Source organism: Apodemus sylvaticus, chromosome 4 (genome assembly GCF_947179515.1).
Source record: "Apodemus sylvaticus chromosome 4, mApoSyl1.1, whole genome shotgun sequence".
Lineage (NCBI taxonomy): Eukaryota > Metazoa > Chordata > Mammalia > Rodentia > Muridae > Apodemus > Apodemus sylvaticus.
In genome coordinates this window covers 95,346,671-95,490,849 of record NC_067475.1, presented here as the reverse complement: position 1 = coordinate 95,490,849, position 144,179 = coordinate 95,346,671, and the positions used below count along the sequence as shown (strand labels likewise).

Genomic DNA, 144,179 nt, shown 5'->3' with positions numbered 1-144,179 from the left:
TTCTACTTGAAGCAGATCAAGCAAATTATGAGGACTAAGTCAGCAAACAGCACTCCTCTGTGGCCTCAGCATTAGCTCTTGCCTCTGCCCCTGCTGTATTTGCGTTCCTACCTTGACTTTCCTCTGTGGTCTGTGACTCAGAAATGTAAGTCAAATAAACCCTTTCCTCCATAAGTTGTTTTAGTCAAAAACAAACTTCATAATAGCAATATAAATCTAAGTCAAGCGCCAATCTACCAGAAAATGGAAGCTTTGTTTTGTTTTTATGTTTTCTATGTTTGACTTCTAAGTAACAATGAGAAATATAGTGACTTGTTAGAAATTACAAAAATGTCAAATTAAAAATTACAGGGGAAACTTCATTATTTTTCCTAATCTTTCTAATATTACAGTGTCCAGAGCATCAACAGAACATAATGTGTCTGAAGCTGATGAATTAGAGAAGCCCTTAACATATCTATGGGGAAATTAGCATATATATGCTTATGATTAATTAGTTACTGAATGTATGTCATATAATTTATTTCAACAACTCAAAGTTGTAGTAATCAACAGGTAGGTTAACAATATTAAAAGTTAGAAAACTATTATAATGTAGGAAGTTTCTAAAGTGCCAGTATTCTCAATCAACTGGTTAATCATCAATAATTAGTTATAATAACATCTAAGCTTTTAGTTAATACAAACTGAGAATTATAGATTTACATTACCAGAAAATTTTAAATATTTCCCATGCAGTTTAGTAACAAGGATAATGACTTAAATTCATGCTACCTTACAAGCATGACTATAAACATTAGAATTTTATATCTTCACTCCATTGTATTTTAAAATCATTGTAGCCATTCTCCAGCTGCCTCTCCTTCACCTCCATCAGACTCCTGAACCATGCAGATGGGAGCATTTTTGTCCTCTGAGAGGTTGTAACCAGCAGCTGACTCAGACAGATACAGGCACACACAGCCAAGGAGTGGATGGAGCTTGGGGACTCTTGAGAAAGAATAGGGGAAAGGATTGTGCCACAAATAGGATAGGAACTTCATAAGAAGACCAAGAGAGTCAACTAACCTGGACCCATGGGGCTCTCAGTGACTAAACTGTCCACCAAAAACATATACATGCTGGACCTAGGCCTTTCTGCTCATATGAAGCAAATGTGCAGCTTAACATTCACAGGTCCTGAACAAATGGAACAGGGGTTATCCCAAAGCTATTGGCTGTTCTTGAGATATGTGCTACTAGCTGGACCCGTTCTGCCTTGTCTGGTCTCAGTGGGAGAGGAAATGCAGAGCCAAGCCTCATAGAGATTTGAATTATCAAGGTGAGGCGGAGGATATCTAGGAGCTCCTGACCTGCTTATAGAAGAAGTGGAGGGGAAATGGGGGAAGGACTATGAGAGGGGGTGACCAGAGAAGGGGCAGTGATCAGAATGTAAACTGAAAAACTAAAAGAATAAAATTAAATTTACAAAGAATTGTAACTGCTGCTGACATTTCCATTGCCTGAAATATTTATAAATACTTAATTATAATGACATCAATTGATTTTTTCACTCAATTAATTTTATTTATTTTCAGTTTAATTTCTTTCCTGTATACATCTGATTGATAGTGCTCTATAAGCATCATATAATTTAACATTTCAAAAGTACTACTTAATCATTTTACTTGCTAACTTAGTAGACAAATATATTAAAGAGTTTTGCCCTGTTATGTGTTCTGAAAATATAATTTTAATCTCAATATATAAAGTTGTTAATATTTTAATAAAATATTTTTCTAGATATTATTTACTTATTTTTAGTAAGATTGATACTATATTATTTAATTTTATACTTATGTTCTATAAAGCATAAAGAATATGCCACAAAGATCAGTCAATACATAAAATGACGAGAAAATACACATATTTAATATATAAGTATTATGAGATTTATGTCAATATTACACTTTATCTGGGAATAATTCATAGTAATATACAGTTGTTAAATAACAGTAAAACCTCTAGATTTAAGATATAGATGCATTTTATACCTTGACTGCGATGAATAACCCTGTGAGTATTTATGTCTTATATTGGAGTTATCTGAAATATATGAATTCAGTATCTCTCAATAAGGGAGTATTTCCTTGAATACATCTTAGCCGTACCCATAAACACAGTAGAAAGCCTACATTATGCATTTATTTTATAGAATGGAATAAGTAGTATATAATTGTTCCTGAAATCTCAAATTGTTAAGGATTACATAAAATTCAAATTGAAAAAAAAAAAAAACATTGAGGGATACCTGGGTTCTTTCCAACTTCTGGCTATTATAAATAGGGCTGCTATGAACATAGTGGAGCATGTGTCCTCATTATTACATGCTGTGGAATCCTCTGGTTATATGCCCAGGAGTGGTATAGCAGGGTCCTCCAGTAGTATCATGCCCAGTTTTCTGAGGAAGTGCCAGATTGATTTCCAGAGTGTTTATACGAGAGCTTGCAACCCCACCAGCAGTGGAGGAGTGTTCCTCTTTCTCCACATCCTTGCCAGCACCTGTTTTTCCCTGAGTTTTTGATCTTAGTCATTCTGACTGGTGTGAGGTGGAATCTCAGGGTTGTTTTGATTTGCATTTCCCTGATAACTAAGCATGTTGAACATGTCTATAGGTGCTTCTCAGCCATTCAGTATTCCTCAAATGAAAAGCTGGAAAAAACCCAGATATCCCTCAATGGAGGAATGGATACAGAAAATGTGGTATATTTACAATATGTTTACAATATCTAATACTACTAAGCTATTAAAAACAATGCATTCATGAAATTCTTAGGCAAGTGAGTGGAACTGGGGAATGTGAGGTGACCCAATCACAAAGGAACACACATGGTATACACTCACTGATAAGCAGATATTAGCCCGGAAGCTTGGAATACCCAAGAAACAATTCACATATCAAATGATGCCCAAGAATAAGGAAGGAAAGGTCCCTGGTCCTGGAAAGGCTCAGTGCAGCAGTGTAGGGGAATACCAAGATAGGGAAATGGGAAGGGGGTGATGGGGGAACAGGGGGAGGGAAGAGGACTTATGGGATTTTGGGGGAGGGAGTATCCTGGAAAAGGGATTTCATTTGAAATGTAAATAAATAATATATAGAATAAAAACAAAAACCCACACATTTTATTTACAAAATGTGAATACACTTTAGTTATAGAATTAATAAACTATTTTGGCTTTGATTCATAATTATTAATCCAGAATACAAATGAACTTGTGTTATAATTTTTACTTGAAACAAGTCATGCTCATGACACTTCAAACACAGCATTGACATAGAAATGCATTCTTGTCATACTTTCCATATGAGAACCATATTCAAAATGTCCCGAGAAATTACCCTGGTTAACTTCACCTAAACCAAGGAGCTTAATTTGTTAAAAATGAAAATAACTAACAATGCAGGCAAAGGATTTCACAGGCACAACTAGAGGGTTGTACAAATAAAGAATGTGTTGTTTTAAGAAAGAAATCTGTCTTAGCATCAGCTGTCATTCGGTCTACATTATGGTCATGACTGTGTATAAAGAAGCACCAGGGAAGCAGGGACTCATTCAGTAAGTGCCAGCAGTATCTTCTCTATTAACAGAGCTCCTGTGAAGGACCTACTAGGTTGCATCCTTTTTCTCTTTTCATTATGCCAATCTCAATTTTTCACATGGAGCTTAATTTGGCTCATGGAAGCAAAATCTTCAGTCTCTCTCTCTCTCTCTCTCTCTCTCTCTCTCTCTCTCTCTCTCTCTCTCTCTCACACACACACACACACACACACACACACACACAAGGTTTATTTTCAGCACAATTTAGTTGGAGGAAGAAAATACCTTGGTGGAGAGAAAGCCAAATTTAGAACTGTGAAAATGGAATAAGTAGTATATAATTGTTCCTGAAATCTCAAATTGTTAAGGATTACATAAAATTCAAATTGAAAAAAAAAAAAAAACGTTGAGGGATACCTGGGTTCTTTCCAACTTCTGGCTATTATAAATAGGGCTGCTATAAACATAATAGAGCATGTGTCCTTATTACATGCTGGGGAATCCTCTGGGTATATACCCAGGAGTGGTATAGCAGGATCCTCCAGAAGTGACTTGCCCAGTTTTCTGAGGAACCACCAGACTGATTTCCAAAGTGGTTGTACAATTTGCAACCCCACCAGCAGTGGAGGAGTGTTCCTCTTTCTCCACATCCTCTCCAACACCTGCTGTCTCCTGAGCTTTTAATCTTAGCCATTCTGACTGGTATAAGGTGAAATCTCGGGGTTGTTTTGATTTGCATTTCCCTAATGACAAATGAAGTTGAGCATTTTTTAAGATGCTTCTCGTCTATCCGAATTTCTTCAGGTGAAAATTCTTTGTTTAGCTCTGTACCCCATTTTTAATAGGGTTATTTGGCTTTCTGGGGCCTAAGTTCTTGAGTTCTTTGTATGTATTGGATATTAGCCCTCTATCTGATGTAGAGTTGGTGAAGATCTTTTCCCAAATTGTTGGTTGCCAATTTGTCCTTTTGATGGTGTCCTTTGCCTTACAGAAACTTTGTAATTTTATGAGGTCCCATTTGTTTATTCTAAAGAAGACCTAACACCAATACTCTTCAAACTATTCCACAAAATAGAAATGGAAGGAACACTACCCAACTCCTTCTACGAAGGCACAATTACGCTGATACCAAAACCACACAAAGATCCAACAAAGAAAGAGAACTTCAGACCAATTTCCCTTATGAACATCGATGCAAAAATACTCAATAAAATTCTTGCCAACCGAATCCAAGAACATATCAAAACGATCATCCACCATGATCAAGTAGGCTTTATCCCAGGGATGCAGGGATGGTTCAATATACGGAATTCCATCAATGTAATCCACTACATAAAAAATTTCAAAGAAAAAAACCACATGGTCATTTCATTGGATGCTGAAAAAGCATTTGATAAAATTCAGCATCCTTTCATGCTTAAAGTCTTGGAAAGAACAGGAATTCAAGGCCCATACCTAAACATAGTAAAAGCAATATACAGCAAACCCATAGCCAACATCAAACTAAATAGAGAGAAACTTCAGGCAATACCACTAAAATCAGGCACTAGACAAGGCTGCCCCCTTTCTCCTTATCTTTTCAATATTGTACTTGAGGTACTAGCTTGGGCAATTAGACAACATAAGGATGTCAAAGGGCTACAAATTGGGAACGAAGAAGTCAAACTATCTCTACTTGCAGATGATATGATAGTTTACCTAAGTGACCCAAAAAAACTCCACTAGAGAACTCCTACAGCTGATAAACAACTTCAGCAAAGTGGCAGGTTATAAAATCAACTCAAGCAAATCTGTAGCCTTCCTATACTCAAAGAATAAGCAGGCTGAGAAAGAAATTAGGGAAATGACACCCTTCACAATAGCCACAAACAGTATAAAGTACCTTGGTGTGACTCTGACCAAACAAGTCAAAGATCTATATAACAAGAACTTCAAGACTCTGAAGAAGGAAATGGAAGAAGACCTCAAAAAAAAAAAATGGAAAAACCTCCCATGCTCATGGATCGGCAGGATTAATATAGTTAAAATGGCCATTTTGCCAAAAGCAATATGCAGATTCAACGCAATACTCATCAAAATTCCAACTCAGTTCTTCATAGAGTTAGAAAGAGCAATTCTCAAATTCATCTGGAATAACAAAAAACCAAGGATAGCTAAAACTATTCTCAACAACAAAAGAAATTCTGGGGGAATCAGTATCCCGGACCTCAAGCAATACTACAGAGCAATAGTGTTACAAACTGCATGATATTGGTACAGTGACAGGCAGGCGGATCAATGGAATAGGATTGAAGATCCAGAAATGAACCCACACATCTATGGCCACTTGATCCTTGACAAAGGGGCTAAAAACATCCAATGGAAAAAAGATAGCCTTTTCAACAAATGGTGCTGGTTCAACTGGAGGTCAGCATGCAGAAGAATGCGAATTGATCCATCCTTGTCTCCTTGTACTAAGCTCAACTCCAAATGGATCAAGGACCTCCACATAAAGCCAGACACTCTGAAGCTAATAGAAAAGAAACTGGGGAAGACCCTTGAGGACAGGGGGAAAGTTCCTGAAAAGAACACCGATAGTGTGTTCTTTTTTTAACGTTTATCTTATACTTTTGTAGTTGATTTTCTTCTTTTCTTGGATATATTTTATTTACATTTCAAATGTTATCCTTTTTCTAAGTCTCCCCTCCAGTCCATCTTCCCTTGCCCTGCTTCTATGAGGGTATTGCCCTACCCACACACCCATTCCTGCCTTCCCGCCCTGGCATTTTCCTACACTGGGGTTTTGAACACCTTCATGCCCAAGGGCCACTCCTCTTACTTGTGTCCAACAAAGGCATTCTTTGACACATATGAGGCCAGAGGGACCCTCCATGTGTAGTCTTTGGTTGGTGGTTCAGCCTCTGGGAGCTCAGGGGTCTGGCCAATTGACACTGCTGCCCCATCCATGGGATTGCAAAGCCCCTCAGCTCCTCAGCACTCTGCAATTCCTACAGCAGGGACCCAGCACTCAGTCCAATGATTAACTCAGAGCATCTGCCTCTGTATTTGTCAGACTTTGGCAGAGCTGCTCAGGAGATAGCCATACGAGGCTCCCATCAGCAGGCACTTCCCATCATCCACAATAGAGTCTGGGTTTGGTGACTGTATATGGTATGGATCCCCAGGTGGGGCAGTTTCTGGATGGCCTTTCCTTCAGTATCAACCCAACACTTTGTCTCCTTATTTCCTCCTGTGCGTATTTTGTTCCCCCTTCTAAGAAGCTCTGAAGCATACACACTTTTGTCTTCCTTCTTCTTGAGGTCATATGTTCTGTCAATTGTAACTTGGGTATTCCAAACTTTTGGGCTAATATCCACTTATCCACTGAGTGTATACCAACTGTGTACTTTTGTGTTTGGGTTATCTCACTCACGATGATATTTTCAAGTTCCATCCATTTGCCTAGGATTTTCATGAAGTCATTGTTTTTAATAGCGGAGTAGTACTCCATTGTGTAAATGTACCACATTTTCTGTATCCATTCCTCTGTTGAGGGACATCTGGCTTGTTTCCAGCTCCTAAATGACCATAAGTTGTTGGAAGGAATCTTAGACATCTGAGTTTTCTGGGTTTCATGCCATCACAGTGCAAGAATCTGTCAAAGACAGTATCTTATAACAGGTCTCATTTATAGTTTGTAAATTCAATTCTTGATTTCATTACCTTCCCAGCAAATTGAGTTACAAAACATTAAAGAAATCATTTTGTATACATTCAAAAAATACAACTTGCTTATATTTCAGCTGTATCTTGCATCTTTGTTGCTGTTATTTTGTAACAAAAACAATGTTTCAATTAATATTTTCTTTTATTTGAGTATGTAATAGGAAAAGTATCAAATAATTCTGACATTATTTAAGAAAGAAAATTTTGTATGCTGTTAACAGTTGACATGTTTTATAATACTAACTGATGCTGACTTTCAGTGAAATCATATAAGCATGCACTTGTTTTAGATTCCATAATTAGAACAAGAGTAAAACTGTCCAGTGTTTTTAAAAATGTACTTCATGAGCCATCTGTATGTGACATCTGGGAATTACTTTTTATAAACTTTGAGCTCAAACCAGCTTTAAATACCAAACTACAAACATGTAAGAATAAAACCCAGAAAGTAAAATATAAGCTTGTCTATACTGCTATGAAGCAAATACACTTAAATACCCACCTCAATTTTCTTCTCACTAATTGATCAGAAACCTTTCAGAAATAGACAGGCTATTGTCACCTGACTCATCTTTATTAAAGGTTAGCAACAGAGAAACACAAATTTCATATATATATATTTTTTAAAAATTATTTTTTTTTGTTTTCATTGTATTCAAAATGGACAGATAATCGCTTCTCGGCCTTTTGGCTAAGATCAAGTGCAAAAGGGACAGATATCTATTCTACGGATTTAAGTTAAAAAACTAGCACAAAATTATAAATAAGTAGGACTCTTGCCAATTAAATAAACTAACAGTTGTTTATTGTTATCACTTTAGGACTGCAAACAAATATTCTGAAAATTTAAGTTAGTAAAAATGTGAGATGTTGTCTTTATGGATATATTTTTACTAATATGTTTTATTAACATTTTAACAAGAAAAGTAAAAACAGATTTACTAATGCACACACAATTAAATTGTGAATTTAAAATTCAATTTAGAATCAACTGTAAGACAATGTCATTCTCTGGAAACACAGTAACTAGATTTCAAATAATCAGGTCCATGCATTATAGCTAGTTCAGTGCTTGAAAGTTCTCCACAGTGTTTGCTAATTCAGATAAAACAATCTACTACTTTTTTAAGATTCATTTTTCTATTTAAGGATATGTATATCATCATCTTTCATATATACGTATATATATGAAAGAGGAGAGAGAGCAAGAAAAAGAGAGACAGAGACAGAGAGAGACAGAGAGACAGAGACAGAGAGAAAAGGCATAGAAATACTAATGATGGTCATAATTGAAAATTACTAGTAACACTTTTATGTATTTATACCTGCCCTCATTGCCACAACTGCAAAGTTTCTGCAGGAGTCGAAGGTACCCAGTTCTCAATTAATGAAATTTATAATAACTGTAATAACTTTTCAATGTTGAATCATTACAGAATCAAAGTTATCAGACATACTTCTTATTTCAGCATAGTAAAAATAAATTAGAATTCCTTCAAATTACTGAAACATTTTATCTTTACCAGAGATCTTCACTTTGATGCACAAATTTATTATCCTTTTAGGTTAAATATATTTAATGTGACATAGGCTTGGCCCCACATATTAAAATGCTTACCTACTGAGTATGAAAAACTATCTATGAGAACCAAACAAAATAACAACAGGAACAAAACATAATTCTCATCTCAAAGAAAATAAAGTTCATTATGTAGACAAATTTAGGTGACCATGTTCCTGGAAGCATGAAACTAGGTAGGCTGAGGTTCGTTCTTTTTTTTAATATTTTTATTTTCTATATTCTTTGTTTACATTCCAAATGATTTCCCCTTTCCCAGATACCCCCTCCCCATATGTCCAATAAACCTTCTTCTCTCCAGCCATTCTCCAATCACCTCCCTCCTTTTTCTCTAACCTTATATTCCCCTCCAACACTAGATCAATAGCAGCCTTATTTATAATAGCCAGAAGCTGGAAAGAACCCAGATGTCCCTCAAAGGAGGAATATATACAGAAAATGTGGTATATTTACACAATGGAATACTACTCAGCAATTAGAAACAATGAATTCACAAAATTTTTTGGTAAATGGTTTGTTCTGGAAAATATCCTAAGTGAGGTAACCCAATCACAAAACAATACACATGGAATATAATCTCTGATAAGTGGATATTAATTAGCCCAGAAGCTTTGAATATCCACGCTCTTTAAGGAATCAGTACCCTTGAGCTATTAGTGGAGCAGAAAAAAGAAGGCAATAAATCAGGCAATTTGAAAACGGATTGATGGGTTCATCAGAGAAGCAGGTCACAGCACACAGATAGGTACCAGCTCCTGCCTGACAACTTTCCTTGCTCTTTCATTGGTAAACCCATTGAAAGGGTCAGCTCAGGAACTTTGGAAAGGTCATGGAACACTTGCCCCTCCTGGGAGGGAGAGGCTAAATTACATTTCTCAGAACACAGGGAGGTCCTTACAGCTAACAGAGGCCCAGAGTTATTCCTAGACTGCTGGCCACCTACCTCAACCCCTAACAACCAGTTTAGTTTAAAGGTAACATTGTTCTGCCAATCACATTGTGCCTAATGGTGGATGCCCTGAGAACTGTATAAAGGACTGCACAACTGCTGTGCATGGTCTTCCTCTCACCATGTGCAGGGAGACCCCAGCATGCTGGATTAAGCAAAATTCCTCTTGCTTTTTGCATCAGTTTCTGTCTCCATGTATTTTACTCAGTGGGTCTTCAGTAAGTTAAAACTCCCCAAATCTTACATTTGTTTGTTTCATTGGCTGGGAATCTGACATCTGACCTCCTGTGGGAACATGCCAGAATAGTGAATCAGAGATCTCAAGCAGATAACACTGCAGACTTCTATTTGTTGTTGTTGTTGTTGTTGTTGCTGTTCTTTTTTTTTTTTTTTTTTTTGTCTGTCTCACTGTCAAAGTCTGAGTCTGTAAGCCTGTCTGAACTTTTCGTTTGCTTGCCTATCTTTTGGGGAGCCTATGGTGTCGTGTCTGGTGCAGTCAAATTTGATGGGCATATGTGCCTCAACATTGAGACTGGGGTAAGGGGTGGAAATGACTGGAGGATGTTTCAAGCTCCTTCTGGGAATGGCAAGACAGTAACAGCAGAAGCAGAGTCTTGCTATAATCTGGTTTATCTGGCTCCTGCCATAAGGGCAGGAGCACCTAGTTTGTTTGAGCTTGGCTCTCAACTCTACCTCTGTACCTTTCTCAGATTACCATCATTCATATATACTTGCTACTCTCTCTCTCTCTCTCTCTCTCTCTCTCTCTCTCTCTGTGTGTGTGTGTGTGTGTGTGTGTGTGTGTGAGAGAGAGAGAGAGAGAGAGAGAGAGAGAGAGAGAGAGAGAGAGAGAGTGTGTATGTGTCTGTAAGTGCATGTGCTGTGTGGGTGCTGAGTTTGTATGCATGTACTGTCTGTGTACTGTGTTTAAATGTATTTGTGTATGCCTAAAATGTAGTCAAAACTACTGTGTCCTTCTTCCTTTCATGATGGATGTTTTCAATTTTTTTTATGACCTGGAAAAGGATAACTTTGTTAAAAGTCTCTGTTTTCACTGAGGTAAAAATGTACTAACTGCTGGAAGAGTCACATATATAGGAACAAAGACACTACTCCTGTGCCCCATAAAAAGTATACAATGAGAGGTAGAGAGAAAGGATCCTGCAGCTCTAGGAATAGAAACAGATATCTATGTCATTCCTGTGGATAGAGAGTGTAGGGTTCCAGCAGGTGCCTCTCTACGTCCTATATCCTCTGAGAAGACAGGCTCATTGAGGGAAGTAAATATAGACTATCACAACTGATAATATAAACCAAATAAGATCTCTCTTTTTTTTTTTATAGTAAGACACCAGCAAGTGCTGAGGTGGCATTAATTATTTTCAGTCTGCTTTTATATCATTCTACGTGCATGTAAAAAATAGGGTCAGTTCTAAGGCATAAACAAAATAGTCAAGGAACAAACAAGGCATAAAGTAGTCAAAAAACAAAGAATGCATAAACAAAGGTCCCATGGTACTCAGGAAATTATCAAGATGATCAAGATCTTGAGCTTAATTTTTGGCATAACCCAAAGTCAAATTCTTTTTTTTGTCACTTTTTTTCGATATATTTTTTATTTACATTTCCAATGGTTTCCCCTTTTCTAGTCCCCCACTCCCCGAAAGACCCATAAGCCCCCTTCTCTCCCCCTGTCCTCCCACCCACCCCTTCCCACTTCCCCGTTCTGGTTTTGCCCTATACTGCTTCACTGAGTCTTTCCAGAACAAGGGGCCACTCCTCCGTTCTTCTTGTACCTCATTTGATGTGTGGATTATGTTTTGGGTATTAAAGATTTCTAGGTTAATATCCACTTATTAGTGAGTGCATACCATGATTCACCTTTTGAGTCTGGGTTACCTCACTTAGTATGATGTTCTCCAGTTCCATCCATTTGCCTAAGAATTTCATGAATTCATTGTTTCTAATGGCTGAATAGTACTCCATTGTGTATATATACCACATTTTTTTGCATCCACTCTTCTGTTGAGGGATACCTGGGTTCTTTCCAGCTTCTGGCAATTATAAATAGAGCTGCTATGATCATAGTGGTACATGTATCCTTATTACATGCTGGGGAATCTTTTGGGTATATGCCCAGGAGTGGTATAGCAGGATCATCTGGAAGTGAGGTGCCCAGTTTTTGGAGGAACCCACAGACTGATTTCCAGAGTGGTTGTACCAATTAGCAACCCCACCAGCAGTGGAGGAGTGTTCCTCTTTCTCCACATCCTCGCCAACACCTGCTGTGTCCTGAATTTTTAATCTTAGCCATTCTGACTGGTTTAAGGTGAAATCTCAGGGTTGTTTTGATTTGCATTTCCCTAATGACTAATGAAGTTGAGCATTTTTTAAGATGTTTCTCTGCCATCCGAAGTTCTTCAGGTGAGAATTCTTTGTTTACATCTGTACCCCAATTTTTAATAGGGTTGTTTGGTTTTCTGGAGTCTAACTTCTTGAGTTCTTTATATATATTGGATATTAGCCCTCTATCTGATGTAGGATTGGTGAAGATCTTTTCCCAATTTGTTGGTTGCCGATTTGTCCTTTTGATGGTGTCCTTTGCCTTACAGAAACTTTGTAATTTTATGAGGTCCCATTTGTCAATTCTTGATCTTAGAGCATACGCTATTGGTGTTCTGTTCAGAAACTTTCTCCCTGTAGCGATGTCCTAAAGGGTCTTCCCCAGTTTCTTTTCTATTAGCTTCAGAGTGTCTGGCTTTATGTGGAGGTACTTGATCCATTTGGATTTGAGCTTAGAACAAGGATACAAGGATGGATCAATTCTCATTCTTCTGCATGCTGACCTCCAGTTGAACCAGCACCATTTGTTGAAAAGGCTATCTTTTTTCCACTGGATGTTTTAAGCCCCTTTGTCGAGGATCAAGTGGCCGTAGATGTGTGGGTCCATTTCTGGATCTTCAATCCTGTTCCATTGCTCTGCCTGCCTGTCACTGTACCAATACCATGCAGTTTTTAACACTATTGCTCTGTAGTATTGCTTGAGGTCAGGGATACTGATTCCCCCAGAATTTCTTTTGTTGTTGAGAATAGGTTCAGCTATCCTGGGTTTTTTGTTATTCCAGATGAATTTGAGATTTGCGCTTTCTAACTCTGTGAAGAATTGAGTTGGGATTTTGATGGGTATTGCATTGAATCTGTATAGTGCTTTAGGCAAAATGGCCATTTTAACTATATTGATTCTACCTATCCATGAGCATGGGAGGTTTTCCCATTTTTTGAGGTCTTCTTCCATTACCTTCTTCAGAGTCTTGAAGTTCTTGTCATACAGATCTTTCACATCTTTGGTAAGAGTCACCCCAATGTACTTTATACTGTTTGTGGCTATTGTAAAGGGTGTCATTTCCCTAATTTCTTTCTCAGCCTGCTTATCCTTTGATTATAGGAAGGCCACTGATTTGCTTGAGTTGATTTTATAACCTGCCACTTAGCTGAAGTTGTTTATCAGCTGTAGGAGCTCTCTAGTGGAGTTTTTTGGATGACTTAGGTAGACTATCATGTCGTCTGCAAATAATGATAGTTTGACTTCTTCCTTTCCAATTTGTATCCCTTTGACCTCCTTATGTTGTCGAATTGCCCGAGCTAGTACCTCAAGTACAATATTGAAAAGATAAGGAGAAAGGGGGCAGCCCTGTCTAGTCCCTGATTTTAGTAGGATTGCTTCAAGTTTCTCTCCATTTAGTTTGATGCTGGCTACCAGTTTGCTGTATATTGCTTTTACTATGTTTAGGTATGGGCCTTGAATTCCTGTTCTTTCCAAGACTTTAAGCATAAAAGGATGCTGAATTTTGTCAAATGCCTTTTCAGCATCCAATGAAATGAACATGTGGTTTTTTTCATTGAGTTTGTTTATGTAGTGGATTGCATTGATGGATTTCCGTATATTGAACCAACCCTGCATCCCTGGGATAAAGCCTACTTGATCATGGTGGATGATCATTTTGATGTGTTCTTGGATTCGGTTGGCAAGAATTTTATTGAGTATTTTTGCATCGATGTTCATAAGGGAAATTGGTCTGAAGTTCTCTTTCTTTGCTGGATCTTTGTGTAGTTTTGCTATCAGCGTAATTGTGGCTTCATAGAAGGAATTGGATAGTGTTCCTTCTGTTTCTATTTTGTGGAATAGTTTGAAGAGTATTGGTGTTAGGTCTTCTTTGAAGGTCTGATAGAATTCTGCACTGAAACCATCTGTTTCTGTGCCTTTTTTGGTTGGAAGACTTTCTATGACTCCTTCTATTTCTTTATGGGTTATGGGACTGTTTAGATGATCTATTTCGTCCTGATTTAATTTTGGTATTTGGTATCTGTCAAGGAAATTGTCCATTTCCTCCAGATTCTCCAGTTGTGTTGAGTATAGGCTCTTGTAGTAGGATCTGATGATTTTTTGGATTTCCTCAGTTTCTGTTGTTATATCCCCCTTTTCATTTCTAAGTTTTTTAATTTGGATACTTTCTCTGTGCCCTTTGGTCAGTCTGGCTAAAGGTTTATCTATTTTGTTGATTTTCTCAAAGAACCAGCTCCTGGATTCGTTGATTCTTTGTACAGTTCTCTTTGTTTCCAATTGATTGATTTGAGCCCTGAGTTTGATGATTTCCTGTCTTCTACTCCTCCTGGGTGAATGGGCTTCTTTTTGTTCCAGGACTTTCAGGTGTGTTGTTAAGCTGCTAGTATATGCTCTCTCCATTTTCTTTTTGGAGGCACTCAGGGCTATGAGTTTTCCTCTTAGCACTGCTTTCAGTGTGTCCCAAAGATTTGGGTATGTTGTGCTTTCATTTTCATTAAATTCTAAAAAGTCTCTGATTTCTTTCTTTATTTCTTCTTTGGCCAAGGTGTCATTGAGTAGAGTATTATTCAGCCTCCACGTGTATGTGGGCTTTCTGTTGTTTTTTTTTGCTATTGAAAACCACTCTTACATCATAGTGATCTGATAGGAGGCATGGGATTAGTCCCATCATCTTATATTTGTTGAGGTCTGCCTTGTGTCCAATTATATGGTCAATTTTGGAGAAGGTACCATGAGGTGCTGAGAAAAAGGTATATTCTTTTGCTTTAGGGTGAAATTTTCTATAAATATCAGTCAAATCCAATTGGTCTAAACCTTCAATTAGTTTTACTGTGTCCCTGTTTAGTTTCTGTTTTCATGATCGGTTCATTGAGGAGAGTGGAGTGTTGAAGTCCCCACAATTATTGTGTTAGGTGCAATGTGTGCTTTCAGCTTTAGTAAAGTTTCTTTTATGAATGAGGGTGCCCTTGCATTTGGCGCATAGATGTTCGGAATTGAAAGTTCTTTTTGGTGGATTTTTCCTTTGACCAGCAAGAAGTATCCTTCTGTGTCTCTTTTGATGACTTTAGGTTGAAAGTCAATTTTATCTGATATTAGACTGGCTACTCCTGCTCGTTTCTTGTGAACATTGGCTTGTAAGATTGTCTTCCAGACTTTTACTCTAAGGTAGTTTATATCTTTGACACTGAGGTGTGTCTCCTGCATGCAGCAAATTGTAGGGTCCTGTTTCCTTATCCAGTCTGTTAGTCTATGTCTTTTTATTGGGAAATTGAAACCATTGATGTTAAGAGATATTAAGGAATAGTGACTATTACTTCCTGTCATTTTTGATGTTATTTTTATATTTGAGTGGTTATCTTCTTTTGGGTTTCATGAAGGAAGGTAACTATCTTGCTTTTGCCAGGGTATAGTTTCCCTCCTTGTATTGGAGTTTTCCTCCTATTAATCTTTGCAGAGCTGGAAAGATATTGTGTAAATTTGGTTTTGTCATGGAATATCTTGGTTTCTCCATCTATAGTGAATGAGAGTTTTGCTGGGTATAGTAGTCTTGGCTGACATTTGTGTTCTCTTAGACTCTGCATGAGATCTGCCCAGGATCTTCTAGCTTTCATGGTCTCTGGTGAGAAGTCTGGGTGTGATTCTGATAGGTCTTCCTTCATATGTTACTTGGCCTTTTTCTCTTACTGCCCTAATATTCTTTCTTTGTTTAGTGCATTTGAGGTTTTGATTATTATGTGACGGGAGGTATTTCTGCTCAGGTCCAGTCTGTTTGGAGTTCTGTAGGCTTTTTGTATATTCATAGGCATCTCTCTCTTTAAGTTGGGAAAGTTTTCTTCCATAATTTTGTTGAAGATATTTGCTGGCCCTTTCAGTTGTAAATCTTCACCCTCATCTATACCTATAATCTTTAGCTTTGGTCTTCTCATTGTATCCTGGATTTCCTGGATGTTCTGGGATATAAGCTTTTTGCATTTTGCATTTTCTTTGAGAGTTGAGACAATGGTTTCTATGGTATATTCAGCATCTGAGATTGTTTCTTCCAGCTCTTGTATTCTGTTCTTTATATTTGCATCTATGGCCCCTGATTTCTTCTCAAGGTTTTCTATCTCCAAAGTTGTCTCCCTTTGTGATTTCTTAGCTGTTTCTACTTCTGCTTTTAGATCCAGGATGGTTTTATCTCAGTTCCATCATTTGTTTGTTTGTATTTTCCTGTAATTCTTTAAGAGATTTTTGTGTTTCCTCTTTCATGACTTCTGCCTGTTAACACAAGTTCTCCTGCATTTCTTTAATTTTTTTTTTTTTTTTTTTTTTTTTTTGCCTTTCTTCTTTATTGGCTTCTATCTCTTGGGCCTTATTCTCCTGCATTTCTTTAAGTGATTTTTGTGTTTCCATTATATGGGTTTCTAGCTTATTCATGTTCCCCTGTATTTCTTTAAGAGATTAATTTATGTCCTTTTTGTGTTCTTCTAGCAGCATCATGAACAGTGATTTTAAATCCATATCTTGTTTCTCTGGTGTGTTGGCATAACCAGGACTTGCTGATGTTGGAGGGTTTGGTTCAGATGCTGCCATATTGCCTAGATTTCTGTTAATAGTGTTCCTGCGTTTGCCCTTTGCCATCTTGTTCTCTTTAGCTAGTTGGTCTTGTCTCTGGCTGGTGTTTCAGCCTCCTGAGAGGCTCTAGGGCTATTTCTGCAACACTGGATGGCAGGGTTTCCCCAGTTGCAGATTGCTGATGTGCTGTCCTCCTCTTGGGTGCCCTTGCAGCCCTAGTGTGCTTTGCCCCAGCTTGTGTCTGTGAACCAGATGGTGCCCGTTTGTTCCTTCAGAGAGTGCTGAGGGTGTATGCTGCAGGGACCTTTTCTGAGTTCTGATCACTCTGCTGGCCAGCAGAACTCCCAACCGGGTTGGTGCACACAAGGCTAGCCTTGCTGCTCAGGCCCTGAGTCTAGGCAACAGTCTGGCAAGCCAATGTCCAAGCAAAGTTCCCCTCAGCTGTGAGTGTTAATTGGGTCTGTCAGGTGGCCAGGTTGGTGGAGCGCATGCACACTCCCTGAGAGTGCTGGGAGAGTCTGCTGGGCTAACAACCTCCTGGCCCGGTTGGCACACAGATAGCCCACTGAGCAGCCCAGGGCCTGAGGGCAGTCCAGGGCCTGACTGTCTTAGACCCCAGCTATGTCAGCCTCAGGCTAGCCTGTTAGCTGGTTTTGCTTGCTAGGGCTCTCTGGCTTCCCGTAGGCAAAATAGCGGTGGTGCTCGTACACGCATGTGCTGGCCCGGGCAAACAACCTCCTGGCCGGGTTTGCACACCGGTGGTCCCCCGACCAGCCCAGGGACTGGGTGCAGACCAACGCCCATCGGGCTTAGACCCCCGCGATGCTGGTCTCAGGTTGTATTTGAGTACCTGAGTCTGTCTGATCTCTCTGGAGTCCGAGAACCAAAATGGAGGCCAGTCTCTCGTAACTGACTGGGGGGAGGCAGAGTTCTGAAGTGGCTTCTGAGTGGTGAAAGGTGCAGTAAATCCACCACTGCTTGCAGCCTGGCTGGCCAGCGATGGCCAGTGGTCGTGGGCACAGGATCTGCCTGGACCCTGTCAGCTTGGTTCCAATGCTGATGGCCCTTCCTCTGGACCAGCCGCTGCTGCTGTTGCTGCTGCCACAGCAGCCAACAATCTCCCAAAACCAAATAAGATCTCTTAATAATATATGTGCAATGTTTTATTGACCAGCATTTTTGAATTATTGAGAATTCATAACTTAATAAATGGGTATTGCTGGAAGTTAATATTTGTGATCATTTGATTATAAAACCTAGACAACTGATGCTTTAATTGTGTAAATTTTAAGATATAGAAAAGTCATTTACCTATTTTAACATTTTATCCCTCCTTTGTTAGGCTGATGTTCTAAAAAATCGTTATATTTTATCTGGAATGTTGGATATTTGTTCCATTGTTTTCAGCAGGAATTGCCTAAGTTCTACTATACAATGGCAGCATGCTTTCTAAATTTTATTCTCTCCAGTGACCCATTTATTCTTTCAAATTGATGTATCTTTTATGCTTCTTATTTTACGTTCACATATTATAGTACATTTTACATTATAATAACACACTTTAAATTACTTTGTAAAACAAAGTGTTATAGATCTCTCTTCATTCTTTCTTTCTCCCCTTCACACACTTTCTCTTATAAACATCTTCCTTGCCTATATAGTATGACAAAAAATTGCTAAATAGTAGATTGCATTTACATTCTAATACCTGCTTGAGTCTACCATGATGAACAGCACTAATCCTAATCAATTTCCTTTTATTTTTCAAATACAATGAAGTGGCAACCCGCTTTCAATAGCAAAGCACATACCTGCTGACAGAAGTCCATTAGCCACAGAGGCAGGTGCTTGCCTGGCCTCCGGTGGTGAAGGAGGAGCAAGTGATGCTGCTTTCTCAGTTATATCAGTAATAGAGACTTGTGCTGTGTCTTGTTTTATGTCAGGCAAAATAAATAAAACTTTAGATATACTACAAAATTAATATTTAGTCATATATGCTATATACAAAGAAGGCACACAATGACCACACACATGCTGCACAATGAATTAGTCCATTTTTTAATATAATGTCCGAAATTATTTTGTCAATATAATTAATTAAAAGCAGGAATTAGCTGTTCACTACAGCTACAGTTTTATAGAAGATCTAATATATTCAGCATTCAATTGGATAAACCATAAACAAAATTTTTTTTTCCACTGTGCCTTGGTTATTTTATTCATTTATCAGATTGTCATCAGATAACATTTATAATAAATGATTTGCACATGACTATTTGTTTAAAGTCTGCTTTTAGAGAGCCCAATACAAGGCACTTTTCCCCCACCTTTTATGTCAAGCTTTTTAGAATAGCATTATGAGTGAGTCATATCTGACTTTTTCTTTTTTTTTTTTTTTTTTTCATTTTTTTTTATTTGATATAATTTATTTACATTTCAAATGATTTCCCCTTTTCTAGCCCCCCCCCACTCCCCGAAAGTCCCGTAAGCCCCCTTCTCTTCCCCTGTCCTCCCTCCCACCCCTTCCCAGTTCCCCGTTCTGGTTTTGCCAAATACTGTTTCACTGAGTCTTTCCAGAACCAGGGACCACTCCTGCTTTCTTCTTGTATCTCATTTGATGTGTGGATTATGTTTTGGGTATTCCAGTTTTCTAGGTTAATAACCACTTATTAGTGAGTGCATACCATGATTCACCTTTTGAGTCTGGGTTACCTCACTTAGTATGATGTTCTCTAGCTCCATCCATTTGCCTAAGAATTTCATGAATTCATTGTGTCTAATGGCTGAATAGTACTCCATTGTGTAGATATACCACATTTTTTGTATCCACTCTTCTGTTGAGGGATACCTGGGTTCTTTCCAGCATCTGGCAATTATAAATAGGGCTGCTATGAACATAGTAGAGCATGTATCCTTATTACATGGTGGGGAATCATCTGGGTATATGCCCAGGAGTGGTATAGCAGGATCTTCTGGAAGTGAGGTGCCCAGTTTTCGGAGGAACCGCCAGACTGCTTTCCAGAGTGGTTGTACCAATTTGCAACCCCACCAGCAGTGGAGGAGTGTTCCTCTTTCTCCGCACCCTCTCCAACACCTGCTGTCTCCTGAATTTTTAATCTTAGCCATTCTGACTGGTGTAAGATGAAATCTTAGGGTTGTTTTGATTTGCATTTCCCTAATGACTAATGAAGTGGAGCATTTTTTAAGATGCTTCTCCGCCATCCGAAGTTCTTCAGGTGAGAATTCTTTGTTTAACTCTGTACCCCATTTTTTAATAGGGTTGTTCGGTTTTCTGGAGTCTAACTTCTTGAGTTCTTTATATATATTGGATATTAGCCCTCTATCTGATGTAGGATTGGTGAACATAAACAAAATTTATTTGAAACTTTTGTTTTTATAAAAAAAGATTTTCTGAACAAAATCATCTGAATGAGAATAAAATGTAGTATCTTTACCTTCAAGATAAAGTTATTTCTAAGAATTATTTTCTAAAATGGGAGCTTCTCTTGGTCTTTTATTCCGCACCATTGACATTTGCTAACTTCCTACAAAGCTGAACTTAAAGGATTGCATGAATTAGCATTAGTATTCACTACATAAAGAAATCAATGGACAACATCTTCATTTTCAAACCTTAAATATAATATTTAATAATGAAAATTGAAAATATTAAAATTTAAAAACTGTGATAGTTGAATTTATACAATGACTAGTCTATATTATTTGATTAAACCAAAGTCTAGATATTGCTGTGAAGATATTTTGCAGATATAATTAGTGTGTGTTATTACTTCATATTAATATTTTAGATAGTTAGACAGTGTTTCTATGTGTTCATATGTGTATATGTTCACATATCTACAATGTTACAGTAGAGTTCATTGGAAATTTAGGTTCTTCTGACTATGTGGATCACAGTGTGTCTAAAATTTAAAATTTATGTACCCCTGTGATTTTACCTGCTGAGCAATCTGCAAGCTCCTTTATATTAAATAAACATTAATGCTCCCAATGATACAGTTAATACTCATCAAATAGTATAAAGGTAATAATTCCAAAACTTCAGTCAGCAGGAAAGGCATTCTATCTTAGAAAACACATAGAAATTTTAACTCAATTTCCAAATCAAAAGTCTGCCACAGATTCTCAACTAAATCTCCAAATGAAAGGATTCTTGCTCTGTTTAGAATGTGACCTAGAGGAAAGTCTCAGATTGTTTCCAGTGCTCTATCATAAAATGAAAGAAACAAAATAAATAACACCTCAATTTTAGCCCTCCCTAGAAGAGAATGAACAGACCTCAACAGACAGAGAGGCCAATTAAGGGCTTCTGGTGAGGGGGGCCTTTGGCCATTTCTAGCCAAACTAAAATGATGTGGATGGAAAAACTACTGATATAAGAGACAGATAGTAGATGTCATTATATAGGTTTCTGGCTAAATAATTTTATATTATAGAAGTTGATTCTTACTCAGTTTGAAATATTTTAATCAGCTGATGGTCAAAACTACTATTAAAAGGAGAAATAAAGCTGATTCAATCTTCTATTTATATAGAATTTTCAAGTGGGCTTAAAAAATGCTGCTTTAAATACCCAGTAATGACAAAAAATGCTCCATAAAAATTCAGATGTAGAAACAACTGAAGCTGATAAAGTATAAGAATATGAAAAAATATTTTGGTGGAAATCAGATGCTTCCTATTTGTATCACAACATGAAAATATCCCTTCTCACTACTTAGATTTACTATTATCTACAAAGGCTTGAGTTGTTTTTTAAAATACAACAAAGCTAAGTAACAGGTATAATGGTTCAGAAGAAAGATGCAAAACCATTATCACAGTTCTTGTAGAGACACCATGGTCAAGACAACATGTACTAAAAAGCATTTAGTTGGGTGTACTTACAGTTTTAGAAAGTGAGTCATCATGGCAGGGAGCATGAAAGAAGGGAGTCAATCGAAGCATTGTACAAATATCTAAGAACTTACACAGCCAAGTTGTAAAACAAGGGAGAAGCTAACTAGGAAAAACAAGGTATTTTTAAACCTCAAATTCCACTCTCAGTGACATACAATCTCTAATAACTCCTGATAATTTTCAAACAGGTCTACCAATGGCAAAACAACATTTCGAATATAGGACCCTATGCAATCATTCTCATTCAAACTTCATCAGTTTTTCATAGGTGACATGATTCCTCTGACATTAGTAAGTCAATTAAACATTCAGAACCACTGTATGATGTGTCAAAGTTACAAGATATAATTTTTATTACAGAACAGTGAATTATTTAAACCATGGCAACAATTGTCAATTAGAATTTAGAAGTGCAAGCAATACAAGTTAAATGACCATATACATAAAATGAAACACTTATGGGCCAGAGAAAAGGCTCAGTGGTTAAGAGCACTGACTGTTCTTCCAGAGGTCCTGAGTTCAAATCCCAGCAGCCATATGGTGGCTCAAAATCATCTGTACTGAGATCCAATGCCTTCTTCTGGTGTGTCTGAAGACAGCTACAGTGTACTCATCATATATATAAAGTAAATAAAATCTCAAAAAAATTTAAAACAAAAGAAACACTTAGGCATAAAGTAAGTAAAGATCTGGAATCTACGGAAGTATGAAAGGATCAAAGAAGGTATAAATAGATAGTGACATGGATGACTGGATATCATTAAAATGTTACATGAAATAAGATATTTTCAGACTAGTGATGATTAGAGTGTTAGCTTTTGGTAGACAAAAATTACCACAAGATATGCACTATAAGAATTTTGAAAAGATACAGCTTCAGAATGTTGGACTCAGCAGGAAACTACTTTGACAAAACCAATTTTCCTATTTTTCTTTGCCCCCCCCCCCCGAGAAAGGAATTATTAACCTCAGTTCAATTAGAAGCAAGCAAAAGAAGATCGTCATCCCAGTCCCTTAGGTTGGGGTACAAGCTTCTGGTTATTTTATGAATTATAGATATGTTCTCATTTTAAGGGATAATTTACAACTACTGTAGCTTTGGACATGGAAGAGAATAGAGAGCACAGATTAAGAGATTTCCAACTTTCCTTTCCTCTTCTCTATCCTTTCTTCTTAGGTAAAGGAAGGGGAGTAGAAAAGGAAAGGGAGGATAAAGTAATAACAGAAATTAGAGGACTAGACAAATATAGATAAGGTGTCAAATTTATTCTTAAATAAAAAAACATTGTATAGCCATATCTTACTTTGGCAGAAATCTTTATAGATAATACAAATTAAAGTTATAATTTTATATAGGTACAGAATTTATGAATTAATACAGATTTAAGGTTTTCATTGGTGTGAATTTCTTATATGACTACAAAATTTGAAATTAATATTGTTACCTTTTGATAAGCATTGTAACTATAAAACTCATCTAAGAATACAAGTCTTAGACCCAGTCTTTCTAATAACTGCCATTACAAACTGTTTAAGAAATTAATTAATACAACTTAAGGGCTAAATAGTATACTCATCATTATATTAGATACTGATTTAATTATAATAAAGTGTTTTCAATATACTCAAAGAGAAATGACTAAGAATAGTTAAGATTTAACAGTTCAGATAAACTTTACATAATCTTCAGAAATGTCTGAAGTCCACAGAATACAAACTTTAAGACCATTTCATTAATAATGATCATTTGACAAGAGACATGTCTGGTTCTGACAGCACCCCGTTCTTGATTTAAAAAAAAAAAAAGTTGAGCATCTATGGCGTTGCTTCGGTTGTAGCATAATAGAAACACTGGGCAAGAGTTCCCTCAATTCATCTACAGACAGAAATACTTTCTGGGAAAAGGACACACTATGTGGAATAGATGACTGATAGTTTTGCCAAGACAGGGTTAACAGTCCTTTATAATTCTGATGTACAAAGGTTTGTCAGATGATCCTAGGCCATAGGAGACTGATGTCTCAACATTTTGAGATATAAAGGACTGCCCAGGAAGGCAGCCATCTCTGCAAATTTGTTAAGTTTTAGAAGCTATATATTTTGCTTCAAGTAATATTTAAGTCATTCTCAAATTTCTAATGAGTTGAAGACTAGTTATAGTCTCATAGTCAAACTCAAGTTGTTTAGCGTTGAGAGAAATGATATAAATTTGAGAAGATGTTTTTCAGAAGATAGTGCAAGCTAAAACCAGAACATAGTTCACGTATAGATTTATAAGCTCTTTAAGATAAGAAAGATGGTTCCACCTGTCCTGGGAGCAAAGTCCTGGATCTGGATGCAAACACACAGTCCACACTCCAGTTATAGCTCCACTCCCTAGGTATTCTGATACATCTAAGTAGACAGGTGAGACCCCCAAACCCTCCCCAACATCCAGTTTACTGGGATATCTGTTACCCCTGGCCAGTGATTCCTTACCCAGCCAGAGACCCACACACCTCCTGGTTTGCACCTGTGCTGAGAACAGCTCCAGCTCTGGATTCAAACCAACACAATACACTCCCCAGTTGCAACTCCACTCCCTAGGTATTCTGAAACATGCAGGATCATAGGATCACAAGATTACAGCTCACAGGCTCACAGGCTCACTGGATCACAGAAGGATAGGTTCAAGTCAGATATAGGGAGGCCATACAATACCAGAGATAACCAAATTGTGAGGGACAAGCATAAGAACATAAGCAACAGAAATCATTTGGACTTGGCAACATCAGAACCCAGTTCACTCACTACACCAAGTCCTGGATAACCCAACACACCTATAAAGCAAAATTCAGATATAAACACTCATTTCATGAAAGTGATAGAGGACTTTAAAAAGGACATAAATAACTCTCCTAATGAAATACAAGAGAATACGAGTAAACAAGTAGAAGCCTGTAAAGAAGAAATATATAAATCCCTTGAAGAAATACAAGAGAACACATGTAAAGAAGCCCTTAAAGAGGAAACACATAAATCCCTTGACGAATTACAGGAGATCATGACCAAGCAGGTGAAGAAATTGAACAAAAGCATCCAGGATCTTAAAAGGGAAATAAAAACATTAAAGAAAACTCAAAGGAAGACAGCCCTAGAGATGGAAAACCTAGAAAAACAACAAAAGAACAGGAGTAGGAGATGCAAGTATCACCAACAGAATACAAAAGATAGAAGAGAGAACATCATCAGTGGTAGAAGATAGCATAGAAAACATCAAAACAACTGTCAAGGAAAATAAAAGAAGCAACAAGCTCCTACATCAAAACATTCATAAAATCCAGGGCACAATTAAAAAACAAACCTGAGAATAATAGGTATAAAAGAGAGGAAGATTCACAGCTCAAAGGGCCAGAAAACATCTTCAACAAAATGATTGAAAAAACTTCCTTAATTCAAAGAAAGAAATGCCCATAAACATACAAGATGCCTACAAAGAGCCAAACAGATGGGACCAGAAAAGAAATTCCTCCCTTCACATAATAATCAAAATACCAAATGCACTAAACAAAGAAAAAAACCATTAAAAGCAGTAATGGGAAAAGGTCTAGTAACATATAAAGGCAGACCTATCAGAATTACACCAAACTTCTTACCAAAAATTATAAAAGTCAGAAAATCCTGGGCAGATGTCATACAGACCCCAAGAGAACAGAAATGCTAGCCCAGGCTACTATACCCAGCAAAACTCCCATTTAACATAGATGGAGAAAACAAGGTTTGCCATTAAAAAAAACAAAACAAAAACAAAAACAAAAAAAAAACCCCAAAAAACAAATTTATGCAATATCTATCTACAAATCCTGCCCTACAAAGGATAATAAATGTAAAACTCCAACACAAGGAAGAAAACTATATACTCAAGAAAGCAAGAAAATAATCTTCTTTTAAAAAACCAAAAAGAAGATAGCCAACAAACATAATTCCACTAACCGCAAAAATAACAGGAAGCAACAATCACTTTTCCTTAATAGCTCTTAATATCAACGGACTCAATTCCTCCAATTAAAAAGATATAGATTAATAGACTGGATAAATAAACAGGAACAACTATTTTGTTGCATATAGCAAATGCATGTCAGTGACAGACAGAAAATATCTCAGAGTAAAAGGAGAGAAAACAATTTTCTAAGCAAATGGTCCCATGAAACAAGCAGAAATAGCCACTCTAAATAAAAAAAAATCAACTTTCAGCCAAAATTTATCAAAAAATATAAGGAAGGACACTTCATACTATTCAAAGGAAAGATCTACTGAGATGAACTCTCAATTCTAAACATCCATGCACCAAATTAAAGGCACGCACATTCATAAAAGAAATATTACTATAGCTCAAACACACATTGCACCTCACACAATAATAATGGGAAACTTCAACACCCCATTATCATAAGTTGATAGATCATGGAAACAGAAACTAAACAGAGACACAGTAAACTAACAGAAGTTATGAACCAAATGGAGTTAACAGTTATCTATAGAACATTTCATCCTAAAATAAAGAATATACCTTCTTTCATGGTACCTTCCCCAATAGTGACCATATAATTGACCACAAAATAGACCTCAAGGGGTACAAGAAGACTGAAATAATCCCATGCATCTTATCAGATCACCACTGACTAAGGTTGGTCTTCAATAGCAACAGAAACAATAGAAAGCCCACATACACCTGGAAGACAAACAAGGGTCTACTCAATGATAACTTGGTCAAGGAAGAAATAAAGAAAGTTTTTTTTTAGAATTCAATGAAAACTAAGACAAAGCATACCCAATCTTATGGGACACAATGAAAGCAGTGCTAAGAGGAAAACTCATAGCTCTGAGTACCTCCAAGAAGAAACTGGAGAGAGAGCATCCACTAGCAGCTTGACAGCACATCTAAAATCTCTAGAACAAAAAGAAGCAAATACATCCAAGAAAATTAGATGGCAGGAAATAATCAAACTCAGGTCTGAGACCAGTAAAGTAGAAACAAAAAGAACTGTACAAAGAATAAACAAAACCTAGAGCTGGTTCTTTGAGGAAATGTATAAGATAGATAAACCCGTAGACAGACTACCTAGAGAGTACATAATCAGTATTCAAACTAACAAAATCAGAAATGAAAAGTGAGGCATTATAACAGAAGCTGAGGGTATCCAAAAAAAAAATAATTAGATCCTTCTACAAAAGCCTTTATTTAACAAAACTGGAAACTCTGGATGAAATGGGCAGTTTTCTAGATAGATATTCCTGGTACCAAAATTAAAACAGGATTAAATAAACCATCTAAACTATCCCATAACCACTAAAGAAATAGAAGTCGTCATTAATAATCTCCCAATCATAAAAAAGCCTAGATGGGTTTAGTGCAGAGGTCTATCAGACCTTCAAAGAAGACCTAATACCAATACTCTTCAAATTATTCCACAACATAGAAACAGAAAGAACATTACCCAGTTTGTTTTATGAAGCCACAATTTTGTTTATAACAAAACCCAGTATAGTAGAAGCTCTTGGGACTCTATTAGTGTGATCCTAGTAAGAACATATAGTAATAGAGGATATGGAGACTGAACAGGTCATCTTCTATATCCAAGCAACATTCAATGGTGTGATTTGGATACCAAGTCAATCATAAAACCTTTGGCCTAAAATTTATCCTTCCTGGAACATGTGCTGGGATAATATGGGAGTGGCCATCCAATGAATGGTCTAATTTGAGGCCCACACCATACGAGGGATACTATCCCTGACACTGCATGGATGACTAAGAACCATAGATTAGACGTATCCTGCAAGGGTGCATCTGACCTGCAGGGAGTCCCACAGTTAGAAGGAGCCCTGCAATCTGAGGTCACCACCATCTTGCCTCCTGTGACCGAGCAGCCAGCTCAGCCAGACACTCAGGGAACAACAGAGTGAAAGATTTCTCTGGACACAGTCTGCCTTGGTTCCTTCTGCAAATAGGAGCTGGGTAGCTCTACAGCTGTATGGGCACATATCCTACAATGGAGCATTTGATCTGCAGGGAGTTCTGCGCTTAGAGGGAGTCCTGCTCTCAGAGACCTGTGCCACATCTGACACAGGGAAAATCTCACTTCCTGATACTCTCTGGAGAACTGGCAGGAGGAGGTTATTTGACCCGTGCCCTTCTGACACAGGGAAGAGCCTACTTCCTGATATCCTCTAGAGAATGGCAGGAGCACAGTATTTAAGAGCTGGCAGGAGCAGGTCATTCGAGAACCGGCACCAGTAGGTGCATTCAAACTAGTAGAAGCAGGACATTTGAGAGCCGGCAGCAGCAGAACATTTGAGAAATAGCAGCCTGTGGAACATTCGACCCTTGCCAAGTCTGGCACAGGAGAGACCCTATCACCTGACACTGGAGAACCAGCTGTTTGTGGGGCACTGGAGAGAAAAGGAATCCCAGGAGTACAGAAACAGAGGCCTGCAGGACAGAGAAGATAGAGACAGCAAGACCAGCTAACACCGGAGATAATGAGATGGCCAAAGGCAAATGCAAGATCATTACCCAGTAACCAAGGTAACATGGCACCATCAGAACTCAATTCTCTCACAACAGCAAATCCTGAATACTCCATCACAACTGAAAAGTAAGAGCTAGATTTAAAATCATATCTCACATTGTTGATGGAGGACTTCAAGAAGGATATAAATAATTCCCTTAAAGAAATACATGAGAACATGAGTCAACAGGTAGAAACACAAAAATCCCTTAAAGAAAGACAAGAGAATATGGATCAAAAGGTAGAAGCCCTCAAGAGGAAACACAAAAATCTCTTAAAGACATACGGGAGAACACGGGTCAACAGGTAGAAGCCCTTAAAGAGGCAATACAAAAATCCCACAGGGAATTATGGGAGAACATGGGTCAACATGCAGAAGCCCTTAAAAAGGAATCACAAAAATCCCTGAAAGAAACACGGGAGAACATGGATCAACAGGTAGAAGCCCTTAAAGAGGAATCACAAAAATTCCTTAAAAATTTTCAAGAAAAAACAAACAAACAAGTTAAGGAACTGAACAAAACTATCCAGGATCTGAAACTGGAAATGGAATCAACAAAGAAATCACAAAGTGAGACATCTCTGAAGATAGAAAACCTTGGAAAGAATTCAAGAGTCATAGATGCAAGCATCAACAATAGAATACAAGAGATAGAAGAAATAATCTCAGATGCTGAAGATGCCATAGAAAACATTGACTCAACAGTCAATGAAAACACAAAATGCAAAAAGCTTGTAAGCTAAAACATCCAGTAAATCCAGGAGAAAATGAGAAGACCAAACCTAAGAATTATAGGGATAGAAGAAAGTGAGGATTTACATCTTAAAGGCCTAGTAAACATCTTCAACAAAATTATAAATGAAAACTTCCCTAACCTAAAGAAAGAGATGCCCATGAACATACAAGAAGGCTACAGAACTCCAAACAGATTGGACTAGAGCAGAAATACTTCCTGTCACATAATAAACAAAACACCAAATGCACTAAATAAAGAAAGAATATTAAAAGCAGTGAGAGAAAAAGGTCAAGTAACATACAAACGCAGACCTATCAGAATTACACCAGACTTCTCACCAGAGACTATGAAAGCCAGAAGAGCCAGGGCAGCAAACCACACCATGGAAAAATCAACAGGGGAATCTTTCAACATACCCAATAGAAGATAGATACACAACCAGAATTTCACCTTTAACTAAGAAGATAACAGTAAGCAACAATTACTTTTCCTTAATATCTAAAATCAATGGTCTCAATTCCCCTATATAAAGACATAGACTAACAGACTGGATACATAAACAGGACCCAATGTTTTGCTGCGTAAAAGAAACCCACCTCGGGGGCGGCGGCGGCGGCGGCGGCGGCGGCGGCGGTAGCAGTGGCTGCTCCAGCTGAAGGGCCATCAGCAGTGGAACCAAGGCGACACAGGGTCCAGTTAGGCCCTGCGCCCACGACCACTGACCTTCGCTGACCAGCCGGGCGGCAAGCAACTGCGGTTCTGCGGAGCCTTTCGCTGCACGGAAGCCACTTCAGAACTCGGCTGCCCGCCAGTCAGGAGAGACTCACCGCCATCTTGATCCCGGGCTCCAGAGATCGGTCAGACTGAGGTACACAAACATAATCCTAGGCCCAACACCGCAGGGGTCTGAGCCAGACGGGCGTTGGCCTGCACCCAGGCCCTGGGCTGTTCGAGTGGCCATCGGGGCGCCAACCCAGCCAGGAGTTTTTTTTTTTTTTTGCCCCGGCCGGTGCACGCGCCGCCATTTTGCCTACAGGAGCCAGAGTGCTCGGGAGGGCAGAGACTGCTAACAAGCGTAGCCTGAGGCTAACAAAACGGGGGTCTAGGCCCCAAAAGGCACAGGACTGACCCCAAGAACTGGGCGGCTTGGTGGGCCATCTGTGTGTCAACCAGCCCAGGAGGTTATTAGCACAACAGACTCTCCCGGTGCTTTCGCGGAGCGCGGACGCGCACGCCCGCCATCCGGGTCACCTGGCGGACCCAAATAACAGACATAGCCCTAGGGGAACTTTGCTCGGACCTTGGCCTCCCAGGCGTTTGCCTGGACTCAGGGCCCAGGCGACAAGGCTAACCTAGTGTGCGCCAGCCCGGTTGGGGAAATCGGCTGCCCAGCGGAATGAGCGGAGCACAGGGGAGGTCACAGCAACATTCACCTTCGGAGCTCCCTGGGGGTGCACACGGGTTCCACCTGGTCCACAGACACAATCTGGGGCAAGGCCTCAGGCAGAAGCCCCCAGCTCAAATCTCTCCGCTTCAGATCAGCCTGGGTGGCCGCCACATCTCCAGGTCCCTCAAGAGGCTAGTGGGGGCTTCCGGGCGGCCAGCTGGGAAAAGTCGGTGTGCTCCGATAAATCCTGCGGGCCCCAGCGGGAGCCTTCAGGTGCCTGCTTTGGGATCTGAACAGCCTGGAAAACAGCACCCTGTCTATAGGCAGTGCAGAGTGTAAGCTGTGCACCAGAGGCCAACGGGGAAGGGGCAGCTTGCACTGGTGAGTCCAGCACTGACAAGACCAAGTAACACCAGTGAGAGCTAGATGGCAAAAGGCAAACGCAGAAACGTCACTAACAGAAATCAAGGCAATATGGCAACATCTGAACCAAATTCTCCTCTACCAGCAAGTCCTGGATACCCCATCACACCAGTAAAACAAGATTTGGATTTAAAATCACTGGTCATGATGCTGGTACAGGAACACATGAAGGTCATTGAGGAGAAAATGGATCAAAAGTTAGAAGCCCTTGCAAGGGAAACACAAAAATCATTGAAAGAAATCCAGGAGAATACAAAAGCCAACAAGGAGGAAATGCAAAAAACACTTAAAGAAATACAGGAGAACTTTGCTCAACAGGCTGAGGTCATGAAAGACGAAACACAAAAATCTCTTAAAGAAATACAGGAGAACTTTGGTCAACAGGCTGAGCTCATGAAAGAGGAAACACAAAAATCTCTTAAAGAATTACAGGAAAACACAAACATGCAAGGGAAGGAGCTAAGCAAAACCATCCAGGATCTAAAATCAGAAGTAGAAACAACTAAGAAAACTCAAAGGGAGACAACTTTGGAGATAGAAAGCCTTGGGAAGAAATCAGGGGACAGAGATGCAAATATCAACAACAGAATACAAGAGATAGAAGAAAGAATCTCAGATGCTGAAGATTCCATAGAAACCATGGACTCAACAGTTAAAGAAAATGCAAAGTGCAAAAAGCTTGTAACCCAAAATATCCAGGAAATCCAGGACACAATGAGAAGACCAAACCTAAGGATTATAGGCATAGATGAGAGTGAAGATTTACAACTTAAAGGGCCAGCAAATATCTTCAATAAAATTATGGAAGAAAACTTCCCTAACCTAAAGAGAGAGATGCCCATGAATATACAAGAAGCCTACAGAACTCCAAACAGACTGGACCAGAACAGAAATACTTCCCGTCACATAATAATCAAAACACCAAATGTTCTAAACAAAGAAAGAATACTAAAGGCAGTAAGAGAAAAAGGCCAAGTAACATATAAAGGAAGACCTATCAGAATCACAGCAGACTTTTCACCTGAGACTATGAAGGCTAGAAGGTCCTGGGCAGATCTCATGCAGACTCTAAGAGAACACAAATGCCAACCAAAACTACTATATCCAGCAAAACTCTCAATCACCATAGATGGAGAAACTAAGATATTTCACGATAAAACCAAGTTCACCCAATATCTATCCACAAACCCAGCCCTAAAAAGGATAATAGGAGGACAACACCAATACAAGGAGGGAAACTCCACCCTGAAAAAAGCAAGATAGTAACCTTTCATCAAACCCAAATAAGTTAAGCAATCAAATTTAAAAAATAACGTCAAAAATGATAGGAAGTAACAATCACTATTCCTTAATATCTCTTAACATCAATGGACTCAATGCCCCAATAAAAAGACACAGACTAACTGACTGGATACGTAAACAGGACCCTACATTTTGCTGCTTACAGGAAACACACCTAAGGGTCAAAGACAAACACTACCTTAGAGTAAAAGGCTGGAAGACAATTTTACAAGCAAATGGTCTCAGGAAACAAGCTGGAGTAGCCATTTTAATATCAGATAAAATTGACTTTCAACCCAAAGTCATCAAAAGAGACTCTGAGGGACACTTCTTGCTGGTCAAAGGAAAAATACAACAAGAAGAACTCTCAATCCTGAACATCTATGCTCCAAATGCAAGGGCACCCTCTTTCATAAAAGAAACTTTATTAAAACTCAAAGCACACATTGCACCTAACACAATAATTGTTGGTGACTTCAACACTGCACTTTCCTCAATGGACCGATCAGGAAAACAGAAACTAAACAAGGACACAATGAAACTAATTGAAGCTTTGGACCAATTAGATTTAACTGATATATATAGAACATTCTATCCTAAAACAAAAGAATATACCTTTTTTTCAGCACCTCATGGTACCTTCTCCAAAATCGACCATATAATTGGTCACAAGACAGACCTCAACAAATATAAAAAGATAGAACTAATCCCATGCCTCCTATCTGATCACTATGGAATAAAAGTGGTCTTCAATAGCAACAGAAACAACAGAAAACCCACAAACACGTGGAGATTGAACAATACTCTACTCAATGACACCTTGGTCAAGGAAGAAATAAAGAAAGAAATTAAAGACTTTTTAGAACACAATGAAAATGAAAACACAACATACCCAAATCTATGGGACACAATGAAAGCAGTGCTAAGAGGAAAACTCATAGCCCTGAGTGCCTCCAAAAAGAAAATGGAGAGAGCATACATTACCAACTTAATGACACACCTGAAAGCCCTAGAACAAAAAGAAGCTATTTCACCCAGGAGGAGTAGAAGGCAGGAAATCATCAAACTCAGGGCCGAAATCAATCAAGTATAAACAAAGAGAACCATACAAAAAATCAACAAAACTAGGAGCTGGTTCTTTGAGAAAATCAACAAGATAGATAAACCCTTAGCCAGACTGACCAAAGGGCACAGAGAAAGTATCCAAATTAACAAACTTAGAAATGAAAAGGGAGACATAACAACGGAAACTGAGGAAATCCAAAAAATCATCAGATCCTACTACAAGAGCCTGTACTCAACACAACTGGAGAATCTGGAGGAAATGGACAATTTCCTTGACAGATACCAAATACCAAAATTAAATCAGGATCAACTAGACCATCTAAACAGTCCCATAAAGCCTAAAGAAATAGAAGGAGTCATAGAAAGTCTTCCAACCAAAAAAAGCACAGGACCAGATGGTTTCAGTGCAGAATTCTACCAGACCTTCAAAGAAGAGTTAACACCAATACTCTTCAAACTATTCCACAAAATAGAAACAGAAGGAACACTACCCAATTCCTTCTACGAAGCCACAATTACGCTGATACCAAAGCCACACAAAGATCCAACAAAGAAAGAGAACTTCAGACCAATTTCCCTTATGAACATCGATGCAAAAATACTCAACAAAATTCTTGCCAACCGAATCCAAGAACACATCAAAACGATCATCCACCATGATCAAGTAGGCTTTATCCCGGGAATGCAGGGTTGGTTCAATATACGGAAATCCATCAATACAATCCACTACATAAACAAACTCAAAGAACAAAATCATATGGTCATTTCATTGGATGCTGAAAAAGCATTTGACAAAATTCAGCATCCTTTCATGCTTAAAGTCTTGGAGAGAACAGGAATTCAAGGCCCATACCTAAACATAGTAAAAGCAATATACAGCAAACCGGTAGCCAGCATCAAACTAAACGGAGAGAAACTTGAAGCAATCCCACTGAAATCAGGGACCAGACAAGGCTGCCCCCTTTCTCCTTATCTTTTCAATATTGTACTTGAGGTACTAGCTCGGGCAATTCGACAACATAAGGAGGTCAAAGGGATACAAATTGGAAAGGAGGAAGTCAAACTATCATTATTTGCAGACGACATGATCGTCTACCTAAGTGACCCAAAGAACTCCACTAGAGAGCTCCTACAGCTGATAAACAACTTCAGCAAAGTGGCAGGTTACAAAATCAACTCAAGCAAATCAGTGGCCTTCCTATACTCAAAGGATAAGCAGGCTGAGAAAGAAATTAGGGAAATGACCCCCTTCACAATAGCCACAAACAGTATAAAGTATCTTGGGGTGACTCTTACCAAACATGCGAAAGATCTGTATGGCAAGAACTTCAAGACTCTGAAGAAGGAAATGGAAGAAGACCTCAAAAAATGGGAAAACCTCCCATGCTCATGGATCTGTAGAATCAATATAGTTAAAATGGCCATTTTGCCTAAAGCACTATACAGATTCAATGCAATACCCATCAAAATCCCAACTCAATTCTTCACAGAGTTAGAAAGAGCAATTATCAAATTCATCTGGAACAACAAAAAACCCAGGATAGCTAAAACTATTCTCAGCAACAAAAGAAAATCTGGGGGAATCAGTATCCCTGACCTCAAGCAATACTACAGAGCAATAGTGTTAAAAACTGCATGGTATTGGTACAGTGACAGGCAGGAGGATCAATGGAACAGGATTGAAGATCCAGAAATGAACCCACACACCTATGGCCACTTGATCCTCGACAAAGAGGCTGAAAACATCCAATGGAAAAAAGATAGCCTTTTCAACAAATGGTGCTGGTTCAACTGGAGGTCAGCATGCAGAAGAATGCGAATTGATCCATCCTTGTCTCCTTGTACTAAGCTCAAATCCAAATGGATCAAGGACCTCCACATAAAGCCAGACACTCTGAAGCTAATAGAAAAGAAACTGGGGAAGACCCTTGAGGACATCGGTACAGGGAGAAAGTTTCTGAACAGAACACCAATAGCGTATGCTCTAAGAGCAAGAATTGACAAATGGGACCTCATAAGGTTACAGAGTTTCTGTAAGGCAAAGGACACCATCAAGAGGACAGATCGGCAACCAACAAATTGGGAAAAGATCTTCACCAATCCTACATCAGATAGAGGGCTAATATCCAATATATATAAAGAACTCAAGAAGTTAGACTCCAGAAAACCGAACAACCCTATTAAAAAATGGGGTACAGAGTTAAACAAAGAATTCTCACCTGAAGAACTTCGGATGGCGGAGAAGCATCTTAAAAAATGCTCCACTTCATTAGTCATTAGGGAAATGCAAATCAAAACAACCCTAAGATTTCATCTTACACCAGTCAGAATGACTAAGATTAAAAATTCAGGAGACAGCAGGTGTTGGAGAGGGTGCGGAGAAAGAGGAACACTCCTCCACTGCTGGTGGGGTTGCAAATTGGTACAACCACTCTGGAAAGCAGTCTGGCGGTTCCTCCGAAAACTGGGCACCTCACTTCCAGAAGATCCTGCTATACCACTCCTGGGCATATACCCAGAGGATTCCCCACCATGTAATAAGGATACATGCTCTACTATGTTCATAGCAGCCCTATTTATAATTGCCAGATGCTGGAAAGAACCCAGGTATCCCTCAACAGAAGAGTGGATACAAAAAATGTGGTATATCTACACAATGGAGTACTATTCAGCCATTAGAAACAATGAATTCATGAAATTCTTAGGCAAATGGATGGAGCTAGAGAACATCATACTAAGTGAGGTAACCCAGACTCAAAAGGTGAATCATGGTATGCACTCACTAATAAGTGGTTATTAACCTAGAAAACTGGAATACCCAAAACATAATCCACACATCAAATGAGATACAAGAAGAAAGCAGGAGTGGTCCCTGGTTCTGGAAAGACTCAGTGAAACAGTATTTGGCAAAACCAGAACGGGGAACTGGGAAGGGGTGGGAGGGAGGACAGGGGAAGAGAAGGGGGCTTACGGGACTTTCGGGGAGTGGGGGGGCTAGAAAAGGGGAAATCATTTGAAATGTAAATAAATTATATCAAATAAAAAAAAAAGAAAAAAAAAAAAAAAAAAAAAGAAACCCACCTCAGTGACAAAGAGAGTTACTATTTAAGAGTCAAAGGTTGGAAAACAATTGGTCCAAGCAAATGGTCCCAAGAAACAATCTGGAGTGGCCATTCTTACATCAGATAAAATTGACTTTCAACCAAAAGTGTCAAAAAAGATAAGGAGGGACACTTCATACTGGTCAAAGGAAAAGTCTACCAAGATGAACTCTCAATTCTGAACATCTATGCTCCAAACACAAGGGCACCCACATTCATTGAAGAAACTTTAATAAAGCTCAAAGCACACATTGCACCTCACACAATAATAGTGGGAGACTTCAACACCCCACTCTCAAAAATGGACAAATCGTGGACAAACCTTCTTCTCAGCACCTCATGGTACCTTCTCAAAAATTGACCATATAATTGGTCACAAAACAGGCCTCGACAGATACAGATATATTGAAATATTGAAATTATTTCATGTATTTTATCACATCTCTACAGCCTAAGGCTGGTCTTAAGTTCAAACAAAAGCAATGGAAAAGACACATACACATGGACCTTGAACAATGCTCTCCTCAATGATAGCTTGGTCAAGGAAGAAATAAAGAAAGAAATTAAAGACTTTTTAGAAATTATATATATTATGCATATGTATGTGTATGTATATATAAATATATATGTGTGTATACAAGTAAACAGTATAACATTATACAAAGAGTGAACACTGCACCTATTTAAGAATCATTTGATCTTTTGATATTTAGATGCATGATTTCTCAACTGAATGCTCTGTCACAGAGGTTATCTCCTGTGTCTCTATATGACCTGCACCTTTAGTAAGCTTAATGTCAATTTGGACAATAAAATACATATGAATATTTGGTATTTGAATCCTAGGAATAGATTTTCCGAAGTTCATTTACTATTGAGGAGAAAAGATAAACAGTATTAGAGACACTAACTCTCAGTAATTCCCTTCTCTAAAGCTGATAAATTCATAATGTATCTGGTAATTTGGATCATTGAAACATAAATGATTTTACATCTCTATAGAAAGGAGAGAGAGAGAGAGAGAGAGAGAGAGAGAGAGAGAGAGAGAGAGAGAGAGAGAGAGAGAGAGAGAGAGAGAGAGAGATCAAAGAATTGAATATTTACCAACAAGTAGTTGCTGCCTTCTTTAAATGACATGATAGCAAAACTGGCCCAAAATTTTCAGAATATTTTCTAGCAAGTGAGAAAGGGGATTTGTCTTCCTAAGAATCAGAAAAGACAGCATGATAACCTTTAAATAATTCAAAGCAACTCCTTGAAATACAAACCAGAGGGGAAAATATAAATATCTAAAATGAAATGCCATACAAGCTTTTATCTGCATTCTTGGTTTAGATAATTCAGTAATGACTAGGAGAGTCTTTGCATAGATAGTTTTCCATTTTGTAGTGGCATAAATCCCAATCCCACACATACTTGGGTTTTTATAGGTATAAGAGTCACATTTATTTCAGAAGAAAGGTTAATTTGCAGTGCAGCCTCAACCTCAAGTCTTCTCCTGTCTCTCCATGTGAGTTGCTCTTTTAGTAATCTCAGTGTGGGTTTCAAGAATATGTTTTTATTATAATTTGCATATATGAAAATTTTAATCCTTGGAATAGATCTCCTGAAGTTTATTCACTATTGAAGTTAAAAGATATATAGCTCTTTTCAGCATAAATGTGTAGTGCAGGGATAGAAAAGTTGGTGGTTTTTTTTTTTTTTTATGTTTTTAAAGGAAGATTGAAAGTAGAGGGAGGGTCACTTTGTATTCTTACTGGAGGAGAATAAAAACAACGATGGCCTAATAATATTGTCTAACATAGCTAAAAGAAATAAGCTAAATAAATTATTCCAATGACCATTTTAAATTAAACTGTAATACCTTGGCTGTTAGAATTACAAGTCAATACAGCTCCTTAAAACCTAAAAATAATGTGTTTTGCATTATTTGTAGCTATATTATGGAACTGAACAGACTGAAATTAATGGTATTGGTATTTTCTAATCCCACTCTAGGGCTAAAATTAAATAATATACAAATAATATTTTTATGTCTCCTGGATGTATGCATATTGAATTCTATATAATGGTGAACATTTCTGGGTGTAGTGTTTTTGCAGTGATCTTAAATTATTTTCTTATAAGAATTTTCTTTTAGTGGCAATGCACTGAATTTTTCTTAAGTAATAAACATAATGGCAAATTCTGAATGAGGTTGTGCACAGTAGCACACCTCTAGGATTCTAGCTCATGGGTGAAACAGACAAGAAATTCATCAACACCTTGAGTTTATCCTGGCATACATAGTTTAGAGCCAGCTAGAGATTTATTAAGACCCTTTGTCACAAAAAATAAATATATGTTAATAAAACTTTCTAATATGTTGATAGTATTATACAAGGCATTTTAAAGATTGCACTAATGTGTTCTTATTAACAATAATTTAAAATGTAGGAGTTCACACAGATTGAAGGTGAATAGTGCCTAATGTGCAATAATGATCCTGGAATGAGAGTATGAGGGTATTCTCACACACATAGTTTATCACATGCTCTTCATTTTATCTTGCTAAAAAACTAGACATACGATGCTATCAAAGTTTTGGTTTCCTCTTCCACATTTTATATTTCCATCTTATCTGTTGGCAAGGAAGAGAAGAATGGAAACTATTTTTTAAAAAATAGATGAATATTTCTGTATTTTCTACTAAAATAAAAGATATAAGACCAAGTATTTAGATAAGTGCACAAAGACTGAAAACATATAAACCTAAGTCTTACATTCATTATTAGCACTATAGTTTAAAAATTGTTATTTTTTTTAAAGTAGGACATCTGGTTTACACTCAGCTCACTGTACCTGTCTCCATTTTGGTGTCTGATTGCAATGTAAATACACAGTCAACACCAAGTGCATTTCCTCAGACTCTAGCTTTAGTACTTTCCAATCACCATCACTTTTAGTCCATGCAAATGTAGAAGTGGACTGGGTTATTACCCTTATATTGGAGCTAGTATAATACCTAAATAATCAAAATTTGTAATGCAATTTCCCACTCACTAATGCTTGATGTTATTTTCTATGTAATGAACATTTCAATGTTCTTATGAGACAGGCATTTATATAGAACTGGCAAGTGTCTCCTGATAAAGGACTCATGGTAGAGAACTTCTCTTTCAGTAAGAAAGTGAGGCCATTTTTAAAGTAGTAATTTTGGACAAGTATCTGAATATCTTTATGTAATCTAAGTCTTAGCCTATATAAACTAAGCATCACCCTACTTAACTACTTAAATACACATATGTTACAGATGTTTTCTCATGAAAAGTATTATGACCGCCATTGGCAGGTTGCTCATCCATAATGGATGACTGATTCCATGACCCTTTACATATGGACAGCAGTGTCATTAAAAAAAAAGCATTGCTTTATTACAGTTCTTCTCAACCCCTGACTTATACTACTTTCTGTTGCTACTCCTCAATAATCCCTGAACCTTAGGAACAGTGTGCAATACAGATATTCTATCTGCAGCTGACTCCTCTACTGTCTTTTTGTCTTTGTATTTTGAACAGATGGGAATTTATTTATTAACTTGTGTCTATTGAATAATGAACTTTTCTGATGAGGTCTAAGAACTATACTAATCTATAGAGATAGGAATTTAGAGGCAGTTTAAGACATAGAGACAGTTTTCTATGTCTACATAGAAGATCAATGGTAGGTTCCTTTCTTAGATCCTTTGACTATCTCAACCATATGTTCTTGTTCAGGTTTAAAATATAAGGCATATGTTTTCTCTCATTTAAATATAATGCAAAGGCAGATAATTGCCCCAAAACATTCATGGTGCTATTTTATCTATGGGCATATCATCCCATGATGTTCATTATTACAGTTCATTATTGAGACTTATGACAACATTGTGCATTCAGCAGCCTGCACGGCACCTTCCGGTACTATAAAAGCTAATCTGAAGACTATATTTCCTCTTCAGTACCAACTTAATTTCACCAGGACCTATGTTCACCATGTGGTGTGTGTTAAGCAATTCTGTCTCATTATCAAGTACTGCTGTGAAACTAAGAGCAATGAAAATAGTTTATATTATTTTGAGGAATAGTGGTTCTATGGGATAAATCTGACTAACAACCCAAGAGAAATTATACTAAATCTAGAACTTGGCATTTTTATTTAACAACCTAAGACATTTGGACACATGTACTCAACAGAATCTGGGGTTGCTTACATGGATCAAATCTCAACATTAGGAAGGGATTTACAAGGCTACTCTTCACTAAGGTCTTATGACCAACGAATTTTCTTTGGGAGGAAGATCCCCTTTAAAAAAACAGGATGGTTCCTGATAGATGGACTGTAAAAGTATCTTTTATTAGCAAGATGTAATTATCATCTTGGTGGCTTACCCTTTCTACTATTTCTAAACTATGACTAGCTAGTTCAGTTCAGCTCTTCTGGCCCAAACTCCTCTCCAAACTGACTGATTCACTCTGACTTCCCTCAACTTCTCACCGAACTGTTCTGCTTGGCTTTAAACTAACTCTGGCAATTTGTTCTAATCTTCTGGCTCCTTCTCGTTCTCTGGCTCCTTCTCTCTTCACCAATGTTTACATTGTTCTTTCTGCATCCTGTCTCTATAAAACTGTCCCCGTAAAAATTGCCTCAGAACTCCATGAACTGAACTGCCACAAACTCCATTCTACTGCAGTGCCTTTCAACTCACCAACTCAATTGAATTGACTGACTTAGAGAACTGCAGGCCTCTACTGGTGGGATTAAAGTCTTGTAGCACCATGCCTAAACCTAAACTTTTCTTTACCTGAATCCTGCTTTATACAAGGTTGGCCTTGAACTCAGTAATCTGCTTGCCCCTGATTCCTGGTATTAAAGGTGTGTCTGTATTCTAGTCAGATCACACAGACCTAGAGGGTCTTTGGTTATGATCCTTTGCCCAAGCAGCCATGTTTCTGGATTAAAAATTTGTCTACAATGAACCATAAATTAATAGATTGCCTCATTCCCAGAAGTATATTGATAGCAAAAATTAGAATCACTGAATTATTACAAAAAAAAGACAGCATTAACTGATAGAGGTCTTAAGAGTTCATACTTACTCTAAAATTGAGAGGGACAAATGTAGAGGGTAAATATAATTAATAAATTATTAAAATGAATTTAAATAAAAAATAAAATGGACTTGAAGCTGAAAATTTGAAATGTTAGAGGTGTGAGAGAACAGGACAGTTGGAGTGAGGAGTAGATATATTAAAGTGCACTGGATATATATGTAAACATTTCAAAGAAAAAGCTGAAATACACATTTGGATATGACTGTAAACAGACATAGTTGCCACAGAAATTAGTGTGATTGTTTCTCCAAAAACTAAATATAGAATTCCTTTGTAACTCAACTATATCACTTCTAAGCAAATACACCAAAATGCTCTATATTCTATCACAGAGCACTAGTATATCCTTGTTTACTATTGCTTTATTTGACAGTAGCAAAAGAATCAGCTTTAACGTGTACAAAAAGGTGAATGAATAATGAAAACAGAGTAAAATAAATAATACAATTTCAATCAGCCATAAAGAAAAATAAATCTGAAAATATTAGGAAAATATATGGAAGTGAAAAATATCATACTATGCGAACTAAACTAAAGCTCAGAAAGAATAGTATATGATCCCTCTCATATACAAACAAGCCCTAGCTTCTAATTACGTATGGATATTCACATAGACATCAGTGTGGTTAGAGATTGAAGGGGATCTTTATAGGGGTAGGGCTTTCTGGAGGCATAGGAAGTGGTATAGTAGGTGATGCAGGCCAAGAATGTGAAGAAAAAATGAATGGAAGAAAGGACAAAATGGTTCAAGGAGGGAGCAGGGGGAAGAAATATGAAGAAAAGCAGAGATGGGAAATATCACTCTAAATTAATTATCTGATAATAACACAAGGAAATCTGTGATTCTGTGTGCTAATATACTATATGCAATTATATATTGAAATTTTATATATATGTATATAATAAAAGATGAACATAATACATCATCAAAAGTGGAGTAACTGCCTTATGTCATTTCATGTTAAATCTTTTCAGTACATAATTTGTTTTCAATTGTTACTATAAAAGCATGTAAAAGTAACGTAGCTTTTACGTATAGACACACAAGCTTTTTACAATGACAAGTAAAATGATAAATGCCAATTTACACCAATAAGGAAAAATTCTCCTAGGGTACTTCACAGTAGAGTGATAGTGGGGGTTCTGTAGATAGAAATGAGGCACAGTTAAGTTTCCAAAATACAAAAATACTTTCAAATATTTCCATAGCAAATATATCAAGGATTTATGTGTGTGTAGACATTCTGTGATGCAAACTTATCAAAATATGGTACTCTGTTAGCATGTTTAATTTTGTGTATGTGCAAATTTTGAAAATAAAATTAACATACACAAATTATTAACTATACATATATATAATCAAAACAGTAATGGTATGCGTAAACTGAACATGCTTTAGCTTGAAATGACAGAATCCTGAAATGAGTGTGAATAGTAGAACTCAACATGTCAGAAGAACAGCATATTCTGCCACTGCAGCAGGAAATTTATTTTTTGACCTTTTCTGTTCCACAAAATATTTGCAGTGTTTGAGTTCATGTGTGCATGTGTGGTGTGTGGTTTTGTACATATGTGTGTTTATACATGTATACATATATATGTGTGTATATGTGTGTGTTGATAGTTCACTCCCAAAATTGCTCTAATGCTTACCAACTGTTTAGTGTTCTTTAAAGAGTGTGGAGTGTTTTTCCAGACAGTTCAAATTTGGAGATTGTAGAAAAGACTATATAATATGTAATAAAAATGTATAATTTAGGTTCTGCAGCATGGCTCAGTGGTCAATAATATTTGGTGCTTTCATAGAGGACCTGATCTCTAATATCAGAACACAAGCTCTTCACATTAGCCATAACTGCAGCTCTAGACAATGTTAAACCCTGTTTTAACTTGGCAGACAACTGCACTCACATGAACATAACCATACATACACACAAGGAAAAATTATAGCTATTTTTTGTGGGTAAAATTTTTATTTGAAAATTTTAATTCAATACAATATATAGTATTTAAAATTTTAAATATTTTTTAAAAAGAAAGTAACATGCAATATCTCTAAATTTAATCCACCTATCACTAAACCTAGTTATGGCATGTCTATTTCAAAGATAAACTCACTTTCAAGATTTAGAAGTTATGTATCTATAAATATCAAATATTGGCAATGGTTCTAGTTTGAACAAGATTTTAAGGTAACTATAAATTAACTCATACTCATACATAAGTCTAATTATTTTTCCAAATGGATATCAGATACTGTGTGTTGATAATCTGTCTAAGCTCCACCCCACACCTACCTGGCAATAGCCAGATATGCCCCATCCCATAGATCTGGCCCACTATAAAAGGGGCTACTTGCCCCTCCCCTCTCTCTCCCCACTCTCCCAAATCTCTCTGCCTCTCTGCCCCTTGGGCTCTCCTCCCCTTCCCCTCTCTCTATAGGGTCATGGCCAGCCTCCACTCTACTTCTCTACTTACTCTCTCTCTCTCTCTCTCTCTCTCTCTCTCTCTCTCTCTCTCTCTCTGCCTTTCTACCACTAACTCCCATCCTCTACCCTGAATAAACTCTATTCTATATCATGCCTGTGTGCATGTGGTCCCTCAGGAGGAAGAGGTGTCTGGACAAGGGCTTGCCTGGGCATCCCCTTCCCTCACACTACCGTGCCACACTCCCTTAATCCCCAGTTCTCTCTTTTTAAGCCCCTTCACTGTGAATGCAATTTGACCTCATATGTTATAACACTCAGGTAGCTGAGCAGTGAGTTTCAACTAAGTAGAATGTTGTGTTTCTCAAATTATTGATAAGCAAAATATCAGTTGAAGGTCCATGTCCACAGTGATAATACAATTAATGTACAGCAATATGTATTTATTCTTTAGCTATTTTATTATTCTCTTTTTCAAAATAACATAATTATGATTGCTACATAGTTTTGAGGCTCATGCAAAAGCATGGAAGAAGCTGAGTAGGAAGGTGACCCCATAGGAAGACCAGTAGTTTCAACTAACCCAGACCCTTGAGATCTCTTAGACACCTAGCCACCAACCAGGTGTCATACACTAGCTGGTCAGAGGCCCCCAACACATACACAGCAGGAGACTGTCTTGTCTGAAGAAAAAAACCCTAGTGAGACTTGAGTCTCCAGGGAGTGGGGACACCTAGCTGGGTGTGGGGGTATGGGAATGAGAGCATCCTCTTAGAGTCAGAGGAGAGGAGGAACGGAATGAGGAAATGTGGGAGAACGGATTGGGAGGGACATAATGGCTGGACATTAAAAAAAAAAGAAACAGTTACTGTGTGTATCAATATTGTACAAAAAATTAAAACAATTTTAATATTTATTAAAGAGGCAGGAAAGATCATGAGGAATAAAGTTATCATCTTAATCAGATTATCACAGGATAAAATTATGAAAAATAAAACAATATTCTGGTGACTGGGCAGAAATTATGTCACAGAAAAGCTGGTGTTCTCAAATCCTGGTTGGTATGTTATATCTCAAAAAGATCTCCACAGCAATACCCAAATGTAATGGTTGGAATTAGTATTCAACTTAACAGGTTCTAGAAGAAAACAGAAGCCAATGCACTACTCATGTGTATACAAGAAGTTGGCAAATTGCACTAATTAAATTATGAAGGCTAGAAACTCCATGTAATCTTCTTGCCCTCAGAAGATACTAGCTAGAAGTGGCTGTAGCTAGAAATTCTCCATATTATCTGCATGTGACGTGTGATGCATTATAATGCTTAAATTCATGATTCTCCCTTATCTTTTATGATAACTTTTGAAAGTTGATTTTTTTCTTTTTTTTTTAATTTTCTATATTCTTTGTTTACATTCCAAATGATTTTTCCTTTCACAATGAGAGCAGTGCTAAGAGGAAAACTCCTAGCCCTGAGTGCCTCCAAAAAGAAACTAGAGAGAGCATATACTAGCAGCTTAATGGCACACCTGAGAACCCTCAAACAAAAAGAAGCTAATTCACCCAGGAGGAGAAGACAGGAAATCATCAAACTCAGGTCTCAAATCAATCAAGTGGAAACAAAGAGAACCATACAAAGAATCAACAAAACCAGGAGCTGGTTCTTTGAGAAAATCAACAAGATAGATAAACCCTTAGACTAACAAAAGGGCACAGAGACAGTATTGAAAGTCGATTTTATTTGATATTAGAACGGCTACTCCAGCTTGCTTCTTGGGACCATTTGCTCAGAAAATTGTTTTCCAACCCTAAACTATGAGGTACTATCTGTCTTTGACACTGAGGTGAGTTTCCTGTATGCAGCAAAATTCTGGGTTCTGTTCATATATCCAATCTGTTAGTATATGTCTTTTTATTGGGAAATTGAGTCCATTGATGTTAAGAGATATTAAGAAATAGTGACTGTTATTTTTGTTGTTAGAGGTGGAATTATGTTTGTGTGGTTATCTTCTCTTGGGTTTGTTGAAAGAAGACTACTTTCATGCTTTAACTAGGGTGTAGTTTCCCTCCTGGTGATGAAGTTTTCCATCTATTATCATTTGTAGTATAATACATGTTCTATGATGGATTTGTGGAAAGATAAATTGTAAATCTGTTTTTGTCATGAAATATTTTGGTTTCTCCATCTATTTTAATTGATATTTTTGCTGAGTATATTAGCCTAGTGTTTGCATGACAGCTGCCCAGAATCTTTTAGCTTTCATAGCCTCTCCTGAGAAGTCTGGTGTAATTCTGATAGGTCTGTCTTTATATGTTACTTGACGTTTTTCCCTTACTGCTTTTAATATTCTTTCTTTGTTTAGTGCATTTGGTGTTTTGATTATTATGTATCAGAAGGGATTTCTTTTCTGGTCCAGTCTATTTGGAGTTCTGTAGGCTTCTTGTATGTTTTTGTGCATCTCTTTTTTTAGGTTAGAGAAGTTTTCTTCTATAATTTTTTTTGAAGATATTTACTTGCCCTTTAAGATGTAAATACTCTCTTCTATACCTATTATCCTTAGGTTTGGTCTTCTCATTTTGTCCTGGATTTCCTGGATGTTTTGGCTTAGGAGCTTTTTGCATTTAGCATTTTGCATTTTTTGACTGTTGTGTCAATGTTTTCTATTATATCTTCTGCACATGAGATTCTCTCCTCTATCTCTTGTATTCTGTTGGTGATTCTTACATCTATGACTCCTGATCTCTTTCCTAAGTTTTCTATATCCAGGGTTGTCTCTCTTTGTGATTTCTTTATTGTTTCTATTTCTATTTTTAGATGCTTTATATTTTTTTTCAATTCCACCTATTTGGTTGTGTTTTCCTGTAATTCTTTCAGGGATTTTTGTGTTTCCACTTTAAGTGGTTCTAGCTATTTACCTGTGTTCTCTTTTTCTTCAAGGGAGTTATTAATGTCCTTCTTTAACTCCTCTATCATCATCAGGAATATGTTTTGAAATCAGTCTTCCTTTTCTGGTTTGAAGGGGTATCCAAGGCTTGCTATGGTGGAAGAACTGGGTTCTGATAATACCAAATAGCCTTGGTTTCTTTTGCTTATGTTCTTCCTCTTGCCATCTGGATCTCTCGGGTGTTATATGGTCTTGCTGTCTCTGACTGTGGCTTGTCCCTCTTGAAAGCTTGTGTGTCAGTTCTCCTGGGAGACCAGTTTTCTCCTGGAGGAATTTGGGTATGGGGCCTGTGGCGCAGGTGCATACTGAAACCAGAAGGACCCGATCCCTGACTGTTCCTGTTTCCTGATGACACTGGACTAGTCCTCTCAGGACAGGAATTTGTTCAGAAATGGTGGTCTTACCAGTGCTCACAAATTTATTAGAAGTCCTGGGAGACCAGATTTCTTCTGGCAATATTTGGTTATGGAGCACTGTGTCACAGGATCAGCTCCAGGTGCAAATGGAAACCAGAAGGGCCCTGTCCCAAGCAACTTCTCAGTTCCTGAGGGCTCTGGGTGGGTCTTTCTGAGAAGAAGTGGTAATCTTACTTGTACTCACAAGTGTGCCAACACTCCTTGGGGACCAATTCTTTCCTAGTGGTATTTGGGTATGAATAGCTGTGGCACAGGATCAGCTCCAGCTGTACAATTCTAACTCTCATTAGAGATTAAGATCCTATTGGGACATGCAGTAGAGAAAATTACAGATAGAGCTACACCTAACTAATAGTGCAAGTGTCGAAAAGCCCACACTGTGCAAATGAGACATGTTTTGACAGGTTGGGTGGAAACATTAATTTCCACAGGTGGTTTGCAAAAGACAATATAGAAATCCTATTTTTGACTACATCCAAAGTATTTACTACTTGTATATCTTCTTATCTTGAAATGAGTGTCTGGAATCTTTCACAATTTTACCTGTGAAACGGGCAATGGGATATTAAACCAAGTTATTTGTCTTCACAGTGTGCCAGTAAATAATGCATTTGAATTTCATAGACTTTACTAATTAATATTGTCTAACAAAATTTTTGTTTCAAGTGCTAAACTCATTATTGTCATTAGGAACCCTAATAAGACAGATGCTTAATTTAGAACCCATGCTTTGCTACTGTAGTCCAACATGATGTTGGTGTTGGAAAGATGCACATTGTCAAACCAATGATTTTGAGTTGACTAACTGTGAAGGGGAAGGAAACAAAAGTTGGCACCATACAGTACCTCTCAAACCAGTTTTGGGGGTGCCTCTAAGAAGTGGAATTTTGTTATGAAATTGGAGGTGGTTAAGGAATCAAAGCTTTCTCTTCCTGGCAGGCTTGTTGTTATAATTCAGCATAACCACATTATTGGTTTTTGTAACTAATGCTTTTTCAAGGAACAAAACAGATAATACTGTAATTAGACCAAAGGTCAGAGGTTTTCATCTGTAAAGAAAGCAGTTGGTTGTGTTAGTGCAGCTTATCTTCTGGCCTCACTCATGAATAAGTAGGATATGAACAAATAGATCAGCAATTAGAGTTCTTACTGCCTTTGCATAGGACCTAAAGTAGATGGTCAGTATCTGTTCAAAATTGTCTGTACTGCTAGCTTCAGGATATTCAATTTCCTGGCCTTCATAACAGCTAGACACACATACGATAAATTTATGCACACATAAATAAAAATAATAAATGGAAATGTTGAAAAATCCAAGTTAGTATTCTTGTTTATCTCTATTCACTGTAGTTATAAATGATCTTATCTGACAGTTCATTTCTATTTTCTTCCTAAATACTAGTTGATACTATAAGTATATTTTGAGGCCCATGTTGGAGCATCTCAATGGTGGAACTCCAGATAAAGAAAATAGAAGCATTTTGTGCCACTTACAGTAAATGCTGATTCTCCAAAAATAATGGTTTTGTAGCTCCACATGCAGTATATGTAAATTTTTTGCCACAATTTTATGATTTACTATGTGTTAATTCCTTTTAATCAGAATAAAGTATCTTGAAAATGAACTGAATATTACTATATTTTATATATTCTTATTTCCTTCTGTGGTATTTATATTCTGAGTTACTGTCTTGAACATAATTTTATATTTCTAAATATAGAAAAAAGATCAAATCACTCAGAATTATTTCTGCCTTGACCATAACAATCTCTGAGTATGTGACTTCATGACTGAATATGTATTTTGACAGAAGTATAGCCTATTTGCCTCTGACAGACTCCAAGAACAATTGGCTGATGGGAAATTGGCATAGCTTAAGAGGGATGACAAAGCTTTCTTCTAGAGTCCAAGTATGAGTACCTGTGTATAAATGAATGCTGGTGTAGTAAATACTAACAACTAAGGCCTCCTGCTCCTGCATTTTTATCTATGGAGACTGTTCTCTTACATAGACTTTGGATCCCAATGATGAGTTAATCTTCCCCTACCTTTTCAGTGTGCTATCTACAAAACTACTAAGGTACCAGGTTGTAGTGTTTTGAGTTAGAGAAATCCATCTGATAACAGCTTCAAAAACAAATGCTGACCCAAGTATGGTTGTTTTGTTAGTTTCTGGATTTGGGAGGAAGAAGGAGGGAGGGAGGGAAGGAATTAAGGAGGGAGAGAGGGAAAGAAAGAAGGGAGGAAGGGAGGGAAGGAACCAGGGGGGAAAAGGAAGGAAGGAAGGAAGGAAGGAAGGAAGGAAGGAAGGAAGGAAAGAAGGAAGGAAAGAAGGAAGGAAGGAAGGAAGGAAGGAAGGAAGGAAGGAAGGAAGGAAAGAAGGAAGGAAAGAAGGAAGGAAGGAAGGAAGGAAGGAAGGAAGGAAGGAAGGAAGGAAGGAAGGAAGGAAGGAAGAAAAGAAGGAACAGAAAGGAACATGGGAAGAAAGTATGTGATTGATAGTTTTGAAGATAAAATGGAAACATGGAGGGAGGGGTCAATAATTAAAAATTTATACTTCGGTGGAAGGAGAGAAGCCCCATGGCCATACTTGCTGCCTGCTGGGACACAAAAGGATCACTAGGTACTGTATCACCCTGAGCTTTAGATTTCTGGTGGTGAAAACCGCCAGGGGTCTGCCTGCACTAAGGAACTAAGCACATAGGCAGCTTTTGTCTGCCAGCCCGCCGGGCTCAGGGCCCATGTCCTGCCCAGGGAGCTGTGGAAGGAGAGAAGCCCCACGGCCATACTCGCTGCCTGCTGGGACACAAAAGGATCACTAGGTACTGTATCACCCTGAGCTTTAGATTTCTGGTGGTGGAAACTGCCAAGGGTCTGCCTGCACTCAGGAACTGAACACATAGGTGGTTCATCTGCAAGCCACTCCATCGCAGGACCTGTGTCCTATGTGAGAATCAACAGAGGGAGTGACCCCCACCATAACTTCTTCCCTCTATAATAGAGCAGACAGAGAACACCTGGTTAACCTTGACAAACTAAGTATAACATTGCTTGAGGCAAGATTGAGAAGGGTTCCAAGGCACAAAAGAGGAAGCCAGCATATCAGTAATCTGTGCCAGAAGAAACCCAGTCATCCAGTGTTGCAGAGACAACCTTAAAGATCCACAGTAGGTTGAAGCACCAGCCAGTGACAATAAGACCATCTAACTCCTGGGAGAACCAGATGGCTAAAGGCGAACGTAGGAACATTACTAACAGAAACCAAGGCATTATGGCAGCATCTGAACCCAATTCTCCAACATTAGCAAGTCCTGGATACCCCAACACACCAGAAAAACAAGATTTGGATTTAAAATCACTGGTCATGATGCTAGTACAGGAACACATGAAGGATATACTTAAAGAAATTCAGGATAAAATGGATCAAAAATTAGAAGCCCTTACAAGGAAAACACAAAAATCATTGAAAGAAATTAAGTAGAAAACAAAAGCCAATAAGGAGGAAACGCAAAAATCACTTAAAGAAATACAGGAGAACCTTGATCAACAGGCAGAAGTCATGAAAGAGGAAACACAAAAATCGCTTAAAGAATTAGAGGAAAACACAAACAAGCAAATGACAGAACTGAGCAAAAATTTCCAGGATCTAAAAACAGAAGTAGAAACAACTAAGAAAGCACAAAGGGAGACAACTTTGCAGATAGAAAACCTTGGGAAGAAATCAGGGATCATAGACGCAAATATCAACAACAGAATACAAGAGGTAGAAGAAAGAATCTCAGATGCCAAAGATACCATAGAAACCATGGACTCAACAGTTAAAGAAAATGCAAAAAGCAAAAAGCTTGTAACCCAAAATATCCAGGAAATCCAGGACACAATGAGAAAGCCAAATCTAAGGATTATAGGTATTGATGAGAGTGAAGATTTACAACTTAAAGGGGCAGCAAATATCTTCAACAAAATTATGGAAGAAAACTTCCCTAACCTAAAGAGAGAGATGCCCATGAATATACAAGAAGCCTACAGAACTCCAAACAGACTGGACTAGAACAGAAATACCTCCTGTCACATAATAATCAAAACCCCAAATGTACTAAACGAAGAAAGAATACTTAGGGCAGTAAGAGAAAAAGAGCAAGTAACATATAAAGGAAGACCTATCAGAATTACACCAGACTTCTCACCAGAGACCATGAAAGCTAGAAGATCTTGGGCAGAGCTCATGCAGACTCTAAGAGAACACAAATGCCAGCCGAGACTACTATACCCAGCGAAACTCTCAATTACTATAGATGGAGAAACGAAGATGTTCCATGACAAAACCAAATTTACACAATATCTTTCTACAAACCAAGCCCTACAAAGGATAATAGGGGGAAAGCACCATTACAACAAGGGAAACTATACCCTGGAAAGAGCAGGATATTAAGCTTCTTTCATCAAACCCAAAGAAGATAACCATACACGTATAAAATTATAATCAAAAATGATAGGAAGCAATAAGCACTACTCCTTGATATCTCTTAACATCAATGGACTCAATCCCCCAATAAAAAGACATAGACTAACAGACTGGTTACTTAAACAGGTCCCTACATTTTGCTGCATACAGGAAACACCTCAATGTCAAAGACAAAAACTACCTTAGAGTAAAAGGCTGGATGAAAATTCTACAAGCAAATGGTCCCAGGAAACAAGCAGGAGTTGCCATTCTAATTTCAGATAAAATTGACTTTCAACCTAATGTCATCAAAAGAGACATGGAAGGTCACTACTTGCTGGTCAAAGGAAAAATCCAACAAGAAGAACTCTCAATCCTGAACATCTATGCCCCAAATACAAGGGCGCCCTCATTCATAAAAGAAACTTTACTAAAGCTCAAAGTACACATTGCACCTAATACAATAATTGTAGATGACTTTAACACTCCACTTTCACCAATGGACCGATCAGGAAAATAGAAACTAAACAGAAAGACAATGAAACTAATTTAAGCTTTGAACCAATTGGAGTTAACAGATATATATATATATATAGAACTTTTCATCCCAAAGCAAAAGAATAACATTTTTCTCACCACCTCAGGTACCTTCTCCAAAATAGATCATATAGTTGGTCACAAAACAGACCTCAACAAATATAAGAAGATTGAAATAATCCCATGCCTCCTATCAGATCACTATGGAGTAAAAGTGGTCTTTAGTAACAGTAAAAACAACAGAAAGCCCACGTACACATGGAAACTGAACAATACTCTACTCAATGATACCTTGGTCAAGGAAGAAATAAAGAAAGAAATCAAAGATTTCTTAGAATTTAATGAAAATGAAGGCACAACATACACAAAACTATGGGACACAATGAAAGCAGTGCTAAGAGGAAAACTCATAGCTTTGAGTGCCTCCAAAAATAAATTCGAGAGAGCTTACACTAGAAGATTAACGGAACAACTGAAAACCGTGGAACAAGAAGAAGCTAATTCACCCAGGAGGAGTAGAAGACAGTAAATCAGCAATCTCAGGGCTGAAAACAAACAAGTAGAAACCACGAGAACCATACAAAGAATCAACAAGACCAAAAGCTGGTTCTTTGAAAAAATCAACAAGATAAACCCTTAGTCAGACTAACAAAAGGGCACAGAGAAAGTATCCAAATTAACAAAATTAGAAATGAAAATGGAGATATTACAACATAAACGGAGGAAATTCAAAAAAACATCAGATCTTACTACAAAAACCTGTACTCAACACAACTGAAGAATCTGGAGGAAATGGACATTTTCTTAGACAGATACCAATTACCAAAATTAAACCAGGATCAAATAGACCATCTAAACAGACCCATAACCCCTAAAGAAATAGAAGGGGTCATAGATAGGCTTCCAACCAAAAAAAAAAAAAAAGTGCAGGACCAGGTGGTTTCAGTGCAGAATTCTATCAGACCTTCAAAGAAGACTTAACACCAATACTCTTCAAACATTTCCACCAAATAGAAACAGAAGGAACACTACCCAGCTCCTTCTTTGAAGCCACTATTACAGTGATACAAAAACCACACAAAGATCCAACTAAGAAAGAGAATTTCAGGCCAATTTCCCTTTTGAATATCGATGCAAAAATACTAAATAAAATTCCTGCCCACCGAATACAAGAACACATCAAAATGATCATCCACCATGATCAAGTAGGCTTCATCCCAGGGATGCAGGGATGGTTCAATATAAGGAAATCCATAAATGCTATCCACTACATAAACAAACGCAAAGAAAAAACCACATGATCATTTCATTAGATGCTGAAAAAGCATTTGACAAAATTCAGCATCCTTTCATGCTAAATGTCTTGGAAAGGACAGGAATTCAAGGCCCATATCTAAACATAGTAAAAGCAATATACAGCAAACTGGTAGCCAACATCAAACTAAATGGAGAGAAACTTGAAGCAATCCCATTAAAATCAGAGGCTACACAAGGCTGCCCCCTCTCTCCATATCTTTTCAATATAGTTCTTGAAGTCCTAGCTAGAGCAATTAGACAACATAAGGAAGTCAAAGGGATACAAATTGGAAAGGAAGAAGTCAAACTATCACTATTTGCAGATGATATGATCATATACTTAAGTGACCCTAAAAACTCTACTAGAGAACTCCTACAGCTGATAAACAACTTCAGCAAAGTGGCTGGCTACAAAATCAACACAAGCAAATCAGTAGCCTTTATATATTCAAAGGGTAAGCAGACTGAGAAAGAAATTAGGGTAATGACCCCCTTCAAAATAGCTACAAACAGCATAAAGTATCTTGGGGTGACTCTAACCAAACAAGTGAAAGACCTATATGACAAGAACTTCAGATCTCTGAAGAAGGAAACCGAAGAAGATCTCAGAAAATGGAAAAACCTTCCATGCTCGTGGATTAGTGGGATTAATATAGTCAAAATGGCCATCTTGCCAAAGGCAATCTACAGATTCAATGCTATTCCCATAAAAATCCCAAGCCAGTTCTTCATAGAGCTAGATAGAGCAATTCTCAAATTCATCTGGAATAACAAAAAAGCCAGGATAGCTAAAACTATTCTCAACAGTAAAAGAACTTCAGGGGGATTCAATATCCCAGACTGTAAACTCTACTACAGAGCAATAGTGATAAAAACTGCATGGTATTTGTACAATATCAGGCAAGCGGATCAATGGAATAGGATTGAAGACCCAGAAATGAACCAACACACCTATGGTCATTTGGTCTTCCACAAAGGAGCCGAAAGCATCCAGTGGAAAAAAGATAGTCTTTTCAACAGATGCTACTGGTTCAATTGGAGGTCAGAATGCAGAAGAATGCGCATCGATCCATTCTTATCTCCTTGTACCAAGGTAAACTCCAAATGGGTCAAGGACCTCCACATAAAACCTGACACACTGAAACTAATCGAAAAGAAACTGGGGAAGACCCTGGAGGACATGGGCTCAGGGGAAAAGTTCCTGAATAGAACACCAATAGCTTATGCTCTAAGATCAAGAATTGACAAATGGGACCTCATAAAACTACAAAGTTTCTGTAAGGCAAAAGACACTGTCAAAAGGACAAAATGTCAACCAACAGACTGGGAAAGGATCTTCACCAACCCTAAATCCAACAGAGGGCTAATATCTAATATATACAAAGAACTCAAGAAAGTAGAACCCAGAGAACCAAATAACCCCATTAAAAAGTGGGATACAAAGCTAAACAAAGAATTATCACATGAAGAACTTCAGAGAGCTGAAAACACCTTAAGAAATGTTCAATATCATTAATCATTAGGGAAATGCAAATCAAAACAACCCTGAGATTTCACCTCACACCAGTCAGAATGGCTAAGATCAAAAACACAGGAGATAGCAGGTGTTGGCGAGGATGTGGAGAAAGAGGAACACTCCTCCACTGCTGGTGGGATTGCAATATGGTGCAACCACTTTGGAAATTAGTCTGGCAGTTCCTCAGAAAACTGGGCATGTCACTTCCTGAGACCCCTGTTATACCACTCCTGGGCATATATCCAGAGGATTCTTCCATATGCAATAAGGACACTTGCTCCACTCTGTTCATAGCAGCCCTATTTGTAGTAGCCAGAAGCTGGAAAGAACCTAGGTGTCCTTCAACAGAGGAATAGATACAAAAAATGTGGTATATTTACACAATGGAGTACTATTCAGCCATTAGAAACAATGAATTCATGAAATTCTTAGACAAATGGACGGAACTGGAGAACATCATACTAAGTGAGGTAATCCAGTCTCAAAAGATCAATCATGGTATGCACTCACTGGATATTAGCCTAGAAACTTTGAATATCCAGGACATAACCCACAAATTGAATGATGTCCAAAAAGAATGGAGGAGTGGCCCCTTGTTCTGGAAAGACTCAGTGCAAGAGTATAGGGGAATTCGAGAACAGGGTAGTGGGAAGAATAGGGGGACGGAAGAGGACTTGCGGGGACTTGGGACCCAGAAAAGGGGAAATCATTTGCAATGTAAATAAAAAATATATCAATAAAATATTTATACTTCGTGAATATCATTCTTTACTCTCGTAGATAACACTACTCTGAGTCTTACTCCAAGAAGCTTCTGTGTGCCATGGATGATGCAGAAATTTAGAGCTGCCCATTGTGCTATGTACAGGAGATTGTTGAATATCCTGTCCTAAAAGAGAAATCTATACCACTCTTCCAAGATTCAGGGAACATCAAGAAAGGCAGGTTAAAAAAAAGTAAGAGATGGAGGATGAGCCATGACATGACTGATACATTGATAAACTCACAGAGACAGTGGTTACCTGCACCCAAACAACACAAGACTGGGACCATCAATATCCATCATGAGTGGGAAAGGAGGGTTTGAAGCCTACTCTCTCCTAAAGGAGTTATAGCTAGTTAAATGTTGTGGAGTTGGGGAGGGCACATTTCTTGCTAGTAATGTGCTTGTAGATGATTCTCATTAAATGCTAGAGAGAGAAAGAAAGGGAGGGAAGGCAAAGGAAGGAAGGAAGGAAGGAAGGAAGGAAGGAAGGAAGGAAGGAAGGAAGGAAGGAAGGAAGGAAGGAAGGAATAGAAGGGAACATGAGAAGAAAGTATTTGATGTGGTAGTTTGGAAGATAAAAGGAAGAAATTGAATGAACAGTAATAACAAAATTATATGCTCATACATACATACATACACACATACATACATGTGAAATTGCTTTTCATTAGAGACATATTTGGGTAAAGGGAGAAATGGAGAAATGACTGGAATTTGGGTGTACTGGGGAGATGGTGTGGAAATCAGGTACAGTAGAAACTTCCTGAAATATATGAGGGTGTGAATTTAATGAGGACTCCCATTAATGGAAAATAAGGAGCCTCAACTGGCCATCACTAGTAGTATGGGTAGACTTCCACTGGAGGGATTAGGGTGGATCACCTAAATGGTTGATAAAAGAGGTCCTATGCAAATCCCCAAACAATCTAAGCTTTTGGTATAACAAACTGACATCACCCTGCATTGCTGAGGACAATACACACACAACTAATTGAACATGGAGAAGATGAGCTATCCAGAGACTTTGCCTAAGTTCTAGTCTCGTTCATACAGAGGTTATTTGCAGGCTACTGACAAAGTGTATTTGACACAAATTCAGCTACAAAACCTTTGACCTATAATCTGTCCTGCCTGCAAGATATGCCAGGGCAATGGTGGTACAGAACTTGTGGGAGTAACCAACCAATGTCTAATTTGACACAGGTCCATTCTAAGATGTATAAATTCACACATGGCACTGCTTGGGTAACCAAGAACCAGAGACTAGGTAGCCTGGTAAATCAGGATTAAAACCAACTAATCTTTAAAAAAATCAATATAAAATTATTTTTAATGATATTCTACTATACTCACAAATTAAAGTTTTATCCAGTTATCACCAGAAAGACTTCCACTGGCAGGAGATGACAACAAAATGGAGAGACCCATAGCCAGACATTATGCAAAGAGAAAGTCTCCATTAGAGGTCTCTCTCAAATGCCTTCCTCAGAGTTCAAGGAATCTGTCTGAAGAGGAGGAAGAGAGATGGCCAGAGCAAGAGGGGATCAAGGTCACCAGGACAAGACCCTCTGAACAGACTAAGCAAGGCATTTATTTATTTATTTACTTATTTATTTACTTATTTATTTATTTATTTTTACCCAACCCTTCCCACTTCCCTGTTCTGATTTTGCTCTATACTGCTTCACTGAGTCTTTTCAGAACAAGGGGCCACTCCTCCGTTTTTCTTGTACCTCATTTGATGTGTGGATTGTGTTTTGGGTATTCCAGTTTTCTAGGTTAATATCCACTTATTAGTGAGTGCATACCATGATTCACCTTTTGAGACTGGGTTACCTCACTTAGTATAATGTTCTCTAACTCCATCCATTTGCCTAAGAATTTCATGAATTCATTGTTTCTAATGGCTGAATAGTACTCCATTGTGTAGATATACCACATTTTTTTGCATCCACTCTTCTGTTGAGGGATATCTGGGTTCTTTCCAGCATCTGGCAATTATAAATAGGGCTGCTATGAATATAGTAGAGCATGTATCCTTATTACATGGTGGGGAATCCTCTGGGAATATTCCCAGGAGTGGTATAGCAGGATCTTCTGGAAGTGAGGTGCCCAGTTTTTGGAGGAATCGCCAGACTGATTTCCAGAGTGGTTGTACCAATTTGTAACCCCACCAGCAGTGGAGGAGTGTTCCTCTTTCTCCACATCCTCTCCAACACCTGCTGTCTCCTGAATTTTTAATCTTAGCCATTCTGACTGGTGTAAGGTGATATCTCAGGGTCGTTTTGATTTGCATTTCCCTAATGAATAATGAAGTTGAGCATTTTTTAAGGTCTTTCTCTGACATCTGAAGTTCCTCAGGTGAGAATTATTTGTTTAACTCTGTACCCCATTTTTTAATAGGGTTGTTTGGTTTTCTGGAGTCTAACTTCTTGAGTTCTTTATATACATTGGATATTAGCGCTCTATCTGATGTAGGATTGGTGAAGATCTTTTCCCAATTTGTTGGTTGCCAATTTGTCCTTTTGATGGTGTCCTTTGCCTTACAGAAACTTTGTAATTTTATGAGGTCCCATTTGTCAATTCTTGATCTTAGAACATATGCTATTGGTGTTCTGTTCAGAAACTTTCTCCCTGTACCGATGTCCTCAAGGGTCTTCCCCAGTTTCTTTTCTATTAGCTTCAGAGTGTCTGGCTTTATGTGGAGGTCCTTGATCTATTTGGATTTGAGCTTAGTACAAGGAGACAAGGATGGATCAACTCGCATTCTTCTGCATGTTGACCTCCAGTGGAACCAGCACCATTTGTTGAAAAGGCTATCTTTTTTCCATTGGATGTTTTCAGCCCCTTTGTCGAGGATCAAGTGGCCATAGGTGTGTGGGTTCATTTCTGGATCTTCAATCCTGTTCCATTGATCTGCTTGCCGGTCACTGTACCAATACCATGCAGTTTTTAACACTATTGCTCTGTAGTATTGCTTGAGGTCAGGGATACTGATTCGCCCAGAATTTCTTTTGTTGTTGAGAATAGTTTTAGCTATCCTGGGTTTTTTGTTATTCTAGATGAATTTGAGAATTGTTCTTTCTAACTCTGTGAAGAATTGAGTTGGGATTTTGATGGGTATTGCATTGAATCTGTATATTGCTTTTGACAAAATGGCCATTTTAACTATATTGATCCTGCCGATCCATGAGCATGGGAGGTTTTCCCATTTTTTTGAGGACTTCTTCCATTTCCTTCTTCAGAGTCTTGAAGTTCTTGTCATACAGATCTTGCACATGTTTGGTAAGAGTCACCCCAAGGTACTTTATACTGTTTGTGGCTATTGTGAAGGGGGTCATTTCCCTAATTTCTTTCTCAGCCTGCTTATCCTTTGAGTATAGGAAGGCCACTGATTTGCGTGAGTTGATTTTATAACCTGCTACTTTGCTGAAAATGGAGAGAGCATATACCAGCACCTTAATGACACACCTGAAAGCTCTGGAACAAAAAGAAACTATTTCACCCAGGAGGAGTAGAAGACAGGAAATCATCAAACTCAGGGCTGAAATCAATCAAGTGGAAACAAAGAGAACCATACAAAGAATCGAGGAGTCCAGGAGCTGGTTCTTTGAGAACATCAACAAGATAGATAAACTCTTAGCCAGACTGACCAAAGGGCACAGAGAAAGTATCCAAATTAACAAAATTAGAAATGAAAAGGGAGATATTACAACAGAAACTGAGGAAATCCAAAAAATCATCAGATCCTAATACAAAAGCCTATACTCAACACAACTGGAGAATCTGGAGGAAATGGACAATTTCCTAGACAGATACCAAATACCAAAATTAAATCAGGACCAAATAGATCATCTAAACAGTCCCATAACCCCTAAAGAAATAGAAGGGGTCATAGAAAGTCTTCCAACCAAAAAAAGCACAGGATCAGATGGTTTCAGTGCAGAATTCTATCAGACTTTCAAAGAAGACCTAACACCAATACTCTTCAAACTATTCCACAAAATAGAAACAGAAGGAACCCTACCCAATTCCTTCTACGGAGCCACAATTACACTGATACAAAAACCACACAAAGATCCAACAAAGAAAGAGAACTTCAGACCAATTTCCCTTATGAATATCGATGCAAAAATACTCAATAAAATTCTTGCCAACCGAATCCAAGAACACATCAAAATGATCATCCACCATGATCAAGTAGGCTTTATCCCAGGAATGCAGGGTTGGTTCAATATATGGAAATCCATCAATGCAATCCACTACATTAACAAACTCAAAGAAAAAAACCACATGGTCATTTCATTGGATGCTGAAAAAGCATTTGACAAAATTCAGCATCCTTTCATGCTTAAAGTCTTGGAAAGAACAGGAATTCAAGGCCCATACCTAAACATAGTAAAAGCAATATACAACAAACCTGTAGCCAGCATCAAACTAAATGGAGAGAAACTTGAAGCAATCCCACTAAAATCAGGAACTAGACAGTGCTGCCCCCTTTCTCCTTATCTTTTCAATATTGTACTTGAGGTACTAGCTCGGGCAATTCGACAACATAAGGAGGTCAAAGGGATACAAATTGGAAAGGAAGAAGTCAAACTATCATTATTTGCAGATGACATGATAGTCTACCTAAATGACCCAAAAAACTCCACTAGAGAACTCCTACAGGCATTTATGAGCTTACAGAAACTGAAGGAGCAAGCACAAGGCCTACATGGCTCAATAATAGGGCCTCTGTGTACATTTCAAAGCTATTAGCTTAGGATTTTTTTTTTTACTTTTTTTTTATTCGATATGTTTTTTATTTACATTTCAAATGATTTCCCCTTTCCAACTGCCCCACTCCCAGAAAGTCCCGTAAGCCCCCTTCTCCCCCCCCTGTCCTCCCACCCACCCCTTCCCACTTCCCTGTCCTGGTTTTGCTGAATACTGCTTCATTGAGTCTTTCCAGAACAAGGGGCCACTCTTCCTTTCTTCTTGTACCTCATTTGATGTGTAGATTATGTTTTGGGCAATCCAGGTTTCTAGGTTAATATCCACTTATTAGTGAGTGCATACCATGATTCATCTTTTGGGTCTGGGTTACCTCACTTTGTATGTTGTTCTCTAGGTTCATCCATTTGCCTAAGAATTTCATGAATTCATTGTTTCTAATGGCTGAATAGTACTTTATTGTGTAGATATACCACATTTTTTGCATCCACTCTTTTGTTGAGGGATACCTGGGTTCTTTCCAGCATCTGGCAATTATAAAAAGGGCTGCTATGAACATAGTAGAGCATGTATCCTTATTACATGGTGGGGAATCCTCTGGGTATATTCCCAGGAGTGGTATAGCAGGATCTTCTGGAAGTGAGGTGCCCAGTTTTCGGAGGAACCGCCAGATTGCTTTCCAGAGTGGTTGTACCAATTAGCAACCCCACCAGCAGTGGAGGAATGTTCCTCTTTCTCCACACCCTCTCCAACACCTGCTATCTCCTGAATTTTTAATCTTAGGAATTCTGTCTGGTGTAAGGTGAAATCTCAGGGTTGTTTTGATTTGCATTTCCCTAATGACTAATGAAGTTGAGCATTTTTTAAGATGCTTCTCCGCCATCCGATGTTCTTCAGGTGAGAATTCTTTGTTTAACTCTGTATCCCATTTTTAATAGGGTTGTTTGGTTTTCTGGAGTCTAACTTCTTGAGTTCTTTATATATATTGGATATTAGCCCTCTATCTAATGTAGGATTGGTGAAGATCTTTTCCCAATTTGTTGGTTGCCGATTTGTCCTCTTGATGGTGTCCTTTGCCTTACAGAAACTTTGTAATTTTATGAGGTTCCATTTGTCAATTCTTGCTCTTAGAGCATACGCTGTTGGTGTTCTGTTCAGAAACTTTCTCCCTGTACCGATGTCCTCAAGGGTCTTCCCCAGTTTCTTTTCTAATTACTTCAGAGTGTCTGGCTTTATGTGGAGGTCCTTGATCCATTTGGATTTGAGCTTAGTACAAGGAGACAAGGATGGATCAATTCGCATTCTTCTGCATGCTGACCTCCAGTTGAACCAGCACCATTTGTTGAAAAGACTATCTTTTTTCCATTGGATGTTTTCAGCCTCTTTGTTGAGGATCAAGTGGCCATAGGTGTGTGGTTTCATTTCTGGATCTTCAATCCTGTTCCATTGATCCTCCTGCCTGTCTCTGTACCAATACCATGCAGTTTTTAACACTATTGCTCTGTAGTATTGCTTGAGGTCAGGGATACTGATTCCCCCAGAATTTCTTTTGTTGCTGAGAATAGCTTTAGCTATCCTGGTTTTTTGGTTATTCCAGATGAATTTGATAATTGCTCTTTCTAACTCTGTGAAGAATTGAGTTGGGATTTTGATGGGTATTGCATTGAATCTGTAGATTACTTTTGGCAAAATGGCCATTTTAACTATATTGATTCTACCGATCCATGAGCATGGTAGGTTTTCCCATTTATTGAGGTCTTCTTGCATTTCCTTCTTCAGAGTCTTGAAGTTCTTGTCATACAGATCTTTCACATGTTTGGTAAGAGTCAACCCAAGATACTTTATACTATTTGTGGCTATTGTGAAGGGGGTCATTTCCCTAATTTCTTTCTCAGCCTGCTTATCCTTTGAGTATAGGAAGGCCACTGATTTGCTTGAATTGATTTTATAACCTGCCACTTTGCTGAAGTTGTTTATCAGCTGTAGGAGTTCTCTAGTGGAGTTTTTTGGGTCACTTAGGTAGACTATCATGTCATCTGCAAATAATGATATTTTGACTTCTTTCTTTCCAATTTGTATCCCTTTGACCTCCTTATGTTGTCGAATTGCCCGAGCTAGTACATCAAGTACAATATTGAAAAGATAAGGAGAAAGGGGGCAGCCCTGTCTAGTCCCTGATTTCAGTGGGATTGCTTCAAGTTTCTCTCCATTTAGTTTGATGCTGGCTACCATTTTGCTGTATATTGCTTTTACTATGTTTAGGTATGGGCCTTGAATTCCTGTTCTTTCCAAGACTTTAAGCATGAAAGGATGCTGAATTTTGTCAAATGCTTTTTCAGCATCCAATGAAATGACCATGTGGTTTTTTTCTTTGAGTTTGTTAATGTAGTGGATTGCATGGATGGATTTCCGTATATTGAACCAACCCTGCATTTTCGGGATAAAGCCTACTTGATCATGGTGGATGATCGTTTTGATGTGTTCTTGGATTCGGTTGGCAAGAATTTTATTGAGTATTTTTGCATCGATATTCATAAGGGAAATTGGTCTGAAGTTCTCTTTCTTTGTTGGATCTTTGTGTGGTTTTGGTATCAGCGTAATTGTGGATTCATAGAAGGAAGTGGGTTGTGCTCCTTCTGTTTCTATTTTGTGGAATAATTTGAAGAGTATTGGTGTTAACTCTTCTTTGAAGGTCTGATAGAATTCTGCACTGAAACCATCTGATCCTGTGCTTTTTTTGGTTGGAAGACTTTCTATGACTCCTTCTATTTCTTTAGGCATTATGGGACTGTTTAGATGGTCTAGTTGTTCCTGATTTAATTTTGGTATTTGGTATCTATCAAGGAAATTGTCCATTTCCTCCAGATTCTCCAGCTTTGTTGAGTACAGGCTTTTGTAGTAGGATCTGATGATTTTTTGGATTTCCTCAGTTTCCATTGTTATATCTCCCTTTTCATTTCTAAGTTTGTTAATTTGGATACTTTCTCTGTGCCCTTTGGTCAGTCTGGCTAAGGGTTTATCTATCTTGTTGTTTTTCTCAAAGAAGCAGCTCCTGGTTTTGTTGATTCTTTGTATGGTTCTCTTTGTTTCTACTTGATTGATTTCAGCCCTGAGTTTGATGATTTCCTGCCTTCTACTCCTCCTGGGTGAAATAGCTTCTTTTTGTTCCAGGGCTTTCAGGTGTGTCATTAAGCTGGTAATGTGTGCTCTCTCCATTTTCATTTTGGAGGCATTCAGGGCTATGAGTTTTCCTCTTAGCACTGCTTTCATTGTGTCCCATAGATTTGGGTATGTTGTGTCTTCATTTTCATTGTGTTCTAAAAAGTCTTTAATTTCTTTCTTTATTTCTTCCTTGACCAAGGTATCAGTGAATAGAATATTGTTCAATTTCCACGTGTATGTGGTTTTTCTGTTGTTTTTGTTGCTATTGAAGACCACTTTTACTCCATAGTGATCAGATAGGAGGCATGGGATTAGTTCGATCTTCTTATATTTGTTGAGGTCTGTCTTGTGACCAATTATATGGTCGATTTTGGAGAAGGTACCATGAGGTGCTGAGAAAAAGGTATATTCTTTTGCTTTAGGATAGAATGTTCTATATATATCTGTTAAATCTAATTGGTCCAAAGCTTCAATTAGTTTCATTATGTCCCTGTTTAGTTTCTGTTTTCCTGATTGGTCCATTGAGGAAAGTGCAGTGTTGAAGTCACCCACAATTATTGTGTTAGGTGCAATGTGTGCTTTGTGCTTTAATAAAGTTTCTTTTACGAATGAGGGTGCCCTTGCATTTGGAGCATAGATGTTCAGGATTGAGAGTTCTTCTTGTTGTATTTTTCCTTTGACCAGCAAGAAGTGTCCCTCAGAGTCTCTTTTGATGACTTTGGTTGAAAGTCAATTTTATCTGATATTAAAATGGCTACTCCAGCTTGTTTCCTGAGTCTATTTGCTTGTAAAATTGTCTTCCAGCCTTTTACTCTAAGGTAGTGTTTGTCTTTGACCCTTAGGTGTGTTTCCTGTAAGCAGCAAAATGTAGGGTCCTGTTTACGTATCCATTCAGTTAGTCTATGTCTTTTTATTGGGGCATTGAGTCCATTGATGTTAAGAGATATTAAGGAATAGTGATTGTTACTTCCTGTCATTTTTACATTATTTTTTAAATTTGATTGGTTAACTTCTTTTGGGTTTGATGAAAGGTTACTATCTTGCTTTTTCCAGGGTGAAGTTTCCCTCCTTGTATTGGTGTTTTCCTCCTATTATCCTTTGTAGGGCTGGGTTTGTGGATAGATATTGGGTAAACTTGGTTTTGTCATGGAATATCTTAGTTTCTCCATCTACGGTGATTGAGAGTTTTGCTGGATATAGTAGTTTTGGCTGGCATTTGTGTTCTCTTAGAGTCTGCATGAGATCAGCCCAGGATCTTCTAGCCTTCATAGTCTCAGGTGAAAAGTCTACTGTGATTCGGATAGGTCTTCCTTTATATGTTACTTGGCCTTTTTCTCTTACTGCCTTTAATATTCTTTCTTTGTTTAGTACATTTGGTGTTTTGATTATTATGTGTCGGGAATTATTTCTGTTCTGGTCCAGTCTGTTTGGAGTTCTGTAGGCTTCTTGTATATTCATGGGCATCTCTCTCTTTAGGTTAGGGAAGTTTTCTTCCATAATTTTATTGAAGATATTTGCTGGCCCTTTAAGCTGTAAATCTTCACTCTCATCTATGCCTATAATCCTTAGGTTTGGTCTTCTCATTGTGTCCCGGATTTCCTGGATATTTTGGGTTACAAGCTTTTTGCTTTTTGCATTTTCTTTAACTGTTGAGTCCATGGTTTCTATGGTATCTTTAGCATCTGAGATTCTTTCTTCTATCTCTTGTATTCTGTTGTTGATATTTGCATCTATGTCCACTGATTTCTTCCCAAGGCTTTCTATCTCCAAAGTTGTCTCCCTTTGAGTTTTCTTAGTTGTTTCTACTTCTGATTTTAGATCCTGGATTGTTTTGCTTAGCTCCTTCACTTGCTTGTTTGTGCTTTCCTTTAATTCTTTAAGAGATTTTTGTGTTTCCTCTTTCATGACCCTAGCCTGTTGACCAAAGTTCTCCTGTATTTCTTTAAGTGTTTTTAGTGTTTCCTCATTATTGGCTTTTGTATTCTCCTGGATTTCTTTCAATGATTTTTGTGTTTCCCTTGCAAGGGCTTCTAACTTTTGATCCATTTTCTCCTGAATTTCTTTAAGTATGTCCTTCATGTGTTCCTGTACCAGCATCATGACCAGTGATTTTAAATCCAAATCTTGTTTTACTGGTGTGATGGGGTATCCAGGACATGCTGGTAAAGGAGAATTGGGTTCAGATGTTGCCATATTGCCTTGATTTCTGTTAGTGACGTTCCTGCGTCTGCCTTTTGCCATCTAGTTCTCACTGGTGTTAGTTGGTGTTGTCAATGCTGGACGCACCAGTGCAAGCTGCCCCTTCCCAGGTGGCCTCTGGTGCACAGCTTACCTCCTGCACTGCCTGGAGAGAGGGTGTTGTTGTCCAGGCTGTTCAGACCCAGAAGCAGACACCTGAAGGCTCCTGCTGGGGCCCGCTGGATTCACCGGAGCACAAGGACTTCTCCCTGCTGGCTGCCTGGAAGCCCCACTTGCCTCTTTCAGGACCTGGAGATGTGGTGTTGCCTCTCAGGCTGATCTGGATCTGGAAGCGGAGAGGTCTGAGGGCTACCGCCAGAGGCCTCAGGACTGAAGCCTAAGCTCTGTGCCACAGGAAAGAGCTGTGCTGTGAGCTCCCAGACTGCCTCTGGGCGCATACCAGGTCCCCTGCACTTCCTGGAGACCAAGTGCTGTGGCCCAGGCTGTTCAGACCCAGAAGCAGACACCTGAGGGCTCCTGCTGGGGCCTGCTGGATTCACCAGAGCACACCGACTTCTCCCCGCTGGCCTCCTGGAAGCCCCACTTGCCTCTTTCAGGACCTGGAGATGTGGTGTTGCCTCTCAGGCTGATCTGGATCTGGAAGCGGAGAGGTCCGAGGGCTACAGCCAGAGGCCTCAGGACTGAAGCCTAAGCTCTGTGCCACATGGAACGAGCTGTGCTGAGCTTAGGATTTTTATATGATTCCTCACTTTGAGAATGAGTGAGTCTCTGAATTTGGGGGCAGTTTCTGGGATTCTATTCCTCCTGTTGGGTTGACATGTCTAATTTGAATATGGTAGTTTTTGCTTCATATTATTATATTTTATTTTGTCATGAATGATTGTTATCCCTTGGGGGGGGGAGAGAGAGAGAGAGAGAGAGAGAGAGAGAGAGAGAGAGAGAAAGAGAAAGAGAGAGAGAGAGAGAGAGAGAGAGAGAGAGAGAGAGGAAGAGGGTGAGGGAGAATGGATTGGGAGGGGAGGGGTTGTGGGGAGGAATTGAAGGAATAGAATATGGAAAACTATAATCAAGATCTATTATATTAGAAAATAATCTATTTTAAATAAAGGAAAAAAAACCATCCTTATATTATTTTAAAGTTACAAAACATCTTCCTTTCCTTGATTCTGTTCCTAAGGAGTAATGATCATTCAGGTAACATGTGAGGTAAAACAAGTAATAACTTCAGTTACAGGTTTGTTTTTTAAACAACAGAAAATTCAAACATTATCCAACTTTCCTTTCTACTGTTTTCAGATTTTTGTGATATTTTTATATTCTGTTCCACTGACTTAAGTGTCTATTCTTTTAATTCCAGACTTGTGGCTGATTACTGTAGCTATATTAAAATCTTTAAACTCAAAAACAACATGGAGTTCTATTTTAAGAATCAGTGTTTGGAGTCTGAATATTTTAAGAATAAACAACACTAAATTGCACACTGCAAGGTATACACGCACCTTATTCTTAGACTAAAATTCAGGAGTATTTGATAGTCTTGATTAAAACACCATGTTATCTGGATGGTCTTTCCCTCAGACTCTGCTACACCCTTTGTCACTGTATCTCTTTCTGTGGGTATTTTGTTCCCCTTCCTACAAACGATCCTAGTATCCATACTTTGTTCTTCCTCCTTCTTGGGTATCATCTGATATGTGAAATGTGTCATGGGTATTCCAAGCTTCTGGGCTAATATCCATTTATCAGTGAGTGCAAACCATGTGTGTTAAGAGATCCATCTCATACACAGTTGTAAAACCCAGACAAAATTATTGATGCCCACAAGTGCTTGCTGACTGGAGCCCCATATAGCTGTCACCTGGGAGGTTCCACTAGTGCATGAGAAATAAAGAGGGAGTCACTCTCAGCCAGCCATTGAACTGAGCACAATGTCCCCAATGGAGGAGCTAGAGAAAGAACCGAAGGAGGTGAAGGGGTTTATAGCCCCACAGGAGGAGCAACAATATGAGTCACCCAGTACTCCCAGTGCTCCCAGAGTTCCCAGGGACGAAACCATCAACCAAACAGTATACTTGGAGCTACCCATGGCTCCAAGCAGTAGAGGATGGTCTTGTTAGACACCAAAGGGAGGAGAGGCCCTTGGTCCTGGAACGACTTGATGCCATAGTGTAGAGGAATACCAGGACAGGAAGTGGGGGACGGAAGATTGGGAAAGGGGAGATGGCTTATGGGATTTTTAGGGGAGGAGGGACCAAGAAAGGGAGCAAAATTTGAAATGTAAATAAAGAATATATCTAATAAAAACCCATCATGTTATATTAATTCATTTTAGCATCCCAACCTGAATGCAAAAGCTTCTTTAAAAATAAAGGAATGGAATGGATACAAAAAATGTGGTATATGAACACAATGGAGTACTATTCAGCCATTACAAACAATGAATTCATGAAATTCTTAGACAAATGGATGGAGCTAGAGAACATCATCCTAAGTGAGTTAACGCAGTCTCAAAAGAACAGTCATGGTATGCACTCATTGATAAGCAAATATTAGCCTAGAAGGTTGGAATACCCAAGACACAATCCACATATCAAATGATGTCCAAGAAGAAGGAAGGAGCAGCCCCTGGTTCTGGAAAGGCTCAATACAGCAGTGTAGGGGAATACCAGAACAGGAAAATGGTAAGGGGTGGATGGGGGAACAGGGGGAGGGAAGGCGTCTTATGGGACTTTTGGGGAGGGGGGATCAAGGAAAGGGAAAATCATTTGAAATATAAATAAGGAATGTATCAAATAAAAAAATAAAGACCACAAAAAATAAAGGAAAAAAAATCTTTATATATTAATACAAGTTTTATTTTCTGTTTCATAATGAAATATACATAGTACAAAATGATTAAATATTGTGATTTGTTAAATAAGTTTAGTCTACACAATTGAATGTATTATTATATATAATTTATAGTTACAAAAATTTTGTTAATTTAAAAATCAATTCTTTTAGTCATATTCTAATTACATGCATACAAGTTTATAGGTTTAGCTGTTGCTTGAAAGGTATTACAATTATTCAAATCCTGTTAAACATGCTGAGCACTGGCATCCAGATTGCATTTATAGGACAAGCTAGTAGTCCTTTTGATGCTCACAATGGAGAAATATTTAGATGAAGGGTGCAATAATTCTGCTTTAAAGAAAGTAGGTAGTCAGGAAAGATGGAAGTAGAAACATGGACCTGATATCAATTCTGCCTCAGGAACTCAAACTGAAGGTGATCTTCATGACCAGCTGATTTGTATTGGTTCATCAAGAGTAACATTCTTAGTTTTCAGGTCAATAACTAGTATCTAAAAACAGAAAGTGAAGTTGAAATTAATTGATTAAGTGTAACTATATATTTCTTGTCATTCTTTTTGAACAAACATTTTCATCTCAGATTATCTCTATGTAAGCAGATGTAGTTTCTCCTTATTTTCATGTTGGTTTTCATACATGTTCTTTGTTTTAGGTATGATCAGGTAAGGTTGCTTTAGCCTACAATCCAGTTTATAGTTCATCATATCCAGAAATTCTGAGTGGCAGGAACTTAAAGACAGCTAATCACATTGCCCCATGTGATGTCATGTGATGTCATGTGATGTCATGTCATGTCATGCAATGTCATGTCATGTCATGTCACGTCACTTCACATCACAGATCACATTGCATTGTATCATTTCACATTCACAGTAAATGGCATCAGTCAAGGATATGTGTATTTTTTTCTAGTAATAAATTCACATAGTCTTCATGTATTCTAGGACACAGACTCATAGAATGGATTGGTGCTTTCCACAGTGTACTAGGTCTTCCCACATCAGTAAAAATAATCAAGATAAAGTTCCACAAGCATGCACACAGGCCAATCAAGACTAGACAATGTCTCATAGAGATGCTTTTCCAGAGTATTCTAGAGTATGTCCAACTTGATTATATAACAAATATATAATATAATATAAAAATATAATGTAATATAATATAATAATATAATACAATATAACACACACATACATATATAGTTCTTAAACTTTCTTGAGATTGAAACTACTTATTTACATATTTTTCCTTCTTCCTTCCTAACTCATATGCTCTGTTTTGCCATTTTTCTAATTCATGGACTCCTATTACTTATTGTTACTTATAAATATAATCTAAACACATAAATAAAACCTTTTTATTTTGTATAATGTGATTTTTCCATTTTCAGTGCTAAGTGGTATTGTATCATCAACACATATGACTTTGAAGTATATATTTATGCATGAGATTTATAGACAGTGACTTATAAGGAACTGCATATAGCTGCTATTTGAAATGAGATAGTTTATAAATCATTGAAATAATTTCCTTAACATTTAAACTTATCTGTGCAAAGATTTAGAATTAATGAAACAAACTTCTTTTGGAAGACTATTTTTTTACATGATATTATTGTCCTGGATAAACTTGGAATAACACTTCAGAATACTTCGTTTGACCCTGAGCAGCTATCATTATACACTTTATTTTTATACTGAAATTGTGAGACTTATTTACTATTGTTAACTATGTATATATTAAAAAAACACAAAAATCATGTCATCTCTTTTTCAATCTGACTAAACAAAGGAAATACAATCCAATTTATTTTAAACTGTGATTAATGGTGAAAAAACCTTGCATCTTGGAAAACCAATTTGCCTTTAAGGGAAAGAATTGCCCTGTCTTCTACCTTGGATAAAAAGACTAAATCAGTATCATTTTTACTAGGAATTTTATAAGTCAGGGCATGTTTCCAAATAACATAGATTTGTGGGGCTAAGTTATTAACTTTTACCAAAAAAGGGCACCAAAGAGTCTATACTACTCCCCTGCCTCAATGCTAACATAATTGAAAAAATAAAAAAATTAAAAACAATAGTTTATAGTTGAAGTAGTAGAAGACTAGATTCTAAGTTAAAGAGTAAATCCAAGAGGCAGACTAGACAGTGTCAGCACAGCTAATGTTCAGAATCAAGTAAAAGAGAACATGGCCCTGGTGATGATGGGCACTACAGCCCAGGATCCATTAGAACCTCAACTTGACCAATGCTGTCTTGATTTCAAACTAAAGATGGACAGCCTGTAACTCTGGGAATTAAGTTTCCTTATGTCGACCGCTTCATGGCTAGCACTTTCCATACAAATTTAAACTTGAAAACCATGTTTTACTCACAGTTACAGGCATGAACACATGGCATTACCTGGAGGAAATATAAGTAACGCTATCTTGAATATAAATTGTGTTAAGCTCAACTTTATTGGCCATGAATTCACAGATTGTGTATGAGAAGGAACTTAAAGGTTGCATATAAGTACATTTTTACCAAATTTGGAGAAAGGTCTAAAATTATAGTGGTGCTGTTCTGACACAGAAATCTTAATGCCTGGCTCTGATTCTCTATTCTTTAATATGACAATATTTATTTTCCTAAACAGAGCCACATTAATTTTGAAACAATTTCAGAAGTTTTTTATCTTAGGTATATGCAATACTCAAATGTAAATCTTACTATTGAAAATAGTATTTGAAGAACAGCAGTCTCAATTAATCTAAACCCCTGTGATCTCTCAAGCACTGGACCACTGAACAGGCAGCTGAAATGAGGCCTCCAACACATATACAGTGGAGGACTGCTGGGTCTGTGTTCATTAAGAAATGATGCACCTATCCCCTAAAGAGACCAGAGGTCCCAGGCAGTTTAGAGGTCAGGCGTGGTGGGGGTGGGGACATCCACATGGAGACAGGGGAGAGGGAGGAGGCATGGGATGTGGAACACTCATAGAGTAGACAAAGTGGGGTGAATAAAATATGGAGTGTAAAAGTAATTAATTAATTAATTAATTAATTAATTAAAAAGATAATATTTGAGGCATTGTTCCAGGTGATAGCAATATAGAATTTTAATCTAAATTAATATTGCTTATTTTGTGTAAGAGAAATTGTTAAATAGCTGCCATTAAATTTATTTATAAGACAAGTTACTAAGGTTATTAACACATACATAAATATGTGAGCATAACAAAATTAAATAACTGGCAAACTTAGCAGCAGAATTTGTAACTCTGTTTGTTTGTCCTGGCGGTGACCATGAGGAATCATGCAGATACTGTTCAAAGGCTTACTTGAGTAAAGCACATGTTTACATCACTCACCTCCTTAGCTGCATCTTGAGTAAATGGAGCCTGTTGTGTTTCTCCACCATAAATCAGATTTACCTCGCTGATAAGGGTTGTTCCTTTCCCCCATACAGAGATGTCTCCAAGTTTCATCTCATTTGTGTTTTTATACCCATATTTCAATACGGTGCTTGTCAAAGTTGTCTATAAAAGCAAAGAAAAATAAATTCTCTATTGAAAATTCAAGTAAATACTTAGACAATGCATAGCTGTGAACTAACATGAATCTCATTTGGATAGCAAATAAATGATTCAAGTACATTATGTAGTGTGTTTAATATAGTGAACCAGGAATAAAACTTCATACATTATTTAGAAAAATTTATTATAGAAGATATTACACACCTGATTTAAATTGAATTGTATCAAGGTATATAGATCATTTTCATAAGTGTCTGGAGAGAGAAAAAATATTAAGTGAGTTTCTTTTCAAAGAATAATAAATTATAACATACTTATTTTTCTTCCCAGGCAAAACTTATATCATATTCTATTGATGCATTTCAGTATAAAATCAAATGTACACACAAACAAATTAAAAAGTTATAGCCATTAATTTATCTAAAGACCATTTTGTCAAAATAATAATATTTCTAACACTTATTAATGACTTTCTATTGTATTTAATTGCAATAACCAAAATAATAAAGGAGATGTACATTGCCATTATTGTAATAATAATTATTATTATGGCGAGTCTCCTGGTACAGTGAGGAAATTTATCATAAGACAAAATGTGAAGAAACTTAAAAAAACATTATTTTTCTTGTACCCATACTAGAACTGAGGATATATAAGATGGCAGAAAAAAATACAGTTATATATATGATTGATACATGGACTGGCATGGTGTAGAATACCTGATATCTTATAATTCCTCATCTAGTCACACATGGAAAAATGTGCATGTTGTGGTCTATTTGTGTCATTACTTTTATGAAATTTAACTTGCTGAAAATTTTGCTGATTCCAAAACTGATATTATCCCATGAACATTTTCCTTCTCTATATTCACATACATATGCAGATTTTCATTTATTTATGTATGCATGGATGTATTCATATATATATTTGTGTTTATGCATTTGTGAAAGGTGGATTATTCCAAGTGTTTTAGTTTTTGAGACAGCTTCTCCCACTACCCTAGAGCTTGTTCGGTAGACCACAGACAACATTGTGTGCATCTCATGTGAAAGATAAGTTTGTCTCTAATTCCTCAGTCTAGGATTGCAAGGGCACACTAACATTATTGGGGAAAAACCAAAACCAAACCAACCAAACAAACAAAAACCACCAAGAGGTACATGTTCTTGCCATAGAAATCAGATTTTCCTGTTTTCTAGGCAAGCCCTTTACTAGTTGAGTTTTCCCCCTAACTCTCAGAATATGTACTTTTAATAAACGCTTTAGGTGTACCTGGTGCCAATGGAGAGCAAAGCATATGTAGTGGGAGGTTTACCTCTTTATTCTCTTTATGTTGAGATATCATCATGGACATCATGAAAATAAATTTAGCATTAAGGTAGTTTTTAAAGTTAAGATAAAAATAAAACAACACATTGGATGTTAGAAGGATAAGCAAAATCAAAAGCAACACAGTGAGGAATCTAAACTGATTTCTGGTTTTAGAGTATGTTTCTGCATTGATTATGACACATGGAATATGTCTTACTTAGCTCATTGACCTATCAGGTCAATGTAAACATCACTGTGCGAGCTTCATAGGTATGTAAATATTATTATAGTAAGAGAAAAATTAACTTTTAATTTTTAAACTTTTTATGTATAGTTTCCAGCAATTATTATACTATTTGAACATTAAATGATATGTTTATTTTTATGTTCAACTTTTAACATACAATAGCTGAAACAGTGTAATTTAAGAGCATATGCATATCTCTGTCTATCTCTTGACTATTTCAACCTGACTTACCAGATTCCCAATAATGACCCAGAGACTTACTATTATTTATTAAGCTTAGGCCTTAGGTGACTATCTCTCATCTAACTCGTCTAGCTTAAATTAACCCAAATATTCTATTCCACATCCTGTCCTGTGATCCATTACCACTCTCTCACATAATCAGTCCCAGTACTGGTACCTTCCACCTTTGTGTCCAGCTGTAGAAACATATACACAGACACACAGACACAGACACAGACACACACACACACACACACACACACACAAACACAAACACACAGCTACACCTAATACTTTCCCAGAGTTCCTAACTGTGTCAAAAAGTCCTGCCCTTCCTCTCATGTCATGCTATAGCCAGTTAGATCATTACTAAACCAATCAGAAGATAATCGTGAATGGTGAAGAATGTTTACAAAATACACAGGCAGCCTGGTGGTGGTGGTGCATGCCTTTAATCCCAGTACTTGGGAGGCAGAAGTAAGCAGATTTCTGAGTTCGAGGCCAGCCTGGTCTGCAAAGTGAGTTCCAGGACAGCCAGGGCTACACACCAAAGCTCTGTCTTGGAAAAAAACAAAAAACAAAACCAAAAAACAAAAGCAAAAAAACAAAAAACAAAAAACCAGGCAGATAATAATCCAAGAGAAATAACACCAAGGTCCAGTCTATATGCACTTCTCCTGAAGGTAAGAAATCAACATTTAAATAATACAAAGACAACCTTCAGAAAGTGCACAAAAATAAAGGTTATCTCAACAGCGGTCATTTACATTTATCTGAATGGAAGACTTACTTATTGACTCTCCATCATCCCAGAAGAGAGTTCCTTGTGCCGTTTGGTTGTCATCTGCAGCTACAATGAGCTTCATGTAATTCTGTCGACTACGAGAAAAAAATATAATTCTATGTTTTCAGAGGATATTTTTTAATATGATAGTCATGCAAAATATGAATTATAATGGAAGTTAAGAAAACAAAAATGTAAACACAGAAAATGAAGCTTACTTCTATAAAATGAGAAAACAACATACAGAAAAAAATCATCATATTGAATGTAAAATATGTCAAATTTATTTAGCTTTAGAAGTTCATCTACTGCGATTAATTAGAAGAGGACTCATTCATAGAAACTGAAAATTTTAGGCTTATGGATGCCCGTACTTTTATACACCACTATTTTAATCAGTCTCTCCTTGCCATCCTACTGAGCTCCCTCTGCCTTCCAATCCTCTCTCATATACCAGGGTCAGGCATACATATGTCCAACATTCCACAATTGAGCTGTAGTCTCAGCCTGAGTAATACAATTTTTAATATATTCAGTGTAAAATTTCTTCACATTTCAACATATAAAACATTCTATTATAATTGCATATTAATAATAATGCAAAGAATAACTATACTTCTAAGTTTACACTTTTTAATTGACAGTGTCTCTCAGCTCATGCCTATATAGGTCTATTTACTAATTAAACACAGCTCATTCGGTAATAGTGTGTGAGAAGTAACTTGATTTGACATCATCAAATTGTTAAAAAAGGAATTTCTTAAAAAACTATTATTTTCTGCCTTGATATGATAATAATATCATTGAAATGTCTCCTATTCTTAAGTTTTCCAACACAATCAGAATTTTACAGCTAAATATTTTTAGTAACTTCATACTCAAATTATAGGTGAGCATGGCAAAGCACAAATGTTTATATGCATATTAATATTTACTTAGTTAAAAGGAACTATATCTTATAAATATAAAAAATATGGGGCTGCAGAAAAAAAAAGAGAGAGATTTTGTTTAAGAACACTGACTGTTCTTCCTGGGGTCCTGAGTTCAATTTTCAGCAACTACATGGTGGCTCACAATCATCTGTAATGGGATCTGATGATACCCTCTTCAGGTGTGTCTGAAGAGAGCAGTGGTGTGCTCAAATACATAAAATAAATAAATAAATCTAAAAAAGATCTGGTTAAGTTATATGCATTGCGGCATATTACTTTAATCTCATATTCCCAGAATTTGAGATACTGAGACAGAACATCACAGATTCAATGTTTACTTCTTCTACATAGCAAAATACGGTCTTAAAAAAAAGTCTGGTTGAGCCCACAATTCATAAATACTTATGAAAAATTATATTTAAGAGTGTTACAGCTTATACTCTATAAATGTAATGCCAATACTCCATGTAACTTGAGATATTCAGAACATAAACAGAGAAAAGATGCAGAAAGACCTCTTTCATTGAAAGTGAGTGAGAGTTCTTCAAGACACAATTATATGTATCCATATCTCCATATACATACATACATATACATGTGGAAAATGGCTCAAGTGGTTAATTGCTCTTTATTGATGGGCTCTGGGATGCCATCCTCTAGCTTCCCAGGAAGTATTCATAGGAGAGAGTAAGAAGCCAAAGTAAAGAATCACTCCTACATTGACCATGTCACAGAATCTACTCATGGTTCTTCGAGGTTGGACACATCAGTAGGAGTCCTTATAAATTATATTTTAAAAAGTGGCCCATGCATTTTATTAAGTGATAAATAATAATACTGAAATTCACTTTAGTCAGGACAAGGATAAAGAAAAATGGAAGGCAGTCAGGTCTTGGACCTCCACCATCAGGGACTATTATTAACTATATTGTTAATGGATATTAACCACAACCATTATAAATTGTTAATTGACTTCATTGTTAATGGATATCTTTATTTCCACAAAGTATCAGTCAGAAAATATAGCAGGAATGGAAATGAGGAGGTAGAGGCAACGAGACAAAATGTAAATCAAAGGGATTTCATCAAATAATAGGGACTCTGTAAGCATCATAAACTCGAATATCATTCAGTGATAAATCAGTAAGAAAATTTTAGGTAGATGATGTTGAAAGATAGGATCAGATAAAATGTTGGGAGATGGAAGGTCTATTATGTACGTGTGGTATTAAACAAATGAAAGTACACTGAAAAGCCTCCTTGCCATGGACTTCCAAAAGCATGTTACTCTGTGAGCTGCAAATGCTGACTGTGAAAGGCTGAGTGACTGGTATGGGTACCATGGAATTGGTGGGATAGAAAAGAAAGGCTGTTTGGAATAAGGGGTCTGCTATATGTGATATTATTCATTTAAAACGACAGATCAGGCACGAGCCCTGTTATAAACTACGGACACTGGGTTAAAGTGGTATGTCTATGCAGGTTTATCAAATATAGTGGGGCTGTTTGTGATACACAGTCTATGAAAATGGAAAAGACATTGAAACCCCTATACCTTCCTCTTGCTTTCCTACAATTCCTATTTGTATTCTAGAGAGTCTTACAAAAATACAGTTTTCAGGTCTGAGACTGTAGCTCAGTTAGACATCTTGCTCAGCAGGCTCTCATGGTGTACGAGCTCACCCACCATGCATATGCTAAACAAGGTGGAAAACACCTGAAATCCCAGCAACACCCAGGATGCAGAGACAGAAAGATCAAAATTCAAGGCTATCCTTTGTTACATAGGAAGTTGAAAATCTGTTTGTAATTATATGAATCCCTGCCTCAAAAAGAAAAATAAATCAGAAATGAATATTTTTAAGAAGTGTCATTATTTCCATGTCATAGTTAAAAATTAAAAAAAAATAGGGCTGCTATGAACATAGTAGAGCATGTATCCTTATTACATGGTGGGGAATCCTCTGGGTATATGCCCAGGAGTGGTATAGCAGGATCTTCTGGAAGTGAGGTGCCCAGTTTTCGGAGGAACCGCCAGACTGCTTTCCAGAGTGGTTGTACCAATTTGCAACCCCACCAGCAGTGGAGGAGTGTTCCTCTTTCTCCGCACCCTCTCCAACACCTGCTGTCTCCTGAATTTTTAATCTTAGCCATTCTGACTGCTGTAAGATGAAATCTTAGGGTTGTTTTGATTTGCATTTCCCTAATGACTAATGAAGTAACCCAGACTCAAAAGGTGAATCATGGTATGCACTCACTAATAAGTGGTTATTAACCTAGAAAACTGGAATACCCAAAACATAATCCACACATCAAATGAGATACAAGAAGAAAGCAGGAGTGGTCCCTGGTTCTGGAAAGACTCAGTGAAACAGTATTTGGCAAAACCAGAACGGGGAACTGGGAAGGGGTGGGAGGGAGGACAGGGGAAGAGAAGGGGGCTTACGGGACTTTCGGGGAGTGGGGGGGGGCTAGAAAAGGGGAAATCATTTGAAATGTAAATAAATTATATCGAATAAAAAAATAACAATAAAAAAAAACCAAAAAAAAAAATTAAAAAAAAATATGATGGCCTCCCTTAAGCCTCAAAAGACAAACTAAACTATTCATTTGTGAATACTTATGTATATTACACACAGAGGTCAGGTAGTTTTAGTTTGTATTTCACAGGGAAGCCTCACTTCTGAAGGGAAGTATCACTGGAATACAATTTTCCATGGGTCTTCAACATTTGAGATAATAGCAGCTTTTCCTTTGAAATTATGTTTTAAAGAAAATTTTAGGTAGGTGATACTGAAAGATAGTATCAGTCACTATCATGATTATTATATTTACTGTCTATTATAGTGAAAGTTCCTCTTAAAGCAAAGGTTGGACACGATTGTTTCATCTCGCAACAAAATATGCAACTCTCCAGATCAGTGGATATTCACCTGACTCAAAGCTTTAAGTGTGACGTCTGCCAGGATGGCTTTCTGTCATCCCAGTTGGACTAGGGAGCAGGGAAAGCTGCAGTTCATCAATAGCCTCATGTTCTGCCATGCCTTCTGTTTATAACTAAACCCCCACGTTAGGATTACGGGGGAAAGCTTGGACATTGCTAACTACTGACTTTTAGAGCCAGATATCTTACAAAATGCAATTACAGTTCTTTTTTTTATTTAAATATTTTTATTTTCTATATTCTTTGTTTACATTCCAAATGATTTTCCCTTTCCCGGATCCCCCCTCCCCATATGTCCCATAAACCTTCTCCTCTCCATCCATTTTCCAATGACCTCCCTCCTTTTTTTCTCTGTCTTTATATTCCCCTCCAATGCTAGATCAATCCTTTCCAGGATCAGGACCTTCTCCATACTTCTTCATTGGAGTCATTTGTAAACACAGTTTACTTACCTGTGATACGTGTTCTGTGCTGGTTCTTGACATGGGAGAATATAGCCTCCTCGGACATGTAGATTTATTGTATCATAGGGAGCTGGAAATGTGTGATGTGTTCCTTTGACTTTTATGTCTTCCCCCTGATAATGAGAATAAATATGGGGGTGAGAAATGACATAATCAGTAATGTAAGATTATGAAAGCACATTCATGAAATCAAATGTCACAATTTTCTACTGCAAAATGAAGAAAAAACACATCTTTTAAAAATCCTTTTATTTAAAATGTATTCTAAAATCCTGGTTATACATTCATTCTCAGATGTCATTTGATTTCAGATTTCTTATACATAGAAAGTGTAGATTTCACAAGGTCACAAAGAATGGATAACTAACTCCATTATTCTTAATCGTCATTTTTGTATAGCCAAAGAGGTAACAGAACTTTGTCATACAGTATTCATTTCTGTGCTTCTTTGCCAAATAAATTATTTGCCAAAATAAATCAATGGTACCTTGGTATGCTAGTTTAATTCAAATATAATTAACTGCATATAAATAATAGAAAATGTTTAAATGGAAAATTAATAGATACATAAATTATATGAATGTCTCTCTCTGTCTCACTGTCTCTCTAATTTATATATATTATACATATATATATGTGAGTGTGTGTGTGTGTGTGTGTGTGTTTAGTTAACTTCGCAAAATTCTTCCAAAACTTACTGTATGGTAGTTAAACCATCGAGCCTTAGGAACATAGCCAGTCACTTCGGTTCTGAACTGGAATTGAAAAAGAAAGTCATTGAAATAACCTGAAATAAAATTCTGTCATTTCAATAATACAACACATGATCTTACTTACAGGATTAATGACAGGAGTCACCATAAAAGCTGGACCCCACAGGAACTGCTTATATATTTCCCAAGTTTCCTTATCATCAAAGAACCTTCATAAAAGAATAACAAATAGCTCAATTAAACTGAAGAATTTAATTTCTTCTGAAAAACATAAAATGTTTATTGAAATCCCAATTTGCTGTATTTTTTTTAATTTTTTAATTTTTTATTTTTTAATATTCAACTGAGAACCATGCTCAAAAATATTTAAAACAAAAGGCTATTCTATTACTTGAAACACAATGTCAAGTAGTACAGACTTCAGAAATAAAAACAAAAATCCAGGACAGCTCCAGAGAAGCAACCTCCAGATGCTCCTATCTCCTGTCACAAAGATGCTTTTGCTGGACCTGTTCCTTCTGACCTGTCCTCAGATGGCTCCACAGACTCTGGACAGCAGGAAACTGCCAGCTCTCCTAAGACTGGACAAATATCCCCTATACCCATTCTTCTCAGTTCCCTAGAGACACGACTCCCACAAAACCAGCCAGAAGTAGTCAGATACTATGATGACCCTATTCCTGCTTTGCCATCACCTCTGTCAGTTAATGGTGAGAGGAACAATGGGGCAGTAGCAGGTGAGCTAAGATCACAACCTCCATGTTCCTTGAATGGAGGTATACCTGTACCTCTTTACTACAAACTTTATTTATTATATTTTTTAAAATATAACTTCCTTGAAATTTTATTTTGTGTTTTGGTAATACTTGCAACTGCTAATTGCTTCTTTATAAGGATAATTTATCACATCCTTTTATTGCACCCCCAACCCATTCTCTTACTTTTTTTATTATAAAATTCGATTGGGTGAAATTGTGCTGCCTATATACTGAGTCTTTGACTATCCCTTGGAGCACGTTCAACCCACCAGGAGCTAGACACATAAAACTGAATCTTCCTCTGCTAGACTCATCTATTGCTAGTAGTTCCTCAGCCAGGAGTAGGACTTCCTGTCTCTTTTCCCATTCCATGCTTGGATTTTGTCTGCTTCAAGCTTGCAGAAACTTTTGAGAGCACTGAAAGAGCACTTCCTTGTGTAGCAAGCACTGTTTTCCTGTGGTCATCTGCAGTCTCTCTGGCTTTTACACTCACACAATGACGGCTAAGCCTTAAAGAGGTAGAGATATCTCATTCAGGGCCGAACATACTTCAGTTTCTTATTTGCTATACCTTTTAATCTTCAATCAAAAGTGAAGGCATAAAATTGAAATTTATTATTTTGATAATTTTATTTTGAGCATTAGCAATTAAGTTATAAAAGACAGTTGTGCCTTTTTATTGGTTTATCATTAGTGAAATCTGGAGGCCACCTTATTTAATCATTCAGCTAATATAGGAGATTTGAGAAGCAAAGTACCTCATGAATAAGTTAAAGAGATTATTTTAAAGTATTACTTATTTAATTATTATGGGATTTTATATGCTAATGGAATACATAACTGGGCTTATTAGAATTATTTATATAAATCCTTTATTAACTCAAAATGTATAATAAAGCATCTATTAAATATTATATCATAATAGATAATAGATTTAAGTAATCAAAAGCTACTTGCTGAAGAAAAAAATAAAATTCAAACTTACTCATGCATTAGGGGTCTGATGACGGTTCCACCATGAACATGGGCTTCATGCATCTGTGTGTAGAAATAGGGCAGCAAAGTGTATCTGATTTCTAAAACATTCTTTGACATTTGAGCAAAAGTTTCATTCCAGGAAACAGGATCTTGTCTCTGAAATAAAGCACAATGCAACAATACATTATTAGAGAATAAAAGTAGCAAATTATTAATAATGTTATATTCTATAAACTATCTTTATAAAAATCTTCCATGCTGTCTTAGTTTTATTTTGTATGAAAAATAAAAGTGGTAGTATATAAAGTATTTTAATAAGATAATGAAAATTAATTCCAAAGTTTGATTTAAAGTAAGTAATACATACAAATTATAGTTTATATTTTAAAAGATGAAAAATATATTGTCAACTATGGTAATACTCAATGTTGGGATGTAAAATCTAAAAAGAAAGTGATATGGTTTGTTAAGACAAATGTAGCCTTAAATACCAAGAGATAAGGGGAGCTCACCATATTAGCCTTACATACCATCATATAGTCTCATGTGAAATGAACAGATAAATATATCATAATATCACTGGAGGAATATACATACTAATCTTGAATACATTTCAGTCTCCTTTGGAATATACACTTCAAGGCAAAGGAGAAATATTAATGGTGCTATGCCACTTCATAAATATCCTCAACTGTATTCTCCATAACTCATACTTATTTGATTTTAACACATTTTTAAATATAAGTGTGATATAGATAAATTACATTATAATATAATGAAACATTAGAATAATATCTAAATATTTAAACATATGTATACACTCTCCATAAATAGTCCTTAAACCATTCCCTATCTAGACCTTTCTTTTTTTTTATTCGATATATTTTTTATTTACATTTCAAATGATTTCCCCTTTTCTAGCCCCCACTCCCCGAAAGTCCCGTAAGCCCCCTTCTCTCCCCCTGTCCTCCCATCCACCCCTTCTTTTTCTCCAATGTGGTTATTTCCTCAATTAGTAACACAGTTCTATTAAAATGTTCATAGTTCTTCAAAATATTTCTCCTAGTTTGCTTGTCTTTAAAACTGTTTCAAAATGTAGTCCTAATTTTTTCAGTATCCTTGTAATTTGATTATTAAGAAAGTAAATTCACTCCCCCTATATTCAAGTAAAATTTGAATAGTACAATGCTTTCTCAACACACTCCTGTTGATTCATAAATGTGTTACTACTATGTCTTTCTGATATTTTCTATGTCAAACTTGGATGGACATGCTTTCTGATCAATTCTCCTTTTCCCTGCAAAACTAAAAGTTTAGTACAAGCTAGTGCATAGTAGTATATTGCTTCTTACTGTTCACAGTTTTCCATTAATCACTGTCTAACATAACACTCAAAAATTGTATACAAATATGTTAATAACTTTCAGTGATTGCCACTGCACAGAAATCTGCTCCTACAAATCATGTTATATTTTCTTCTCAATTTCTAAAACTGCCTTTTCAATATTTGCTTTTAGATCTTCCTATTGTGCTCATTATTGCAAATGTGTCATACTTCTAATCAATTTAGTTTCTAGTTGAAATTTTTGTTGTAACTCTATCCCTGTTTGAAATAGGTTTTACCTCTATTTTCCCCCCTAACTCTTCCAAAATTGTATCAATCAGCTATAGTATGTGTTCTACAAGCAATCCATTTTTTCTGGTACAATTCAGGCCACACTTACCACTACTTCATTAATATGAAAATATTTGAAATCTTCATTTATAACATTGTCCAATAAAATATAATTGAACCAACAACAAACAATATAAGGCTGCATAGGGAAAATAAATAAAACAAAATTGACATAAATGTGGTAATTACATACTCTAGTAAATTGAATGTTGTGATTTCTTGAATATGGATAAAAGGCTCCAACTTGCATCCAACGAGCACAGAGTTGGTATTCTGAGTCATTAAAGAAACCACAGATATCTGCTCCAACCTAAAAGAAAGGTGCATTTAATGCATATCAAGTACTGTTTCTAAATAGGTATAAACTACAAATATGAATTGAACAGATCTACTTACATATGGTATCCCAAAAAGATTAAATTCCAGCATACCTAAAAATTAGAATAAAAATTTAGATTGATATTTTCATTTATTTTATTTTTATCAGTGAAGGTGATCTCTTTGTATGTCAGTCCTTAGAAATGAAAACTTTTGGTATTAATAATAAATTATTCTGTTATAAAACTTATAATACTTGTCATTGTACATATGAGTGAGTGTTAATGATATTCTTAAATATAAGAGATCACATGTGTTAAGGTTATAGCACTATAATATAATTTAAGCTCAAATAAGCTATAAACATACCAGTGGCATAAGTCTAAGTGGTAGTACTATGTTTTAATTTTATTCTTTAAAATAAATGAGGGTTTTTTGCTAGTATTTAGACATTTATTTTACCATATGGAACAAACACAATTACTTTTTTAAAGTAATACAACAGATTAGATCTTCAACAAAATTGAATCCATATAATTCCTCATCTCTTTTGTAAAGATATTCTAAGCTTGGTTTGAAGGAATCTATCATTACTCAATAATATTTAAGGCTGGAATCAAAAGAGTAGTTCTTTATTCATGGTTTGAAATGTATAGTCTTTTGCCATGTATTTAGTGTCAGAAAATACTTTAGTTGGATGTTTCTTTCTTTATTTTCTCTTAGTGATTCTTACTCTCTAGCAGATTATATACATTAATTTCTTTCTTTGCTCTAGAATACTGTCTCTTCAAGTTCTTGCATTTCCAACCTGGAAACAATCCAAAATGGAAAAGATATTTCTATCCAAATAAACTAGCTGAGTATCATCAGTCATTTGCTTCTCTAAAGTATCCTTGATTATATCTGCCTGACTAGTGACAATTCAGTGGTGTCCTATTTCATAAAAATGATGTTAATATTTTAATTCTTACAATTCAGTGATGATACTTACCTAGCACAAGACAAAGTAAATATTGTCTTGAAAGGTATAAAAAATACTGATAGAAGATGATTATCACATACCAATGAGTGATTTTTCCAAATTGTCCCAGTTTGCATAATTGTCTCCGAGCCAGTGTCCCCCCCATCGACCAGCTGTGGGATACGTGGACCGAGATATGACTATCCCTCTGAGACCAGTGGTGTTCTGTAATGCACTGTACAATGAAGACATGTTGCATGATTGCATCACTCATTTTCCTTAAATATTTTCTTTTGCTTTTTAAGAACGTGTTTCTTTGTGTAGTCCTCACTGACCTGGAACTTGCTTTATATACCAGACTGCCCTCAAACTCAGATATCTGCTTTCCAGGTTCTGGAATTAGAAGCCTGTGCCATAATGCCTATCTTAAATATTTCTACTGAGACAACCTTATGAAAACCTATATCTACTATGAGGCATAGGTTCTCTGTTACAGTCAAATCTTCACTTACTATGTACTAAAACTCTTCTAGGCATGACAGACATTTTTCTTCTCTTCTAATATTTACTAGAGTGATATACACATATAATATGAAATTTTTCTTTTTTAACCTTTCAATAAATGTAAGTTAACTATAAATAACATTAAGTTAATATTCAAATAAAACATACAAGTCTAAATGCAAAACTCAATCTAGCTTATCTTCTCAGTTATAACTTACCCATATTTTTGTACATTTAACTCTGAAGAATATATTTGCTAACGCACCCTTTGCATATCAGCATAGAAAGAATGTGAGGCTATAATGGATTATTTGTTTTTGAAAAAAGCAATCATTGTACTTTAGTTCAGCAATTTATCGCTAGTCAAACCTCATCAGGAAAATGTATTTTACAAATGTGTTTATAATTACTCTTCTCTTTCTCTTCTATCCTTAGAGAGTTGTGTTAATGATTTTGACTATTAAAATATATATCAGTTTAAAATATAATATAAAGATACATTAATTTTTACTTTGTATCTTTTTTCTCTTTTCATTTGTCATCTTTCATCATGCAAGTACTTCCTTACCTATATTACTCTTGAATAAGCATATATATGTATGTATGACATATATACATATAACATATATTACCATATATGTATATTTAAATATACATGTGTGGGATACACATATATATGATATACACATATACCAGCACACACACAAACACACACATACATATAAACACATAAATACATATATGACTTGTACATGTGACACTAAAATGACCTAAAATTCTTTGGACTAATATGAAAAAACAGTGACATATTAATGATAAGTAGATTAGCTGAGTGCTTACGTGATTGAGAGCAATGAACTATTTTCTAAATTTTATGAAAGAAGGAGTAATTTACAAAGAACAATTGAAATAGAAAGAAATTCAACAAGACACTTGAAATATGAAAGTTTGAAGCTGATATTGTCAATATAAATTGAACCAGAAAAGCAGAGGAGGAAATTAGAAACATAACTTACTCCAGAGTGGGTTTTATTTGTGACCATCCATATAAATTGTGCACATCATAATGCAAAACTGATGACCCATCACTAAGGATATGTTCCGTTTCCATGCACATGGTTCGGAAATGTAACCCTTCTCCTCTTTTTGTTAGTTCTGGGAAAATCAGGGAAAAATAATACCTTGAAGATCATGACTTGAATTATGTAGGTCATATCTACATAGGCGTTAATTTTGATTTACAGATTTGTTTTATTAATGATATAAAAGATTCTTATCAAATGTGAAAAGATGTTTTAATTCATGAATAAACTGGATTTTAATCAACTCAGATTCAATATCATAATGATCCCTCAAAGCCTTCAAAAATTCATTATTGTGAATATGTGAAAAACCTGTTCTTACAAATATCCTGAAATACTATACATCATTAGCTATATTCCCCTGATGTACCACAGTAAACACATATACTTTCTACCAAATGTTAAAATTCCATCTATTATGTTCTTAATGTCTAAAATATGAGTATACTGTCACTTGTATATGATTCTTAGGATTTACTTTTTTTTTCTTACGTATGCACATGAGTATAAATGCTCATGGAGGCCAAAGAACAGTGTTGGGTTCTTTGGATCTAGGGTTATATAGACAGTGTTGAGCTACTGGAGTAGTGTTGGATCCTCTGAATCTGGAGTTATATCAATAGTGTGGAGCTATTGTGGGAGGCTGGGTCCTCTGCAACTGCGGTTATATAGACAGTGTTGAGCTACTGCAGGAGTGTGCTAAGAACCAAACTCTTGTCCTCTAAAAGAGCAGTAGGCAATCTATCATCAACCCACCTCTTCATTGATAAAATTTCTATTGCTTTTTATTCATTTAAATAACAAATGTGGATTCAGTAGTTTCTTAAAAATAATCTACCTAGAGGAAAAAATTCAGAACCAAAGCTATTCTTGTCTTCAACAAACTTTGTGTTTACTAGCTACTTTCAGACAACAGCTGTCAGCAGACCACAAGTGGCAGAAAATATCATTCTTCCCTTTCCCCTTCCTAGGGAAAAATTCCTAAGCCATTTATAGTGATAAAAGAAATTAAATAATTTAATTTTGAAAATTCTCTAAAACCATAGCAAAACTTTGAATTATGTTAGAACTATGAGTATAGAAATAAAACATTTACTTTTATCTTTAAAAGAGTGTTGAGTTGTTGCATATTGGGCATGAAGTTGGACCCATTGGTCTGTGTGACTAACCATTGAAATTTTAGCATAAATTTACAATTCCTATAATTTGAGGTCTGCATAAACAATAAGCAATAATAATGATACAATATTATAAAAAATATATAGCCATCAAATTATACCTGGGAAATAAGGTGGATAATTTAGTGTATCATTTCTGCATTTATTTGTAACTGTTCCATTTACAAAGCTGGAAGGCTCATTCATGTCCTTAAAGAGAAAACAACAAGTTGAAAAGAATAATTTGGTAGCACAATGTTATAGTGCCAGAGCTCAGGAGACTGAGGCAGTACTGTCATTAACTCTGGGCGGTGTGTGTTATCTGGGAAGTAGAGAGTATTACAGTAATCAATTTGGAGTGTTGGAGTGCAAATAGGTTAAATAGTTTTGAACAGCTTTCTGTTTTCTCCATATTTCAACTTACAGAAAATTTTATCATCAAATTCCCTTGTTTAACTCAGGAGATCTAAAGGGATACTTTATGTCTCATTAGAGAAACAGAAAATACTGTACTTTGCATGTGGATTTCTGCAAATAAGACTGAATTGAATATCATGCTCCCATGATATAATTTATGATCATGTATGTCTTATAACTTCTACTCCCTTTAGCCCTACTTCAAGCTGACATCAATTATTTTATGTTTGAGAACACAAGATATAGTTTACAATGTAAACAGCTTCAAAGGGCATCGTTATGCTTGATATCAGCCACAGGGACGAGAAGCAACAAGGAGCACCGCTACTGAGCATGTGGATTAGAGTCTCTATAAACAAGTAAAATGGACAGGTGCTTGAAGAACTCTCATGAAATGACTTCCTCCACTTGAGAAAAAGTTATCTTTTCTGACCCATGTTTAATTCTCAAGGACATGTTTATGAAATATCTGTTACACTCCAAATGTTTGAATAGCAAATAAATTTTGATTTTGAATCATACATTATGCATCATAGAATTTTGTATGCTACATGTGGTAAATACAAATATTCATGTTCAAGGCATGATTCACAACAATCAATCCCAATCAAAAAAGCTGGACAAGTACAATGTACCTTCTCCTGCATTAAATAGTTACTTATACAAAAGTAGATTCTTTTTCTTCTCTCTCAAAATGATACTGATAATATTTGTAACAAAATTGTAAAGTTTCTTCTAAGATAAGGAAGACATTTGAAAGGCATTACTTTTATTAATATTTGAGAGTGACGTTTTTGCACCAGGTAAAATAGAGTGGTTAATACATTTTTCAAAATTAAAAGTGGAGGCTACCTTCTAAAGTAAAAAAAAAACCCAGGTTGTAACTGTCATACATGTATATTGAAAATTTAAGGGTCTATTCCAGCAGTCTTTTGCATAACAATGTTCAACAACAGAAGAGTGAGCTCAACTACAAGGCTATATAGGTATTATTATATTTGCAAACTACTACAGAATAAATATATGGAAAAAACTTAAAAGCTCACGTACAATCCACAAGCCATCAAACTTCATTTTGTCATTGTAGAAATCATAAATTTCTCTTGCCCACCACTCTGATGTGGAATTCCTAAAGAAGTCTGGAAATGCTACATGTGCTCTGGAAGCCTGAACAAAAGAAAATGGAGATGCTTTTATTGAAAAAGTTCTCAGAGAATGTGCATATGTCACCAGAACTTTGTTTTCAGATTCTCTAGTTGCACATGAGTAACAATTAATGTAGTTTCTCTTCAGCATCCCAAGACAATGAGGACAGGGATGAAAGGGCAAAGAGGAAGAAAGTGTTCCTCTCTATCTTAAGTAGGTGATGGGAGAACAGCTCAAGGTTCCATGACAGAGGAGGCAGATGACTACAAGCATTATTTTATTTTTAAATAGAGTAGTTTCACATAATAAATCACAGGAGTTGTGCAAGTTCAAGTCAGATGAAATGTAAACATGGAGAAAGGAAGTGTGCACAAACCTCCAACCTACAAATTGAGGAAGTTTTGGCAACTTTGGAAATTTTGATGTTTTCTGGGAGGAGATCCAGGTTAAAAACTCTATCTTTTATGACGTCTTGAGTCTTAAAACCTATTTTCTGCAAATTAAGCATGATAATACTTCTCTTTTTATCATCACAGAATCCAGGAGTAGTATGCTGAGTGCTATAGGGTAATCAAAGTAATGAAAAGTAAAATATCATGGTAAGTGAATGAAAAAAAGAGAGTGAAAGAAATCAAAACAAAATGATGTGAACTGATCCTAGGTATGGTAGAGGGTAAAGTTTATTGTAGATTATGGGAGAGCATAGGCAGAGGCAGGGGCATCTTGGAGAGTCTGGACTGGACATGATCATGAGCTATATGAGGAGAAGGGTGGGAGAAATGGGAGGAGAAGAGTCAGGAAGCAGTGGCAGCAGGTTACATCAAGAAGGAAAGCTGGGGAAAAGAAAGCCCTGGCCCTGGGCTGGAAAAGTCCAGGGTATGTACGGGGTGGGTTATGCCATCCAGAGTCCTGTAACTAGTGAGGGCGGGTTTCCAGCTGAAGCCTGGTAGGAGTCTTAACCTTTTGACCTGAGTTTGAAACCTAACATTAACATTATTACATTATTGTGATAAGATAAAAATCCTAAATGTGATTTATAACTTAAAATTGCTTCATGTAGTTACTTATAAGGCTTCATACAGAGGAAAAGTTAGGTAGGGACAATGAAAATCAATCTAATAGAAGATATTTTTATAAAATTTTTTTCCTTTCAAGTATATGCTAATAAAACATTTAATTTCAAAACCTGAATTTTGGAATTTAGCAATACAATACTTACATTAACAGCTTCATCTTCTGTTATAGTCTCATCTATTGTAACATTAGGTAAATCTGGCCAAACCTGTAAAAAAAGAGGTAATTGAAAAATATTTCAAGATGAATAGAGAATGATTGCTGCATGAATTGGAAATATGTTATAGAGGCAAAATCTAACTTTTATATTTATGTCCATCTAATCCCTGTACTTACACCTTATACATTTTATTTTACCTTATTTTTGAATCTAGAGGAAAAAACTGGCTAAAAATACACGGTTTTTTTAATCCACATTCCCTAAATTTTAGCATGTGCTATAACCACCTTGAATGTGATTTAGAATTGATTAACTGCTGTTTAGACTGTGTTGAACTGAATGCTTTTATCACAAATATGACTTCGATCCAACAACAACAGTGATAGTGACCAAAAATAAGAGGAAAAAAATTAAACATTTCATAAATGATGTCATTAATATAGGAATTGGTAAAATTTATTCTATTTTAAATGCTATTATAATTTTTCTTGAATGTTAAAGAAAAAAATCTTCCTAATCAAGGGCCCTAAAACAGACCCAACATTCTAGGAAATGTGCTATTCACAGAAGTCAGAGAAAACAACTAACCCCCAAGCCTTAAAGCCCAGAAGTGGTAAAAATGGGCAGTCTGACTTACCTCTCTTTCAACCCACAGTCTGTTCAGAAAAACAGTTTCCGTGTCTGTGTCTGGCAACCATTACTTCCCTACTTCCTACTCTAGGCTACAAGTCTCTGACTCCTGGCAGCACACGGTCCTCCACACTCATTGTTGTCCTCCCACACCAGGGAAGGTCTGAGCTTGTTGTCGATGTCAATATCAGTTTTCATTCTTTTAATTCTCCCATTCTATTTAATCCTTAGAAATACCATATGGAAATCAAATCAAGATAATGCGCTAATTTACTTGGATGCCAGTATCACTGTTTGTGTTGTTCAGTGAATAACTTTCCTTGTTCATTTTAGTCAGATAAGTTTTGTCCTCAAACAAAATGACACAACCCAAAACATTACTCCTTTCATCAATAAGATGCTTTATGCAAAAATTAGAATACTTAAGTTTTTGTCATCAGGAACAGTCACTCCACTATGGGAAGCTTCATTGTAAAACACAAAACATATTTAAACACTTAATAAAACAATTTTATAATAAAATATTTGGTTTTAGGATTTGTATGAATTCCTTATTTGTACATAATAATTCAGAATTATATCAGATAGTACATATAATATTTTAATTATTAAATACACATTTTATCTCTCATTCTAAATGGTTTTAAAATATTTAATGAAATAAAATAGTTAGCATTTTTAAAATTATCCGACTTGACAGTATTGAGTACCTTTGCCCAACAAATGTCATCTGTGTTAGGCCATTTAACAAAAACATCTTTCTGTATTCCTCGTTCAAAGGCAGGGTAAGGCTGTGTTTCATTTCCTGAAATTGCTGGATCCTAAGATTAAAATAACAATACAAAATGAAAACAAATCACATACTGAGCAAGTCTCCAATGTGTTGGGTGGCCAATAAAAAAAACTGTAACTTTCTACTTTTATGTTACCACAACTTCTGCTCCCATTTGGATAAATGGCCGAGCAGCAGCAGGGCTACAGCTTTATCCTAAAAATTGCTCTAAACAATCTGCTAAGAACTCAAGCAAGCTTGGTGAATGCCTTCTGGATTCATTTTTACTGGATAATTTTTCAGTTGTCTAGCTTGCTCCATGAAATACATTGATAAACTTAGCTTTCTACTGATTTTTTTTATTCATGCCAGAAGAAAGCAAATTTTAAAATGAGAAAATCAGCAGAAGAAATTCAAAACAACATCTGAAATTTATATGGGTACAAAAAATATCTACTCTTGTTTGTAAAAGGTGAAGCTATTTATGATTAGAATGGTGAGGAAAATGCATTTTGACCTTAATATCTGTCATGTGACTTTGTATTTACACAAAAACTTATTCTCAAGCTGGGACTAGTCCAAATAAATTACAGTAAGATATTAATAGGAAAAAGTTAATAGGTAGTAGAGTTGGAAAAATGTTTTCTTTATTTAAAATTTCTATTTGTGTGTGTGTGTGTGTGTGTGTGTGTGTGTGTATGTGTGTGTGTGATTGTGTCTTGGGTGCTGAAGAGGCCAGCAGATATCAAAACTGGGCTTTTCCTAAAGTGTAGGGGAATGGCAGGGCAGGTAGGTGAGAGAGGGTGGGTGGGTGTGTCGGGGAGCACCTTCATAGATGCAGGGGAGAGGGGACAGGATAGGGAGTTTCCAGAGGGGAAAGCTGGAAAGGGGATAACATTTGAAATGTAAATAAAATACCCAATAAATGAAAAAAAAAGATTTTTGGGAACTCCAAGGTTTGACTTCATAAAAGAGCAATTGGCTGCTGCTAAGTTTGAAGGATCTGATGCATATTCATGGTCTATCTAAAAGGGTCTTCTGGGAGATTTCTGAATGGAGCGCTTTGTGGTTTCTCATTGGATATTGCATAATGAACAAATTTGTCCTTTTCTGGACCCCATAGATTGTGTGTGTGTGCGCGCGTGTGTGTGTGTGTGTGTGTGTGTGTGTGTGTGTGTTTGTATGTGCATATATGTGTGTGTATATAATTATATATATGTGAGTATCCCTATATGTATGTATATATGTAACAATAATTATAATAATTAACGAAAATGAGAGAAAATAAACATATTGATAAAGGTTAAAAAAAGAGGTTCTCTTAATTACTAAATATTCAAAAGGTGCCCTTTTTTAAAAAAACCTTTCACACTCTCATTTTAGAAAAGTAAATACAAACAAATAATAGAATTCACATAAAAATTGATACTCACCAGTATAATAATATATTTCATCCCATCATTTCTTATTCGGTCAACAAACTGAGGAAGAGATTGGAATCGTTCACCAATTGTGAAGTCTAGTTGCCTTTCCATGTAATTGATGTCTGTATACTGAACGTCCTAAAAGCGAAAAGAATAACAATTTGGAAGAGCACTTTGGAGGTTGTACCTTGCATCACCTGTATAGTAAGAGAAGTTAAAAGAAATAATAAAAAATGAAATATAGATTAAGAATAATTTTATATGCATGGTTGGTTTGGTCAATGGTTCAACAATAATTTTACTTGAGAAGTAAACTTCTGAAAGATATACATCAATATTGGTTTCCATGGAAAACAGAGACAAAAGGATTTTAATACTATGAAGTTATGGTAATACAGTCACTTAAAAGCTGAAATTGCAATGCACATACAAAAATGCTTTTGTACTCATGTTACCCATAAATCACATCAACATAATGTAATTCTAACAATATAAAAGAAACAAAATATTTAAAATTTTATTAATTATTATAAATGCTTTGGTCTTGCATAATTTAAATTGACTTTTGAAATAAGTTAAATGATTCATTGTTTACATTTAAACATTTGGAAATATTTTTATATACCAAATTTGAAATTTGCCATCTGAAATTTGAAATGAGTCTTAAACAACAAATTTGCAAATATTTTTTCTCAATTAGCACTTTCCCCAATTATTCCCATTTATGCAAACTTTTTAACTCTCATACTAGGATAATACTAGAAAATCTCATTTTCAAATATTGGTTTGCATGTGTGTAATTATTTTTCTGATAATAATGAATTCAGCAATATTAGATTCTGATATAGAACCAATGTTATATGATGAGGTTCTTAAAGTAAAATGAGCTCTTACTTTGGATGGCCTTATATACTGGTGTGCTTGTGTGTTACAAGAATTCTTTCATATAAATTAAAGTGATTTCCTGAGCATTAGGAAAATAACATATTCTAAAAAGTCTGCCATTCAGCCTTATCTATTTCATCTATATACCTTAGGCCATCATTCACATAACACATGAAAACTCCTTCAAACCTGTCACAGTAAGTGATTCTACAGATTACTCAAACATAGAGATCACAGAACATATATGACTAAGCCATCCACAATGTATGCCAGAAAAACAATGTGTAAAAAGTTTGTTTAGAACAGTTCAGGATCTTTAAAGTAGGAGAGTAAGCCAAAGGAGTATTATAGCTCCTTATGTATCTGCTGAAAATAAGCAGAAATCCTGCATCCAATTTCTAAGATGCTACTGAAATATGAGCATTATTTCCAAATGTTTAATGTAATCCCAAAGAATATAATGTTTAAGTATTTCACTCTGTCTCTATGGAATCCACATGTGGTTGATAATACATACATAGGGGATTTGAGCAGCCACCATGTCGTCATACAGTTGCTCAATCTCTGAAGTATTTCTGTATCCATAACGACATAACTGGAATCCTAGAGCCCAGTAAGCTGGCATGACTGGAAAACCAATTACCTTTAAAAATATTTATAAGTTAGATGAAAGAAATGCTTTACACTATAAATAAAACTTTATAAATTTTAACAAATATGCATTCATACTTCATGATACTGCCTTGTTGCAACTTCTGGCGTTGGTCCCAAAAACATGTAAAAATCCAAGATTCCACCAATTGTGCGGTAGGTTAGAGCAGGAGTTGGCTGGAATGCAACATCTGAAAATCCAAAGCAAGACTTAAGTTTTTATCTGCAAGAGATATTTGTTATTAGATCACTTTTTACCTATTTTACTATTTATATGAGAAATTTATCAAATAATAGCTTTACCCATTCCATTGCTGTTCAGTAACAGAACTCCGTGGGCATTGCCCTCATCTTCCAAGGCCATATAATAGGGGTGGAATCCATAGGAATTAAGTTTATACTGGAATATTAAAACACATAATGTATATTTAGGAACAATAAGGCATAGCTAAATCAATATTGCTTAAATTCAGTAACATAAGGCTTGGAAATTAATGCATTCCTGATTAGTAAATTCAGCTGTACTTGAATAAAATAAATGCACTTGATTTCAATATCTTCTTTTATTTGAATTGATACTTCTAGAGTGCATGGAATTAAATAAGAAACTATGTAACATCCATAAACTATGTGACAGTAACTGACAAGCAACTCTGATGTTAGAGTAGTTGTTTCCTGCAGAAAATTAGGTATCTCACTTTATCTGTAAGTTAGCATGATTCCTAAGATAAAATGTCCTGGAAATAAACATATTGATGTAAGTAATCAAACTGTCAAGAACAATAAGTTTATAAAAATAGACTTCCATATTCAGAATGCAATTTCTATTTTCAAACTCAAATTTTAGTAATATATTAGCATGTGAAATGAAGATCATATTAATCAAATAATAGTTATATTAATATTAAAGAGTTCTTTTGAAATAATTTTGACATAGCATTCTTTTGAATAGATGCTGATGCTTTTTCAGTATGGTACAGATAGCATTAATTGTGCACACCATCACAAAATTAAATGCAATATTACTTTATTGTTACTGAATATGTCCTTCAAGTAACAACTGCAAGTAAATCTGAGGTGAGCTAGTTTTTCAAACATCTTTATTCATTATATATTTAGAATGATGACAATTAATATTATTTACTTTTCAATGTATTGGGTATTCAAAAATGTTTTCTGATATCAAAATAGAACTGATAAATATCAGAAGACATATAAATATTGTTAAGGATATAAGTAGTTGTTTCAACACATAAAATATACAGTTTTATCTGTGGGTTATAGGGGTATGGCATTAAATCCTTAATAGCAAAATATGTATACTGCAACAGCTAGCTCCAGGAATACTATATTTTTGTTCTATGTGGCTGGAAAAGTTAAGAAACTAGTTAGGAATCAATTTTAAATCAAGATCAAGTAAATTAAATAATAGCTATATTAATAATGATTTCTTTGAACATAAATTTGATACAGCCTTTGTATGTATTCTGTTATCTAACACATAAGTGCCAGAGACATGCTATGCAAGTTGCTGACGGTAGAAAAGACAACAATAGCCTCACCTGATCAATGCTGTCAACTACATGATATAATGACATACCTGATAAAATGCACACACTGAACAATAGGAGTAAGATTGTTAATGGAAGTAGCCAACTGCTGTCCTGATTGAAATTGAAATGTGCCAACAGGAAGGTTGTTTCCGACATAATGTTATAAACACAGCCAAAAATCATGGCTAAGGAAGTCATAGGCTCTAGCAAAGAACCTATCAATGCTGCTTTTCTAAATGGCCATGTTGTTAAATTGCATTGACCATTTAACTTTCTCTCCATAGATTTTAGCTGCTCCCAACCTTGGTCATAGAAACTTAATATAGTAGGTCGCTGTGCTTAATGCACAGAAGTTCCACTGTTCAAAGTAGTGATTGTAATCATCTGTGACTACTCTATCAAAGTTAGCACATGTGTACCTCTATGTCAATTTTCTGCACTCAGATTGCATTTCAGAAGAGGAGACACAAATGAAGCAAGGGATGGCCAAGAGTTCTGTGAAATGCTATCTTCTCAATATGCCACGATTGCTATGAACATAACCTCACAGTAGCTGCATTTACCTGCAAATGTTCTGATTATGGATTAGGAAGAGTAAGTTGATTTCAATGCCTACTAAGAAGAGAGAATCACTCTTTACAAATGGCCACTGGTAGATTTCCCAGGCTCTGCTAGATACCTTATGTCCAGGAATATGTGGGAAGCACTATTGAACTCAGTGGGTTAAAAAAAAAGATAAAAAAATAAAATTAAATATATTTCCAAAATTAAAAATAAAATCTAAGAACTAAAATTAAAAAATGTCCAACATTTTTTTAAAAAAATACTCATAAAATGTATTTTCTCTACTTTTTTCTATAATTTCTAATTTTTTTTTCAGAAAACCACTCTAACACCTCTGCAAGTCTCTATTTCTCTTTATATAGATAGTTTCAGGCTTGAGTTATCAGTCTGCAAAGAAGTGAACTAGATCTTCATCACTATCTTAGCTGCCTCATTTGGTAGCCACAAATTGGTACCTACTCCAGGCGGCTGATCTCTTGTGAACATCCCCCAAGTGTGCCAGTTCAAATCTCTCTTGAATGCTGTGTGCTCCACTTCCCCGAAGCCATATAAATATTGTGATGGCAGACGTGTGGATATCTGAATGAACTGATCATTGAAGGCAAATCCAGGAAGGCGAGAATCCCAGCTGAAAACAGAAGGAAGCAAACCATCAATATCTATAGATATGTGTAAAATTAAAAAGTTATAACTATAATGACTTTTACTGTCCTGAAAGCAAATAAATACATTTTCTGTATGCATATACACAGTAACATTGCAAATAATGATGCTAATTATTTCTTTGTGTTCTGAGTAATTAATATTTATGCTAAGAATTACAGCTAGGTATCAAATGAATATAGGTAATTATTGTTAAATTTTTTGACTAATTTAATGACTTAATTAAAATATATTTTATGTACTATTATTCAAGATATAATAAAAGAATATCATATTTTAGTCCAATATATCATAAAAATATAACTGATCAAAATTATATTAACTTTTGATTCGTATCTTAAAAATAAATACAATCAATTTTTATCTCTCCTATGGGATAATCATGTTTTATTCTTAACTTCTGTATCTTTAAAAATATATCTTGTAATCACAATGGGTATTTCAATGGTAAATTCTTCCCAGTTACTACATTCAGCTGTTTTCTTTCTTTATTTTGTATTTATAATACATGGTATGTAGGAAGAATATATTTAAAGATAATGTATTGTTACTATAACTATTTTTGAGAAACTAGAAAAAAGGAGAAAAAGAAAGTGAGGCCAGCAAGAAGAGATATTAAAAATCTCATGAAAAATCTGAGATGAACTCAAAGCTTCTGTGTAATTTTTTAAAATATTGCAAAATAGGAGTACTTTACCTGCCCCCAAGTGTTTGTTTCACAAATGATTTCATTTGTTAACCCTTTAAACTAATATATAATTCTGTAATAAAATTTTATTAAACCAGGCTAGTCAGGGTTTTCTTTGTGTCAAGACTGCCCTAACTGCCAGCATTCTGATGTCATTTTAAAGGAGGCACGTTGAACTTAAATGAAAATGTATTTTAACTTGGCAGAACTGAAAAAAATTGATATTTTAATAAATTCAAACAGTATAAAATTAATATAGATTTTTCTCAATTTGATTTAATCAATATGTATCAGGTTCCAGATCTCACAAACCACTCATTAGTTTGAATAACTCATTTACAGAGCACAGTCCTAATTGCTTATTGTACCACCACATACCATGTAGTTTAAGATGAATCTGCTATGATTCTTTATATTATTATAATATTGAATCTAATATTTATTAACAAAAGTTGTTGTGAGTAGTTTAGCTCTGCATTACCAACCCCTATCCGAGCTTCCCTTGAGTCCATGGATAAAATACACACACACACACACACACACACACACAGTTGTTCATTCTCAATTTGCCTTTGGATATTATTGCTGGGTGTTACTATCTCCTGTCTAGAAAGTGTGCCTTAATAATACTTTTTTCTTTGCTTTTCCCATCTGCCCTAAACTTCGGTTGCTAAATTCCCCTAACCACCCGTCTATAGGAGCAGCCTATGTGGTCACTCCATTTTAAGATGTTACATGGCTCTGAGTTTTTCTATCTCCAAAGCACGGTGACCTCTGTTTTCAATCCTTGCGTCTTCCTGCGTATCTCCAGAGGCCTGGAAGTCCAGTCATTCACTTTAGCACAGCAATTTGCTCATGGATTTCATTACTGACAGATGTAGAACCAATTTGGGAACATGACCTTAACATCAAAAACTGCCTCTACAAAAAGTAATCATATCTATAAAGTAAATTAAATTTTTGGATTAGTTCTCTGTATGGGCCTATGAATATGTTGTTTAAAGAGGTTAAAATTGGGAAAATGTTTGATACAAGCTCTGTTATATTGTTCTTTTCAACTAAAAATTTTCCCTTTTATATCAAATTATTTATTCACTTACATAAGCTTTCCACTGCTTCTCCTTCGAACCTGGATACCAAAAGGATTTTCCTTGATTTCTACATCATACAGTCTTTTTTCATAGGAGCTTGTAGGGGTGTCCGGAATATTTAGTGGTACAGGAACTTCATATCTCTTATGATGTGCATCATAAATCTGTTTCAAAGAAACAGTGACAATATATAATTGTTTATAGTTATTGCTAATACAGCACATGTTTTCAATAATATTTCACAAAGGAGCACTTACCATTGTCCATTTGTGCATTACTTTGTATCTAGCATTTGATATGAAAAAAATCAACAACAAAACAAAAACTTAAAAACAAACAAACTATAAACATAAAAAAACTCCAATGAAATCAAGTAGAATATTAAATTCTTTAGTTTTTTTCTCCTAAGAAAATTTATATTCAACTTACCTTAAACTGTAGCATGTCGTTTTTGTGGTATTTTACTTCCACGCGGAGAGTGGAGATGGGATTAGATGGAAGTGTAATTCTAGCATTTACAGGATTCAACTGGAGTTCTGCTGTGATTCCCGTTAGCGAATTTTGAGTTGAAGTTAACAAATATGGATTGTGGTCCAGAGGAAAATAGCATGCAGGCACATTGGAGAGCCCACTAACCTAAAAGTAACACATATTCAACATCAAAAAGTGTAAGCATCATGACGATGAACTTAAATCAAACAGAAGGACCTTAACCACACTTAGTAACAAGCTTTATGACATATAATAAAAAAAATCTATTATTTGTTTGAGATATGTTCTAATTTTTTATTAAACATTTTCTTAATTTACATTTCAAATGTTATCCCCTTTCATGGTTTCCCCTCCAAAACACCCTATCCCATGCCCCATCCCCGTACTCACCAACCAACCCACTCCCTCTTCCCTGTCCTGGCATTCCCTTACACTGGGCATCCAGCCTTCTCAGGACCAAGGGCCTCTCCTCCCTTTAATGACCAACAAGGCCATTGCCTGCTTGAGCTTCATTTGGTCTGTAAATGTTCTAAATTTTTATATCAAATATTTGCATACTGAATCTAATCTTAGAACAGTAGAGACAAAAGGTCAAATATTGTTCATCAATGCAAAATAACATTTTGTGTTGTTTTGACAAAAAATTATATAAATGAATTTGTCTGTATTTTATTTCATATTATAAAATGCTATTTTCTCTGTCTGTAAATGACAGTAAAATACATAGCTGAAATTTATTTTCTTCTATTCATAATAGTATTAGTATAGTCTATTTTTATGGTTTGTGTTTAAAGCTGCAGATGGTATTTCTACCAGAATTTAAAACAGGAAATCTTAATAGTTTCTTTTTTTTTTTTTGCTCTTCGAACAGCGGAAGATAGTTCCTAAAAGAAAGTTGATAACTTTTGCATTGAGCGTGAGATGGCCCACCACAGCCTTTTCTATCAAATTTTCATAGTTATTAATTGATCATAGATTTTGAAGAGGCAATACATATTTCAGTATTTTTTTTAGATATTGTATAAACCCTAATTCTCCTGAAATAAAAAGGAGATACAAACTAATTACACTAAATGGTGCTTTTTCTATCATCTTCCTTTTGTGGTAGGTAGCTTGAAAATATAACACCAATAATTATGATGAATTGTGAAAACAAAATCGTATGGTAAAAGTGGAAGAATCTGAGACACTGTTGACATTAACATGCTGGAAATCAACTAAGTTTCTGGTTAAAAGAAAAATAAATAAATTCTGTTTTGCCTCATCAACTCAGATTTTAGGTGCTTACAGTCTCAGATTAAAGCAATCCATTTCTAATGTGAACACCGTGGTTGTTATTCAAAACACAGTTTATAAAATGGTCATCTTTGGCACTTCTGATTTATGACTCTTTCACAATTTTTTATTCTAATTTCACTACATCTCTTTTGTTCCCATCAGATAGATGATAGTTCCCATCAGAATTGACTTTTTTATTTCTTCTGAATAGTAATAGAATTTCTATTCTATTAAGACTGCTAGCTTCTCTTTTGGAACTCTTGGGTTTGATGCCCAGAACCAACACTGCAGCCCACAACATTTTGAAATTCTAGTTCCTGGGCAGCCAACACTCATTTTAGCCTTCACAGGCACAGCATATATATGGTTCTCAGATATACATACAGGCAAAATGTCCATTTATATAGAATTTTTAAAAATGAAAAAAATATGATTCAGGAAAACAGCCTAAAACCTATTAGCTATTCAAGAGAAAAATAAATGAATTGTGTTTACCAAGAAATTTCTACTGCCTAAATATAAAATATGCTATTTAAAAGGTCTGTTTTAACACAAAGCTGCCTATGTCTCAATAAATATGCATATTTTAGAAGTAAATAACTTGCTGTAAGTTTTTAGAGTAGTAGCTATGAGATTTTACATAGAATGTTTTCTAATGACTTCAGATCAGTTAGGACATTTAGGGTTCAAGAAAATTGATGTGAGCTTAGTACAAATATGAAGCCTATGAACTCCCCAGAAGATTAAAAGGACTCACCAACGTATCTCAACTCTAGAAAAGATCTACATTCCCTAAAAATATCAGTGATTTCCTTCTATATTGCTACTCAAAGATATATTTTAAGTTGGCTTTCTTCTCAGAGTCAGAAGTGTGATTTATATAGAGTCTGAATACAGCTGGACCAGTCATACCAGTCAATGCTCTCTTGTGCCTCTCTTTCTGTCTTTGACTCCTTCCTTATCAAGCTCACATATTTCTCCATCAATAAAATTCATCTTTTTCACTTGGCATTAATACATGAACCCTTGTTAGCATTATTATTCTCAATATATAACTCTCAGTCCTGCTAAAAATAATTTTCATTCTGTCAGCAGTGCAAATGTTTGGGACTCGAGTAATGGAGCACCATGCTGATATCTCATTTTTCTGAAATTCACAACAAATCCAGTGTTGCAACCACAGTGACATTCACTGTTTATCCTATCACAAATATCTGCATTCTTCACTGCCATCCAACATAACTGCAGCATCCCTTAGTAGTTACACATGTCCAAGTATTTATAGTTTGAAATTTTGTTTTGGAAATACTGGTTACTACTGACATATGACTTGCCAATTTAGCCAGTCATCTATAATAATTGTAAAGTATAAGCAAAACAAAATGCTATTTTTAATGGAAAAAATTATCATACATTCTGCCTGAAAAGTAATTTATTTGGTTGCCTTGTCTGTCATCTGCTACACAATGTCTTTAAATAATTATAGACATTGATTAGAATTAATTAAATAATTCATCTAAAGTTTGATTGTCTATTAAATATGCAAGTTTCAAATTCATAAATGGATATAATTTCTATATTGTTGATCTTAAAATTTGTGTGTAAATGCCTCACTGTTATGCTTATATGAAAATCACATATTTATTCACAAGAAAAACTTGATTACCGGATCCCATAAGCATCCTCTCTGTAAGCATGTTTCCTCAGTAGCTGTGCCTACATCTGGGTAACAAGTGAATCTCTCATTGTCTGAAAAACTTTGTGTCCATCTAACTACAAAGCTTCTGCCGAGGTTGAAGTTGAGATCTGTAATTGAGAGAATCTACCAAAAAAAAAAAAAAAAGAAAAAGATTAATTTTTTAAATTGATGATGTTTTAAACTTGATTTAAAACAATGTCAAAATCTTGCAAACAGATTTCAGGAGTATTTATTACTTTGATATATTTTTTGAAGAATAGAAAAGTAATGAAAAAGTGTGTATATTAGAGAACATAAAAAAGCAACTCAGACATTTTACAGGGATCGGTTTACCTTATTGGAAGCTTCAAAAGTGAAATAATGAGGATTCATTTGTTGGTCATTTTCACCCACTGTAACCTCTGTGACAGTGTCTCTCAAGCCAAAGACTTTGATTGTTTTAAATATAAGGGCAGTTCCCTCTGGATATGATGAATGAGTGCAGTTAACAACCAAGTTATCCTGAGAAGGAACAGGATGAAACGTCAGATGTTAAGTCTTGGTAGTAACCAGACTGATGAGAGGAATAAGAGAAGTCAATAAATGAACCATCCAACTCTCCATCCCTCCAGCTGTCCCAGTACAAATCCTTTTGTTTAAACATAAGTCATAAAACTTTGTTTTTAGAATAACTGATGAAATCACACATGAGGTCAGTCATATGTAATATCTCTTATTCTAGTCCTTATATTGATCAATTATGACTCAGTATTGTTAGAAAAATAAAGAATTCTAACTTTTCTGAAAAAAGATTCTTTTTCAATATTTTACTAAATAAAACATATTGAATATATACAAATTGTTTCCCTTGGGAGGTTGTTACAGTAGACATTAAGATATAGAAAGACTACAATTCACAAGTTTCATCATAAATTTAATCTAATTTGGTTAATAAAATTTGTTTGCTCATAATTTAAATTTAGGAATTAATTCAACAAGTTATTCCTCTTAATTTTTATTGAAAACAAGAGGGAAATTTAAGTACTTCTAAGAAGTAGCCTATAATAAATAATAAACTAGATACTTAAAAATCATAATTTTTCATAAAATGCTTACATTAGAAACGGAAAATGTGTAGAATATATAGATGCCATTTTCTATGGTATCTGAAATTGAAAAATAAATAGTTATCAGATTAAAAATGAACTTTTCTTATCATATATATATATTACCTAGTTCTCTTAAAATTATAATAATGAAGAGCTATAAACAATTTATATTTTTATGCATCTAATATATATGAAGAAAAAAAGAGAAGAAATTTTAGGTAGAAATTGCTGGGGCAGCTCCAAGGGAATTTGAAGGGAGGCATTGTGTTGTAGAGGCTGTGGAGAAATTTTTATCCAGCAGTATGGACGCTTTGGCAAGGGATCATATCCAATTAACTTCTAGGTCTATGTGATCCAGTCAGAATACAGACATTCCCTAGATTACAGTATAATCTGACTGGAATGTACACATGCAATTAATATATACCTTTCAATCCTAGTAATGAACATAAATTTAGTTTATAGACAAAAGTGGCCATGTTTGAAAGTGATATCTAATTGAGGGGCAGACAAAATTAGGAATCAGAGGAAGATTTGACAGAACAAATCAGAAATAGGATACACTCAACTCATATAAGAACATCACAGGCAACAGAGACTACTTATGAGCAGGATGTGATTTGTGTGTATGGCGTTTTAGTTATGACAGTTTTATAGAGACAGGTTGCAGAGACAGCAAGTTAGATGCAGGTGATGGCAGAATGGGCCAGAAAATGAGGAGCCTGAGGATGTGTATCAGTCAGCTTGGAAGCTTAGGAGGTATGGAGCCTAGAAGATTTCAGGCATGGACTTAGGGATAGTTGTTAGTAAAGAGAAAGAAATACTTAGGCTGTGTTCACTCAGATTGGATCCAACTTTCATCTCATCCCCTCTTTGAGGAAACAAAAGCAACTATTACAAGATCCAATTAAAATATATTGTATAATATATTTTAATATATTATACAATTTAATAATGCATATTGGAAAATGGTTCTGAAGCCTCAACCCTACACAAAAACTACAGTCATCTAAAGAGTGCTGAGAGTGGGAAAAAGCCTTCTTCAGAAATTGTATCTAATGGTCAGCCCTGAAAACATCTGTACAAGTAAGATTGCACATAATGAGCAAAAGATATGGACACACACAAATATATGAATGTATGTATGTACTAAAAATCAGTGAAAAAACAAGTCATGAAAGAGAACAAGAAGGGATATACAGGAGGAAATCAAAAGAAGTACTGTAATTATAATTATATATAATTATTGTTAAATTATAATAACAAAATAATACAGCTATGTATTTTTTCAAATAATAAGTAAGATAATTTTTGATGTTTTATTTCCTTGTTAACAGAGATATTAAATATATTTTCTGGTTTAATTTTTCTACAAATAGAAAAATAGACTAGAGATTCTGAAGAAAACATAACTTTGTCAGGTGTATTTGTTCTAGCATGTAATCCCAGTTTTGTAGAAGCAGAGATAAGAAAGTCTGAATTTTACCCAGTCTAGGATATATGAGAACCTGTTTCCATTAATAAAGAACTCACAAACAAAAATATGTTGTCATAATTTACTATTATTTAGTGCAATTTTGATGCATAGGTTTTACCTATGAAATTACTTATTTTTTGTATGAAGAAATGGCATAGTACAATCTTATTTTATTTCTCTTTATTCATAATTTTTAATCATTTTGGAAAAGGGAAGAAATATAGAGGTATTCTCAAACTAAATTTAACTTGTAATGAAACTAATATTTAATGCAAAAAATGCAACAAAACAATGATATCTGCATCATATGCTTACTAAAATATTCCTAAGTCACCTTTATAAGGTAACTGAAGATTAGGAGCCAATTTTGAAGAAAAATAAACATAATAAAATTTAAGGAGATTTTGAAAAGTAATGATTTCAAATGGAAACTTTAGGATAACACTTACAGATATATATAAAACTATTTTTACCTAAGTTTACCACATTAAAATAATTGAATTAAACATGTTACAAATTTTTAGATGGTTAATTAAATCTAAAACCATAAAATGAATATGTGTGATTTACATAGCATAATAAAATGACTCATGGCCATGTTATTAATTGTTTAGTTTATTTCTGATTCTTCTAAATTCTCAAAGTATAAACTAAAGAATTCTGAATAATGGAGAAGGAATTTCTTTTTTTAAAGATTTATTTATTCTCTATACAGTGTTCTGCCTGAGCACCAGAAGAGGGTGACAGACCTCATTATAGATGGTTATTAGCCATTATGTGTGTGCTGGAAATTGAACTCAGGACCTCTGGAAAAGCTGTCAGTGCTCTCAACCTCTGAATTATCTCTACAGCCCAAAAAAGAATTTCTTTTGCTCAAATAATTTGACACTGATATTAACTACAGCTAAGACTATTAATTTGTTTTTTCTTTCATTAATAAAATTTTATGTTTAAAGATTATAATTAATTATCCAAAACATTTCCAAACATGATATAATCCAGACACATGAAAGTTTGACAAATTATATCAAATTAAAATATTAATTTAATAGAAAATCACTGCATTTGTCAACACACCATTCACAATGTTGATATATTCTAATCACATATACAATTCAAATTATATAAACTACTATAAAAATCACTGTGAATGTGACTTGTATCAATAAAGCTAAAATACTGCTATCATTATGGATAATTAAACAAACACTACATTGAAACTTGCCTTTAGTTTCACCATCATCCCAGAAGAATTCTCCTTTTGCTGTCTGGTTTTCATCTAATGCAACAATAAGGCCTAGAGGGTTTTTTCGGCTACAAAGTAAAGTGTGGTTTGTTTAGAATATAAAATTATTTTATAATCAATTTATAACATAACAGATATAGCTCAATCTAAGTTTTAGGTTGTGTATTAACATAAGTTTTAAATTCAATTTTCAATATAAATGCACTTATATAAGACAAATTTTATACACTTTAAAACATTATAAATCTGTGATATTATTTAATTGTTGAAGGATATGCCATTTGCAAAATTAAAATTATATAATATTCTCAAAGCAAACAGTTTAATGTGTCGGAAGAATTTTCAGCACCTTGGGGTGCTGTATAGGTTGATTAGAGTTAAAAACACTCATGCTTTTTGTGAGGTTATTTGGTTATATTTGGTTACCAGTACTGACATCTCATGAATCAAAACTGTCTGTAACTTCATTACCAGGAATACTACAACCTCTTCTGCTTTCTGTGGGCACTGCATACATATTGGGCAAATACAGACAAGCAGGCATGAATCCATACAAATAAGATATAAAACTAAATTACTAAATATGAATATTCATTTCAACCACTATAAGCTTAAATTCAAACATATTAGGTCTCCAACTGATATGAAAATACAGATGTGCTGGATAAGTTTAGTCAACTTAGCAGAGGTTAGGGTCAAGAGAGAGGGGCCTGCTTTTGAGAAAGTGCCTCTATAAGATCTGGCTGTAAAGCAAGGCTGTAGAGCATTTTCTTGATTAGTGATTGGTGGGGATGTTCCAGCCTATTACGAGTCCTGCCTTACCGGGGCTGTTTCTATAAGATCCTGGGTTCTATAAGAAACTAGGCTGAGGAAGCCATGAGGAGCAAGCGAGTACGCAGCATCCCTCCGTGTTCTGCTGCATCAGATTCTCCCTCCAGGTTCTAACTCTGATTGAGTTATTGTACATTCAGGGATAGGTTAAAAGGTGGAAATTCCTCTCCAACTTGCTTTTGTCATGGTGTTTTATCATAGAAATAGGAACCATAACTAAGACAATGGTATTTGTAAATGTTAAGAGAAATGTAAGGTAATTTTAAATGTTAAATTAGAGCTGTCATGGATAGGATTCATGCTGTATCAACGTAACACTTCTTAGGGTGTAGGGCCCTACCAATGGTTCTACACAAAATACACATTACACAATAATCAAAGTTTGATTCCATTGGTCAGGGGGATCTGCACAATGAGTAATTTTTAAGAACATATAGTTTTACAGATAATTATGAAAAATCAAACTGTGAAACTGCGAACACAAACCCATGTACTCACTAGTATTTCCTCAATAAATGTTTTCAGAAAATAGAGCAAGTCACTGCTATTCTTGGGATATAATTTTGTAAAACTATAAGGCCCTACATACATGGAGATTTTACTGAAAGCAACAGGAATACATCATAGAACACAAAGTATTATGAACATATGTGAATAGGCAATATTTCTTCATTTTACCTTGCTGTTGTTGTCACATCAGGTTCCTGGGTAGGGATGATATAACCACCTCTAAGATGTAATCCTATTTTATCCCCTGGAAGGTACATGTCAATCCTCTGTTTTCTCCATGGCCTTTTTTCACCCTAATCGTTAAAGAATGAATATTATTTTTATTGTCAATGCATATTTTAAATCTGCTTTATCATGATTCTGATTTATAAATTATATTTATTATTGTTTATTAATTTATTTATGTGGGATGAAAAGAATTCATTCAGATATCTATGCATAGGAAAATAAGTTCATTTTCTTCTAAAATATAAAAATAGGATATAGATAAGTATTTTCTTCTTATAATAATTAACAACTATACATATGTTTAGTAGTCTTTTTATTCATATTGCTATCTGCATTATAGAAAGAATGTGTAGTATTCATCTTCATTGTGGCTCCTTATTCAATAGACTGTACTCTATTCCTATCCATTGGACTGCAGATGACAGTATTTCACTACTTTAATATGTAAATAATAATGCATTTTGTCCAAATCACATTTTCTTTATACATTCCTCAACTGGTATATTTTCATCTTGTTTTGATATATTGTTATAAGGATAGTATAGCTGCAAACACAAGAGTATATAATTTTGAAGCATTCCCACCCTGTCATGTGTACATTACAAAGTAACATAATTGAATCATAAGGCAAGTCTGTCAATAGCTATTGGAGAAATTTATGTCTTATTTTACAGGAAGTAAAATGAAGAGTGATTTTGTAGGAGATACCAAAACACAATTTGATGGAAGATGTAACAAATTTTACTGTTTTTTCTACACCAGAGAAGTGTAACTATTGTTCAAAATCGAGGATAAGAATTATGATTTTCCCATTTTATAGCAAGAAACATTATTAATAAAGAAAGCTCAAAGAAAATAAAAAACAACTAATGATGAAGGAATGAAAGTTGTAATAATAATCATTTGGCCAGTATAAAAATAGACACATGCAATGAAACATTACACTGAACCCATACATATGCACATTCTTGATGAGTCAGTGAAAGCATCATATGACGTGCTTAACATACAAGTATCAAATTATTTGTTCAGTACACAACATATAAAGTTACGATGTTACTTCACCAATATGCATAATTAAAATAATAAAAACATAAATAACAGCAAAATACTGCACACAAAATGAAGTTTGCTTGCCTTAAGAAAGTCTTTTCAAATATTCTTTCAAACAAAAGTCTCACACAACCAGACAAGTAAATGTGAAATATAGTAAGTTTAAAAAATATAGCTACTTTAAAGATAATCTGAAATCGAAGTGGTGTTACTAACCCCATTTTCAAAATAAATAAATCAAATACTATGTCTATGAATTTGTAAATGCTATCATGTTGGCTCTTCTAGTTGGCCAGGAAAAAATATTCAAAATTATTTTTTATATTTAAAAACATGTACTCCTTTATGACAAAATGAGAAATGGAAATTATGAGCAAGAATTAAATGTTTCCATGCCTTGCTAAAATACTCTGTTAATTCCATTTACATACAAAAATACATTTGAGTTCTAAAATATGATTTCACATTAAAAATTTGGGTCAAGTGTAATGAAGACTAAATGTATACTAATATTTATTAACAACTAACTTAATTGTTAATAAATATTAAACAACTTTTTAATATTTATACAATTTCAGAAGTTCCCAGTACTCATATACTGTGTATATAGAAATATATAGATACAGATTAGATATAGCTATATAGATATAGATGTGAATATAGATAGTCATATATATTACTTACTGTTTCATAATCATACCAGGTAGCATCAGGAATATATGCACTCACAGTGTCTGCTCCCTGAATTAAAGAAAATCATTGTAAATATATAAAATATATATTATAATAAACACAGTTTTGAAATCCCAGTTCTTAAGAAAGAAGTTTTTCAAGTATGGTTTTAGATTTTCTATTATTTAGGAGAAAAGAAAAATGATTCTCTGTTATTTTACTCTAATAGTTTTGAATTATAAATTTTACATTATAATGTAAAATCCATATTCAAGTAGCAAAGAAACTAATATTTAGGTTGCAATTATGGTTCATATATGCACTTTATTGCTATAAACCACTTGCTTATTGTGATGCAAAATGTTGATTTCTACATAGATACATAGACATTAGAGTTTAGAAAAAAGAGACACATTTCACTTCTCTTGATTGTTTTATATATTCTTTTTTCTTTTATTTTATTGGATATTTTCTTTATGTACATTTCAGAGATTAGCTTGTTTCCTAGCTTCCTCTCTGGAAACCCCCTATCCTCTCTCCCCTCCTTCTGCTTCTATGAGGGTGCTCGCTCACCCTCCCACCCACTCCCACTTCCCTGTCCTGGTATTCTCCTACATTGGGGCATCTAGCCTTCCCAGGATCTATGGCCTCTCCTCCCATTTGCAGCTGGAGCCGTGGGGCCATGTGTACTCTTTGGTTGGTGGTTTAATCCCTGGGAGGTCTGGGTGAGGGGTCTGGTTGGGATATTGTTTTTCTTCCTATGGGGTTATAAACCCCTTCTTCTCCTTCAGTCGTTTCTCTAATTTCTCCATTGGGGACCCCATGCTCAGTCCAGTGGTTGGCTGTGAGCATCTGCCTCTGCATTTGTCAGACTCTGGCAGAGCCTCTCAGGAGACAGTTACATCAGGCTTCTGTCAGCAAGCACTTCTTGGCATACGCAATAGTGTCTGGGATTGGTGACTATATGGGATGGATCCCCAGAGACTGGCTGTTTAAACTGGCTATTTTACTACCATCTTAGCAAACTTGTAACGTTTGTGTCTTTCTAAGTGTGAACTATTAATATTGTTATAAGTCTTGATTGAATGCAATAAAAATAAACCTTTCAGTATAAAATTGATCATACTCAGTCTCCTTTCTATGTTCTTTCGTATATACTTAACAATCTAGATGTATCAAAGAACTTTGTAAATATCAAATTTCTTTGTAATTTTAAATTTCATTGAGAGAGTGTGAACTTGAATCAGTTCATTGAGCAGCAAATGTTATCCTGTTTCCTAAAATGTATGTACAGATTTGGCTCTCCAAAATGTCCTTAAGCAGTGAGTACAATACATAGCTAAAGCCTACCGGTTTCAAAACAGGAGTGATAAGTAGTGCAGAGCCCCATAGGAACTGGGTGTCTTCAATCCAGCTGTTTGGGTCTTCGTAAAACCTTTGAAACAATTAGAATATTTAACACATAATATTACAAAACAAGCGGAGGTCACTTGTTTATCTTATCTGTTCTTTCCTGAAATATTTATTTTACATTTATGTTTAACCTGTCATCCTGAAGCAATAGTTCTCACGTAGTTCATATGGTTTACATGGAGACAGAGAGACATAGGGGAAGAAGGGAGTAAGAGTGCATGGAATGGCATGCGTGAGTTATTTCCATACTTAAAAACGTAATTCCCAAAGTATACCATCGATGCATGTGTATAACAAGCAACTTGCTGTTTATTTTTTTCTTGTAAGGCAGGTTCAAAAATTCCAGATTTATTTCATTAACCACTTTCAAAAATTTTCACCAAAAATTAATATTTATTTAAAAGAAACCTTAGGCAATTTCCTAAGAAACATCTTGTTGATTCATAACAAAAAAGTAGACAATGTATAATTTTATAACTATACAACACTATTGACAGGTTGTAACTGTATGCAATTGTTACATTTTTCAATCTTTCTTACAAAAATAATCTCCCTCAGATATTTTATCCATACTTTCTGATGAATCCTCTCATTCATAGCTTAATCTTATCTACCAGAAAATTAATTTCATTTAGTACAACCAATATGCATATCCTAAAATTTTATTCAACTAGAAAAATTATAATCTTAGATTCACTTTGGATCTTGTTTCATCACTATTAGTGTTTTATTATATGTCTGAATATGCTTTTTATCATTATTTCTGTGTGATATGATATGCATGTTAGTGATGAATATATATATAATATTATGTGTGTGTGGTATGATATGTATGGGGATGTATAATTGTATGTGTATGGATGTGATATGATGTATGTATGTGATGTGTTTCTATGATATATTTTGGGATACTGTGTGTATCTGATGTATGTGTTTATGTGTGTATATACACATGTGTATAATGTATTGCATGGTGTATCAATTGTACAAAAGTGAACAAGTTGACATACCCATTATCACATGTAGAGACCAGAGAAAGAAGTCAAGTCCTGTTGCTTGCAGAGAAAGAGAGAGAGAGAGAGAGAGAGAGAGAGAGAGAGAGAGAGAGAGATCTAACCCTCAGAAACAGCTTTCAGAAACCCTTATGCTATAATTCATACTTATATTTCTCAATACTCACTCATGAAGAAATGGCCTTGCGACTGTCTCACCAAACCTGTGGGCTCTGTAGAACAGAGTGTAGAGGAAGGGGAGTAGAGTGTAGCGGATGGTGAGGTAGTGCCTTGATGTGTTTACCAAAAGAGAGTCTGCTCCAAAAACAGCAGGATCCTGTTCCTATATGGTAAAAAAAGAAATAAATATGAGTACAGAATATGTACATAGCATTAAAATTAAACCATTTAATCATTGTTTAAAGCAAATTGTTTGAATTTGAACTCTTCTATGAAAAAATTTTAAAATTGTCCCTAGTTTAACCTCTTTAGGTTTGAATGCTGTAGTCTTTGTGTCCTTGGTTATATTTCAGTTAATCTATTTTTTAAAGGATACACTTCTCAAATGTACCGTTATAAAAATTAAAAATGGCCAGATAAGCTTCCAAACTCTTAGTTTTCTTTAGACGGTCTCCAATTTTATGTCCTCAAAATGTTTGCCAAATTATCTGTGGTCCCTTCTGCTGACAGCAGCACACCTGTACCTGAATTTGTACTCAGTTGCATGGCATGACCATGGCCTACCTAGATGTAATCATTCAAGCACAGGCCTGAGTGTGCTTAATAATTCTCTTCTACGTATAGCCATTAACCTCAGAAGGACCAGAAACAATCTAAGCATCCAGAAAAACAAGGAACAATGTTTCCTGGCCAGTTAGCAAACTTCAGCTTTAAAGTTCAACACTCTTCTGGAGACTAGAAGATCTACCTGGGGGACAACTTCCTCTCAGTGCAGAGCTGGTTTCTACAGTTTGCTAGAAGATTACAGAGTTCACTGAGCCTCCTTAACAGTGAAATCACACTTTCTACATACTCATCCCGGACAGGACACAGAATATACAGTGGGGCTGCTATGGCTGACTGTTTTCCAGAGATTCAAGGCTCTTCTAGTGGTCCTGGTCATCTCGACATCTTTCCCAATGACCTGTCAGAGTCTGTTGGAACCCAGCTGTGGGACAACTCTCCCTGCCAGGTCATCACTCTTTCCATCAGCCTCCAGAGGCCCAGTGGGTTGAGAAGTCTCACTACTCTGTTGGCTTATAGTCACTCTGGTATTCTCTACCTGCATTCTACTAACTAAGCATTGCAATATTCATCTTGCCATACCATTTACTCATTAGAAAACTCAGAATGAGTGCAGAATATTTGTATAAATCTCTTCTGTGAAATTGGATTCGTCAGAATCTCCTTATGTCCCTTTTGGCTGTGCTCTCTGAAGTTCCACACAGCCTGAGCTCTGCAGCTGACATGTCTCAATGGAACTGAGATTTTGTACCAGAGTAACTCATAAACACTGAAAGCTGTCTTGATCATCATGTTCTTAACTGATTTGCAGGTTTAAAGGATATTACTATACTCTCTTTAAAACATGTCTGTGATAGCTCACAGCATGCAGATTTCAGTTAAGAAGAGCTCAATTTCCCAGCACTTCTGTTCTTACCAGTTCAGACTAATGCTTTAAAAGTTAGTTTTGAGTTTACTGGCATGTTCATCGAATTCTTGTTAATCATACCAAAATGTCTTTGGAATCAAATCATATTATCTTCAATTATTTTGTTTTCCTTTTATAAAAACAACTAAGAGCCTTGCATAGAAAGTTATATTTTGTTATAAAGTAAACTTAAACTAAGTTAAAATCCAAGATGAAAATATGGTATGGATACATTTTTTGTGATTTACTCATGTGTCCATTTTATACATAAAATATGATTTGAAAATTTTATTTATGAAACTTGTTATATATTTTATATCTTACCTTGTATACACAGATGGAAGAACATTGTTTAAAAATACAGTTGTGTTGGTTTTAAAACAAACTCAGGGGGGAGGGGCTTAGGGAAGCTAGTGTCACTTACCGCATAGCCTTCAGCATTGTGGTTTCTAGAAAATGGATAAAAGGCTCCCAGCTGCATCCATCTTCTGCAAAGTTCTTCTGTGGTGTCAGCCAAAAATCCACAGATGTCTGCTCCAACCTAGAGGATGGGGTTGTGTTTACTCAGTGTTGACCTTCTACTTTACCCAGGACATCCAATTTTATGAACCAGTGAATCAACATTGTTCTTGGTCTACTTGGTGTCTTGCCTTTATACATGTCTCCTGAAATGCTTTGCTATCCATGTTTGCTCCTTTTTATCTACCCACATTATTATTATTCTCTGCTCCTGACTGCCTTCCTTTCCTCACCTCTCCACCCATAATGCTCCTATTGCAAATTTCAGAATTATTTTTGATGACCAGACTTATTTTTTATCAACGGTTTGCAAGAAGTGTTGTGCACCAATATTTATCTTGGATTTCTCTGTTTTCTGTTTAGATTAAAATCTTTTGAAGTTTTTGGAAATATGGGTTTTTCTCATATGCCAGTGTATATACCACTGCATTAAGGGGACTCAGGATGTTTTAAAATTAGCACATGATGTTTGCATGGAAATGTTGTGGGAAAGAGAGGAGCAAATGGAAGAGAATGGAGAGATTTGATATAAAGATATTATAGGCAGATATACAAATAATAAAATATTGACGTCAAGAAAGATGAATGAGAGCAGGGGCTGATAAATAAGAGGAAAATACAGTGATATTTATTAAAAAGTTAATAAAAATATTTCAAAAATTCTTATATTTTTATTATCAGTATTTATTGTTTAAAGAGTATTTTCATTCAAATCCTATGTTTGTGCAACTTTTCAATGAATCGCTTCATATATTTGGTTATATATCACTTTCTTTCATTGAAATAACTATTATGCAGTTTAGGTTAATTGCTTTTCTTTGCCTATGTTTGAATTTGCACTATTTGTGTCTTTGATTTTTCTTTGCCTATATTTATTTATTTCAACTTATTTTACCTTGTGTATTTTTACTTTTAAAGATAAAAAGCTTACTATGTAGTCCAGTTTGTCCTGTTATGAAATACTCAGAAATCTAGTCCGATCGAGACTATAGCTTCCTTAATGCTGAGACTGCTGGCATGTCTTCCATGTCCACATGTTTTGTCTAAATTTCTTTATTTACCATTTATGACTACAACTTTTCCATATAGTTGAAACCATATAAACTTTGATTAAGAAATATTAAAATACTAGCCTTCAGTTAAAAGTTGATTTCCCTTCCCTTTCTGAAATTAATCCTGCTTTTGGGTGAATTTATTTATATATATCATGCTAGCATATTTTTTAAACCTACAAGTTCACTTTTATATGTGCAAGGTACTTTGTTACATTTGATTCTAGGGTTCACTTTATTAACGTATAGGATAGAAAGTTTAACAATCATTATAAATTCACATCAAATATTTTGTGATGAGTTTCTATAATTTTGACTCTGGGTTTTATGCTAATTGTTTTTAATTATTATCAGGCTTTTCATATTTCACATTTCAAATTTATTGTATTTTGTCTACCTTAAAAAGTTTAGACATTGCTCTGCCCCTATCTTTTCACTAGTAGTAAACCATCTTACCAAAGGCATGCCAAACATGCCAAACTCCAGCATTCCAGTGATGGACCATTCCATCTGCTCCCAGGAGGCTGTGTTGTCTCCGAGCCAATGAGCAGCATGCCTTCCTGAACCAGCAAATGTTGACCGGGTAAGGATGAAGCTTCTCTTATTAGGAAAAACTTTTTCCACAGCTCTAAAAATATAACCAAGTTAAAAAAAAATTAGTACTACCTAAAGATAAAATGGAATACATTAATTAAAAAATACTAGTTTCTAATGTGTATTTGATCCTCTCTCAAACACAAGACAGTATTTTGAAAATTTTGTGAAATTTTAACATCTATTTTGCATTGAGCTACTAATATGCAGCTCACGTGAATATATTCTGCTCAAACATATAAGAAGAATATCTTTGAAAATGATTAAATTTTGAATAATTTCACCTATTAATTACTAAACTGAAAGCATAATGTGTGTACTGGCAATTAGTTGAGAAACATTTGAACATTTTCTAATTAATTTCTAATAATCTACCATTTTCCTATCCTCTCTCAATCCCTGTCCATTAATGATAATTTTCCATCAAATGGAATTCATCAGAAAAATAAACAAACAAAAGACCCAGGTATACTTCAAAATATGAAGTAGACTAGGCTCCCTCGGTAAAAATATGGGATTCTCACATGCCTTTTCCATACCATAAGCTGATTTATAATGAGCCATACGATAGTGCTGGTTTTTATCTCATAATTTACCTTATTAAAAATGTAATGTTCCTGTAATAAGGATACGTGCTCCACTATGTTCATAGCAGCCCTATTATAATAACCAGAAGCTGGAAAGAACCCAGGTATCCCTCAACAGAAGAGTGGATGCAAAAAATGTGGTATATCTACACAATAGAGTACTATTCCATTAGAAACAATGAATTCATGAAATTATTAGACAAATGGATGGAGTTGGAGAACATCATACTAAGTGAGGTAACCCAGTCTCAAAAGATCAATCATGGTATGCACTCACTAATAAGTGGATATTAGCCTAGAAAATTGGAATACCCAAAACATAATCCACACATCAAATGAGGTACAAGAAGAACAGAGGAGTGGCCTCTGGTTCTGGAAAGACTCAGTGTAACAGTATAGGACAAAACCAGAACAGGGAAGTGGGAAGGAGTGGATGGAAGAACAGGGGGAGGGAAGGGGGCTTATGTGATTTTCGGGGAGTACGGGGCCAGAAAAGGGGAAATCATTTGAAATGTAAATAAAAAATATATAAAATAAAAAAATAACAAAAAATTTAATGCTCCATACTGCATTCTTGTCTTATTTACTTATGTTTAAATGTTATTAATTAGAATAGAATTATATTACTTTCCTTCTTCCCTTTCTCTCTCTAGTCTGTACTAAGAATGCTGCCTCCAAACCATCCTATGTTCTTCACCTTCAAATTTATAGTCTATTTTTCTATTATTGTTATTGTTGTTATTATTACATAGATGTTTGTACAATTAGAAGTAACAACTTTATAAAGACAATATCCTATAGTTTTCAGTGCATTGTGTAATTTAGCACCAGAAAATCATTAACACTTGAATAAACACTTAAAGAGAATGTTAAATATACTGAGAAGGTCTATGTATTATCAGTTACTCCTTTCCAGACACTTACAGAACACTAGCAGAAGAACTGAAAATCAATGTGTGCGACATACCTGCTTTTATTTTGTTCCCTTTTCCTTATTTTATTATGCTCTACTAATTAGAAACTAAATTTTTGTTGAAACACTTATTTTTGGAGGATAAAGAGCAGTTACTGTATCACCATTTTCAGCCAGTTGAGAATTTCATGATTGATAAAAACTATATAGTTCTTTTCCATGGAAAACCGAAAGAAAACATTTTAAAAGAATATCCTCTATGGAATAAGCCCCATGGAATTGCTAAGTGCACATGGCATATAATTCCCAATAATTTATTAATGTTAACAACACCAATGTTAGTAAAAGGGAAAGATATTTTAATGCCATGAGATTTTCTTTTAAAGATTTATTTATTTATTATATGTATGTACACTGCAGCCGTCTAAAGACACCCTAGAAAAGGGCATCCGATCTCATTGTGGATGGTTGTGAGCCACCATGTGGTTGCTGGGATTTGAACTCCAGAACTTTAAAAGAGCAGACAGTGCTCCTAACCACTGGGCCATCTCTCTAGCCCGAAAATATTTTTCTTTCTGATTCTGGCAACATTATAACTTTATAACAACATTAGAACTGGCAAAATTGCTAAACTTCCAGAGACACGTGTGTTGTGGATATTCCCCCCCGCCTGGCGGCTATTTGTAATTTGATGTTAATTCCATTCTTCTTTTTTCCTTTGTTTTTTTCTTTTTTTTTTTTATTCGATATCTTTTTTATTTGCATTTCGAATGATTTCCCCTTTTCTGGCTCCCCTCTCCATTCTTCGAGGAGGGGCTGGGAACAAGGAATGAGTCAGCACTCAGGTGATTTCCTGTAAACCTTCTTCCCACTTTAATTCGTAAAATAAAGGCATCAGGTGATTGGGCAGAGAAAGGGAAGGTGGGCTGAAAGTTGAGGGACAGAAGGAGAAGAGGGAGAGAGAGGACAATGGAGGAGGAGGTGGAAGGAGAGTGAGCAGAAGCACGTGGTCTGAAGAAACAGCAAGACCAAGGGGTCTCGCAGATGGCAAAGATGGTAGTGTAGTGGTAGATCTGCCCAATCTAGGCGCACAGCACGTATTCATACTCGTTGAGTTGTGTTTTCATTGCCAGGGCACATTTGAGTTGGAGATTTACCACAACACACATGTGTAAACAAAACCCAGTGAGGTATTGAGTCTCTGCATGAAGTTTTACTTACCTCTCTGTGGCTATAGCCATGCTGTATCCATACAGGCTGTGTACATCATACTGCTTCCCCCAGTGCTGCACAGCATCCATGCAAAGAGTTTTGGAATACATGATTTTGTCAAGAATACCTTAGAGAAAATAATATCACAGTGTTCTTGAGAGATATTTTATCATAATATTTGTACCTCTTTTTATTGTGTGTTCTACATACCTAATCAAAAAAAATCACAAAAGACCACATTTCAGTAAACAATATCCAATAAGGTTCCTTCATTTTGTGCCTGTGGAGACTTGACAATAATTTTAGCTACAATAAGTATAAACACATTACACATTAATTGTATTACATGTAATGTGTTATTAATTAAGTGACACCTCATTGTTTTAATAACACATAAATCTATGGGGAATAGTCATTGATACATACAGTGCAATTTAGATTTTGATATTGTGCAGCATTTGTCTAAATACTAATTCTCATTTCTAGCACAATAATTGATTTAAATGTGATGATGGTTAGGAGCTGGTAAGATGGCTCTGTAAGGAAAATGCTTAGCACACAAGCATAAAGACCTGAGTTCTCATCTCCAGCATCCACATGAGAGCCACACATAGTGGTGAACTCCTGCCATTTTAGCACTGGGAGGTGTAGCCAGGTGGATCCCCAGAACTCTCTGTCAATCTGTCTGTCTATATCTCCCCTGCCCCCTGTCTCTTATTTATTCAATCAGAAAACTCTAGCTTTAAGGAATGCACCTTGTCTTAAAAAATGAGTTTTGAGTAAGGTTGCTTGTCTCAATAATTAGTAATACTTGATGTAAAAGCCCTAGCACTGGAATTTAGATCCCAGTACCCATATAACATGATGGATATACAGTGCAGTTTTATAACTCTTTGCATCAGAACAGGAATCTTTAAATTTTTCTGAGAAAATATGAGTGTCAATTTCAGGGAGAAAACCTACCTTCGTGGAATAAAGCGAGGGTGATAGAAAGATAAAGCAAAAGCTTTCTACTGGGTTCTGTGAATTGGCATAGGTAAATGTGTCCACGTATATAAGCATATACTTATATGGATAAGACATAAAGAAATAAAATTTATAAAATAATACGAGGAGGAAAGATCCACTTCAAGTTTTACATGAGGTTATGTACACACATTCAATTATATAAAAGCACAGACAATACACACTAAAAGAAAATAAAAAAATAATATAGAGATTAAGAAAGAAAACCTTCAGCATCTCATATATGAGCATAAAAGATGCATATATGCATAGAACACAAACATAAATAAGTGGTACATTAATGCAACCATAAGGGAATTATATTTGGCAAAGAAGAAAGAAAATCATTAAATTTAGGATTAAAACTTCTAACAAAATTTGCGATTTAGAAATATGCTTTAGAATTTATCAGTTAACAACAATTTTGGCTCAACATTGGGTATTTAGGTAAGCAAATGAAATTTACCAGGAGTAAAAGGAGGGTAATTCAGTAAATTGGAAGTACACCCTTTTAGAGAACCTTGAATAAAGCTGGAAACTTCATTCATGTCCTAAATAGAAAAGAATACAAAGCAAAATTTTAAAATTGAGAATAACAGATTTCCTATGGTATTTAAAAATAAGTCTTGAAATTGTTTTGTTACTGAATGTAGGTGTAAACTATCTATCTGATATATATATATATAAACAGATAGATAGTTATATATATATATATATATAATATATATATTTTATATATATATATATATATATCTGATATATATAGGCACAGCATATGTGTGCATGAGCATATGCATCTACTCATATAGATATAAATAAGACATAAAGCAATAAAATGTACAAAATAAAATGAAGAGAAAAAAATATATATATACACACCTAAAAACAGGGTACAAATACTAAGACAAGTACTTCATACTGGAGTAAAGGATTTTAAGTGTTGCAAACAACTCTCATTTTACAGAATTATAAATTTATGCAAAACACATCTACACATTTAATAAACATTTTTCAGAGCATGTGTCTGTCTCTTCACTCTAATTTACTTAATTTACAATGTGCTTAATTTACACTGTAGTTTCCAGCATAGCCATTAATTATATATCTTTGATGCTTACAAGCAGTTGTCATGTGTGTATCACGCTCTCAGCCTATGGCTTGTCCCAATACTCAATCTTCATCACTGCTTGTTCCTTTCTCCCACATGTAACATGTTTACATGTGTTAGTAAGTGATAGAGAATGCTTAAATTTCATTTAGAATACATTCTATAGGGTGTGTGTGTGTGTGTGTGTGTATGTGTGTGTGTGGGTGGGTGTGGGTGTGTGTTTATGGACATAACATTTTCTGCTCACCAAATAAAACCATTTGTTTACAATAGTGACTTACAATCCAGAGTCCATCATATTCCACTTCCTGATGGAAAAGACTGCATTCATTTGCCCACCAATCCCAGGTTCTGGGATTAGTAAAATCTGGGTACACTGTTAATCCAGGCCATACCTAGATAATGGATTATTCACATGTACAAATGAATAAAAAAATTCACATTCGGTAGTATTTCAAATGAACATAGTTAATAATATTTAACACTATTAAATCTCCAATATTGTACTTCAGTAGTTATGTGTGACTCATTTCTTAAAATTTTGTTAAACATATTGAAATCAGTTAAAGTATATATGAAGAAATAGTATTTAGAAAAGAAAAAGGGGGGGTATAACGTTGCCATATGAACTAAAAGTAAATGTTTTCCTGACTATCCTTTGTAGATTAGATTAATAATCCAAAGTAATATATTTCAGTTTCATTAATTAAACAAATATTATTACATTTATAATCACATCTACTTTCAAAACTTCAAGAAAAGAAAGTTTCATTATCACGGCAATACATGCTAAATATTGTCTAAGTCTTCTAAACATTATTAAAATTGGTGTCATATGATTTACTAGAACTTTGGGAGACAAATATTTTTGTTTTCATTTTACAAATAAAGTAGATAAAAATGACACACAGAGAGATTAAATTGGATGTTAAATGTCATATTCCCCACAGCTGGTCAACAGGAATTTAAATTCAAGTTATCAAAGACCTGATTCTATTATACCAAAAGTGAGGTATATTATATTGCCTCTTTACTATTCATGCAATTTCACACTATGACCATGGTCATTCTGAAATCCCAGCACTCCTACAGCAGGACAGTAGGAGACAGGAGCATCCTATGACACTCCTGAAACAGCTGGCCTGACAAATGCACCAGGAAATATGGGACCCTGTGACAAACAAGGTGAAAGGTAAGAACTAGCACCCAAGTTATTCTTTGACCCTACATACAGGCAATGATGCACATATGCATGCATACACATGTCACTTGACGGACAGTCCTATGTAAATACATACATATGCAAAAGCTGGATAGATACCTTTTGACTTCTGCTCATAATTGACTCTGTGTTCTTTGAAATTTTAATCCAATTTTGAATATTTCAGTTTTTCCTTGCAATAATTTCAGTAACTACACATTATTTTGAGTTTTAAACGTAAGTCATAAAACTAAGTGTGCAGTTTGTAGTTACTCAATTTGCAAATGTTTTATATTAATTTTTTATATAAACATTGTAGAATTTTCACAGGAATTTGAAAAGTATATCAAACTTACTGGATTCCATTTTGATAACTGAGTTTAAATGATCTGTCACAGGGTATTTCATCTAACTAGATTCCTTGCAAATTAAAAATCAAATCCAAAGAGAAAAGCATATAAACACATACACACACACACACACACACACACACACACACACACACAAACATATGAACACACATATGTAACATTTACACAAACACTATATGCAAAATAGAAAGTCAGAGTCCTATGAATTTAATGGATGTGAGAACTTACCTCTCCAATAAGTGGTGTGGTTCCGTCTGACTCATTCACCCAAACATTTTGCTCATTCCCCCTCACATATGCCCCATATTCTGCACCATTGGCACGCTTATTAATAGAAATTGCAGGGTCCTGATAAAGAAATAATATTCTGTAGGCAATGTGTTAATATACAAATTCATAATAATAAATGTCTTATTTATTAATATAATAAATTAATTAATAAAATATGAAATATAAATAAAATATATTTTAATAAATATATTAATAAAATATGCAATATAATAAAATGTCTTATTGCACAAAGTATCTTTACCAGGATGATAATGTATTTTTGTCCGTTATTATGTAAATCCTGAGCAAATTCAGGAAGTCCATTAAATGCCACAGCATCATAAGTAAAGTCCTTTTTGTCTTCCATGTAGTCAATGTCAGTGACTTGTGCATCCTGAAAATTAGCAAAGTAGGTTTCAGCATGAGCAGAAAGTTTTCTAATAACTTCAATCTTTAAGCGCAAGCATTTGGTTTATGCAGAAAATGATCAAGCTAACAGTAATCTCAAGCTACTCCTCTGAAAGCATGCTAATGTAATTTAATCTCACTATTTGGAGAAAAAGTGATAAGTTAACTTACAGTTTGTGAAAAGAAAAAGTAGAATTGCTTATCAAACTGTTAACTCTTGGTCATTCATATTGTTTAATAATTTTGTTTCATTTTCAGTCATTGTTATGAAGGCTAAAATCTAAGGAATGCTCCACTAAAGAACTACTTCCCTAGCACTAGATTATCCCATTTTTAAGTATTAAATTCTTAACAGACAATCAATCCATTGGCACGTCTCATTGGTATTGGGCATTCAAGTCATGTGTGTGGGTGGGTGTATGTGTGAGAGTGTGAGTTTGTGTGTGGTGTGTGTTTGTGTGTGTGTGTGTGTGTGTGTGATATCTGTATTACTTAAAATACAGAAGGCTATTTTGTTTACACACACATATTTGTTCCCTACTACTGATATTTTCCAAACATGTCTAATTTCCCATTGCATTCCTTATACTCACAGATAAGTGGAGCTTTCTCTCCTAATCAAAGAAACTTTTTTATAACAGCCAATAGAGACCTTAGCAGCAATGCATAGCTGGTGAATGAATATAAATGCGTAGAAGAACTGATGATGGTGTCTTTAACACCAATTGATACATCTACAATGAAATTGCTACAGACACAAGAAGTCTGGCAGAAGAATGGGCAGGATGATTGTAAGAGCCAGAGGACCAGGACATCTGCTGTGAGATAGTGTCACTCTTTGTGCCAGGAAGTGGCAACATGAATTCAGAACAATATGTCTGCCTAAATGTGAGCTGTCCAATGACAATGCCAGTTGATGGTTCAGTATGGAGGAAGAAATCTCACAAAGTCCCAGTTCTAGAAGCACTTTCCTGGTAATGAATGGCTGTTATGAGAGGGAAAGTCAGTTTACTCCAGGGTCATGTCCTGGAATAGGTTACTTAATCTTAAATAGTAAGCCCTAAACAAGTACAGGCAGCATCAAATATGCCAGGCAAGAAGTATGTACATACATATAAATATGTGTATTAATAGTAATTAAATAAGTGTTAACACAGAAGTTGGGGTACTGAGAGGGAGAGTGTAAATTATTAAACATAGCACTCATGTGTGAATTCTCAAACTTTAAAAGGAAATATAATAGTAACAAAGCATTTGTATTAATACAACTTCTGATAAGTTCTTCAAAAGAACATTTTCGACCACTTAACAAAAATAGAAGTCATCAATTTATTGCAAAAAATAAAAAAGGAATATGAGGGGCTGGAGGATGGAAAAGAAAGCTGAAAGTGATATAAATACAGTCTCTAAAAACAAAAATAACACGAACTTCACCAAGTCACAGATATGGACACAGACTAAATTTACATACTAAATATGTATCCATGTTCCAACTACAGATCTAACATGCTTTATGTATCCACGCATTCTGAATTGAGTCATTTACTAAGACGTGACCATGTTTGTCCTATGAGCCCCCAGTCCCTCGCGCCCTTCCGTCTCCTTACATATGGGATGCCAGCTTCCCTGTTTCTTCTTACTACTTCTTTCACTTTATCTAAAGACCCGTAATTCCAGCGACTCAGTTGAAAGCCAAGGCTCCAATATGCTGGCATTGCTGGTCTTCCAATGAGCTGGGGGTGAATGGACAGTGAGTTAGTTTCAACAAAGAGAAATGTGTTTATAATAATGAATATTGATGTACTTTTTATTCTACTATGCCTCTCTCACTCATTTAACTATATACTGCAAGAACAGAATCATATCTAAATTCTGTTTATTTCTATCAAATCTTTCAGAATTTTCCAATAAATACTTACCAAAACATTTGGTAAGCTTATATTCTGTATCACATATTTGTGTGTTTTGTAATAAAGAAACACTTTGGAAAATAACATTTTCAAAAATATATTTGTGTATCATGAAAAATTAAAGAGAAGAATCAAAGTATAGTGACAGAAATAATAATATAAGAGAAATACTATTTTTCATAGCCCATTTTGATTAAATTCATAAATGATCCAGATTTTCATTGGCTATTTATATTTTCCCATATTACATACTTACTTTTGTTTTATTCTATCAAAAACAATCATAACTAAAGGCTTAGTACGTAACAGCACAAATGAGTGAATTCTGTGCTCAGTGGTCTAGTCATAAAATTAATCTAAATAAAAAAGGCATTTACATGCATGTAAATTTCTTTAAGTAGAGGAATAATAAAAATATCAACTTGTTAAATTTTGATAAGTAAAATACATGTAGATAGGAAGTCCCATATGTGTAACAAACTATTTAACAACTTCTTAAAAAAAATTATTGTGAGAAATAATTTACAAATTAATCCTGGAACAAACCTCTTGGTATTGCTGAACAACTTGTTCTGGTGTGTCTCCAAGTAATACATAAAAGTCTAGTATGCCACCAATAACTCTGTAAGTAATTATTGGAGTTGGCTGGATGAAAATCTCTACAAAATAAAAATAGGAAACAAATATACACATTTTGTAAAATGTTCTCAATGAAAAAAGGTTTTAACACATGTTTATCAAACATCTTTTTAGCCATATCAATGAATATAATATTCAGTTATTGAGGAGAAGTAAGCTATTGACAATAGGAATAACTGGGTAGAAATACAGAAGGCTGCTGCTTGTAAGATATATATGAAGGAATGTCAAGAGGTCCTTTTCCAAAATTGGCATGACTCCTCTGAAAATCTTATAGCAAAGAATAGGGTTCAGACTCTGAATAAGAACAAATATCTTTCGAAAACTGTATCTCAGTTAGTTATTGCAGCATAAGATTGTTTCACTACACTATGTATACATTCTCAAATAAAAAAGCCCAAAACTAAAATACAATTTTTAAATCTTCCAATAAAAACTTCACACTCTGCCATTGTTTGCAAAACAGTGGCACGCACGCGCACGTGTGTGTGTGTGTGTGTGTGTGTGTGTGTGTGTGTGTGTGTGTAGCAAAGCATCTATGCCTGGAATAGGAAGAGTACTTATAAGCCAGTTTTATACAACCTATAAAACTTCACACAATCATAATATCAAATAAATTGTACTTGCCCATTGCATTGCTGTTCATAAGGAAAACACCATATGACTTCCCTGAGTTATCTTCAATGCCCATGAAGAATGTCTGATGCCCATAGAGATTATGATTATTCTGGAAGGTGAAGTTTCAAATTTTAAATATTTAACTGAATATAAAGTAAAGATATTTTAAATCAAAATGAAGATATTTGCCAAAATGGATTTTATAAACTCATTTGCTTTTGTAATTTACACTCTGTAGCTCTATATTATTTCCCCTCATTGTATCCCACATAAAAGATACAAAAATAATATACTATACTTTAGTTAATAACTTTATAGTAGCAAAAGAGACATTGACATGTGTTAATTTGTTACTTGCTTCTCTTTGTTTTATTAGAATTAAATATATTTGAATAAGCTATGTTGATTTTAACAGACAGACACATAGATTTCTTTTCCCCATAGGGCCCAGACCTATGTCTATCCTAGATTCTACAGTAAGTTTTCTAAGAACAGATAACATGAGATAATCTATACAAATCCTAAACAACTCAGACAAGTGGAAATGTAAGAATTTCTAATTGGTTTTAGACAGAAACTTAAACATGAAGATAGAAAGAAAGAATGAAGAAGCTTTCAGCCTGATGTTTGTTTCAAATGGCAATACTGTAAACACTGAAAACAAGGAGTGATAGAATTTATCAGTTGTTTTATACCAAGTTTCTTCAAAATGACTCTCCATTTACTCATTTGGTGAAATAATAGTTATTAGCATTAATATTCAAAAATAATAAAGATAGCAAAGTAATAAATTAAGGTAACTTTGGTGGTTTATCTTTTAATCTTATGAATTTCATATTAATAGAAGGAACAAATCTACAAAAAAGTAAAGCACTGTGACTATGATCCTTCTATGGAGTATTTGTAACACGTAACATATAATTTTATTTAACTTATTATGTGAAGTTATAGCATTTACAAAAACAAAACAACAAAAAAACAAAAACATAACAAACTTCCCTTTCAAAAACTGAATGTCTTAGGTGATTGCATGCTGTGGATGATCCAAAAATCAGCAAAACTGCAAGAGGTTGTGACTAAAAGAAGATAGATGCCCTGACCTGTGCACAGCATCTTATTTGGAATTATTCGCCCAAGCTTTAACCACATGAGAGCAAAAAATAGAATAATAAAGTGCAAAAATAACAAAGCAAACAGTCACTACCTTCAGATACATATTCAAGTACTAAGAAAAAACAGTCAGAGAAGTTAACATTTTTCCTATCAGTTCTCATTAAGATGAATTAGATCTATGTTTTCTTTTCTGAATAAAATTTACATAAATTGAGTCAAACAGGTTAAAGAGTTTAATTTTAAAATTTTGAAATGCTAAAATTAGTAGAGAAAAATATTAGAAAAAGTATTTCAAGAGTTAGCCACAAAGAATAACATTATGAACCATGTCTTAATAGCCCAGAGGTGACATATTAAAGTGAAATTAATATCTTCATTTCAAAAAAACTTCAAAAAATAAAGCAATAGTCTTAAGGGCTGCAGAAAATACGTTCCAGCTATATTTCAGACATGGTAGTTGATAGTTAGAATAAATAATTGAAAGAAAATCAGAGAATTAATTTGATAGTAACTGAAATCATGAATTGAATAGGTGGCTTTCACAAGAGGAAAAACAAAAGATCGATAAATATCTTAAAATTTATTAAAAATCCTTATTAATCTGGAAAATACAAATTAAATTAAATGTTAGATTCCATTTCTTTCAAATTAGATTGGTTATCACCCACAAAACAAACATGAGCTGGAGAGTTGGCTCGGTGGTTAGAGCACTTAGGTCTCTAGCAGAGGACCTGAACTCTATCTGCCACATAAAAGCTCAGAAATAGTATTAACTCCAGTTCTGGGGGGAGGCAGGGAAATTAACTCTGCAACTACCATGCATGCACATGGTACACATCCATAGGTACATGCAAAAATCATACACATAAAAATAAAATAAGTACTTTTTTAAAAAAAATTAAATAAGGAGAAAAGTTGCCTAAACCTCAGATGAGGATGTGTAAAAATACGAACCCTTACTCATTGATCTTAGCAGTGTAAACTGATACACCCATCATGGAAGTCAGTGTGGGACTTTCTCAAAAAAGATGAAAAAGAAGTTAGCATATTCATGATATATACCACCTCTGGGCATATAACCAAAGGGCTCCATATCCTACCAAAGGATGTTTGTTTGTTTGATGTTGAATAGAGTAACAGTAAGCCTGGATATCTTCATATCTTCATATCCAGGCTTACTGTTACTCTATTCAACATCAAACAAAAGAATCCGATTTGATGCTCAACAACTAATGAATGAATGAATGATCAAAATGTAATAAATATGCAAAACACCATTTTATTCAGTTTTAAAGAAAAGTGATTTTTTTTCAGGACTGTAAGTGGGGCTGGAGATTACTATAGTAAATTAGATAATCTAGACTCAGAAAGACAAATGTCACATGTCCTTATGTTCTCTCTCAGATCTGAGTCCTGGCTTTAAACCTATACCCTCTTTTTTTTTTCCTTTCCTTCTCTCATGTTACAGGTCATGTAACCAGAAAAAGAACATAATAGAAAGAGAATTAATGTTGAAAAAGGAAAGCAGTAACAGAACATATAAAACAGAAAAAGCAGAGATGCTGCAGGGCATCAGAAGGTACAAACTGTGGTGAAGGAAAATAAGAGGGTTCTCAGAAGGTAGAGGAGGATCAACCCAAACAAATTATATTTGAAAAGCTGTGATAAACTTGAGACTTTTTAAGACAATTTATCTATAAAACAAATTAGAAACAACTCTAGGGTAGGTATTTTTGTTGTGTAGATAATTTAAGCAACATTGTCATAATGTCAAATAGAACTGATTGTATCAACTTCAATGTGATCATTTACTCTATAAAGCCAAAATAATATCGTACATCACCAGGAGCTTCATCTCGAGTAAAAATTGGCCATGTTTTCCAGTATAAGTCATGACGAAATCTCTTATGAATATGTTCTCCAAAGCCATAAATATAATCACTTGGAAGTCTTGTTGAAATCTGCAAATATTGGTTTGAGTATACAAGTGGACCAACACTGGTATCAAACCTGAGGGAAAATAAAAGAAAAGAGAAAGGTATGCGTATAAATGAAACACTCCCTTATTTTAGTTTAATGTTGACATTATCCAGAATATTTGTCTCCTTAGGTGCTGCAGTCATAACTGGGAGAAGTACAAATTGTCACAGAGACAGAACGTGTTTATGCTATCAATAGATCTCTGTTTTCATCAATAAAAGTTTTCATAGGCATCTTACCTTCTAGTCCTTTTCAGGATAGAATATAACTACCAATATCGTTCGTGTTACACAGTTGCAACATAATAAATAAATAGATAAATAAATATAGATGTGATTAAAAGATTATAAATCATATTCTGTGAACACAGGTTTAAACTATACTCATTATGCTGGGTAGTATGCTTATATAATGCATCACTAAACTGGTTTCCATTAATACTAAAATTAGTTTCAAAAATTAATATTTCCAAAACCAATAAATTATTATACAAAACTCTTGAAAACAATATTTTTCATGTGTAAATCATTAGCAAAAGTCTCTTGTCCTCCACTGCCCAGAGCCATGACAAACATCCTGTTTTACTAATTCTGTGGCTAGACTCGTCGAGATTTTTACATGTAAATAATTCAGTGAAGTATTTCTTTTACTATACTGGACTATTCTGCTTAGATGTAAGCACATTTTATGACATAGCACAAAGCAAATTAGAAAAATGTCCAAATATATTCTATGAAAGTAAATTTATGAGATTTGAGTTTCAACATCGTTTAATTAATGTTACCTGCTAACAAACCTATATCTTGACATTTTAAAAATTATTTGTTTTATTTTGAAAACATTTTTCTTTTATTTTTGAGATTATATTACATAATTTCCTTCCCATTTCTTCCCTCAATATTCCCATATATCCCTGCTCACCCTGTTTAAAATTCATAGCTTTATTAATTATAATTATACACATACCTATGTATATATGTTTGTATTTCTGTATATCTGTATGAATGCGGGCTTTTAAAGGTTATTACTAAATTTTACTAAATTCTTTGAGACAATTACTCCTTGCCCCAGATAATATGTTCTAAATGAAAAATGTTTACCTGGTATTTAAATTTTTATGTGTAAAAAAATGATTTTGACAGTGTCAGGGAAATTCATACCTCACTAAACAGAAATCATCTACTTCTGGAAATTGCATCAGAGGAGGTAAAGTAGCTAGATACATAGCAACCATTTCCAGTGAATATCGGCAATGGAAACATATCAATTGTTCCTGCCATGCATTTGGTTGGCATCAGCTGATGTTTTCAAATTTGTATTTTAGTCTCTTTCTTCTATGGGAAGCAAAATAATTATTCTATCATGATAATATTAATAGATCTACACTTTCACTTTTTGGGGAGAAAGTTGTATATTCTTTATGAACTGGCACTGTTATTAACATGTCCTTACCCTCCATCTGGACTGATTTGAAAGCTAGATACAAGCATCACTTACAAGACTTTGCCGTTGCTTCTCCTCATCACTTTGATGCTGAATGGGTTTTGTGAGACCTGGACTTCATACAGTGCGTCAGCCGCTTGAATTCCAGTTTCATCTTTTACAAACTGATGTGGCACTTCATATCTATTGTTATTTGGATCTGTGATCTGCCCGAATTTTAATACATGAAAACAGTAAGCAATTACAATATGCTCGCCTATGAATTGCTGCATACAAGCTGTGATGTTATCTGTATCTATAACGTTATATGATATTACATGTACAACATAGATAAGCCATACAAATTATTAAGACATAATTGTGTTTAATTGGTTGAGAGTTTTCTATATAATTGAGCAAATATATTTATTGACAGAAGAGATAGTGTTAATAAATATCCTTGAAAACTGAGCTTTTACATACAATATTTTAAGGGCTTTAGTATCTATGTCCTTAGTTATTCCCAAGAGGAAAGTGATCATTTAATTTTAATTTTTAAAAAGACTTTATTAAAAAGAACTCACAGATAAAATATATCAAACTGAAATTAACCAGACTCCAAATCTATACATCTCAATGAAACTTTAAACTATAAATAACCACTAGAAAGGAAGCTCTAGAGTTTCACACTGGATTTTAAGCTTGCAGTATAGAATATTTCCTAAGTATCCACCTTGATAGAAATATAACTGGAAAATGATTAGCTATATACCCTCTCTCCTAATTGCTGTTTATATCCTCCATTCAGTCCTTCCTTAACCTGTTATTCCTTTAAATTTTGTGATCTAAATAGCAAATATTTATATATAAATATATATGACTTAATACACATATCATTTATTTTTTATTCGATATATATTTTATTTACATTTCAAATGATTTTCCCTTTTCTGGCCCCCCACTCCCCGAAAGTCCCATAAGCCCCCTCCCTTCCCCTGTTCTCCTACCCACCCCTTCCCACTTCCCTTTCTGGTTTTGTCTTATACTGTTACACTGAGTCTTTCCAGAACAAGGGGCTACTCCTCCGTTCTTCTTGTACCTCATTTGATGTGTGGATTATGTTTTGGGTATTCCAGTTTTCCAGGCTAATATCCACTTATCAGTGAGTGCATACCATGATTGATCTTTTGAGACCGGTTTACCTCACTTAGTATGATGTTCTCCAGCTCCATCCATTAATATCAAATTTTAATTATCAGTTATCCTGCTGTTGGACATTGGCTTTTACTCCAATTATCACAATAATGAATAAACAGTTTGGAAATGCATTTTTTACATACATTCTGGTAATACAGTACTTTTTCAGTATATTTATTCCTGTGGGTTCTATTCCTACCAGTGCAAAATTCAATACATGAATAGTTTAAGTCATTTAATATTTTGAATGTGTTCCTAAAAAGTTGCAAAGTTATATTCTTCTCCTAATTATAGGTGTGTGTATGTGTACCTGTGTGGGTGATCACATGTATGTATGTGACTAACTCCTTACTTTAAACCAGTACTCTCTTGCTTTAACCTGAAGTATGAAGTTTTACACTGCATTTGTACAGCACTATTAAATTATCTCAAAACAAATTTTAAATGAACATCCTGGAAAGAATTTTTGGTGGTTAGTAACAATTATTACCCTTTTAGAGAGAAGACTGAGGTTCAATTCCTAGTATGCACAAGGTAGTTAACAAACATTTATAACACCATTTCCAAGCCTCTGATAATCTCTTTGGCTTCAGTGGTCAACAGACATACACAAAACATAACAATGTTCACACTGCCAATAAATACATACACACACATAGAAAACTGTTAAAAATGTTTTAAATATTAATCCAATGTAGTCTACATTTAATAGAAATACACTATTGAGCCCCAATCATTCTCAAGACAATAGTGTAAGTATTTTAAATAAAATATGTCTTTTGAATTCTTGAAAAATGGTTGGAGAAGAAACTATTATTTATATTGTCTTCAAGGAGAGGACACATAAGAGGGTAATTAGTGTTTTAGTTGTCTTTTTGGGATAAATATTTCTCAGGGTGGACAATATAGAGGAAAGAGAAAGAATATTTTCTTCAACTACACTTAAGACAAAAGCTTTCTTAGTATCACAGGACAAGATTTGGAAAGATGGCTTGTAATAATTTAATATCTCTTTCTGCTCCTGCAGAAGACCTGGGCTCAGTTCTCCCCATACTCATAGTTCCTCAGAACCATCTGTAATTCCAGCTCCAGAATCTCTGTCACCCTCTTCCGGACTTCACAGCTACTGCTTTCCCCATCCCTCCCTGAGACACACAGACAAAATTTACATTTAAAAAATAAATACAAGTAAATTTATAGAAATCATAAAAGTCAAACCTTGAACCGGAAGCGATTAGGGGTCTGATGCTGAGCTGTGAGGAGGACACTATTAATGTCTTCTCCAAATAGAGTGGGAGAAGAGATTCTGTTCAGAGTAGCTTTAAGTCCTTAGACAAAGGAAAAGGAAAGCACAGACACTTAGAAAAGTTTGTATATTCACAATTATCAATAATTTATTTCATATTTATAATTTCATTATAGTGTTACAAATGACTTTTTCTTTTTGTTTTACATGAGGCAATGATGGAAAAATCCTCAATACATTGTTTAGAAGTTTTGATATGAGTACTTATTAGATTCTATTGAAGATAATGTTTTCAAAAAACATAAAATAGACTTAAAATACACTCTTTCAACTTAGAACATGTATTGAGCTGTCATGGTGGGTTCATTCTTTACCAGTGTTCTCATTAGCGACTGACTCAGCAGTATAGCCATGGTTATCTGCAAAGAAGCACCAGGGAATGACAGTGTTGTTCCATGGACGCCAGCAACAGCCACGCTCTTCACATATTGCCTGGAAAAATATTTTTAATTAAAAAAAACATAATTGGCAATACAATAAGATGTACTAGGTCTGTTTTTTACTGTTCATGCTCTAAACACACAGATTTTAAGACCCTTTGCCCTCTTGATAATTATATTTTTTTTCATCATGATAACAACAAAGAAGATTTTGAACACTTATGCTATGTTATTTATCAAATTCAGGTGAGGTTACATAACTCAAAAATCTAGATTTAATTCAATCACATATAACTCTTACATCAACGAATATGCCTTATTAAAAGTAAGAGCTTGTCAATGCTAGATAACTACTTGACCACTTAACCAGTATCAGCCCAGAGTTTTATAACAGGTTTTCAAAAAAATAGCTAAACATTTAGTAATTGAGTTATTTTAAATAGTCAAAACAAATTACCATACTTCAATAAGTATTACAAAATGTTGACTACACAGTAATTTTACTAAGTAAATGAAAAATTGCATAAATTAGAAGTCATAAGTCATACTTAACATGTTGAATAGCATGGTGATCTGCATTATCAACTATGTAACAAAAGTTTTAATTATGACACATATTTATAATTTGATTATGGTCCAATATTTTCATAACTATTTTTGTGAAAACAATGTTTAACTTGCACAAGTTAATCAATCAAAATTATACATTAAGTATAATCTTCATTTCACATTAAAATGAATTTATGTACAGAAGCCTACAAATACATACATGACAAACATGAGTGCTAAAGGATCAGTTGACATCTTTCCTAGTATCAGGTATGGGGAGACTTTATGTGGTCAGTTATCCTATAAATTAATGAGCGTTATAGCAGTCTTTCTAAGCTGTTTTAACTTAGTTCAAACACAAAAGTAGAACCAGATGTAGGTGTACTAATACAAACAGGTGTATGGGTTTGTGTAAAAGCAAAAATAAAATACAATGTAAGCATATTTTTGACAAACTGAAAAGATTTCTCAAAATATACTCTATTAGTACTTTCCGGAGTTCCATAAAAAAAACACAAAATAAAAGATGGCTTAAAGCAACAGAAATGAATTCTCTCAGAGACGCCCTAACTCAAGCTGTTCAGAGAGCAATACTGCTTCTGTGGGTCTATGGAAGAATCCTCACTAGTTTCCAGAACTTCGAGTGATCCTCGGCAGATTTGGCATTCCTTGATAATAATAGTCATTCCATTTATTCCGTCTGTCATTCTACATAGTGTCCATATAAAGACACTCATTGAAACAGATCTGCCAAAGCCCTTTTCCCAAATAAGATCCTGTTTCAAGACTCCAAGTTAACATAAATACTTGGCACGCATACTATTACTCCCTACACACATACATTATAGGATTAGTCTAAAAATATCACCTTTAAAGGTAATCAGATTAATTTTCGTTTATTTTTTAGAATTTAATGTTTCTTTTGTTTGTTTAGCCACTCTTCCTATTATTTATAATTTTAAGAGTTTTTCGATAATTTTATTTATTTAATTAATTTCATATTTCATTCTCTTTTGCTTAAATGACAGAACATTAAGTCATACTTGATCTATTAATGGACATAATTTCAGTAAACTCCCATGAATAAAATTGGAAAAAAGTCCTCAATACTTATTATGTGGCATGAGTGTATGTGTGTGTGTGTGTGTGTGTGTGTATAATTATAATATATACTTATAAACATATTAAGTTGAATCAGCAATGTAACATTTTCTTTTCAAACTCAAATAATGAAGGAAGGTCTTCCTCTTCCCATATTACTTTATTTGGTAGTAGGAACCTTACGAAAGAATAGGAACTATTTGCATAAAGTCATAGCATAGATCCTCATTCAACTCACTCAAGACTACTGAAGTCATTACAAAAACAACTTCTTCCTTCTGGTGTACATATTACAGAACTTTCTCTGAGTGTAGCAAGAAATGCTATCTAAAATAACAGTAGAAAAAAATTCTCCCTAGATAAACCAATGAAAAAGCAGAGCTCTCACTCATGATCAATGAAGTGTCTTTTTGCTTCACACAAAGAAAGTTACAACATGTCATGTGGAGAGCAAGTAATGGTATAGTGCCTAGCTCCATTTGATACATCTACATCCCAGGCCCACATCTAAGTCTCATGATGAAAAAGATCTCTCTATTGTGGCACAGTGACTTCTAAATATGACAGGGAACACACCCATGAACTCTAAACAGTATGGTTGCCCACACAAAAGCTGAAAAATAATTCCAGCTCTGGATAGACCAATGCGAATGGAGAAATCGCACAAGATCTCACTTCATGATGAAGAGTGACAGCTAAGCAATTACTGAGAGACAGACAATGAGTCTTCTTCAAAAATAAGCCATCTAGATGGTTATCCAATACCAAGTGTTCAGCTCTGAAAAGATACACAGACAAGCAACAACGAATGGACTTAGGAAGCTGTATTTATTCATTTATATATGTATATGTAACAATAATAATTAAAGAAAAAGGGGCCATCATTGTGAATAACGTGGGGGAATGGGAGTTGGTGGAAAAAACAAAGAGAAGGGTGGGAACGATGTAAATTAGAATATACAATTAAAAACAAATTCAAAGTCCTCACCAAAAATTGGTGAAAAAAATGTTTTTTACCTCAGACAGCTAGCCTCCAGAGAGCTATGGGAAATAAGTACAGAAGCTACTAAATCTAAGATATTTGTAATGACAGCATATGCGGATTAAAACATTGCGTGGTAACATAACTGTTTATTACATTATCATTTTTATTCTTCCATAACTAGTTATTATTGAACTTTTACGTATGAATGCCTTCTATATACAATATGTATTATATTTCAAATTTAAATATTTTGTCAATCAGGATGAGTCTGACAAATATATGAAGTACAAGAGAACTTTTATGATTGAGAAATGTGAAAATTAACAGAAAATAATTATTTTTGACTAATTTAATATTAAATGTCTTATTTGGGAGAAATAATATTTATTCAAAATCTATTTTCATATTTAGAGGGGAAATAATATTTATTCAAAATCTAAATTCATATTTAGAGTTGTATATACATTGTTAATAAGTTGTTGCTTTAGGTTATGACTAACAATAATAGAAAGTTAATGATTTAAGTATCTTAAAGATTGTATAAGTTATTACTGAGAAAATATTATGAGAAATACATATAATAACATAATTTGAATAAGCATTCCTTTTAAATTACATATTTAGGCCATTTTTTATTTCTGTGACTTGTTAGTTTTCATTTACTCAGCATTCATCAGTTTTCTGTAATAAAAATTACCTTTGAATATTATCTAATTAAAAAACATTTTAACATACTGGCTAATGACTAGAACCTATTGATTTTATGGAACATGAGCTAATATTGAACTTTGTACTCACTTGCAGAAATTCTCTGCCCTATAATTCATTCTGCCTTGATAAACCCTTTGAATTTCCAGTTAAGTCTAAAGTTCAATGAGTGAGAGTTCATTTAATAACAGAATCACTTTTAAACCATTTTGACATTTATTTTCACAAAGTTTATGAATTAAAGAGTCTGAGTCAATGTATGGTTACACGAATCAAACAAGTTTCTCCAGTAATTTTTATATAATAAAATATAAATATGTTTACAAAGTGAGTCATGTATACTTTTCTAAAATATTCTTCTTACAACTCCCCACTTTAAATAGTATAATTTAAACTATGCTAGTGCTACTCAAGGCTCTGAACCTTAAGGAGTAATGAAGGACAATAACATTTTTGGGAAAACATTGTAAGCTTGTTATGTAGCTGGCAGAGTATAGATGGATAGTAACCTCTTAATTTGAAATAACCAAACAAATTGAAAAGAGGCTCATTAGACATCAATTCTGACATAAATTTATATGGAAAAGTAAGTGAAGATTATGTTCAGATCTTTAATAACACACAACCACTATACACTGAGTAGATATCTTCATATAATGATGTTAATATTTCTAAAATCATCCAGAGCATTTTTGGCAGACCTTTGTTGGATGTTGTTCTGGAATGCAGTTAATTCTTTCATTGATAGCTTCACCTTGTTCAGGCGGACACCTCCCAGGATTAGGGGTGGAAGTTGAACTTCCTACTTCTGAAAGAAGGAAATATCAAAACCATTTTCATTAAGTAATGAATACTTGTTTAACAAATGGATTCACTTCTTTGATAATTAAAGCAATATCAATTTGTGATTCTAGAAGACTCCCCAATGTTCAAGCCTTGGTCAGTATAATAATAAGGTTAAATAACATTTTAAAATACTATGTAAAGTCTGACTTTTAGAAAAGAGGAAAGTTGACTTTAGAGCTGATAACAACTCAGAGAAAGTATAATAACACTGATAGGATCTCCACTGATGCTTGACACAAGTGTAACATGTAACATTCTTTTCAGTCCTTGTTTGGTCAAGAGAGAATGATAAAGAAACAGACAGTTTGGAGGTCCACAGTAATGTGCAGAGACTGATCAAAATAGAGAAAGATCACTGGGAACCTGAACCCTTAACTTGCAGTTCTTGTACTTTTTCATGTACTCTCTATTTCATAAGTTATAACAAGGACAAAAAGAATATTGTCTACACCATCCATGGACTGTTCATATTTCCAAAAACCAAATCAAAACCTTGGCATCTTAAAGGGTATCAGAGAGAGGGGAGAGAGCAGAGGGGAGAGAGAGAGACAGAGACTGAAAGACAGAGACAGAGACACAGAGACTGAGACAGAGAAAGAGACAGACAGAGAGGCAGAGAGAGAGAGACAGAGAGAGACAGAGACAGAAAGAGTGAGACAGAAACAGAGACAGACACAGACACAGAGAGTGCACTGGCAATTTCTTTCAAGTATTTTAACACTTCACCTTTTTTCCTCATATTCCTTTATTTAAAATAATAGATAGTGGGAAGTCCACCAATGTCAAAGTGGACAAAATCTTTAAGGCAGTGACTGTCTATTTAAAACATGAGACTTCAGTGGACAGAGAAATGTAGTTTTGGAATTTAACACCAAGTTTTCACATTGTTTTAAGTCATTTCACAGACTTTAACAAATATTTTTAATCTCATTTATTTATTATTAGTCAATCTGGGGAAGGGTTTGCTTTGGTGCTGCAGCACAGTTATGGAAACAAGAGAACAACTTACAACTTGTGGGACTTAGTTCATTACTTCCCCCTACAGAAGCCAATACAGTTTTAAACCCACAGCGACTGTGGACTGACATCCCCCCCCCACCCAGGTCACTCCACTGCTTAAAACAGACAGTGAGACTTACCTTCCACAGCAGGGGTCTTTGTTGCCAAAACAACAACGAGAGCAATAGCTATTATTGTTACTATGATGAAGAGGACAATCAGAGAGATTTCTAATCCACTGAATTTCTTCTTTGCCATCTGAGGAAAGAAAGGAAACTGTATTGAGATGGACTTTTTTTTTTTTGTAAGTTAGCCACAATTAACTATGAATCTCTATGTATTAATTTCTAAGCTAACAAAGCTGTGGGCATTTATATATACAACAGTAATTAAAGATGAAATCAAGAATTGGAGAGAAAACAGGGAGAGTGTGAGATGGAGGGAAGGGGAAGAATGTAATATTGTAATCTCAAAAATGTAATATTGTAATACTGTAAGAATTGTAATTGTAATATTTTAAGAATGTAATATTGTAATCTCAAAAAATTAAAAAATTCATTTTTAAAAATCAAGAATATATAATGAAAGACTTGAAAATACATACTATATGATATCAACCCTCCTTTAAGAAAGCAAGGATAAAAGATATGTACAAAACGAGGACAAAAGTTATATACAAATATCAAATTAGATAATCATACTCATGACAATAAGGGCTAAAATTATCCATTTTCACTGGTTGAAAAATACAGCAATTATTTTGCAGATCATACTAATTTTAAGCAAAGCTTTAAGGAAAATTACAATTAATAACAATTAATTTATTAGATAGCATGTTTGGTGTTATTTTAATGTTCTACTAGCAACAATTAAATATTAATAAATCTAGAATATATGTTCTTAAATAAATACTTTCACAATACCTGGAATATCCCAGACTTTTTTCAACAAAATTTCAATTATATTCTCTACTATTAAAAATATTTAAACAAAACCAGGATTAGACTTCTATTTGGACAAAAAATGTTAGAGTAAGCTAGAAAAAATTCTTACATTTTATAAAACTTGGGCTTGTTCCTCTGCTGTTAGAAGAAGTAGCATACTTAAAATGAGAAATTTATTATTTTACTATTTTTATAATATGCAGATATAGCTAACATAATTAACATAAAACATATTTTGCTTAGAAACATGACCATAATTTTCCTGGGACCTGTAGACTTACCTTAGCTCATAGCCTGTAGTATTTGCTGTGCTGTGCTGAGGTTGGGCAAGGCTGTTACAGTAATGATCAGAGAAAATTGCTCAGGTATATATTGACTACTCATAAAGTTTTATTGCACTTTCACAAGCCTATCAATGTTTAATATTCTTCTGTTCAACATTCATTCGCTGAAGCCTGAGTCCTGAAAATAGTTTATATAAATATACTTGTCTGACATGCCAAGTTAATTAATAACTGTGTTTTTTGATAGCCTTTCACTTCTAGATGGCAGGAAATATTGAAACAAGACATAATCCATTTCTGATATTGGGTTTCTTATTTGAAAAATTCTGCAATAATTTTTAAAGTTATCTCATTTCATGGCATTTGAGTTTATTTGGGAAAGTAGAAATATTTGAACAATATAAACTATAAAATATATGCAAGAACAAATAATTAACTGGAAATTTTTTAGAGGCTGGATTTTGTATCTATTTTTTTCTATATTCTTTGTTTACATTCCAAATGCTTTCCACTTTCCTCGTTCCCCCTCCTCATAAGTCCCATAAGCCTTCTTCCCTCTACCCATTCCCCAATCACACCTCTCCCATTTCTCTGTCCTGGGACCATTTCTCCCCTACAGTGCTGGATCAATTCTTTCCAGGACCTCTCCTTCCTTCTTCTTGAGTATCATTTGTTATGTTAATTGTGTTTTGAGTATTCAGAGCTTCTGGGCTAATTGATATTCACTTATCAGTGACTGCATTCCATGTGTATTCTTTTGTGATTGGGTTACCTCACTTAGGATGATATTTTCCAGTTCCAAACATTTGCCTAAAAATTTCAGGAATTCATTGTTTTTAATTGCTGAGTAGTATTCCATTGTGTGAATATACCATGTTTTCTGTATCCATTCCTCCATTGAGGGACATCTGGGTTCTTTCCAGCTTCTGGCTATTATAAATAAGGCTATGAACATAATGGAGCATGTGTCCTTATTGCATGTTGGGGAATCCTCTGGGTATATGCCCAAGACAGGGTCCTCTGGAAGTGTCATGCCCAGTTTTCTTAGGAACTGCCATACTGATTTCCAGAATGGCATTCCCTCCAGTAGTGGAGGAGTGTTCCTCTTTCTCCACATCCTCGCCAACACCTGCTGTCTTCTGAGATTTTAATCTTAGCCATTCTGACTGGTGTGAGTTGAAATCTCTTGAGAACATGGGCACAGGAGAAAAGTTCCTGAACAGAATACCAATAGCTTATGCTCTAAGATCAAGAATTGACAAATGGGACCTCATAAAATTACAAAGTTTCTGTAAGGCAAAGACACTGTCAAAAGGACAAAACGGCAACTAACAAATTGGGAAAAGATCTTCACCAACCCTACATCTGACAGAGGGCTAATATCCAATATATACAAAGAATTCAAGAAGGTAGACTCCAGAGAACCAAATAACCCTATTAAAAATGGGGTACATATCTAAACAAAGAAGTTTCACCTGAAGAATTTTAAATGGCTGAGAAGCACCTTAAGAAATGTTCAACGTTATTAATCATTAGGGAAGTCGAGCTTGTATCTTAAAGCATGTCTTAAGATGGCACAAGAAAATACATAGAACCACAGGATATGGCACTAGAAGATTTTCAGATCACTTCTAAAGTTTCTTCATTGTCTGTCATATAGCATATTAGAACTGATTCTTTCCTGACTACTGTATAGAGAAATAATTAAAATCAAATTTATCTAAATAAAAAATAAAATAATTACATGACAATAATATATATAATTATCTCTAAGACTGCAGAACTGAGAAAATTCATAGAAAAATTAGGGTAGGATCCAAATAGCATATACTTATTTTTATGTATGGCATTAATTTACTTTATAAAACCAATGTAAATGTTTATCAGTTCATACTGTAAAATTTAGAGGATTATGCTGCTAGCTGAAGATATTATGAACATTTTTTGACTTATCTTTTTTTATTCCTTTTTTATTTGATATTTTCTTCATTTACATTTCAAATGTTATCCCCTTTACCAGTTTTTCCCCCATCCTGGAAAGCCCTTATCCCATCTTCCCTGCCCCTGCTTCTATGAGGGTGCTCCTCTACCCACCCACCTACTCCCATCTCCCTGCCCTCGATTGCCCTACACTGGGGCATCTATCAAGCCTTAATAGGACCAAGGACCTCTTCTCCCATTGATGCCTGATAAGGCCATCCTCTGCTATATATTCAGCTATCATCATTTGTACTCTTTGGTTGGTGGCTTAGTCCCTGGAAGCTGTGAGGGGTCTGGCTGGTTGATATTGTTGTTCTTCCTATGGAGTTGCAAAGCTCTTCAGCTCCTTCAGTCCTTTCTCTAACTCCTGTATTGGGGACACCATGCTCAGTCTAATGGTGGATAGCATCCACCTCTGTATTTGTGAGGCTCTTTCAGGGCCTCTCTGGGGACAGCCATGTCAGGCTAATTTCATCAAGCATTTCTTGTCATTCACAATAGTGTGAGGCTTTGGTAACTATATTGGATGAACACCGATATGGGAGAGTCTCTGGATGGCCATTTCTTCAATTTCTGCTCTACACTTTATCTCCATCTTTAAGTGAGTATTTTGTGAGTATTTTGTGAGTATTCTGTGAGTATTTTGTTCCCCTTCTCCAAAAAACTAAAGCATCTACACTTTGGTCTTCTTTCTTTGAGCTTCATGTGATCCATGAATATGAACATGGTTTTTTACAGCACAGAGATATACATTGCCTACAAAATTTGCAGGCAAAATTTATTGAAGAATACATGTCTTTACCCCATGAAATGTCTAATAGTATGCTCAATGAGAGAATAAAATCATTTGCCATGGCCTCTTACAACTCTGTCATCTTTACTGTCACAAGGAGAATCTATTTTGACTCTTACATAGTACTTGGATTCTAAACATAGTCTCTCACTCTGTATTCAACATAGTAATACTGAAATAATTTGATCACAACAGATAGAGCAACTCCATTCAAGGCAATCTGAGTATAAATGTGAACATAAACAATAAAAGGCCAGCATGACTGAATCATTACAAGACTCTGGGGAGAGATGAAAAACTTCCATTTACAGGGAAATAAGATGAGAATTACCTTAGACTTGCCTCCATGAGCAGAAAAATAAGTTCAATATAACAGAAAATTTGAAACTATTATTCCTTACATATAGACATTGTGAATTTATGCGGAAAATTTCATCAATTCTCTCCAAGTCCTCTAGAAATAATGTGTGAATGTAACCAAGGTATAAAAGGCTGAGGCATAATAGTACATTAAGTTCCAAAGTAACAATGACCATTTGGAAGCTAAAACTAAAATAAATATGAATATAAATAAAAAGGACATTCAATCACTTTATAACAAATAAGACACATACATGGGTAGAAATATTTTGAAATTATAAGAAGATAATCTATTCTGAAGACTTCAAACTATTGATGAAAGAGAGCCTACTAAGGAGTAGGTAGCATTCTCTTTTAATCTCAAGCTGTTGCTTCTATAAAATAAGATAGAAAATTTCAAAACTACTAAAGTAAACTTTCAGTTCTACTATTTATCTTATAGATTGTATTGTACTATTTTGGATTGTGTATCCCATAGTCCCTTATTTTCTGTACTTTGATCAGTTGAGGAATCTCTGTAATTGTCTCCATCTCTTGTTCAAGGAAACATGAATAAGAAGTGGAATCTTCACTCATCTGCTTGTATAAATATATATCTTAGAATACATTTAGAGGCTATTTTTTATTGTTTTTTTTGTTTTTTTTCTACATTATTTGTTTACATTCCAAATGATTTCCCCTTTCCCAGTTCTCCCCTCCCCATAAGTTCCATAAGCCCTCTTCCTTCTGTCCATTCCCCAATCAACCCCTTCCCACTTCTCTGTCCTGGTAATCAAGCTTTTCCAGGACCAGGGAACTCTCCTTCCTTCTTGGGAATGATTTGATATGTTAATTATGTCATGGGTATTCAGAGCTTCTGGGCTAATATCCACTTATCAGTGACTGCATTCCATGTGTATTCTTTTGTGACTGGGTTACCTCACTTAGGATGATATTTTCCAGTTCCAACCATTTGCCTAAGAATTTCATGAATTCACTGTTTTTAATTGCTGAGTATTATTCCATTGTGTAAATATACCATTGGGTGCATACTGCTGGGGCAGTCATTGTCATGGTTCCTAGAATTTTCCACTACTTTCTAATAATTGACAACTTGCACAGTACTTTTCAATAGTATTACAGCTTGTACTCAGAGAGGAGGTTAACAAGTCATTGCCACACAATTCCTTCAAATCCTATTTACAAAGTGTATTGTTGTTTTAATAGTGTCTGAAACTGAAATTCTGGGAGTCAACCAAAGATGACAGAAATATCATCAAGTATTTTGGAAATATCCTAGACTATTCTAAGAATTTAAAGGTAAGTTTTCATGATAGG

The 144,179-nt window shown here is 35.3% G+C and overlaps 1 protein-coding gene across 1 annotated transcript; it reads right to left on the bottom strand.

Annotated features, from left to right (window-relative positions):
* Positions 1–69,007: 69,007 nt before the first annotated feature.
* Positions 69,008–138,759, bottom strand: Si (sucrase-isomaltase). Its single transcript, XM_052178690.1, has 47 exons — positions 138,642–138,759; positions 137,358–137,464; positions 133,248–133,365; positions 132,846–132,955; positions 130,506–130,657; positions 128,867–129,038; positions 125,925–126,024; positions 125,205–125,317; positions 124,356–124,481; positions 122,603–122,734; positions 122,299–122,418; positions 120,780–120,893; positions 119,857–119,941; positions 118,395–118,512; positions 115,536–115,707; positions 113,933–114,049; positions 112,046–112,200; positions 110,803–110,887; positions 109,465–109,521; positions 107,668–107,792; positions 106,138–106,226; positions 103,443–103,492; positions 102,681–102,848; positions 102,315–102,470; positions 99,308–99,514; positions 98,888–99,042; positions 96,896–97,064; positions 94,623–94,719; positions 94,398–94,510; positions 94,186–94,311; positions 92,793–92,921; positions 91,298–91,408; positions 89,943–90,005; positions 88,628–88,744; positions 87,283–87,370; positions 85,938–86,076; positions 84,519–84,652; positions 83,535–83,569; positions 83,332–83,448; positions 81,471–81,619; positions 79,852–79,936; positions 79,713–79,769; positions 79,003–79,127; positions 74,681–74,769; positions 72,312–72,361; positions 71,943–72,110; positions 69,008–69,076 (listed from the first exon to the last, which is right to left on the bottom strand). Exons 1-47 carry the CDS (start codon positions 138,757–138,759, stop codon positions 69,008–69,010), a joined length of 5,451 nt encoding a protein of 1,816 aa, XP_052034650.1.
* Positions 138,760–144,179: the final 5,420 nt, after the last annotated feature.

Coding starts and splice junctions, on each gene's coding strand:
- Si (XM_052178690.1), bottom strand. CDS start 138,759: ATGGCAAAGAAGAAATTCAGTGGATTAGAAATCTCTCTGATTGTCCTC. Junction 115,708..118,394: donor ATGGCTATAGCCACAGAGAG/GTAAGTAAAACT, acceptor TTATATTTTTAG/AGCTGTGGAAAAAGTTTTTC. Junction 79,937..81,470: donor ATCAGACCCCTAATGCATGA/GTAAGTTTGAAT, acceptor TCTTTTATGAAG/GTTCTTTGATGATAAGGAAA.